This window comes from Pelophylax lessonae (genome assembly GCF_965119305.1).
Source record: "Pelophylax lessonae genome assembly, chromosome: 6".
Taxonomy (NCBI): domain Eukaryota; kingdom Metazoa; phylum Chordata; class Amphibia; order Anura; family Ranidae; genus Pelophylax; species Pelophylax lessonae.
Genome location: NC_138773.1, coordinates 91,211,508 through 91,355,686, shown reverse-complemented (window position 1 = coordinate 91,355,686; position 144,179 = coordinate 91,211,508). Strand labels below are relative to the sequence as shown.

Sequence of the window (144,179 nt, the reverse complement as noted above, 5' to 3'; positions counted from 1 at the left end):
GCTCCCCCCTAAGCCCCCCTAAACATTTTCCTGAGCCCTATTTCGATCCAGCACTGTGCGTGAGAGCAGCAGCTCTCTCCCTTCTCATTAGACAGAGAGGCAGCAGTGGGAGCTGCTGTTATTTACAGCCAGTGAGGAGAGAGCAGGGGGGCCAAGCTGTGCTCAGTTTATTAATGGACACACAGAGCTGGCTCAGGAGCGAGCACGCATGAGTGTGCCCAGAGCAAGCTGCTCGCTATGGGGACACTCAGCAGGGGGGAGGAGCCAGGAGTGCTGGCAGGGGACCCTGAGAAGAGGAGGATTGGGGCTGCTCTGTCCAAAACTACTGCACAGAGCAGGTAAGTATGCCTTTAAAAATGCCTTTAGAATCACTTTAACTTAAAAAAGAGACTCTCAGCCATCTTCAAATCTCTGAATTCCCTCTATTGTTGCACAAGTATATGGGATAGTATCAGGTGTCTCTTACTAACTTGGGACTAGGGACTATTGGATGTGTAGTGTACATAGGGCAATGTACCTGACTGCAATTAATGTGCAGGTCACATCCCTAAAAACAGAAGTGAGGGGGAAAAGGAGAGGTCCAGTAGCTCACAAAGGATGTTACATGGAGGCAGAAAAATTCAGTTAGAAACTAATTTATGACAAGTAGATTACAGGGCCATTAAGTAGTGGATATGTATGGATTATTTTTGAAAAGAAAAAAAAATGGTATCATTTAGTCACTTAAAGTGAATATTTTTTTGTGTGTTGAAGTGCATCAAATTTATGTTGGAAAAATGTATTTGGTTGGTAGTGTTTAACTATTTCTCTACTGGGTCAATTCTATTTACACCAAGTAAATAGATGCCTAACATGTCACACTTTAAAATTGCGTGCGTCCGTAGAACGGCATCAAACTATGGTACCTAAAAATCTCCATAGGCGACACTTTAAAAGCCTTTTTTTTTTTTTATGGTATTATTTATTTAAATACATTTTTCCCTCCTCTGGCCTCCAAAACATTGGATCAAACTAAGAGTTCTGATGCTAGAACTATTGCTCGCTATGTTGTTTGTGCCGATACCTCACATGTGTGCTGTGAGCACCATTTACATATGCGTGGGCGACCTAGGTATGCATAAGCACAGGGGACCAGGGGCGCTTTCAATTTTTTTTTTTAATTATGTATTTTATTAAACTTTTTTTATTTGTGCACCGTCTCTTTAAATGTTTTGATTACTTTTATTGCTATCATAAGGAATATACACATCCCCTATGGTAACAATAACCAGTGACAGGTCCTCATTACTGAGACATCTGGGATCTATTAGACCCCAGATCTCTCCTCTGCCCTTAAAAGCGTTTGATCATACCAAGATCGGTGTGATCAGATGCATTCCCAAGCCAAAAACGGCGCTGTTTACATCCAGCAAAACCCGGAAGTGACAAAATACTCATCCCTTCCCATTTCTCATACCATAAAGATGATCAGGGACATTCAGGTCCCCATTCAGCTCTATGGTAAGCTGGCAGAGTTGTATAAAGTACTTGAAACCCATACTTGAGTAAAAGTACAAGTTCTCGATCAAAAAGTGACTTGAGTAGAAGTGGAAGTGCTCGATCAAAAAGTGACTTGAGTAGAAGTACTAAAGTATTCAACATTTTTTGCACTTAAGTATTGCAAGTAGTTTTTTTTTTTTAAATTTTGCTACTCAAGTACTGAAAGTAAAAGTACAAGTACTGTGTTATGTAGTTATTAAAGAAAGAAGTCAAAAGTTTGAACATCATATTGTTTTGTATTATTTCAAATGCAGCTTTTATTTATACATACAGTAGCATTTATTTTCGTATGCGCTGATAATACACATGTTTTGAGCTTCATGAAACCTGCCATCTACTGTTCTGGCAGTGGTCATTTTTATAATAGTAACGAGTAACTATGCAGCACAAAAAAAAAATATCGGAGTAGAAGTATTGAAATCATCGAAAAAATGTAGTAAAGTAAAAGTGGAAGTAGGAGAAAAAAATTCTACTCCAGGAAAGTACAGATACCGCCTTTCGGTACTTAAGTACAGTAGTGAAGTAGTTCTACTTAGTTACTATACATCTCTGTAAGCCGGTGATAGCACTGGCTGGCTTCAGTCCCAGGCTCCCTGATCAGAGGGGAGAACCCAGGAAGGCACCAGCGAGTGGTGGTGGTGGTGGGGTGGTGGGGGGGGGGGGGTGCACTGCCACTTGTAAAAGCAATCCAGTGACTAGCTAGCCACTAGGATTGCTTTGACATTACAGAGCATCGCTGGGTTAACAAAAAAGATACGGGTATGATGCCTGCAGCATGAGTGGAGGACATCATATGACACCCTACAGGCAGGAAGCAGTTAATAAGCGCTAAATATTTTATATAACTATTCAGATGATTTAATTGGGGGATTTAAATGCAGCAGCTGTACTGAGTTAGTTGTACTATATAGAGCGTGGAGCAATTAGAGATTTAGTATATATTTTCTATGGCTGGCTTCTAACCCCCTCCCCCATACTGCCCAAGTTACTTAGATACCAGAGACTGAAGTCAGGGTGGAGTGTCGACCTGTGTATGGTGACATCTCCTGAGTCGGCTTAATAATGTTCAGTAACAAACAGGTCAGGTCTAGTATAATCATAGGACCTCACTATGTCCTAGTGGTCTGGTCTGGTACTGGGATAGGATCTCACTATGCCCCTAGTGGTCAAGTCTGCTATTGGAATAAGACATCACTATCATCCCAGTGGTCAGGTATTAAAGCGGAGTTCCGGGCACAGAATAGTTTTTGTATAATTCACTGCATGGTCTTCCTTACCCTTTGCTGAGCCTGAATTGGATATTCCTGTTTTTTTTTTTTTCCCTTACCTGTTTTGAGAGCATTATATACTCACCTTTCCATCGACTTCCTCCCTCCAGAGCCGCGGCTCTCCCCATCACTTCCGGTCCTGCAATGCGTCCTGGGAGCTCTTACTCGGCGCTCCCAAGATGCACTGTGCAGTGACGTAGGCGGCCGGCCGCTCTTATCGCGCGATTTCCTCTAACATTGCCGGACGGAAACCAGTACTATGCCGATCGCATAATACTGGGCATGCGCGAGATTTCGCGCTCGACTCACAGGCCTACGCCCACTCGAATGAGGAAGAAGGGAAGACCTTTCCCCACAACGGACTCGGCGATCCACAAGAAAGATGGCGGCGCTCGTCCAAAATTTTATAAAGTAAGATTTCATACTTGCAAAAAGATTATTCCAGTCTAAGAAACAGGATTAGCGGATATATAGTGGTGTAAGGGTCACTGTTTGGGGGACATTAAAATAAAAAAAACGATTCTGTGCCAGGAACTCCGCTTTAAGATTCTGAATAAACTAAAACATTTGCATTTTGCAGAGCAGAGTTGGGACTAGCCAAAGAGTAATTACTTTGACACAGTTAGCCAGATTAAACATGTATTGCAGTGTATGTGGGCTAAAAATCTCAGTTTTTGTGCAAAGTTTGCTAGAAAGGCTGTACAGCAGCATGCAGAGGGAGCTTTCTGAATTATTAGTGTTAAAGTGATTGTAAAGCGTTTAATTATTTTTTAATTAAAATAACAAATATGTTATATGTACTTGCTCTGTGAAATGGTTTTGCACAGAGCAGCCCTGATCCTCGTCTTCTGGGGTCCCCCTCCAGCGCTCCTGGTTCCTCTGCCCCCGCTAAGTGCCCCCCATAGGAAGCACCTATTCAGACAAACTGCATGGCTCTGCCCCACCCTGCTCTCAGGTTTTGACTGACAGAAACTGCAGTATGGATAATAATACACTGGATTAGAGTGCACTTTAAAGGGTTGACTAGGATATGGTGTAGTGTCTCTGGTAAGGTACTACCTTAACCAGTTAAAAGGGCTAAGATATCTGGGTAGCAGTTGTTAGGGGCAGTCTTTAGCCCTGACTCTTCAGTCAGCTAATGTTGGAGCCCAATAACCGTTGACATGCTTGGAGAGGCTTTGAGACAGTCATCAGGGCCTGCAGGCAGTAATGAAGCTATAAAGTACCTAGGTAGGTAGTTTCCAAAGGCTCAGTCTCTAAAAGTGGCAAGCACTTATGGACACTGACTCTCTTCAGAGGATTTGCCCAACAAAATTCCTGCTCTCTCCTCCCCTCAAAAGCAGGGCTAGATGGGGGCTGTAGTTCAGAGCCACATAGCTTGTGCGCTCTTCCGGACTACATGTTTCATCATGCCCTGTTTGATTTGCCCCTTCTGTCGCTTGTCAGGAGGGCGAAGGAAGTGGGTAGAGCCCACAGCTCTCCCAGTCAGAGCACGGCAACTCCAGACACACACCCCGGCAGAAGGGGGTGGGGGCGGGGGTTAAAGAGCTGTCAGCGTTGGGCTCAAAGCAGCTCTCTTCTCTGTGCTCAGGCTGCTCAGCTGTCAGATAATTGTCAGCACTCATTGTTTCCTCAGTGGCTCACCTGGTTATCATTAACTGCTCGTCAGTCCCACCCTCCAGGCAGCCCCTTCTGGCTATTTATGCTGCCTTGTTCATTCCTTTCCTGCCTTCGCCTTGTTTCTCTGCTGTGTTCCAGTTAGAGATTTTGCCCGGCTGTCGTCCCTTTTGGTTCTGGAGCCCAACCTTCTGCTTTCTACTACGCTGAATTCTGGCTCCCTGATCACTGGCTTGTCTGATTTCCCTTTTGGCTTATGTTTTCACTACGTTCCTGATCTGTACTATTTTTACTATTACATTAAAGGTGTGATTTTTCCTGCATTTTCTGTCTTAGTCTGATTTATGGTTTCTGACAAGAACAGGTTCAGGAGTGCTCAGCCCGCTCCTCTTGTTCAGGGATCGGCATGCAACTGGTGGGACACCCTGCTACAAAGAGAATGCACTAAGGTAAGAAAACGTTTACCCTTACAGCTACTTTACATGTGGTCATACCCATTTAGCACTTGATGAGTTATATACACAGTATGTATAAGGTATTTGGATTTGAGCACAGGTATATCTTATTTGCGCTGGTATTGGGATAGGACATCACTATGCCCCTAGTGATTAAGTCTGGCAGTGGGATAGGATCTCAGTATGCCCCTAATGGTCAGGTCAGGTACTAGGATAAGACCTCACTATGCTCCTAGTGGCCAAGTCTGGTATTAATATAAGACTTCACTATGTCCCTAGTGGTCTGGTACTGGAATAGGAACTCACCTTTCCCTTAATGGTCAGGTCTGTTTATAGGATTGGACCTCACTATGTCCCTGGTGGTCAGATCTGGTATTAGGATAGGATTTCACTATGCCCCTAGTAGTCAGGTCTTGTATTGGGATATATGACCTCATTATGCCCCTAGTGGTCATGTCTCATATTGGTATATATGACTTTACTATGCCCCTAGTAGTCAGTTCTGGTATTGCGATAGGAATTATCTACTCATGTCTGACCAGGCCAAAGCCTTACATTGCTCAAATTTCAAACTGTGGGTGGCTCTGTTGGAGACTTTACATCACACTTCCCTACATTCAGAGATAGGAATGAGAAAAACCTTTTTAGCGCAATTAACCACATTGAGAAAATCTAGAAAAGTGGGTATTGGGATTTTTTTGGTGTTTTACGTCAGAAGACACTGAATTTTATTAAAAATTCATAATTTATTTCAATGTCAATAAAAACACATATTGAAACACCCATAAAAATTATACATGCACTTAGGGTTTTTCCGCACAGATGTATGCACAGTCCCCAATAGGCTTGTTTGCAGCATATCAAGTTCATACCATCTATGAGGACCCTTTGCCCCATTTGGCGTTTGATTGCACTACACTAACTGGGTCTCCCTATATACCCCCTGCAGGCAAATACTACCCTTCTTGTTTGGATGGGAGTAGAAGTCTTCTCTCTGTACTACTGTAACTAGTCAATTTGTCCAAGTAGCATAATAATCTATATGGGAACGTTATGCGGACAAAAAATCCCCTGAAAAAGCCCAATGGGCGAAACAAGTATAACTGTACAAAGCAAGACCGATGCAAAATGAATCCTAAGTGCAAATATAATTTTTTTGGGTGTTTCAATACCTGTTTTTATTGATGTTGAAATAAATTATGATGTTTTATTACAATTGAGTGTCGTCTAACGTAAAACACCAAAAAATCCCCATACCCACTTGTTTAGATTCTCTCAAACTTATGGGATGTGGTGCATTTGATTTTTATTGGCGATCTACCCACACTTATTCTCCAGTTAGTCACATTGGTGACTCGTTGGCCAAAAAAAAAAAAAAAAACTACAAAATACAATTCTCCTAACCCCTTAGAGTCGGCACCTGTTGGCCCTTTAAGGGGTTTACAGTGCCAGGCAGGGCTTATGAGGTAAGTGAGGTGGGGCTTATGGTCGTGTGACCACCATGATTGGCTGTCAGTGGGTCACATGATCTGAAATCTCCTGATCACAAGCAGCGATCAGGAGGGTTCCATTAGCTGCCGGTAAATGTGCCAGGAGCGCGCAGGGCGCGCACTCTCATCACAGCTCTATAAACGCTATTGCACGCAAATTTGCGGCCGCAGTGCACCAAAGCCTGCTGAAAGGCCACATATTTGTGTGCGCTCTGGGTCTGAGGATTAATGTGGTTCTAAAGTCAGAAGCTTTTTTTACCCTGCAAAACGCCCAATTACTTGTTCTACACACCCCCATCTCTAAAAACCCACCTGGTTCCTCTCATTGCCCTAGTGCTGTCCCAGCTTCAGGACCACTCTCCTCTCACTTCTGGGTCTCACAGAACATTATTATTATATACTACATATTGTAAGTAAAACTCCTATAAGGAGGGAGCAGGGGAAATGGCTTACCAGCACTGTGTGCCTATGGACGCTCATAACCTGCATTGGGAGTGCTTGTACAGGTGGCCCATAGCACACAGCTTGCTAGGGAGGGAGGGAGGACAGTGCCAGTGGGGGACTGTCAAAGAGGAAGTAAGGGATCACTCTGTGCAATATCATTGCACAGGGCAGGTAAGTAAAATTTCTTTTTTTATTTTAAACTAAAAAAAAAATCCCTTAATATCACTTTAAAGTAGAACTAAAGGCAGAGTTTCTTTTTATTTTTGAAAAGATTAAGTGAAGGTTATAACTCTTATCATATATACTGCCGCAGGGCGGTCCGACTGCACAAAATCACGTACCTGTACATAATTTTGTGCAAACGATCTGAAACGCGTGTGCGCGTCACCGTCTGTGATTGGACACAGCAGGAGCCAATCAGCGGGTCTGGCAGCCGTGATGGCCACCGGGACCCGCTGATCGTTTAGAGGAAAGGTAGAAGGGCAGTCTGCCTATGTAAACAAGGCAGACCGCTGTTCTGTCAGGCAGTAAAAGAGAGATCTTGTGTTTCAGCTAAGCAGAAACATTGCTCTCTCATTTCATCCAGTGCATCCACTCCCCCTACAGTTAGAAAGCACTCCCTAGGAGTACACTTAACCCCTTGATCGCCCCTGGTGTTAATCTCTTCCCTGCCAGTGTCATTTATACAATGACAGTGCATTTTTTAGCACTGATCACTGAATTGGTGTTGCTGGTCCCCAAAAAGTGTCATAGTGTCAGATTTGTCTGCTTCAATGTCGCAGCTCCCCTAAAAATCGCTGATCACTGCCATTACTAGTAAAAACAATAAAAAATAAATAAAAATCCATAAATCTATCCAATAGTTTGTAATTGCTATAACTTTTGCGCAAACCAATCAATATACACTTATTGGGATTTTTTTTTACCAAAAATCTGTAGCAGAATACATATTGGCCAAATTTATAAAGAAATTGGATTTTTTTATTTTTACTGGGTATGTTTTATAGCAGAAACTAAAAAGTATTTTTTTTTTCAATTTTTTTTTCGTTTATAGCACAAAAAAAAAACTGCAGAGGGGATCAAATACCACCAAAAGAAAGCTCTATTTGTGGGGAAAAAAGGACATCAATTGTATTTTTGGTACAGCATCGCACAACCATGCTCCATCGCTCAACACCATCAGTTAAAGCAACGCAGTGCCGTATCGCAAAAAATAGCCTGGTCGGGAGGGGGTAAAACCTTCCGGAGCTGAAGTGATTAAACAAACTTTTAATATCACTTTAAAGCGGAGCTCCATCCAAAAGAGGAAGCTCCACTTATTTGCCTCCTCCCCCTCCTGGTGCCACATATGACACCTTTTGGTTTTGACAGGTACCTGCTCTCACTTCCGGGTGACTTTGCCGTGGTAAAGTCATCCTGAAGTTCGCCCCCCCCCTCCTCCTCCTTCCCCTGCTGCCAGGCCATTCACAAAGCGCAGTGCACTTTGCGCATGCACAGTAGGAAACCAGCTGTGAAGCCGCAGGGCATCACTGCTGGTTCCCTTACCTAAAATGGTGGCGGCAGCCCTCAAGAGCGATTAAAAAAAATCAGCTCGGATGAAAACACCGCTGGATTCCTGGACAGGTAAGTGTCCCAATATGAAAAGTCAGCAGCTTCAGTATTTGTAGCTGCTGACTTTTAATTTTTTCTGCCGGAGGCTGGAGCTCCTCTTTAATGCACCACAAAGGATCGCAAAAGTATGAATTGTGTCTAACATTTAATAGTAAGGGAGGACTGGAGTAAAAGAGCACAGTTAGATGTAGGGCTGGCATGACTGGGTCAGAAGGGGTTTGAGCATAGGAGAAGTTAGGATAAAGTAATAAGGATTGGTAAAAGGTGAGAGGAGGTGGGGCTTCAGGAGTTGGAGCATGGGAAGGGCTGGGACGAGCTTTAGTTGGAAGAAAACGTAGACGGGACAACTTCCCACCGTCCCTCCCTTAGGGTTATGTTTTTTTTTTTTTGCAGTTGTTTTGGTCTATTTTCTGTATTTCGCAGGTCACGGAGCTAGGGCATTCAAGTCATAGTGGCTGGTGGGGCACGAGGTCCTTGGATGTGTTATGATTTAGGGCAAAGGGTACATTTGGAGGGACCCGTCTTAGGTATGGCTCCCACTATTCTGGCTGGTGGTACCTGCGATGTTGGTTTGTCTCTAAGTCGGTGCTTTCTGCGGCTGGAGGCCAAAAATGGTGGTTACGCAGGTACTTGTAGTGCATGCCCATAAGGACCTTGGGGCCTCTTGAAAACCTCTGATGTCCATATATTCATATGTTAATATGTTTAATATGTTATTGATTTTTGGTCAATAAAAGGCTGCTATGGCCATTAAAACTCCAGTCAGTGTCATGTCTGGTCATTTTTTTTTGTGGTCGGTGGACTGGTAGTCCGGCAGTCCAGAAAACCCCTCTTTGGTACCCTGGTCATGTGTTTTTTTTTTTTTTACTCATGTAGGCAGATTTCTGCTAGTGCAATAACTGTTTATGCTTTTTATTTTAGGTTAAAAAAAATGCACATGCATTATTTCTGGAAACACAGCACTGCAAAAACTAACTAGTATTTCAATGGAGCTCCAGACTCCGTCAGACAAACAATTCTGTAGCTGCTGAATTTTAATATTAGGACACTTACCTGTCAACGAATCCAACAGCGTCTTCACCCAAGCCCATTTTTCAATTAGCTCTCAGGTGCTGCCGCCACCATTTGGGATAAGGGAAACCGGCATTGAAGTCCTGTGGCTTCACAGCTGGTTCCCTACTGCGAATGCATGAAGCGCGCTGCGCTTTGTGAATAGCCCGCAGGCGGGGGAAGGAGGAGGGGTGGCAAACTTCTGGATGACTTTGCCACGGCAAAGTTAACCGAAAGTGGGAGTGGGTACCTGTAAAAATGAGGCAGCGGAGGGGAGAGGAGGCAAAACAGCGGAGCTTCCCCTTTTCGGGTGGAGCTCCACTTTAGGAACCCATGTACAGGGATGCTTTCGGACGTCTGATATAAAGTGCTGGCATCAGGGCTTTTTTCCTCCGAGAATTGGTGCAGGTAGTCCTCTCTTGTTTCCACTCCCTACCCACCTCCGTGCACTGTCCTTTGGTTCCACCCTCTGTCAACCTTCAAGTACCCCCCCTTTTAGAGAATACAGAACCAAGTATCATGTTGTGGTTCTAGGTAATTTGTATAGAATTTGGTAATGATAACTAGAAAAGCAGTAAAATAGATCCCCTGGCATCAGCAACAATAGATCCTCCAGCAGCAATAAGTCTTCCCCTACAACAATAAAAAAAACAGTAAAATAGATCCCCTGCAATCAGCAACAATAGACCCCCAACAACAATAGCCCCCAGCAACAATTGCCCTCCCCCCAATAAATCCTCCCCTGCAACAATAGACCCCCCAACAACAATAGTCCCCCAACAACAATAAGCCCCCAGCAACAATAGTTCCCCCAAGCAACAGAAAATCTTCCACTGCAAAAAAAAGCCCCACCCACAACATAATGCCTGCCAGCAACAATAGATTCACGCCAGCAACAATATATTCACCCCAGCAACAATAGATCCGCTGGCAGCCAGCATCTATAGGTGCTTCAGCTCACCCCATTGGCCCCAGCACCCCTTTGCCATTGCATACATTCAGACTGGAGGTTCCGGAACTGCGTTCCCCCTCGTTCCCATTGAAAAAAAGCCCTGCCTGGCATCTTTCTTCACTCAGGGGGTACAACTGCAGCATACAACTTGTTAATAGTAATAAACAGCTGTATGCTAGCTGTATGGAGGTATAAGCTGTGCTTGTATAAACTCACAGAGGGCCAAGAGAACAAATCCCTGGATGTACAGAAGCCACATTGTTTAAGGCTGCGCAAGCACAGGATATACCTGCATAATGCCAGCATGCGGCCATACATTACTAGTCTCCCGGGAACAGACATATGCCAGCAATTTACATCAGATGCCTCAAAGCGTTTGTGTGTATAAAAGGCCTAAAGCACACATATTAATACATGTTGTGAGTGAATTACCATGCATTGTGTTAAAGCATCTGCTTTATTGTGAACAAGCTGTAAAAATGCACGACCACGAGCAAATAAAATATAAATTGCCCCTTATTACAGTACAGTGCAACGGTGCTTTTGTATAATGGCTTCTACTATACATTGTGTTGGGGTGCCATGACTAGGGTACAAAGATGCTTTGCTCTCCCAACTGCTTGACCACCACTCCTCCACTAACCTTTTTTCAAGACTAACCATGCGAGACTCAGAATGGAGTACAATGGCCATAGCAGCCTTTTATTAACCAATTCTAAATAAATTATAAACATATCAACATATAAACATATGCAACATATGAACATCCAGTACATTCTGCCAAAAATAGAAGTCACAAGGTCCTTGTGGGCATCAATTACTCGTACCTGCATGACCACTGAAAATTTTTAGGCCTCCAGCCGCAACAAACACCGACTCTGAGACAAACAACTACACACAGGTACTACCAACCATAATAATGAGAGCCGTACCCAAGACGGCCCCCTACTAATGTACATTTTCTTTATGCACAATGCTAATGTGGTTTAGTACAGTATAAGCATTTCATCTCTGTCCCTGTGCCTGTACTGTATATAAAAGATGCTGATTTCTACTGTATCAGAGTGTCTCCCGGCGCTCATGTGACTCCTCGTCTCTCTGTTCTCCCCGGCGGGCCGGACCAAGCACTCCTGCTGGCGTCATCCGGGGAGGAGGGGAGGAGATAAGTAGAGAGCCGAGGAGTCACGTCAGTGCCAGGAGATGCTCTGATATAGTAGAAATCAGCATCTTTTATATACAGTACAGACACAGGGACACATAATGTTATTTAACAGAGGGGATGGATTGCTTATACTGTACAGCACTGTACTTTAGATATGATAGCAGCATATCTTTAATTATACCAATAAATGATTGTGGAACAAACCATCTGATTTTCCATTATTTCTTATGGGAAATTTTGCTTTTATACGAATGCTTTGGATTACAGGCATGCTGTTGGAAGGAATTACAGTGGGTACGGAAAGTATTCAGACCCCCTTAAATTTTTCACTCTTTGTTATATTGCAGCCATTTGCTAAAATCATTTAAGTTCATTCTTCTTCCTCATGAATGTACACATAGCACCCCATACTGACAGAAAAACACAGAATTGTTGACATTGTTGCAGATTTATTAAAAAAGAAAAACTGAAATATCACATGGTCCTAAGTATTCAGACCCTTTGCTGTGACACTCGTATATTTAACTCAGGTGCTTTCCATTTCTTCTGATCACCCTTGAGATGGTTCTACACCTTCATTTGAGTCCAGCTGTGTTTGATTATACTGATTGGACTTGATTAGGAAAGCCACACACCTGTCTAAATAAGACCTTCCAGATCACAATGCATGTCAGAGCAAATGAGAATCATGAGGTCAAAGGAACTGCCTGAAGAGCTCAGACACAGAATTGTGGCAAGGCACAGATCTGGCCAAGGTTACAAAAAGATTTCTGCTGCACTTAAGGTTCCTAAGAGCACAGTGGCCTCCATAATCCTCAAATGGAAGACGTTTGGGATGACCAGAACCCTTCCTAGTGCTGGCCGTCCTGCTAAACTGAGCTATCAGGGGAGAAGAGCCTTGGTGAGAGAGGTAAAGAAGAACCCAAAGATCACTGTGGCTGAGCTCCAGAGATGCAGTCAGGAGATGGGAGAAAGTTGTAGAAAGTCAACCATCACTGCAGCCCTCCACCAGTCGGGGCTTTATGGCAGAGTGGCCCGACGGAAGCCTCTCCTCAGTGTAAGACACATGAAAGCCCGCATGGAGTTTGCTAAAAAACACCTGAAGGACTCCAAGATGGTGAGAAATAAGATTCTCTGGTCTGATGAGACCAAAATAGAACTTTTTGGCCTTAATTCTAAGCGGTATGTGTGGAGAAAACCAGGCACTGCTCATCACCTGTCCAATACAGTCCCAACAGTGAAGCATGGTGGTGGCAGCATCATGCTGTGGGGGTGTTTTTCAGCTGCAGGGACAGGACGACTGGTTGCAATCGAGGGAAAGATGAATGCGGCCAAGTACAGGGATATCCTGGACAAAAACCTTCTCCAGAGTGCTCTGGACCTCAGACTGGGCCGAAGGTTTACCTTCCAACAAGACAATGACCCTAAGCACACAGCTAAAATAACGGAGTGGCTTCACAACAACTCCGTGACTGTTCTTGAATGGCCCAGCCAGAGCCCTGACTTAAACCCAATTGAGCATCTCTGGAGAGACCTAAAAATGGCTGTCCACCAACGTTTACCATCCAACCTGACAGAACTGGAGAGGATCTGCAAGGAGGAATGGCAGAAGGAGCCCCAAATCCAGGTGTGAAAGACTTGTTGCATCTTTCCCAAAAAGACTCCTGGCTGTATTAGATCAAAAGGGGGCTTCTACTAAATACTGAGCAAAGGGTCTGAATACTTAGGACCATGTGATATTTCAGTTTTTCTTTTTTAATAAATCTGCAACAATGTCAACAATTCTGTGTTTTTCTGTCAGTATGAGGTGCTATGTGTACATTCATGAGGAAGAAGAATGAACTTAAATGATTTTAGCAAATGGCTGCAATATAACAAAGAGTGAAAAATTTAAGGGGGTCTGAATACTTTCCGTACCCACTGTATGCTCGCAAACCAAGCTATTACAGTATAGAGACATTTACCATCACAACCTTTTCTCCTGACAAGAATGTTTTGCCAGACAAGAATTGAGGGTAAGAGTAACACATAGAATACCAAAAATGATTTTCTTATATTCCTGCCTGTGTCGTTGTTGCAGATTTTCCTTCACCAAATGAGAAGTCTTCTATGCCACATGTGTCAAACACAATCTGATCTGCCAGGCCATTTTATGTGCCCCCCCCCTACTACCTCTCCTGCAGCTGTGCCACCCCTTTGTTTCCGCCCCCACCTTGTCTCAGTTGTTGGCAGCAGGGAAGAGGACAGAACTCTGCTTTTCCATGCAGCTGTGAAGAGGCTCATCCATTGGTGTGTGCAGCCTATTGCATTAGGGTGTGCACCCCAGAGCACAAACACACATGTGTGTATATGAGCAGAGCAGTGGACAGTGTCAGTAGAGCAGAGATTGGTGTCAGTAGGGCAGTGGACGGTGTCAGTAGTTTTTTGTTTTTATTATTTAATTTTTACAATATTATTTTTTTCAATTTTTTTTAGCAGCCCTGTTGGGGGGCTTTGGTGAAATATCAAGAGTCTAAACAGACCCCTGATGTCTCACTTTGAGACAGAGCAGCAGCCCTGTTGGGGGGCTTTGGTGAAATATCAAGAGTCTAAACAGACCCCTGATGTCTCACTTTGAGACAGAGCAAAGGACTGTGGACAAAGATTCTCCAGTCTCTTTCTCTGCAGCCTCAGCTGCACTGGACAGTGAATGAATGTAAAGTGTTGTGTTGAGTGGCTTCCTGTTTATTCACAAACTAATGCATAGTAAACATAGTTTACAATGTTTCAGTTAAGACAGAACAGAGGAGTGATTAGTACAGAAATATTTAACGCCCTTCCCCCTCTCTCCATATTGAAACATTCCCTGCAGCAGCCGGTGGGAAAGGAGAGGAGGAAAGCTGGCAGCACTGTAAGGGGGGAGAAGGGGTGGGGTGCCAGGAAGCAAGGAAAATTGGCACCGCACAAGGTGCTTAGGGTGTGCCCTGTGCGCACACCTATGGGCTCACCTCTGCCCCCTCCCCGTCTCAGCAAGCAGCAGAGAAGAGGACAAAACTCCTTCTACAGATCCTGCACCTCTGTGTGCAGCCGCAGCACCCTCTTGACTCTGCCTCCCCTGGTCTCAGAATTCAGCAGTCTCAAGAAACTGACTCCAGCCCTCCTCTGGTCCTCCTGCAGACCCTGCAATTTCTGCTTCCCATCTTCTTCCCAGCAGCCTCACAAGGTAGGGGGCAGCATCTTGACATCTGATTATAATCGTTATGAGAATAATACAGTTATACGCTAGTTGAAAAGGAGGGGCGCACACTGCTTGTATCATCGGCAAGAAACTTTATTGGAGACTGCTCAGACAAAACACCATGGCAGAACCATGTTCTGTCTAAACTAGGGATCGACCGATTATTGGCACCACCAATATATCGGGGCCAATATGCACTTTCCCGATATATCGGAATCGGCCCCTGAGGTTACCAATATTGGTGATATTTCGGGAAAGTGATGTACCGGAGTGATGCCTGCAGCTAGAAGCATCACCCTGGTACCGGCGTCCATAGCCGACGGTCGGCTGTCTTGTAATGACAACTGATGTGGCTGAGAAGCCGCTCGGCTGTCATTACAAGGAGCGGGAGGGGACGCCCCCACTCTCGCCGCCTTCTGTGGCTTGCCCGGGTCTCCCGTCCCACCGGTAGACCCCGGGAATCCTACCTGCTTGGCCGCCAAACAGAAGACCGGATCAAAGCCGCATTCGGGTTTCCATGTAAAAACCCGGAAGTGATGTCATGACATCACTTCCGGGTACTCGGCGCCACATTCAAAAAACTAACAGAATTCAAAACAGACTAACTTGGTGTTTTGAATGCTTTTCAGTGCCAAAGAGGGGTTTGGGGTCTTTTAGACCCCCAGATCCCTCCTCAAGAGTACCTGGGGGGGGGAAAAAAAACACATTTTTACATGCCCGAAAATATCGGCCGATACCGATATCTGATCACCAAAATATAGGTATCGGTATTAAAAAAAGATATCGATTGATCACTACTCTAAACAGTCTCCATTAAATATATAGAAAGCCAATGCGCTATCACTTAAGGAGGTAATGTATTAGAATATAAATAAGGGATTTATTGAACGAAAAGTCCAACACATAAGCAGCGCTGTTAAAGAGTGTGACCCCTTATTGAATCAACCAAGGTGAATAGGCAAGCACTTTAAAATTGGGAGAATCCACGGAGTGCAGATAGGATCACAAACTTCCACCACACCACGTGACCCCCTCAGGTAATGCTCACTCACCAGAAATGTAACATCAGAGAGCCTTTCAATCTCCTCAATCTCATCAGACCGAACCAGGTATGGGGAACTCCAAACTCCTTAGGCACCAATATCTCCCCAATCGGAATCACAGGAAGTGAGCAAACTCCATATACCACTTCATCCAAAGCGTGTGTACAGAGTATATGGAAAAACATAAAGAGCTCATAGGGTAGTAGTTCAACGGTATTTTATTGGTAAAATACACCATAGTCCCCCACTCTATACACTCACATAAAACAAATGAATAAGGCACTCAAAACAAGATATCACTGACAGCAGATGCGTTGCCCGGAAGCTCACCGCCCCTCTCCTGCTCATCAGTGTCGGGAGGATGTGTAGGCAAGTCCGCAGCAGCCGCTCCCAGTACTGTTGTCGGAGTAGCCGCGTGCTCATGCCCTGACATGTTTCATCATCACACTAACTTCTACGGAGGGCGTGAGCACACGGCACTGCAACCTCCATTTATCTCCTTCCTCTCCGGCCGTTTAACCCCTTCCACAGGCTGATCGCAACTAAATGTCCATCAGCTTGCAGGGCAAAGCGATCCAGGATCATTGGAGATCACAGATTATGGTACTACAATCTCTGCATGTATCGATATACTATTGTGGCAAATAATGTGTAACCATCCACTACAAAATCAGCTAACCTTCACAATATTTTGGGGAGATTATAATAGTCATATTACAGAAGGGCTGATAATACATGCATCATTAGCAATGTGACCACCATACTGCTAAAAATAGTCATAATGATCGGTATACAGCAAAGTTATGCATCCCGATCTCTATCATTAAATGCACTAATTGTCCAAATGCTGGATGGATGATTAATCGCCACCAATTCAATACACTTAGAGATATGTATCGCAATCTAGCGAAACATGGTAAATACCAATAATAAATAAAATGATTGAATTAATTAAACCTTCAAAGTAATTGAATGGGCACATCAACATATAGCATTAATGATTATCACTATATAAATACATAATGTAACAGCTCATATACATAAGTACACAAACCAATGATAAATAAATATCCCCAATCCAAATAAATGAAAAAATACGCAAATATAGAATAAAATACCTTAAAATAGCATTAGAATAGCAAGACGCACAAAAAAATGCCTAAATAAATATATTCCTATTTATAAAAATATTCCTATTTATAAGAAAGTGGAAAAAAACGTATATTTACCAGAGGTGAACCAATGTCAATAATCGCTTATGAAGCAATTGACATCAAGCTAGTCAAATAGATCCAGTGGGTCTCCCATTTAGAGAGTTCCCTAACTAAATTGGAGCCCCTCCAAACAGGATTAGTCTTGTCTATACCCCAAAATTTGAGGCCGGACGGATCTTTATTATGTTTTTTGCTGAAATGTAATGAAACACTATGGTCCTTATAGCCTTTCGTGATATTAGCCAGATGTTCAGATACCCTTTTAGACAATGTCCTTTTGGTGCGGCCTATGTACATCAGGCCTCACGGGCACTCCAGGCAATAGACCACATGTGTAGACTGGCAAGAGATGAACTTCTTTATTTTAAAGCTTTTACCATTGCCACTTGAAACAAAGGAAGTCTTAGCTCTTTGTATTTCTTTTACCTGCCTGCAAGAAATGCATCTACGACATGAATAGAAACCAACCCTATCCCAAAAGATATTGGGTCTAATTGGAGGATCTAGAACTTTTTTAATTATCTGATCCCCAAAAGAAGAGGATTTTATATATGAACACCGGTTCAGGTGGGATCACTGTACCCAAAACCTTGTCCATACAGAGGACCCTCCAGTGCTTGCGGAAGATGTCCTCTACCTCCCTATACTGCTCGTTGTAATGGGTAAAAAAGCCCCATTCATGTTTGGTGTTAGTAGGAACATCCCTGTCATGCTGACATGCATCCTGAGATATCATACCTACATCTTGAATAGTTTTGTCCAGCTTAGAACTATCATACCCTTTCTTCACGAACCGTTTCTTGATGGTCTGAGCCTGCATGAAGTAATCAGTCATAAGTACAGTTCCTCTTAATTCTGAGAAATTGTCCCTTAGGGATATTTCTAAGCCACTGAGGCTGATGTCCGCTAAACATAGGTAGGTAGCAGTTCCGGTCAGTTGGCTTAAAGTAAGCCTTCGTACACAGATGGCCTTGCTGGATCATTACTTCCACATCCAAATAGTGTACGCTCTCCCTACTCCAACTATACTCAAGTCTACCCACCTGGGGTCTTGCAGTGGAGAGGGAACCCAGTTGCAGTGTAACAGCACTCCCTTACAATCACGACCCTCAGGAGTCCCTGGAAGTGGGAACAGGGCCCCGTAGGGTCTGTGGTGGAACGGAGGCCTTTAATGAAGAGGAGGAGGTAAGGTCGACAACTCTGGAGTCAGGTCTGGCAGGCAATCAAGGAGTATCCACCTGAGGGAGAAAGGATCAAGAACCAGGAACACAGACAATGCAATTAGCAGACACACAGGAGCAAGGAAAATAACCAAGCACTGACTGGAAGGTGTGCTTGGTTTATATAGGGAGCCAGGATCACATGACCCGCCACCTCCCACCAGTAGGTGGGGCTGCCAGGGGCTATAAAGGGAGGTCAGAGACCCAGCGCCATCTTGGTTTGCTTCAAAGAACCTGATCTGAACAGATCTTCAACTCTCCTCTCTCCCTCTGTGCAAAACACTGTAACCGCATGGCGGCCGCCATCTTGCCATGACAGTGTGCCGCTGCAGTCCTCAGAGGTGAGGGGAGGAGAAGGAGCCACCGCAGACCTGGAGGGGGTGTCTCTGCGACCGGCAAGCACCGAGACTCTGTTGCGAGAACGCCGCAGGCGCCCAGACGCAGGTGAGTACGCGGCAGTGACGTGACAGAGCCCCCTTCCTAAACGCGACCTCAGGGCGCGAAATAGGGTTGGTCGGCCAGGGTGTCTGCTGTGGAAAGCTCTAACCTTGGCAGGTGCATGAACATTCTTAGCGGGCTCCCAGGATCTTTCCTCTGTGCCATTCCCTTTCCAGTGGATGAGATACTCCAGATTTCCCCTACGACGTCTGGAATCAAGAATCTCTTGGACTTCAAACTCTTCAGAGCCATCCACAACCACTGGAGAGGGTGGAGCCACAATACGGGAAGGAAATCTGTTGGGTTTCTAAGGTTTGAGGAGGGATACATGAAAAACCGGATGTAACCTGTAGGTGGAAGGCAGATCCAGGCGGACGGCCACAGGAGATAGGATCTTGGTTATAGTGAAAGGCCCTATGTAACGTGGTCCCAACTTCCGTGAGGGGCAAGACAAACGCATATGTTGTGTGGACAGCCAGACTTTTTCTCCTGGCACATAGGTGGGTGCTGGGGACCTTTTCTTGTCTGCATATCCTTTGTAGCGTTGTTGTGCTATTTTCAGGGTCTGGTACAACATAGGCTTAAGATGTCTAAGTTTGTTCAGGTGTGAGGCAACATCGGACACTGTGTTTGGACAAGGTAGCTCTGGAAGGGCACATGGATGGAAACCATAGTTGGCATAAAAAGGTGTCATCTTGCTGGAGTGGTGCATGTGGTTGTTGTAGGAGAACTCTGCGGTGGGAAGCAGAGATAACCAGTCGTCTTGCAGATGTGTAGTGAAACAACGAAGATATTGTTCCAGAATCTGGTTGGTATGTTCTGTTTGGCCGTTGGTCTGAGGATGGTAAGCCGAGGATAAACATCGTTGGATCCTTAGATGACGACAAAAATGGGACCAGAAATGGGAGGTGAACTGGGACCCACGGTCAGTGATGATGGTTTGGGGTAATCCATGTATCCGAAAGATGTTTTGCAGGAACAAGGAGGCAGTCTTTGAAGCAGATGGAAGTCCTACAGAAGGAATGAAATGTGCCATTTTTGTGAATCTATCCACTACCACCATGATGGTGTTGTGTTTGTGTGATAAGGGTAGATCCACAATAAAGTCCATGGCTATGTCGATCCATGGTCCTTGAGGAACTGCAGGAGGTTGGAGAAGACCCACAGGTTTTATCTTTGGGGTCTTTGATCGAGCACATATATCACAAGAAAGGACATAATCCCTGACGTCCGATTTAATAGAAGGCCACCAATAATAACGGCTAATTTTTTCAAATGTCTGGGTAATTCCTCCATGACCTGCTGAAAGGGTATCATGGAACTGGCCAATTACCTCAGACTGGAGTGAAGGTGGTATATACAGTTGTTCACCATGGTACCATAAGCCTTGTTTCTGGATCAGAGGAGGTATCATCACCGGTGGTTGGACCAATGAATTGCGTATACGGTCTAGGAGTGATACCTGTATTGCTAGGAATTGGTTTGGAGGTAGGATGGTGTCTTGGGTTTGATCTGTTGGGTTTGTCTTTTCATACATGTGTGATAGAGCATCTGCCTTTTGATTTTTTGACCCAGGGCGGTAGGTGATCTGCAAATTAAATCTGGAAAAGAATAAAGCCCAGCGGGCTTGACGGGGACGCAGTCTCTTAGCAGTACGTAGGTACTCTAGATTACGGTGGTCTGTATATACAGTTACAGGTAAGGGTGCTCCTTCAAGGAGATGGCGCCATTGCTCTAGAGTGTTTTTGACAGCAAGAAGTTCCCTTTCGCCCACGTCGTAGTTTATTTCAGCGGGCAGGAGTTTTCGTGAGTAGAATGCCACGGGGTGAAGTCGATCATCCCTCTCACCTCTTTGGGACAGGATACCCCCAATGGCAATATCGGAGGCATCAACTTCAAGGAAGAAGGTCTTTGTAGAATCGGGCTGGATGAGAATAGGAGCCTGGGTAAACAGTTCTTTTAGTTTCTCAAAGGCCTCTTGAGCTTGGTTGGTCCATGTGAACAGGTTGTGGCTTTTAATGGGGGAGCATACCTGGGAAAAACCTCTGATAAAACGTCTATAGAAATTGGCAAACCCAATGAAGCGCTGTACAGACTTCTTGTCCTTAGGGATAGGCCATTCCAGGATAGCTGTGATCTTACGAGGGTCCATTTGTATTTTCCCCGGAGAGATCAAGTACCCCAGGAATTCCACGGATTCTGTATCAAAAACACATTTTTCCAACTTGGCATAGAGTCTGTGCTCACGGAGACGGAGAAGTACCCTTCTCATATGCTCGTTATGTTCAGCAGAAGAAGAGGAGAAGATCAGGATGTCGTCTAGATATATTACGACGAAAGAATCCAGTATATCATGGAAGACATCATTCAGGAAGTGCTGGAATGTGGCCGGGGCATTGCAGAGCCCGAAGGGCATGACGAGATATTCAAAATGTTCGTAGCGTGTCCTGAATGCTGTCTTCCACTCATCCCCCTTGCGTATGCGGACCAGGTTATATGCCCCTCGTAGGTCTAGTTTCGAGAAAATCTTTGCTTTCCTTAATAGATCTAGGAGCTCGGGTATCAGAGGTAAGGGATATCGATTCTTAATAGTGATGTTATTCAAGGCACGGTAGTCAATACATGGGCGAAGACCTCCATCTTTCTTACCAACAAAAAATATACCTGCTCCTGCTGGTGACGTGGAAGGTCTGATGAAACCTTTGGCGAGGCTGTCAGAAATGTACCCTTTGAGGTGCGCGAGTTCAGTTTCCGACAGAGGGAATACACGTCCATAGGGGATAGGGGCACCTGGGAGCAAATCGATTGGACAATCATATGGACGTCTTGGGGGCAACTGATCTGCATTCTGTTTGTTGAAGACATCCTGGAATTCCTTGTATTGGTCTGGCAAGAAAACTGGAGGGTCAAGGTTTATCGTGAGTAGATGCGTGGGTGCCTCTTTTAAGCAAGTGGTGGTGCAAAAGGTGGAAGAGAAGGTGAGAGTACCCTTAATCCAGTCTATCGCTGGATTGTGGGCGCGAAGCCAGGGAAGGCCGAGGATGAGTGGGAATATTGGTGAGGGTACAATATCCAAATTGATAGTCTCTTTATGGTGACCAAGGAGGAGACAGATGGGACCGGTTTCATGTAGTACGGGTCCAGTTTTGATAGGAGTCCCATCTACCACGAATAGGGATAACGGCCGTGACTTAAGTTGCATAGGCAGATGATGTGATCGGACCAAGGTCTGGTCTATGAAACACCCGCTGGCTCCGGAGTCGATGATGGCCGTAATCTGGAGATCTCTACTTCCCCACTGGAGAGAAAGAGAAACAGATAAGTAAGAAGAGGTGGATGGAACAGTAGAAGTCCAGGAAGAAGGGGCTAAGGAACCCTTACCAGGTGAGGTTGTGGGTCGGACGGGACATGACCAGAGTTGGTGATCGGCTTTCCCACAATAGAGACAAAGTCCTTGAGAACGGCGTCTCTTGCGTTCTTCTTCCGTTAGTGGACGCCGAACCATGCCTATTTGCATAGGTTCTTCGGATGAGGAAGAGGATGGAGAAGCAGAAGGCATAGGTCCTGGGGAATCCAAGGACCGGAGATTAGCTGGAGCCTGTCTCTCACTTCTTCGTTCACGGAAGCGTCGGTCTAATTGGGTGACTAGGAGGATCAGACCCTCCAAGGAAGGGGGTACCCCAACTCTGGCTAATTCATCTTTTAAGGCCTCGGATAGTCCTAGTCGGTACTGTTCTATCAGGCCAGTTTCATTATAACCAGTGTCAGACGCCAACTCCCGGAAATCCGTGGTGTAGTCCTCCACAGGTCTTCTTCCTTCCCGGAGGGAACGGAGGGCTGAGCGAGCAGCGGAGGGTCTCAAAGGGTCATCATATAATGTACGATTAGCTGCGGCAAAAGAGTCCCAGGTCTCCAGTAGTGGACTCTTTGAGTGCAGGAGTTGGTGTGCCCAGGTTTGTGGTTGACCTGACAGCAAGGCAATGGTTGTGCGGACCTTCACGTAATCATTGGGGTAAGTGCGTGGTTTTAGGACGAAGAGTAGTTCACAAGCTGTGATGAATGATCGCAGTTCAGACTTCTTTCCAGTAAATTTGTCAGGCATAGGAATGGCTGGTTCTGGGAGTGCAGTTAGTACCGGACCAGTGGCTGGGGGTGAGTCTGGAAGGGGTACAGACTGAGCCCTACTTCGTTCATGTTGAAGAAGCATAGCGTTACTGGCTTGTAGATCTTGGACGGCTTGAGCCAAGGCTGTCATCTGTTGTGTGAGAGCAGTAATAGCTTCGGCTGTTCCTGCGGGTTCCATTTTTGCGGCTTGGTTATTATGTCACAACCCACCTGGGGTCTTGCAGTGGAGAGGGAACCCAGTTGCAGTGGAACAGCACTCCCTTACAATCACGACCCTCAGGAGTCCCTGGAAGTGGGAACAGGGCCCCGTAGGGTCTGTGGTGGCACGGAGGCCTTTAATGAAGAGGAGGAGGTAAGGTCGACAACTCTGGAGTCAGGTCTGGCAGGCAATCAAGGAGTATCCACCTGAGGGAGAAAGGATCAGGAACCAGGAACACAGACAATGCAATTAGCAGACACACAGGAGCAAGGAAAATAACCAAGCACTGACTGGAAGGTGTGCTTGGTTTATATAGGGAGCCAGTATCACATGACCCGCCACCTCCCACCAGTAGGTGGGGCTGCCAGGGGCTATAAAGGGAGGTCAGAGACCCAGCACTATCTTGGTTTGCTTCATAGAACCTGATCTTACCAGATCTTCAACTCTCCTCTCTCCCTCTGTGCAAAACACTGTAACCGCATGGCGGCCGCCATCTTGCCATGACAGTGTGCCGCTGCAGTCCTCAGAGGTGAGGGGAGGAGAAGGAGCCACCGCAGACCCGGAGGGGGTGTCTCTGCGACCAGCAAGCACCGAGACTCTGTTGCAAGAATGCCGCAGGCGCCCAGACGCAGGTGAGTACGAGGCAGTGCCGTGACAGTATGAAGGCTTACTTTAAGCCAACTGACCGGAACTGCTACCTACCTATATTTAGCGGACATCACCCTCAATGGCTTAGAAATATCCCTAAGGGACGGTTTCTCAGAGTTTGGAGGAACTGTACTTATGACTCTGATTACTCCATACAGGCTCAGACCATCAAGAACCGGTTTGTGGAGAAAGGGTATGTTAGTTCTAAGCTGGACAAAACTATTCAAGATGTAGGTATGATGTCTCAGGAGGCCTGTCTGCGTGACAGGGATGTTTCTACTAACACCAAACATGAATGGGGTTTTATTACCCATTACAACGAGCAGTATAGGGAGGTAGAGGACATCTTCCGCAAGCACTGGAGGGTCCTCTGTATGGACAAGGTTTTGGGTACAGTGATCCCACCCGAACTGGTGTTCATTTATAAAAAACCCTCTTCTTTTGGGGATCAGGTAATTAAAAAAGTTCTAGATCCTCCTATTAGACCCAGTATCTTTTGGGATAGGGTCGGTTTCTATTCATGTCGTATCTACAACATGAATAGAAACCGACCCTATCACAAAAGATACTGAGTCTAATAGGAGGATCTAGAACTTTTTTAATTACCTGATTTCTTGCAGGCAGGTAAAAGAAATACAAAGAGCTAAGACTTCTTTTGTTTCAAGTGGCAATGGTAAAAGCTTTGAAATAAAGAAGTTCATCTCTTGCCAATCTACACATGTGGTCTATTGCCTGGAGTGCCCGAGCAGCCTGATGTACATAGGCCGCACAAAAAGGACATTGTCTAAAAGGGTATCTGAACATCTGGCTAATATCACGAAAGGGTTTAAGGACCACAGTGTTTCATTACATTTCCGGCAGAAACATAATAACGATCCGTCTGGCCTCAAATTTTGGGGCATAGACAAGATTGATCCTGTTTGGAGGGGTTCCAATTTAGTTAGGGAACTCTCTAAACGGGAAACCCACTGGATCTGTTTGACAAGCTCTCTAGCTCCCAAGGGCTTGAACGTTGAATTAGACGTCAATTGCTTCATAAGTGATTGACGTTGGTTCACCTCTGGGAAATATACAGTTGTTTCCACTTTCTCATAAATAGGAATATTTTTATAAATAGGAATATATTTATTTAAGCATTTTTTATGCGTTTTTTTGTGCGTCTTGCTATTTTAATGCTATTCTAATGTATTTTATTCTACATTTGCGTATTTTTTCGTTTATTTGGATTGGGGATATTTATTTATCATTGGTTTGTGTACTTATGTATATGAGCTGCTACATTATGTATTTATATAGTGATAATCATTAATGCTATATGTTGATGTGCCCATTCAATTGTTTTGAAGGTTTAATTGTAATTCAATAATTTTATTTATTATTGGTATTTACCATGTTTCGCTAGATTGCGATACATATCTCTAAGAGTATTGACTTGGTGGCGATTAATCATCCATCCAGCATTTGGACATTTAGTGCATTTAATGATAGAGATCGGGATGCATAACTTTGCTGTATACCGATCATTATGACTATTTTTAGCAGTATGGTGGTCACATTGCTAATGATGCATGTATTATCAGCCCTTCTGTAATATGACTATTATAATCTCCCCAAAATATTGTGAAGGTTAGCTGATTTTGTGGTGGATGGTTACACATTATTTGCCACAATAGTATATCGATACATGCAGAGATTGTAGTACCATAATCTGTGATCTCCAATGATCCTGGATCGCTTTGCCCTGCAAGCTGATGGACATTTAGTTGCGATCAGCCTGTGGAAGGGGTTAAACGGCCGGAGAGGAGGGAGATAAATGGAGGTTGCGGTGCCGTGTGCTCACGCCCTCCGTAGAAGTCAGTGTGATGAAGAAACATGTCAGGACGTGAGCACGCGGCTACCCCGACAACAGTATTGTGAGCGGCTGTTGCGGACTTGCCTACACATCCTCCCGACACTGACGAGCAGGAGAAGGGCAGTGAGCTTCTGGGCAGCGCATCTGCTGTCAGTGATATCTTGTTTTGAGTGCCTTATTCATTTGTTTTATATGAGTGTATAGAGTGGGGGACTGGGGTATATTTTACCAATAAAATAGCGTTGGACTACTACCCTATGAGCCCTTTATGTTTTTCCATATACTCTGTACACCCGCTTTGAATAAACGGGTATATGGAGTTTGCTCACTTCCTGTGATTCCGATTGGGGAGATATTGGTGCCTAAGGAGTTTGGAGTTCCCCATACCTGGTTCGGTCTAATGAGATTGAGGAGATTGAAAGGCTCTCTGATGTTATATTTTTGGTGAGTGAGCATTACCTGAGGGGGTCAGGTGGTGTGGTGGAAGTTTGTGATCCTATCTGTACTCCGTGGATTCTCCCAATTTTAAAGTGCTCGCCTATTCACCTTGGTTGATTCAATAAGGGGTCACACTCTTTAACAGCGCTGCTTATGTGTTGGACTTTTCGTTCTAATGGACTATTGAAGGGATTGACACATTTATTTCTTTTGTTGGTATTTATTAACCACCTTAGCGGTAATCCCGAGCGTGACTCGGGGTGGATTTTTCATTGCAGGAGCGGTAACCCCGAGTCACGCTCGGGGTGGATTGCAGAGAGCGCAGCGGTGTTCTCTTACCTTATCCTGGCGATCCAGCGATGATCTCTCATTGCTGCGACCGCCAGCCGAGAGTCCCGCCGCTCCTCCGTCCCTCCGTCGGTACGATCACTTCCTAGTTCCGTTCCCTGCAGCAGCAATGCTGCATGGGAGCGGAACTAGGGAGGGAAATTCAAAAAAAAAAACAAAAAAACCGTTGCACAAAACACACTTTATATTATATTATATATATATATATATATATGCATATATATATATATATATATATATATATATATATATATATATATATATATATATATATATATATATATGTATATGTATATATATATATATATATATATATATATATATATATATATATATATGCATATATATATATATATATATATATATATATATATGCATATATATATATATACACCGGTATATATATATATATATGCGTATATATATATATATATATGCATATATATATATATATATATATATATATATATACATATATATATATATATATATATATATATATATATATATATATATATATATATATATATATATAATATGCACACACACACACACATATATATATATATATATAAAATTATATTATTGATTCAATTATAATTCATGCGTTATATATTATATATATATATATATGTGTGTGTATATATATATATAGATATGTATATATATATATATATATATATATATATATATATATATATATACACACACACACACACATATCTATATATAATATATAATGCATGAATTATAATCTAATCAATAATATAATTTTATTATATATATTATATATTAAATAATAAAATAATATTATTGATTCGATTATAATTAATGCGTTTGTGTTTCAAATTTATCACATCTGGGATGTCTACTAGACTCTTGTTTTGGTCAGGTTTAAGTCAGTAATTACTAAGAATTGTAGGCCTATAATACATAACGCCAAATTTCCATGAAAAGAATTGTACCGCTTTTGGTATGTAATTCCAGACATAATCATACCGCCAGGGAGGTTAAGCAGCAGCTATATACAGTATGTGTTCATATTTATTTTTAATATTTTTTGTACGTTGTATTTTTTCTCCTAAACTGCGGGGTGATTAAGATAATATTCTGAATTTTTCTGTTATCCCAATCCCTTGGTTTATAAATAAGGGATTGTTGCAGCTCCTTGTTCAGCCTTACCAAACACTGAATAAATAGATAGAGAGGCTCTTCAAGCACACAGCTATGAAGAAATACCTCAAAGGAGCCAACAAAAACAGCCGATAAATAGCACTACACACGGGAAGTCAATAAAGGCCAGAGGCGGGCGCCGGAGCCCGACGAGGGAGGGAGAGGAAGAGCCTCTCTTGTCTACACTCCATTTGGAGCACTTTTAGGATACTACAGCTCCCCCTCCTGAATGAGTACACGACTGCCAGGAATCTTTTCCACATGCTGTATCCTTACAGCAGTAAGGTAAGGGTGTAGTACACCTGGAAGAATTTCATCCATATTGATTTACCGTTCACCGTTTGGTGCTGGAGTCACTCTTATGATCACTATTTGAACACACAGTGGGAGAATCACTCAAGATTGCTGACACATATTTATTCACTTGAATGAACTTTTATGCTGTGATCTATTCATCAAAAAACATCTTTCACGATCGGTTCACGGGGAATTTTGCTTGTTCGCTACCCGCCAATTTTGTGAACACATGGCGTTGTTCGCATTGGCCATATTAGTTTACATTGGGGAGAACTTTGACCCAGGACACAGCCGTCAGGTGGAACGGGACAGCCTATTGAAACATTTCAGCACATGGACATGCCCCCTGCCCTTTAAATAGACCTGAGCTGTCGGCCATTTCACATTCTGCTTTTTGTCAGTGTAGGGAGAGGTCTGCTGTGCTCATGAGGGAGAGATTGCCAGACACAAATAGCTATGTTAAGATCCAAAAAAGTCCTTTTCAGGGCTGGTATTTCGGTATAGGTCTACTGCAGTATCTTTTCAGGTTAGGGACAGGTATCCAGTCGGTGCTTTAGGGGCAGTTAGAGATCGGCCGCAGTGACACAAATTGCTCTGTTAATGTCCACAAAATTCCTTTTCAGGGCTGGTATTTCGGTATAGGTCCAGTCTCTTTTCAGGTTAGGGACAGGTATCCAGTCTTCGCTTTAGGGGCAGTTAGATATCCGCAGCAGTGACACAACTCGCTCTGGTAATGTCCACAAAAGTCATTTAAAGGGCTGCGATTTTTTTGGTATTGCTGTGCAGTGCAATATATGGGGGGGGGGGGGGAAGGGGGTTAATCCACAGTATAATTTACTTTGTAGAAAGCATATTATAGTGGATTAGTAGTATTATTGTGCACTGTGCAGCATTTTGACAGGTGTGGTGACTGAGCGTTGCTGCAGCAATACTGCAAACAGTGACAAAAGCACTTTTAATGTTTTATAACTGGTGTGATAGACCAATGGCCCCCCCAATACCACATATTGAAGCGGGGTGTTGTCTGAGTATACTTTTACAAGTGTATTTGTATCCTGCAACAATATTGCCTCTTTTGCTCTATTAAGTCTGATACACACAGTGCCAAACTCCCTGTTCAATTTTTTGAACAACTGGTGTGATAGACCAGTGGCCCCCCAATACCACATATTGAAGTGGGGTGTTATTTAACAGTATACGTTTCTAAGAGTGTATTTTAGTCCTGCAAAAATTTGGCTCTCTTGCTGTGTTAACTGTGCTACACACAGTGACAACAGTTACTGGCCAATTATTTGTAGAACTGGTGTAATAAACCTGTGGCCCCCCAATACCACAGATTGAAGCGGGGTGTTATCTGAGTATACTTTCATAAGTGTATTTGTGTCCTGCAACAATATTGCCTCTTTTGCTGGGTTAACTCTAATACACACAGTACCAAACTCCCTGGCCAATTTTTTGAACAACTGGTGTGATAAACCAGTGGCCCCCCAATACCACATATTGAAGTGGGGTGTTATCTGAGTATACTTTTACAAGTGTATTTGTGTCCTGCAACAATATTGCCTCTTTTGCTGTGTTAAGTCTGATACACACAGTGCCAAATTCACTCGCCAATTGTTTGAACAACTGGTGGGATAAACCAGTGGCCCCCCAATACCACATATTGAAGCGGGGTGTGGCCTCTTTTGCTGTGTTAACTGTGCTACACACAGTGACAACAGTTACTGGCCAATTATTTGTAGAACTGGTGTGATAAAACTGTGGCCCCCCCAATACCACAGATTGAAGTGAGGTGATATTTAACAGTATACTTTTCTAAGATTGTGTTTTAGTCCTGCAAAAATTTGGCCTCTTTTGCTGTGTTAACTGTGCTACACACAGTGACAACAGTTACTGGCCAATTATTTGTAGAACTGGTGTGATAAAAGTGTTGCCCCCCAATACCACAGATTGAAGTGGGGTGTTGTATGCCTTTTTCCAGATATACTGCGATTCTCTAGAGACTTTTGTCACAGGGTAATTTAAAAAAATGACAGGCAGAGGAAGAGGCAGACACTTACGCAGGGGTAGGGCAGGAGAAGTAGGCCGGAGCCAAAGTGTGAAGTTTCAAAAGCCGCATGCGATTATGTCAAAGGACGCACTAGACTTGGTTGAGTGGCTCACTCAGCCTTCCTCTTCTGCACCCTCCTCATCCTCTCTATCTGCACCCTCTTCACTCTCTGCTGTGTGCACCCCCAAAGACACCACCACCACATACCCTCCGCTTAAGTCACTGGAATTATTTTCTGATCAATCACAAGACATTTGCGATGCACAGCCATTGTTGGCATCGGATCAGTACCCAGATCAGCCCAAGAAAATTGGTCCCCGCTGTTGCTGCCTACTTCTCGAAAGTTAGTGGTGGGGAAGGTGACGCGGATGATGACGTGTCTATGGACGTCACGTGGGTGGCCACAAGAGAGGAAGAGGAGGGGAGTTCAGAGGGAGAGACGCACCAGCAGATAGGGAGGAGAGGCAGGCAGAACTTGCATTGCACAAGAGGTACAAAGCAGATTGCAAATGTATCAGGAGCGAGCCATCAACCATGTACAGTCACGTCTGGCGCTCCCAGGACTCCGGCACATGGCTCCGCAGTGTGGGCTTTTTTTAATGTGTCCGTTGCTGACAACAGTGTTGCCATCTGCAGCCTTTGCAGTCAACACATAAGTCGCGGTAAGCCCAACACTCATCTAGGTACAACCGCCTTAAGAAGGCACCTGAACTTCCATCACCGTGCCTAGTGGGAGCAACACCGTCAGAACCCACAAATCCACACTCCAGGCTCTCACCGTCCAGCCTCTTCTCCTTCTCCTCTCTCCTCACATTTGACCTCCACTCCACCTTCCATGATGCCGTTGTCACGTTGTTCTGGAAAAAGGCAGGCTTCTGTGGCCCAAATTTTGGAGCGTAAAAAAATGATGACGCCGAATAACCCTCTTGCCCAACATTTGACTGCTGGCTTGTCGGAACTGATAGCCCGCCAACTACTGCCATATCAACTGGTGGACTCTGAGGCCTTTCGTAAATTTGTGGCCATTGGAACACCACAATGGAAGGTCCCAGGCAGGAAATATTTCTCGCAGAAAGGCATCCCAGAGCTGTATGGCCATGTTCAGCGGCAAGTGAATATATCTCTGGCACACAGTGTTGGTGCCAAGATACATCTGACCACAGACACATGGTCTAGCAAACACGGGCAGGGAAGGTATATCACTTTTACTGCCCACTGGGTGAACCTTCTGATGGCCGTCAAGCATGTAACCCGTGGCACCCGTGTAGATTTAGTTGTACCGCCACGGATTGCATGCAGGCCTGCCTCTTCTTCTCCTCCTTCTCCTCCTTCTCCATCCTCCCTCTCCTCCTCGGCTGACTCCTCCTTTTCCGCTGCTACCTTCTCTTCTGCTGCGCTGCCCAAAGATCACCAGAACCTATTCCACATGCCAGGTGAGACGTTGCCATGCTGTGCTGCGTCTGTTGTGCCTGGAAGCCAAGAGCCACACTGGTCCTGCACTCCTTTCAGCTTTGCGTTCACAGGCAGATCAGTGGCTGATTCAGTAAATAATATGTGTTGCGCTAAATCAAACAAAGTGCATATGAAAAATATTAAAGATATTCAATCTCAAAATATTGCAACAAAAGTCCATGTGATTAAATACGTGACATGAATATTGATTAAGTCCTTTCGGAAATAACATACAAAAAAAATCCACGTGTATATAAAGTGCTGTGATCTCCTCCAACACAAAGGTGACCAAAACTTCTCAGTGACTGTGAGAAAATCCACCACCAGAAGTGCAAGCCTCTCACCTTAATGTTTGACCCAGGTGCCACCCAGGGTCAGACAAAGCAGTCCCCTAACAGGGGTAATCAGTTATCAGCAACAAGGTATGAGCAAGAGGGTCCGGGATCAGCACAGCTCATCCATCCATATCACAGGGCCATAGATGAAAAAAGGGGAACAAAGCAAAGAAATCTAGTGCTCTCTGTATAACTTGATCAGGGAGAAGTTTAATTGAAAATCAGGGTACTCACAAAATGCTGTAGTATACAAGTGCGATACAGCAATGTTTCCATGGAAGGGTGTGACGTCCGCAGCACGGCTCCGTCCCACTGTACACGTTACGTCTGCGCTCAAAGCTATTGACTGCTGAAGAAGGGGGGATGAGGAGGAGCAAGAAGAGCATGCTTTAAACCTTTCTGGGATCCCTGGTGTTATCCGTGGTTGGGGGGAGGAGAACGAGGACGACATTATCCTGGATGATGAGCTGGAAGCAGGCAACAACACCGCTTCCAGTTTAGTGTGAATGGGGGCCTTCATGCTCCAGTGTTTTAAGGGGGACCCCCGTATAAAAATCATAAAGGCCAAGGACCAGTACTGGGTGGCAACATACTTAGACCCCCGGTACAAACAATAAATGGTGGAAATGTTACCACAATCACAGAGGGCGATCAGAATGCAGCACTTCCAGACCTTTCTGCGTGAAACGCTGCATTCTGATTTTGCGTGCGCTGGCTTAGGAATTTCCAGTCACAGAGAGACAGTTGCTAGTAGCAATCCATCAGCACCTGCAAGAAGAGGGCGGTTTGAAGATGTCTTAGTCACTTCAGATATAAGATCCTTCTTTCAGCCGAACCATCGACAGCTGTACTCCGGATCCAGCATCAGGAAACGCCTAGACCGACAGGTGTCCGAATACATGGGGTTAACGGCCGATGTGGACGCTCTGAGGAGTGATGAACCCCTGGACTACTGGGTGGGCAGGCTTGACCTCTGACCAGGGCTTGCACAATTTGCAATGGAAATGTTGGCTTGCCCCCCGTCCAGTGTCCTGACCTAAAAGGACGTTCAGCGCAGCAGGGGGGGTCGTGACCGATAAGCGCACTCGCCTAGCTCATGACAGTGTAGACTACCTCACATTTATAAAAATGAATGAGGCATGGATCTCTGAGGAATTCAACACATGTGACCAGTAGACCTTGTTTCATTGAAATTCCTCATGCCAGGCCACAAATATCCACCAGACCGCCATCCACCCACAGCAATTCCTGGTCCTTGACTTCGCTACATACATCGGCATAAAAGGCATTTCATGTCCACTGAATAAAAGCAGGTGTGCTAAACTATTAAGGCTCTACTCAAACAAATGACAAAATGAGAATGAACAAATCGTGCAGTGCAAAACAAAGGATATATCACCTCAATAGGTTACTGTAGGTATATAGGTGATATATCCTTTGTTTTGCACTGCACGATTTGTTCGTTCTCCTTTTGTCATTTGTTAGAGCCTTAATAGTTTAGCGCACTTGCTTTTATTTAATCACCACTTCATTCCTTATTTTGGCTCTAAGGTTGCAGCTTCATATATTCTAATTTTTCAGCGCACTTTTCCCCATTTACATTTATTTCATGTGCATTGAATGGCAAAATTTTGTGGCCTTTCAGGGCCGACAATTATTTTTTCTGTGAATGCCTAATGTACCTCTAGCCACAGAATACAACTTTCTTAGCTGTCAGTTAAACCCATGTGGGCTAATTTTTGGGGCCTGTACAGGCCGACACTTACTTCTGTATCCTGTGAATGCCTAATGTACCTCCAGCCACCAAATGCTACGTTCTTAGCTGTCAGGTAAACCCATGTGGGCTAATTTTTGGGGCCTATACAGGCTGACACTTCTGTATCCTGTGAATGCCTAATGAACCTCCAGCCACCAAATACTATGTTCTTAGCTGTCAGGTAAACCCATGTGGGCTAATATTTGGGGCCTATACTGGCCAACACTTACTTCTTTATCCTGTGAATGCCTAATGTACCTTCAACCACAGAATACAATGTTCTTAGCTGTCAGGTAAACCAATGTGGGCTAATTTTTGGGGCCTGGAATGGCCGACACTTCTGTTACCTGTGAATGCATAATGTACCTTCAGCCACTGAATACTACGTTCTTAGCTGTCAGATAAACCCATGTGCTCTAATTTTTGGGGCCAATACTGGCCGACACTTACTTCTGTATCCTGTGAATGCCTAATGTACCTCCAGTCATTAAATACTATGTTCTTAGCTGTCAGTTAAACCCATGTGGGCTAATTTTTGGGGCCAATACTGGCCGACACTTACTTCTGTATCCTGTGAATGCCTAATGTACCTTCAGCCACAGAATACAACGTTCTTAGCTGTTAGGTAAACCCATGTGGGCTAATTTTTGGGGCCTGGAATGGTCGACACTTACTTCTGTATCCTGTGAATGCCTAATGTACCTCCAGCCACCAAATACTATGTTCTTGCTAGTCAGTTCTGGCTAATTTATGAAAAAAAATAATAATAATTTTTTGCTGTAAAAAAAAAATAAATAATTTTTAGGGCAACCTTTCCAATTGCAATACTTCTGTTATGACATTGTCCATGTGCTGGGTCTATTTGTGCACAGATAGTATGTCTTTTGTGGCTGCAAATATGACCTAAAGGTTTTTAAAGTTCGCCTCCCATTAAAGTCAATGGGGCCTGCCGGGAACTTGCGGTTCGCGGACTTTTGAGAAAATTTGCAGGTGACGTTCGCGAACCGCCCCGGCCGATGTTTGTCCATCTCTACTCCTGGGTTTCTTCTACTTGAAAATACTTCTCATCACAGCAACAGAGACAGCACCGGGGCTCAAAGCATGCACCATAGGATAAAGCTGAGCTGCCATGCTGCTTTTGATGTTTCTGTTGTGACCTTGTGTGGATAGATCTTTCCTTAAAGTGGTATTAAAGGTTCAGCTTTTTAAAAACAAAAAAAAAATCTTCTACTTACCTTCACTGTGCAGTGGTTTTGCACAGAGCAGCCCTGATTCTCCTATTCTTTGGTCCCCCAACAGTGCTTCTTGCTCCTCCCCCTTGACTAGGGCCCCCAATAGCAAGCCACTTGCTATGGGGGCACTGGTGTGTCCTCAGTCCCAAGCCCTGCTCTATGTGTCCATAAGACACACAGAGATGCAACTCTGCCCCACCCCCCAGTCTTTCCTCATTGGCTCAATGGGTGTGATTGACAGCAGTGGGAGTCAATCGCTCTTGTCACTGTCTCAGCCAATAAGGAGAGTCCTGGGACAGCCAAAGCTCTCATGCACATCGCTGTATTCAGAGGGGGCTCGGGTGAGTATTAGGGGGGCTGTGGGGGTAGCATAGAATGCTTGAAAAAAACCTTCAGCCTTTACAACAACTTTAACCACAGAAGTTCGACTGGGTGATATCTCCAGTCAGAAGACCAGCATTAGTGAGAGATGCAGACATTATCTCAGTACACGGTACATCACAGGAGGGCTTACAGGAGGCCTGTTCTCCTCAGTTGATTGTCAGGACCAACTTCCCTTCCCTGGTCAATGCCCACTTTATAACCCAGTATTTAATTCCTTTTTTTTTTTTAACTAAATTTTATTGAATTTTAAAACAACAAGAACACAATGAACATCGGTACAGAATTAGTACAATAAGAGAGAGTGAATGCTAACAAAATATAACACCAGCAGTATTACATGAAGATGAAAGACAAGTAGTGTAGATTATAGGAAAGTGATGAGGCAGCAGGGGAGAGGGAAGAGAGTAGGGGTGGAAGGGAGGGGAGTAGTACTCAGAGGGTAGGATAGGGAGGGATAGGACAAGGAACACGATGAGAGTTAGAAAAATACCTTTTCAAGGAAAGAGATGGTTCATGGGTTAGAATATAAACAATGCTATAGCATAACATTTGTTAACAAGGAAAAGCATATAATAATGCTTGCAAATACGTTTCAAAGACCGTCGGTGTCATGCCCAGAGGTCTAAAGGCGTGACCCCTGGCCCAGCTGAGAGAGATTAAGGGTGGGGCACTCGTATCATGGTATCCTTCCTTGAGGATAGAAAAAGTAGGCAATCAAGGTCCTTTAAGTAGGGTAATGAAGAGGATGATAACATCAAGGAGTTTGGCAAAAAGGTCAATCATTGAAGTTATGGTGGAGGTGACGAAGGCGGAAGATTTAGCCCGATATGAGCTGGGTAATCCTGAGGTAGGTGATGTATATGAGAAGCGGTGCATCCAGGATGGTTTATGCAAAGAAGTGTAAGTCTTGGCCAGGTAGCTGTCCCATTTAGAGGAGAACCATTGAGTGGGGCCCGTGGAGAAGCTAACGTTCATGAGGTCTCTGCACAAGAGTGTGTTTAATTCAGCTTGTACATCCTGTAGGGTGGGAGGAGAGTGCATTATCCATTTTTTCAGAATAGCTCTCCGGGTCAGCATGAAGAAGTTGGCTATCCAGGCTCTGTGGGAGGCAAGAAGTGAGATTTATGTTTTATCTAGGCCCAAGGAATGGCCATCCAGATAGCCAAAGAGTAGAAGTAGGGGGTGGCCAGTAGGTTGGAGACCAGTGATCTTGTAGACATATGAGTCCACCTTTGTCCAGAACTTTAATTATTTTAAAGCACCACTAGTGATGAGGTCATTACACATGTGGTTTTTGCTGTACCTTTCACCCTGTTGCCCTATATCACCTCTGATGAAGCCGTTTAAAGTGGTTGTAAACCTGGAAAGTCAAATACAAACAGAACGTAGACCTTATAAAGAAAAAGGGCACAGATCATTTGTGCATAGTATGGCAGATAGAAGAACAGCCTGTCATCTGTAATCCTCCTCACTCTCCTGATAAAAAAAAATAATCTGACAAGATGAAAGAATGCCCTTTTTCCTTTGATTGACAGCCTGTTATGAGACACATGCCTGAGCCTGTGTTAAGAGGGGATGCCTGATGCTGCTCTATACCTCACTGTAAACTGTGACTGAAGTCGAAGCCAAGTTTACTTTCACATTCCTCTTTCTCTCTCCTCCAGAGATTCAAGTACAAAGTTCACTAAGTCAACAGAGCATACAGAAAGAGAGACATCAGAGAGATGGAGAGAGAGAGAGACATCAGAGAGAGAGAGAGACATAAGAGGGGGAGAGAGACATAAGAGGGGGAGAGAGACATAAGAGGGGGAGAGAGACATAAGAGGGGGAGAGAGACATTAGAGGGGGAGAGAGATATTAGAGGGGGAGAGAAACATCAGAGAGGGAGAGAGACATAAGAGAGATAGACATCAGAGAGAGAGGGAGACATCAAAGAGAAACCAGAGAGAGAGACAAACGGAAAGAAAGACATCAGAGAAAGAGAGAGAAAGACATCAGAGAGAGGGAGACATCACAGAGAGAGAGAGACATTAGTGAGAGAGAGAGAGAGACATTAGAGAATGCAGAGAGACAGAGAAAGACATCAGAGAATAGAGAGACAGAGAAAGACATCAGAGAATAGAGAGAGAGAGAGAGACATCAGAGAATGCATAGATAGACTCTAAAGGGGAGGGAAGGGGAATAGTGTGATGTTAGGTCTGCGTCCCCCAAGCTTTGGTGCTATGCCACGCCCACAGAGTGGCAGATTTCTGAGCGCCACAACTGAATAAGAATGACTTTTTGAGTGGTGGACAACTAAATCCAAGCATACAATGTGCAAACATGTGCATTGGGTTCAATTTACAATAGCAAATAACATATTACTGGACAGATTAAAAAGAAATTACCTGATGAATTTTCTGTTTATAGATGTTATTTTAAAGGCCAGATCACAGAGCTTATCACATGGCAATCACTCTTTATTGCTGGCAACAGCTATGGGTTTTACGGGGAGTCTATTAAGGTGGGGTAACCAGAACAGGGGAAGGTCCCAGATTTTAGTGAGATGTCCCCAGGAAAAAAAAGTCCCACATTTCTTCCATGTTTAAAGAATGTGATGCCCCCATATAACACGTCCAAATTTTCAGCATGTTGTAAGATTCTGGTACCTCCGGTACCCTTAATCACCACTTTCTCTGTAATGCGTCCCACCTTTCTCTTCAGGTGGTACGCATATACCTTTAAGAACGATGATGTCACTGCTGAGCGCCGCAGAGCGGCTATTTCAACCGCCGGCGGTCTCACTCACATTGTTCGTTCAACCGCATGGTTGGTTCGATCAAGCCATGTCTGAAGCAGCCATACCTGATGTTAAGGCCCGTACACACGTACCGATCGTCGGCATACAAACGTCGGTGGACGAAGGATCTGCCGATTGTACGCGTGTTAGTATGGTGCCTCCGACAGATGTCTGCGCACAATCCGCGGACAAAAGTCTTTCGTGCAAACATGAAAATATTTGTATGCCGACACCAGAACGGACGATTGTTCGCCTGTCAGTACACAATTCGGCCGACAGACCGCAGATTTGCAAGACTGGGCATGCTCAGAAAATAGAAAACACAGGGAAAGTTAACCATTACATGACATCACTTCTGCAGTCGGCGGACAAAATTCTTGTGCTGTCCTTGTGCTGTCTTTGCACTTTTCAGCAGACACCGACATCCCGGGGAGAAAAGAGGAACATTTGTATGCCGACCATCGGTACGTGTGTACGGGGCTTTACTCGCTCATGTATCTCGCTACCTGGACTTGTTTCACTCACTGATCTTGTATCTCGCTACCCGATCACTCTTGGAATACTGCTTCTACTTATGGCTATCTCACCATGCTTTCAAGCCTGTCTCTCGATCGGAACCTCCAGCTATTCCCTTTACCTGGAGCAGACCGGAACCTCGCTACTGATCCCTGTATCTCGCTACCGGATCATTCCTTATCTACTGGACCTCTCTAAACTACTAACATTACAAGTGATAAGTACCCCGCAGGGGAACCCTTCATAACCTTATTGCACTATCTACCTATGCACATTAAGGACTGTTACTACCTATCCATACTATCCTATCATCTGCACTGTTACATAGATTGCTAGCTCTTGAGCCTACTACCATCTATCATCTGCACTGCTGCATAGATTGCTAGCTCTCCTGTCTACTACTATCTATCCTTGCACTGGGTTAGTCTATCCTGTATTTGTCATCTGCTGTCCTCACCACCTGTTAGCATACTCGATACTAACCTATCTGCATTCCTAAATACCATCTTGAACTCTCCTATACAACCCTATCAAGTGATTACCATCCTTGTCACTGTTCACACCTGTCCCTTCAGCACATCACCTTCATACTATCATATACATCCTATCACTCCAGGAACATCTCATTGAATGTGTATATATCTGTATGTTGAAGCTGACAGGCCCACGGTGATGAGTCCTGGAGAGTTGGATCTGGTATTCAACACATCTCTACATGACTACTGAGTGGAGATTTTGCAGCTGCAAATCCAGCCTATACTAAAAACGCAGGAGCGTTACACATGTTCTCACAGTTTGTGGACAGCTCAGGTCTTCCAGTGAATCCAGCCAAAAACAAAGGCTCTCAATATCTTGCTCCCTCCGGAGCTGGTCTCCAATCCAACTTCCCTTATCTCTGGGCACCCCAGACAATAGACTATCTAGGTATGAAAATGGACCCCACATTACAGCTCCTTTATTTTGGTCCATTACTACCCACTGTTACGCACCCTTACCTTCCTTATTTCAGGATGGAACTTCCCAATCCTCTCGGGGATAGATCATTAATGGGATAAAGATGACCATCCTTGCTAAAGCCCTCTACTATTTCTGGACCTTACCAAAACATGTACCTGCCTTTTACCTATGACTCTTACAGAACCGGATACTTTCCTTTATTTGGGTCCACAAACTGTTGCTTTTACATACCACTTCATACGTTCACTTAAGGATGTTTCTAAAACTACCAAACTGTGACCTGGTTCCAATTTCCAGCCCTATTGTGGCTTCCACACAAAGCTCGCCCATCCCATCTAAGCCCTTTAATGACTCATAATTTGAAAGTATGGGACTCTGTTCACTACTTGCTTCTTGCCCATATTGCCTATCCCCTCTACTCCACTTTTCCCCACAGGTTTAAATCATTTAAAATGCTTTACTTGGTGGACTTCACATAGTTTCACATACATCCACCACTTTTTGACTTACCGCATCTTTCCCACCTGAGCTTCCTTTAAAAAACATTGTAATGTACCCATATGAGAACTTTTTTTATTTATAACTGAGACACTTGATTCTGGCCCTACAGAAACCTGATGATTTCCCATCTACTAAAACACCCTTTTGACCATATCTGTCTACATTCCCCATTGTTGCTCAAACCTATTGCTACACTATACTCTACACTGAATGCTAGAGGCTCCCTCTCCTCTCTTTCCTATGTTACGAATAGGCAAAGGGATCTTGCAGTTTCTATGGATTTCAAAGACTACTGACATGAGGATACAGCTCTTGTATGGTCCTAAACTCACAGCTCCAGATCTTTTGTAATATCTTTTTCATTTATTAGTCCCCATGATGCCTGAATGGCCCCTTTTCACCAACCGATCCTGGGCATCTTTTCATGTCAACAAAAAATGGTAACCTATCTGTTTTTAGCTGCAAAAAAAACTATAGCCAGGGCCTGGAAAAAGTCCTCAGTATCTTTTCATGACATTAGGGACTGAATGAACATGATGCTTGTAAACAAGGAAATGTCCATTTTGTCCTTAATGACTCGCAGCTGAGATTCCTCAAAATCTGGAAACCATGGCCCACCAGTTTGCCATCCGTGGACCCTCATAGTCTAATAGGTCTGTGGAGGATTGCTGTCTCCACCTCCCCCCTTTCTCTCTTCCCCTATTCCCCCTTTCTTGTTCCCTCCTTCCAGTTAGTTTTCCCCTCATAGTCTAACTTTCCTGGTATCACCTGTTTTTTAACCACTTGCCGTCTGCTCACATTGAGCCTACTGCGGCAAAGTGGTTAGTTATCGTCTGGCGACGTAGACCTACGTCGCAAGACACACCCCTTTCTCGGCGCCGCGCGCGCGCCGCCGCAGGCTCGCCCCCGCTGTATTTAGTCTCAGCGGGAGTCAGGCCAGGGGAGGAGCAGCGGCAATTGCCGCTGCTCTTCCCCCATCGTCGGGGAATCGAGTGTGGAGATCCGCCTGCTTGTGTAAACACAAGCGGGTGGATCTCCTAAGTGACAGGCAGGGTCAGATTGCAGGGTTCAGCATAGTTGAACCCTCGATCTGTCCTTGTGTCACACAGTCACCTTCCCCCACACACGTTAGTAAGCACCAGGCATACATTAACCCCTCCCTCTCCAATAAAATTAACCCCTTCCCTGCCAGTGTCATTTTTACAGTAACAGTGCATATATATAGCACTGATTACTGCAATAATGTCACTGGTACCCCCAAAAGTGTCAAAAATGTCAGTCAAGGGTCCGATCTGTCCGCCGCAATGTCGCAGTCCCGCAAAAAAACACTAGCATCAAAAAAAAAAAAAAAACCGCCCAGGTGTGTTGTTGCAGGCATTTTTTTGGGGTTTTTGGAGGCAGGCAAAACATCTGAACTTGTGTATAGTGTACCTGTGAAGTTTCAGCTCTGTAGCATGTCCAGAACCAGAAAAAAAAGATAATTTTTCATTAGCGCAGGGAACTTGGGACCCCACTTTTACACTTATATGATTTTTTTGGGGGGTTCTGGACATGCTACAGAGCTGGAACTTCACAGGTACACCTTTTAGACCCCCCAGACAATAAATCACACAAAAAAAAGTTCTTAAAAATTGTCATTTTTGATAGATTTGTGATAGAGAGCCAATTATTGAAAAAATTAAAAAAAATAAAAAAATAAAAAAAATTCTTTGGATTTAGTATCTGGGGGGGGGGGGGGTCTAAAAGGTGTACATGTGAAGTTTCAGCTCTGTAGCATGTCCAGAACCATAAAAAAGAAGATCGTTTGTATTTGTGCAATTATAGATCTGGAATATGGCTTCTCGCTTTTCACACCTTGCCGGTTTAATAGCAGGCGTTTTTTTTGGGCATTTGTTTGGGTTCTTTTGAGGCAGGAAAAACATCTGAACTTGTGTATAGTGCTATATATACCACTATACACAAGTTCAGATGTTTTGCCTGCCTCCAAAGAACCCAAAAACTGCCAAAAAAAAAACGCTAGCGCCAAAAAAAAAAAAACTCCCAGGTGTGTTGTTGCAGGTATTTTTTGGGGGTTTTTGGAGGCAGGCAAAACATCTGAACTTGTGTATACAGTACCACTATACACAAGTTCAGAAACTTCACAGGTACACCTTTTAGACCCCCCAGATACTAAATCCAAAGACATTGTTTTATTATTTTACATTTTTTTTTTTTTTTTTTATTTTTTCAATAATTGGCTCTCTATCAAAAATCTATCAAAAATGACAATTTTTAAGAACTTTTTTTGTGTGATTTTGTGTCTGGGGGGTCTAAAAGGTGTACCTGTGAAGTTTCAGCTTTGTAGCACGTCCAGAACCCCCCAAAAAAATCATATAAGTGTAAAAGCGGGGTCCCACCATCCCTGCTCTACTCAAAAATTATCTTTTTTTTCTGTTTCTGGACATGCTACAGAGCTGAAACTTCACAGGTACACTTTTTAGACCCCCCAGATACTAAATCCAAAGAAATTTTTTTTTTTTCTTAATTTTTTCAATAATTGGCTCTCTATCAAAAATGGCAATTTTAAGAACTTTTTTGTGTGATTTTGTGTCTGGGGGGTCTAAAAGGTGTACCTGTAAAGTTTCAGCTCTGTAGCATGTCCAGAACCCCCAAAAAAAGATCATAAGGTGTAAAAGTGGGGTCCCAAGTTCCCTGCTCTAATGAAACATTATCTTTTTTTCTGGTTCTGGACATGCTACAGAGCTGAAACTTTACAGGTACACTTTTTATACCCCCCAGATACTAAATCCAAAGTCAAAATCAAAAAAATCTCTCTTTTTTTTATTTTCTCAATAATTGGCTTTTTTATCAAAAATGACAATTTTTAAGAACTTTTTTTTGTGTGATTAATAGTCCCTGGGGCATGACCCAGAACCCTAGGCACTTTCTAGGGGCATTTATTGGGTTTTAGGGCTTTAAAATTGTGTTTTCTGATTACCGAAGTTCAGGTCCATTGATTTCAATGGGGTTCTGAAATCCGGGCCGAAATTTCGGGTAGTTCGGATGTTCTGGCCGAACCGAACTTTTCAAAAGTCCGATCATCCCTACTGATGATCACTAAGAAAACTCGGGAACAAATATAAATATAAATTAACAGCGCTTACCTGGAATGTAAGAAAAAGTGATACAATAAATAAATAGTAAGCAAATACAATATAATGTAAATAAACAAGTCAATATTCAACAACTAAAAGTGCATTGGTGCTTCAAAAAAGTCCACAAAGGTGCATAACTGTGCTTGAAAATATATAAAGTGCCAAAGTGCTTGAACAATCATCAGCCGCTGCAGGGTGCTTCACTCCCCTCCTGTGTCCCCACTCACCAAAAATATTGGACCCCCACGGCTGTTTTTAGTCTGGGGTCAAAACGGCTTAGGATTGGTGTGGTGCAGCACTGCTCTTTCTTATAGATGTAGTACTCCGTTGCCCACCACTGATATAATCTTTAAAGGCTCAAACATAAATAAAGGGCTGCCATCGTGAAGTATGTAATGCAATTTATTATAGTGCAAAAAATAGAACTACTTACAAGAACATAGATAAAATTGCGCCTGTGAGATACAGTTCTTCCAGGAACGCCATTCTAACATGCATTCCATGGAGGACAGGGATGGTTTCAGCGTAACCGGAAATACGTCAACGCATTTCACCCCACCTTCCAGGGCGTCATCAAAGGACATTGACACTGGTCAGCCTCAAAAACAGGAAGGCCAGACTAGTGTTTGCCAAACAACATCTAAAAAAAGCCTTCACAGTTCTGGAACAACATCCTATGGACAGATGAGACCAAGATAAACTTGTACCAGAGTGATGGGAAGAGAAGAGTGTGGAGAAGGAAAGGAATTGTTCATGATCCAAAGCATACCACCTCATCAGTGAAGCATGGTGGTGGTAGTGTCATGGCGTGGGCATGTATGGCTGCCAATGGAGCTGGTTCTCTTGTATTTATTGATGATGTGACTGCTGACAAAAGAAGCAGAATGAATTCTGAAGTGTTTCGGGCAATGTTATCTGCTCATAACAATGCTTCAGAATTGGACGGCGCTTCACAGTGCAGATGGACAATGACCCGAAGCATACTGCGAAAGCAACCAAAGAGTTTTTTAAGGGAAAGAAGTGGAATGTTATGCAAAGGCCAAGTCAATCACCTGACCTGAATCCGATTGAGCATGCATTTCACTTGCTGAAGACAAAACTGAAGGGAAAATGCCCCAAGAACAAGCAGGAACTGAAGACAGTTGCAGTAGAGGCCTGGCAGAGCATCACCAGGGATAAAACCCAGCGTCTGGTGATGTCTATGCCTTCCAGACTTCAGGCTGTAATTGACTGCAAAGGATTTGCAAACAAGTATTAAAAAGTGAAAGTTTGATTTATGATTGTTAATCTGTCCCATTACTTTTGGTCCCTTAAAAAGTGGGAGACACATATACAAACTGTTGTAATTCCTACACCGTTCACCTGATTTGGATGTAAATACCCTCAAATTGAAGCTGAGAGTCTGCAGTTAAAGGACATCTTGTTTGTTTCATTTCAAATCCATTGTGGTGGTGTATAGAGCCAAAAAGATTAGTCCAAATATTTATGGCCCTGACTGTAAGTTCATAGGAAACATCATTTATCTTCCTCTTTACTGGAAAAGGTCCCACGAATTTGGGACCAAGCTTTTTCATAGGAAAAGCCAACTTTAAGGCCCCTTTCACACAGGCGGACCGTTCATATCCACCTGTCACCGACGGTCCGTTCCCATTCGATTTCCCCCATAGAGATGCATGGGGAACTGACAGCTTTGTCTCCGCACAGTGCGGAGACACAGCTGTCATTCTCCTGCTCAGCGGGGGATCGGCGGATCGATCCCCCGCTGAGAAAATCGGACTCCGTCCGATGGACGGAGTGTGTATAAGGAGCCTAAATTGGTTGTGGATAAACAGACTTGCTCACCTGGTTTCAAAATCAAATCTCCCTTTTCTTCTTATCAAAGAATCTCTTGTTGTCCTCCTGTGCCTAAGAGATTGTCTCCCGCAAGATTCTGTTATGTTGGAGAAAGTCGAGGGTGTCTTGTACAGCTGGAATTGGAGAGTCAGGAACAGTATTGGACAGAAATAAAGGGTGAAACCCATAGTTAGCAAAGAAAGGAGATTGTTTTGTAGCAGAGTGTCTTGAGTTATTGTATGCGAATTCAGCTAGTGGTAATAATGAAACCCAGTCACCCTGAGAAAAAGAAGTAAAACAACGGATATACTGTTCGAGAGTCTGATTAGTTCTTTCCGTCTGACCGTTAGACTGAGGGTGGTATGCAGAGAAAAGTTCTACCTTTAGTGTTTCACAGAGAGCCCTCCAAGACTTTGACGTGAATTGTACTCCTCGATCAGAAACAATGTTTCCAGGAACACCATGGAGCCTCACAATTTCCATTATAAAGACTCTAGCCATTTCTATTGTAGAGGTACCCCTTTCAAGGGCACAAAGTGAGCCGTTTTAGAAAACCGTTCCACAACGACAAAGATGGCTGAGCTCCCTTCAGATGTTGGTAATTCTACCACAAAGTCCATTGAAATCATCCTCCAGGGTTTATCAGGGACTGGAAGGGGCCTAAGTAAACCCCAGGTCTTATTTCTGCTATTTTTTTTTTTTTTTTCAAATAATTTTTATTGGGTTTTATGCAGAAATAACAAACAATGCATGTAAGCAAAAAAAGTACAAATACAAATGCTCATAGCGATAAAAACATAACAGTGTGAAATACAAAAGAAACGTATCAATGTAGAGGAATCTATACCATAGAATATGGATCAGCAAAGCAACAGGAAAGTGAGTAACATGTCAGAACAGTATATGATAAAAAAGCGATGTGCAAGTGCATGCGCTCCCCCGAGGCACCCAAATCGGAGCACTCTTTGCCCCCAGGGTGCGTCTGCACCTAAGCCCCCACCGCCTCCAGAAAATTTAAATGAGGGGGTCTACCGTGCAAAGGCCATAAACGCCTCCCAGAGGTTCCACCGGTCTTTAAATTGTTTATAGTTATGGGGAGAGCAAGATAGGATCTTCTCATACTCATGAGATTCTCATACTCATGAGATTCTTTTACAATTGGAATTACTATTCCTAACTAGCTATCGTTAGCCTAGCAGCATATAAAATATGTTAAATGACCACCCTGCAGAAGGGAGTTAACCAGTCCATTCCAATGCCTAAGAGCGCTTGTTCTACCCTCAATTTATTGAAAATACCCGTTATATCGGCTATCAGCCAATGAATTGAAGCCCAAAAACTCCTCAAAGATAGACATGACCACAACGTATGCAGTAACCTTCCTACTTGGCCGCATCCCCTCCAACAATGATTAGAGGAGGCACTCTGAAATTTAGCCAGTGTGTATGGGGTCCAATACCAGCAAAGGTGTATTTTGTGGGAGCCTTCTCGAAAAGTGGAGCATTTGGTATGGGTATAGTTCAGTCTAAAGGCCTTCAACCATTGTGCTTCTGTAAAGTTTTGTTGCAAGTCCTGCTCCCATTTCAGTTGCGAGGAGGACTTCACAAACACTGATCTGTCATGTAGGGCATTATAAAACAAGCTGATACCTCGGCTTCTCGATGTGTCTGTGAAGCAGAAAAGAAGCATGGGGTATTGAAAATTGCTCCAGGGATAACCATAATGGGGATTGAGTTGTTGAAAACCATTGCTTTGATTGGGAGAGAATTGCTGCCATATGGTAATCCTTTAGGTCTGGGACACCCATGCCTCCCGCTAGAATCTGTTTAGTGAACATTTGATGTGAAGTTCTGGGTTTGCTATCATTCCACAAATATGTGCTTAAAAGCTTCTGCAAAGATCTATAGAAATTGTTAAGGATTTGGATAGAGAGGGCTCTGAACGTGTAAAAAATTTTTGACAAGACTAGCATTTTAAAGGCAGCATTTCTGCCTGACCAAGAAAGGTAAAATTTCCGTAATCTGAATAATTCCTGAGATACTGAAGTAAGTATTGGGGAAAAGTTAAGACTAAAGAGGCTGGACAGAGAAGAGGCAAGCTTAATGCCTAGGTAATCTATGGCTTCTGGTTGCCACTGGTAGTGTACTAATTGTTGACTCTGTATTTGTGTTTGAGGGTCGATGGCCACACCTAGCAGATTTGATTTAAGATCATTCACTTTGTAGTAAAATATTGATTGAAATTCCGTTAGGACCTTCTGAATATGAGATAATGATGACACCGGGTCAGTGCAGGATAGGATGACATCATCTGCAAAGAGCGAGATGACGTGGGACACTTCACCTATTGTTATATCTTTGATCTCATCTTCTCCGCCAGAGGCTCCATGAGCATGGCGAATATAAGTGGCGACAATGGGCAACCCTGTCGTGTTCCATTAGTGATATGGAAGCTCTCTGAAAAGAGATCCTGAGTGAATACACATGCAGAAGGAGCAGTATATAGCGCCATGATAGCATTCAGAACCATCCCGCGGAAGCCAAATGTCTCCAAATCCTGCTGTCGAATGCCTTTTGGCGTCGAGCGACAAGAATACAGTGGGGAGCCTTTTAGAGTGGATGTGGTGGGTAAGACCGACCAAACGTCTAGTTGCATCAGTAGCTTGTCAGCCCATTACAAAACCTACTTGATCCGATTTTATCAGGCTAGGCAAGAACCTAGAGATACGATTGACCATGATTCTAGCCTACACCTTGAGGTCCACATTCAGGAGCGAAATGGGCCTAAAGTATTGTGCCTTGTTAGGCTCCTTACCTGGTTTTGGCAATGTCACTACAGTTGCTTCCAGCATATCAGCAGGGAAATTAGCTTTAGTAGTAACTGCTTGAAAAACCCTGAGAATGTAAGGCGTTAGAGAGTCAGCAAATAGCCCATAATATTCAGACATAAATATGTCCGGACCAGGGGCTTTCCCCTTGGGCAACGACTTAATAGGTTTACACACTTCCGATATGGATAGTGGGATATTTAATTGGTCTACATCAGCGGGTAGAGAAATGTATAATCAAGCGCCTTGGATGTCAACTTTGGATAAAATTCAGGACAATTCGCATATAGGATCAATCTACATATAAATGGGGTTAACGGAAAATGCTGCTGGTTAACTGTAGATATACTACATATATATAAAGACCAGAAAGTAAAACTAGCGCAAATTCTGTTTAGACCCAACTCTAGCAAAAATAATTATTTGGATGGACTAAAAATGTAATGCTTTAAAGTGCCAGTGCAAGATATGATACTATCTCTATATTTCATATGGAGATTATACTAGGAAAAAAAAAAAGGCAAAAGCTACCAACTAGTTTGGTAAAGTGTAACAGAGTCTTTGGGCCCTGGCGTTGTGACAGAACTGCCCCTACTGCGTTTTTGGATGCGTCTACTTCCAAGACAAAAGATAACGCTGGATCTGGGTGGCTCAGAATGGGTGATGTAAAGATATAAAGAGTCCTTTTAGAGTCTCAAAAGCAGCTAGTGCTTCAGGTGACCAACAGAGCTGAATGCCTTGCTTGGTCATTTGAGTGATGGGGGCGATAATGGCAGAAAATGCTTTAATAAATTTCCGATAGAAATTTGCAAATCCAACAAAGCGCTGGACTCCTTTCTTGTCTGATGGTGCAGGCGACTCTAATATGGCAGAAACTTTCTGTGGGTCCATTTTGATGCCTTCAGTAGAGATTATAAACCCCAAGAACTGAGTGCTTTGCTGTTCAAATTCGCACTTTTCGGCTTTGTGTAAAGTCCATGTATCCTGAGCTGACCGAGGACCTTCTTGACATGACCTCTGTGAAGCTCCAGAGAAACAGAAAAAATCTGAATGTAATCAAGATAAACGATAACAAAAATGTCCAGAAAATCCTTGAAGATATCGTTGACAAAGTGTTTGAAGGTTGCTGGTGTGTTAAATAGCCCAAAGGGCATTACTAAATACTCGAAGTTCCGAAATCTGTTACGAAAGGCCTTCTTCCACTGATCTCTTTCTCAAACGCGTACCAGATTATAAGCTCCCCCTAAATCCAGCTTGGTAAATACTGTTGCTGATCTAAGTCTCTGGAACAATTCTGGAACTAACGGAAGAGGTTTCCCATTTCTTGACTTTAATTTTATTCAACTCACGGTAATCCACACAGGGCCGGAGAGAGTGGTCTTTCTTTTTCACGAAAAATATACCTGCCCCTGCTGGTGACGTAGAGGAACAGATGAAGCCTTTACTCAAGCTGTCATCTATGTACTCTTTCAATGTCTCTAGTTCACGTTCAGACAGAGGAAAAATTCATCCAAATGGGATTTCAGCAGTCATAGGATCTGTGAGGCGGTTGTGTGCCAGCTCCGCGTTTGCTAAATACGTCCAAAAAGTCAGGGTAAACTGCTGGGACGACTTGTTGTAATTCAACATCAGAGTCCATGCATAGTAAGGGCAATGGTGGAGCTGAAGATCCTGGGAGGTAGTGTTCATGACAGTATGATGATTGAAAGTCCACTTCGCCAGTCACCCAGTCGATACTGGGGTTATGTGCCTGTAGCCAGGGTATACCCAAAATGACTGGAAACAGAGGGGATGAAATATCATCCAAATATAACAGTTCTGAGGTCAGGACTGGCAAAGGTATAGTCTCTCGAGTGACTGTTCCAGATCTTGTGCTGGATCCATCTGCCAAATACACAGAAAGTCCCTGGGCCTTGGGCTGCAAAGGTATCTGATGCTGAGTGTCAAAAGCCAGATCAACAAACCAGCTGCAGGCTCCTGAGTCAATTATAGCAGAGACTGGAACGGTTCTTCCCGAAAGCTGGAACGAGATAGGGAAAGCAACATGAGTGGAACTAGAAGGCACTGGTGGCAGATTAACAGGGAAGATGGTCAGACACTTACGCTCCTTTGCTGGACAGTTCCACACATAGTGTCTCGCTTCTCCGCAGTACAGGCATAGGTTGTGCTCCCTGCAGCATTGATGCTCTTCAGGCATTAGAGAGGTGCGTAGCAGCCCCAATTGCATTGTTTCAGGTTCCTCAGCTGTGGGTGAGGCAGGAATGACTGAAGCCATGTTTGCTGGTGGTGGAGCTTTAGGCAGCATCCATACGGGACAGGCATGACCGGAGGACCTTTCCCACCTTCATTCCCTGAGGCGGTGATCAATCTGGATAGAGAGATTAATAAGTCCTTCCAGTGAGTACCCCTAAATGAGCCAGTTCATCCTTTAGGGGTTCAGCTAGGCCCAGGTGGAACTGGTAACGCAAAGCGGCATCATTCGAGCGGGTGTCAGCACTCCAGCGCCCGAACTCTGTCACATAATCTTCCACTGCCCAGCGGCCTTGCTGAAGCGAGTGAAGGGCTGCCTCTGCTGATGTGGATCGCTGAGGATCATCGTAGAGTTGTTCCATAGTGTCAAAAAAGAGAGTCAGGGTGGACAGCTTGGCATCATTTTTCTACAGCAGATGGTGAGCCCAGGCCTGAGGTTCGCCTAAAAGTATTGATATGACAAACCCCACCTTGGTTGCCTCTAAGGAGAAGGTGTGAGGTTGTAAAGCAAAATATAATTCACATGCGAAATGCATGGAATTTGCCACAATCACCAGAAAATCTCTCAGGCGTAGGAACTCTGGGTTCTGGAGGCAGCATCAGGACCGTGGGTGCAGCTATGGCTCCTAAAGAAGCAACTGGAATAGCGGGGGTCGCATCAATTGCTGAAGTCGCAGGTGCAGGAAGTGTCTGGATGCGGTTTTCCAGTTGAGTGTACCCCTCTTGTAGGTCCTTGATGGCTTGTGACAATGCTGTGATGTGTCGGCAGATCTCATCCAGGGGAGATGCCCATCTCTCAGGCTCCGGCATGGCCTTATGGTACTGTCACATACCTGGAGATAGAGCCTGAAGTGGAGAGAAAGGCGATCTCTTACACCTCCGGCCTGGTACCCTGATAATGTAAACAGGAGGCATGAAAGCCTGGAGTGGCATGAGTGCTTAGAAGTTCAGATGGTGAAGGCTGCAGATGTGAGGTCTGTGCATACTTGGATGCAGGCTGTATTGTGACAGAGGGCAGCAGGTACTTGGCAGGCTGGTGGGTGGCAGACAGCAGGTACTTGGCAGACTGGCTGGTCACAGGCAGCAGACACTTGGCAGGCTGGCAGGAAGCAGACAGCAGATATAAGGATGGCCGGTTACACAGCAAGGTCAGGCAAGCTGGGTCGGTAACTAGCAGGCACGTCAGGAACAGAGCATAAGACAGCAGAGTAGTCAGGTTCAGGCTAGAGTTGGCAGCAGCAAACAGGCAGACAGAGGGATAAGGCAGAGAAGATGTTGAAGAGCAAACCAAGGGTCGGTTCAGGCAGAGCACAAACGTGGTCAGACGGATCAGGACAGCAACATAATTTAAACACCAGGACCATGTAGCAGAAAGCAGAATGCTGTAGACCATAAGGCAAGGTCCTAGTGCAGCAGAGGTGTTTATATAGCCCATTTGGCATCACTTAGTGGTGGGCGTGAACGCTGGTGCACACACGGGTTTGCGTATGTGCACGTTCGCGAGTCATGTAAACAGGAATTCTCTGTCCATAGGTTTGGCTTATAGGCTTTCTCCGTTGGCAAACAGACATTCTCCATCTGCACATACAGTATCGACACTGAAGAAATAACACTTTGCTACAATGTAAAGTAGTGAGTGTACAGCTTGTATAGTAAATTTGCTGTCCAATCAAAATAACTTAACACACAGCTATTAATGTCTAAACCGCTGGCAACAAAAGTCAGTACATCCCTAAGTGAAAATTCCAAATTGGTTCCAAATGATCAATATTTTGTGTGGCCACCATTATTTTCCAGCACTGCTTTAACTCTCTTGGGCATGGAGTTCACCAGAGCTTCACACAGGTTGCCACTGGAGTCCTCATCCACTCCTTCATGACAACATCACGGAGCTGGTGGATGTTAGAGACCTTGCGCTCCTCCACCTTCCATTTGAGGATGCCCACAGATGCTCAATAGGGTTTAGGTCTGGAGACATGCTTGGCTAGTCCATCACCTTTACCCTCAGCTTCTTTAGCAAGGCAGTGGTCGTCTTGGGGGTGTGTTTAGGGTTGTTATCATGTTGGAATACTGCCCTGCGGCCCAGTCTCTGAAGGAAGGGGATTATGCTCTGCTTCAGTATGTCACAGTACATGTTGGCATTCATGGTTCCCTCAATAAACTGTAGCTCCCCAGTGCCAACAGTACTCATGCAGCCCTAGACCATGACACTCCCACCACCATGCTTGACTGTAGGCAAGACACACTTGTCTTTGTACTCCTCACCTGGTTGCCACCACACACGCTTAACACCATCTGAACCAAATAAGTTTATCTTGGTCTCATCAGACCACAGGACATAGTTTCAGTAATCCATGTCCTTAGTCTGTTTATCTTCACCAAACTGTTTGCGGGCTTTCTTGTGTATCATCTTAAGAAGAGGCTTGACACCATGACAACCATGCAGACCAATTTGATGCAGTGTGCGGCGTATGGTCTGAGCACTGACAGGCTGACCCCTCACCCCTTCAACCTCTGCAGCAATGCTGGCAGCACTTATATGTCTGTTTCCCAAAGACAACCTCTGAATATGAAGCTGAGCATGTGCACACAACTTCTTTGGTCGACCATGGCTAGGCCTGTTCTGAGTGGAACCTGTCCTGTTAAACCGCTTTATGGTCTTGGCCATCATGCTGCAGCTCAGTTTCAGGGTCTTGACAATCTTCTTATAGCCTAGGCCATCTTTATGTAGAGCAACAATTATTTTTTAGGATCCTCAGAGAGTTCTTTGCCATAAGTTGCTATGTTTAACTTCCAGTGACAAGTATGCGAGAGTGAGAGTGATAACACCAAATTTAACACACCTGCTCCCCATTCACACCTGAGACCTTGTAACACTAGCAGGTCACATGACACCATTAAGGGAAAATAGCTAATTGGGCCCAATATGAACACTTTCACTTAGGGATGTACTCACTTTTGTTGCCAGCGGTTTAGACATTGATAGCTGTATGTTGAGTTATTTTGAAAGGACAGCAAATTTACACTGGTATACAAGCTGTACACTCACTACTTGACATTGTAGCAAAGTGTCATTTCTTCAGTGTTGTCACATGAAAAGATATAATAAAATATTTACAAAAATGTGAGAGATGTACTCACTTTTGTGAGATACTGTAACTATGTGCCTGAGCTTACTTCTTCTTCCCTGACACTTTGGGAAATAGACGTATGAGTGCTTCCAGCATTGCTGCATAGGTTGAAGGGTTGGGGGTCAGCCTGTCACTGCTCAGAGAGATTTTGCTCCCCCAGAAAATTGGGGGAGCAAACCCTGAACATGTATATCTAAAGCCAGTGCTGCTATGGACCAAGCAACATGTACAGTGGGTACGGAAAGTATTCAGACCCCCTTAAATTTTTCACTCTTTGTTATATTGCAGCCATTTGCTAAAATCATTTAAGTTCATTCTTCTTCCTCATGAATGTACACATAGCACCCCATACTGACAGAAAAACACAGAATTGTTGACATTGTTGCAGATTTATTAAAAAAGAAAAACTGAAATATCACATGGTCCTAAGTATTCAGACCCTTTGCTCAGTATTTAGTAGAAGCCCCCTTTTGATCTAATACAGCCAGGAGTCTTTTTGGGAAAGATGCAACAAGTCTTTCACACCTGGATTTGGGGATCCTCTGCCATTCCTCCTTGCAGATCCTCTCCAGTTCTGTCAGGTTGGATGGTAAACGTTGGTGGACAGCCATTTTTAGGTCTCTCCAGAGATGCTAAATTGGGTTTAAGTCAGGGCTCTGGCTGGGCCATTCAAGAACAGTCACAGAGTTGTTGTGAAGCCACTCCTTTGTTATTTTAGCTGTGTGCTTAGGGTCATTGTCTTGTTGGAAGGTAAACCTTCGGCCCAGTCTGAGGTCCAGAGCACTCTGGAGAAGGTTTTTGTCCAGGATATCCCTGTACTTGGCCGCATTCATCTTTCCCTCGATTGCAACCAGTCGTCCTGTCCCTGCAGCTGAAAAACACCCCCACAGCATGATGCTGCCACCACCATGCTTCACTGTTGGGACTGTATTGGACAGGTGATGAGCAGTGCCTGGTTTTCTCTACACATACCGCTTAGAATTAAGGCCAAAAAGTTATATTTTGGTCTCATCAGACCAGAGAATCTTATTTCTCACCATCTTGGAGTCCTTCAGGTGTTTTTTAGCAAACTCCATGCGGGCTTTCATGTGTCTTACACTGAGGAGAGGCTTCCGTCGGGCCACTCTGCCATAAAGCCCCGACTGGTGGAGGGCTGCAGTGATGGTTGACTTTCTACAACTTTCTCCCATCTCCTGACTGCATCTCTGGAGCTCAGCCACAGTGATCTTTGGGTTCTTCTTTACCTCTCTCACCAAGGCTCTTCTCCCCCGATAGCTCAGTTTGGCCGGACGGCCAGCTCTAGGAAGGGTTCTGGTCGTCCCAAACGTCTTCCATTTGAGGATTATGGAGGCCACTGTGCTCTTAGGAACCTTAAGTGCAGCAGAAATCTTTTTGTAACCTTGGCCAGATCTGTGCCTTGCCACAATTCTGTCTCTGAGCTCTTCAGGCAGTTCCTTTGACCTCATGATTCTCATTTGCTCTGACATGCATTGTGATCTGGAAGGTCTTATATAGACAGGTGTGTGGCTTTCCTAATCAAGTCCAATCAGTATAATCAAACACAGCTGGACTCAAATGAAGGTGTAGAACCATCTCAAGGATGATCAGAAGAAATGGAAAGCACCTGAGTTAAATATATGAGTGTCACAGCAAAGGGTCTGAATACTTAATAAATCTGCAACAATGTCAGCAATTCTGTGTTTTTCTGTCAGTATGGGGTGCTATGTGTACATTCATGAGGAAGAAGAATGAACTTAAATGATTTTAGCAAATGGCTGCAATATAACAAAGAGTGAAAAATGTAAGGGGGTCTGAATACTTTCCGTACCCACTGTATATTAAAAAAGAATTATGTATTCGGTCTGACCAGACTTCTGGGGTTGAGCATCCCATCCCCCACACACACCTGTACTCTATCGGTGTCCACTATCAAGTAGATATAGGAGGAGTCCCCTGTAGTGCATTATCACATCTTTCCCAGCAAGGAGTGTTGTCTCCAAGGGTAAGAGAGGCTGGATTCACCCCTTTTTTATGGATAGTGTAGGACCCACTGATAATGGGGTACTTTGACGCAGTGGTGGGCTTGAGCACGATATGGCCATGTGGTGGGACTAAATCCCCATTTTTATTTATGGATTGTCTCCATATTTGATAGTCATTTCTTTTGCATGTGTGCGCAATTCTTTTTTAATATACAAGTTCCTTGAGTAGTGCTGGATTCATCTCCAACCTAAACTAACCACCACTGTAAGGGGGTAAGGGATGTTGTAAAAAGCTCTGCTCTGGGAGATCTTCCTATAACTATAACATACTGATAACACTTATGTATCATAAACTGTAGCTGAAAATGATTTAATGGGGTAAAATGGTGAAGAAAGGCTGCATCAGATTATTCATATGTTCCCTTTTTTATTGTTCCTTTTTAAAAACATACAATACAACCAGATGTCAAGTTAATATCCATTCCTTGGAATGAGAGCAATTATTATGCAACAGAAACTGACCCAGATAAGATATAAAATATGCCTAGTCCATGATTCTGCAATTTTCAGGAATCTGAATGTGTTATATGTTTGTTCCTTTACTTGGCACATGTGTACATTCTTTTTTTCTGGATTTTATGAAGAATTGTAAATGCTAAAAAAACTAAATATGCTCAGCATATTTCTTTGGTAAGAAAGTTTAGTGAAAAAATAGCTATTACAAATGGCTTTGATATAATTTTTTTTTTATTGAAGTAAAGTGCTTTTGCATTACAATTAACACAAAATAAAAAAGCAAAACAATCATAAGGCATTCATCACATTAACTTTGCCAAAACTTTTCTGTGCTTTTCTGTTTTCATCAGTTCTACAAAAAAAACTACCCACCATGCATATCTTTGTCAAAAAGAACAGAACTTTAAACTTTCTCTTCTCTGTTTTTATTTTATGGGCTTTTGCACACAGGCCACGTTAGCCTGTTCAGCATAACTGGAGCCATACCCCCCCCCCCAGGCAGCCACTGTACTTGTATATACTATATGGATATAATGGAATCTCATAGGGTACAATGCACAACTCATAGATGTTTTAAGGCAGGCATACATGGATCGCAATTCGTCTGGTTCAGCAGAGACCAGCTGAATTTCCATCCATGTATGGACAGGCTGGTTGTCCAGAAGTTGATTTACCGGTCGACTTCGTTATAACCTGCCTGTTTTTTTCTGAATGATCAGCACTGCCTGCTATAGCCAGCAACACTAATCAGTGTGTTTTTGAAGGTGGGGAGGGCTTTCCCCGTTCCAAACACAATAGCATAACAGAAGTGATTCCCCCATCCACATCGAATGTGTGTATAGGGGAATCAGGTCATTTTTTTCATTCATTTTTTTCATTGAACAAAATAACAGAAACACCACACAAAGATTTTGAACCAAACCATAGCTAGAGATACCGCTGCAAAGGTAATTTTCTTTGTATGGATCACCAACTAGTAGTGTGAGTCAAGTATAAAAGATATTAGCATTTTGCTATGTAGTCCATTAAGCATGTGTTAAGAAGAAACATTCCAGTTAGCATTTTCACAAGGAGGTTAACAAACCTTCTCGTTTTTTTTGTGGAAGGACTTAAGAACATTCATACGACTTTCTCATTATTAGTGGGATCGAACTGATGTTTGTTTTCAACTGCAGTGACCAGAAAATTTGAAGTAACAGAATGGAAATTTTTTCTCAAAAGAATTTCTAAGTGTATGTGATTTCCATTCGCTAGAGTCCATTTGTTCCAAAATCATATAAAAGCAAACAAAACTTTTCAATACTTTTGAACTACATTTGTGAAATCAAATGTACAGAGAATTTCCATACAAATTTTTGTACGAATGTTTGCACAAAGGTTTTTTCAAAAATCAGTAGCAAACATCTTGTTTCTTGTCTGTCAAAGAGTCATTTGTGCCCAAACAATATATATATTTTTCTTTTTGCAATGGAACAAATGTGGGCACATGTAACTTTGGGTCTCTATTATCTATAAATAACACCACCTGCATCTAGAGTTTTCACAATTACAGCTAATTCCCCTTTGTGGTTTTTAAATATTAATAAATACGTTTGAAAGGGGAAATAAAATGGTTACTAAGAGAACTTGAAATGACCTTTTCACAGCTACAAAAAATACTTTTTGACCTATTGGTGCCCCAAAAGATGCATCTGCAGGCTCTTTTAGGAATGTTACATGATTATCTTTTTTGCAAACTTTTTAATGCTTAAAAAATACAATACGATTATTATTATTATTATTATTAAATACAAGCTCTTTACAAGAAATATATTACGTATGCAAAATAAACATGAATATATCAATACCTGATCAGCCTATGGCTCATTAGATATACCGTTAGAAAGAAAGAGAACTCTAAACTGAAAAGTTGTAAAAAATACTGTAGTTTCATTATTACTTCCCCATGATGAGCTGTATTTAGAAGGTACACATATATGTGTACATATATATATAGGATGGCCCCACTCCTGCCCCGGTTGACTAGCCGTGGCCATCATTAGTATCACAGTAAAAAATACCTCAATATTATACATGGACATATGGTTCCCAACATGTTTGTTATGGTTCCAACATCCCACAATGACATTTAGATTGCAGAGAAGAATAGGGACTTTTTCGATACACTGCATAGACTAAAAGTCAGAGGTCACGGCCTCATGGGCGCACAAGGTAGACCAAGTCTGGGAGTAGAGAGGCTGCAAGAGGCAGTGCCCCTAGAACTGACCACTAGAAGATTAGACAACACTGTCCATGTTATTTTCCTTATATTAAAATTAGCCTTTCTCTAAAGCCTTGTACACACGCGTCGAAAATCGTCAGGGAATTTTCGTCCAACGACCGATCTGCCGATTTATGGCTTGTTAGTATGATGCTTCTGACAACCGACTCCGACTTTTCGGCCGAAAAAAATCTGGTGTGTAGGCTATAAAATTTTTGTCCGCCGTCAAAACACGGCCGATTTTCGTGCAGTCAGTACAGATTTAGACAGGGAAAAATCTAATGAGCAAGTCTGGGCATGCTCAGTGAAGAAAGAACACAAAGAAAGCAAACCAACGCATGACATTACTTCAGAAGTAGAATTTTGTCGGGCGAGAAAATTCGTGTGCAGTCTAGGCACATTCGAACCAACAAAACACCACTCTGGACAAAAGACGGACGATGGGTCGGCCGATAATTGTTGCGTGTGTACTAGGCTTTAGCAGTATGCAATTCTACAATTAGCTTATACAGTACACCAATCAAGACCCTCCAAAGGAAAGTAGGATACATCCTGATTTTTTGAGCTACAAAGAGTCTTGTGGCTCCTTTCAGCAGCTGCTGCCCTTCCAACCTCTAATTTTGCTGCTGTAATTTGTCAAATCTCTGGAGGTGGCCAGATAAGGGAGAACAAAGTAAGGACAAGTTCACACTTAGGGGTTGATTTACTAAAGGCAAATAGACTGTGCACTTTGCAAGAGTAGTTGCTCCAGAGCTTAGTAAATGAGCAGAAGCTCTGCTGACTTCCATCATCCAATCACTGGCAAACAAAAATGCTGTTTTTTTTATTTTCCTTGCACATGATTGGGTTCTCTTTGCAAAGGGAAGCTTTACCTCATTTACTAAGCTCTGGAGCAACTGCACCTGCAGATTGCAACTGCACTTTGTAAAGTGCACAGTCTATTTGCCTTTAGTAAATCAACCCCCTAGTATCTTGTGAACTTTTTTAGGTGCATTTCTTCTCTATACACATAGGGCAGCCTATTAATTTTAATACGCTGCCCTACGCAGGACAAATGTGCCAAAGAAGCTCATGTACCTATTTGGGCATTGAGCATCACTTGTTTCTTAACCACACAATATGATGCAATTGTTGCATGTTTTGATGCACATCTGCTTGCCATGTGTGGGGTGCTATTAACAATTCATGGCACCGCAATTGTGACATGCGGTTTTGTTATTTTATTTTAATAAAAATGATAATTTGCTGATGTCTGCTCTCACTCTGTTGCCCTTGGAAGTGACCCACATGTATTTAATGGTAAAAAATGGTCCCATACCCAGGTTAGAGTATTACCTTCCATATTTCCACTGAGATTTGATTATATGAAGGTCACTTTTGCCCACACACCAAGCAATCTTTGCAAAACATATTTTTAGATTGTTCTGTGGTTTGAAGAAAGAAAACTATCACAGCTGAGACTGTTCTTAGGTACAGCAAAATATTAAATACGGGGCAGACACTGGCTTTGATTTACTAAAGGAGTAGAAGCCCAACTCCAGGTAAAGTAAAGCCCAACTCCGGGGAAAGTAAAAATGGTCCCTTTCAGTGGGGCTGTCCCCGCACTGCAAGGTTAAATACTCATTTAGGTCTAGGGGACCAGGAACAGCAGTTTGATCTACATGATCCTCCTTGTCTCTCCTATGCTTCAGCAGTGGACTGCCCCTTGGTATCCTCATGTCCATTGCAGGGCTATGGACCCTGCATTGGTCTTGATGATGTCAGAGGACCTGCAACATAGGAGAAAAGAGGCAGGGGGCTTGTCTAGAAGCATGAAGGGACCCTGAGGGAGCAGAAGATTGTGTAAGTAATACTGCTTTTCCTATACTTAAACAAGCATTTAACCCTTGCAGTACAGGTGTAGCCCCTCTGCAAGAGAGCCTTTTCTTTTTTCTTGGTGTTCAGCTTTAAATTAGGTGAAGCTGTGCTCACTTTCAGTAACCAGTCATGAGCTTTTTTAATTTCCCCCAGGGCTGGGTATTCCAGTTGAACACAGGTTCACCCTATTTACTAACATTCACTTTGCTAGGTGAATAGCCTTTACTTTTTTAGAAAATCAACACCTCTGAGTCTCATCCAGGGACAATACGTTTTTTTTTGGCGAAATAAACTAAGAACATGGGGGTTAGTCTCAGGTAACCACAATATGCTCCAGTGTTTTCTTTATTTAAGAAACATTAGCCAAAACGTTCGTGTAGAGAAGGCAGCCAAACACTAGTGTGTTGGAAACAGTGTTAATTTTTGCAGCAAATTTTGATATAGGTATAGTTATAGTCTTTTGACTAAAATGTCATTTTAGTTTTATTCCCATTTTAGTCATCTGCAATTGTTTTAGTTATCTTTGCCCTACATTTTAGTAGAGTGAAATCAAATGGGTTTAGTTAAATTGTAATGCACTATTTAAGCATCTCTCTAGAATTCCAAAACTTATTATAAACTCCTGGAGTAAAACCTTTTAATGTGTTATTATTTATGGTATTAAAGTTTGAACAAACTCAGATACAGATTTAGCGTCTCTGGAAGGTCTGAGGAGGCCTGTAATGCACACAGTGCTTTGGATGGTGGTCTGAGGAGGCCTGTAATGCACACAGTGCTTTGGATGGTGGTCTGAGGAGGCCTGTAATGCACACAGTGCTCTGAACAGTGGTCTCAGGAGGCCTGTAATGTACAGTGCTCTGGATGGTGGTCTGAGAGGCCTGTAATGCTGTACAGTGCTCTAGATGGTGGTCTGAGGAGAGGCCTGTAATGCACAGTGTTCTGGGATAGTGGTCTGTGAGGTCTGTAATGCTGCGCAGTGCTTGGGATGGTGGCCTGAGGGGAGGCCTGTAATGCTGCACAGTGCTCTGGATGCCAGTGGTAAGAGGTGGTCTGTAATGTACTCAGTGCTGTGGACAGTAATCTGAGGGAGGCCTGTAATGCACAGTGCTCTGGATGCCAGTGGTAAGAGAGGGCCTGTAATGCACATAGTGCTCTGGACGGTGGTCGGAAGGGAGGCCTGTAATGTACACACTCACAGTGCTCTTCTCTAGATGGTCATGAGTTGGGACTCTCGTCGGGAGGCCTGTAATGCACAGTGCTGCTCTGGACAGTCGTTTGAGGAGGCCTGCGATGCTGCACAGTGCTAATTGCCAAGCATGGAGCTTCATAGAACCCGAACGTTCATGGGGGTAAACGTCCCTCCCTCACATTTTCATTTAGTTTTGGTACGTTAACGAGAAAGGAACTGATATTCATCATAGTTTTCGTCAGTGGATGAAAACGTGGTGTACTTTTCATTTTGTTTTCGTTGACAAAATTAACACTGGTTGGGAACCCTCAAGAACCCCAATATATTAACCTGCCTGACCGTTTGAGTGGCAAAGATAAGCTTCATAAAAACGTATCTAATGAGCATTTTTAGGTGCATTTTTATACACCAGTAAAGTTGGTATGTACACATGTCATTTATAAGCCAACAAGGGAAAGGTACAAGTTGCTTTTTAAAGCAAAACATGCGACAGGTGGTATTTTAAAGGGATTGTAAAGATAAAAAAACCTTCTTTGTGCAGCAGCCCCTCTCAGCCCCCCTAATACTTACCTGAGTCCATCTTTATCTAGCGATGTTGCAGGAGTTTCTCAGCTGCCCCAGGCACCCCTCATTGGCTGAGACAGTAGTGCGGTGTGATTGGCTCTTGCTGCTGTGAATCAAAGTCAGTCAGCCAATCAGGAAAGAGAGGGGGCAGGGCTGGGTCACGGCTCCGGGTCTGAACAGTCACAGGAAGCTGTGACTTGGCCTGGGTGCCCCAATAGCAAGCTGCTTGCAGTGGGGGCACTCAACAGGAGGGAGGGGCCAGGAGCACAGAAGAGGGACCCGAAAAGAGGAGGATCTGGGCCACTCTGTGCAAAACCATCTGTACAGAGCAGGTAAGTATAACATGTTGGTTTTTTTTTTTTCCGTTTTTTTTAAAGCTAGACTTTACAGTCACTTTAAGGCCTCGTTTACACCTACAGTCCCTCTCTACTGTCATTTTAAAATGTGGACCACGGTAGTTTACTTTGCAGAGGGCAGCAAAGCAGCAACTGGCAGGCATTTATGAGTTGATACTGCTGCCTCCTGAATGCCTTTTCTTTTTTGCAAGCCAAATAGGTGTATGCAGATACCATGCCACAAACGTAAGCCGAGCACTTAGCTTGCAGTTGTGGCATTGTTCCATTTACCTGAATGAATCATGTTTGGCAGAGGACTGCTTGACAACCAAGTATAATCTTTGTCTTGGCATTTGTAAGACCCCAAGCAGCTGCATGTTATCTTTTAGGTGGGCAGTCAGGGGGCAATAAAACCATGACTCCTGCCTGTTTTTATCTTCACCTAGCCATCAATGTGCAGGAGACCTTAAAGCTTGCTTGAGGGTTAAAAAAGCACTCATGTTTGCGAGACATCATTTAGGCAGGGCAGTGTGCAATCGTTTTATGCATATGCAGTAACCTAAGCAACCAACAAGATTTACATTTTTATCATCTGGCTACAGAAACCAGAGCACTGGTTGGTTATTATGAGATACTGCACTTTGGATCCAAAGGCTGTTGTAAAGTTGTGGAACAGCAGATGTTTAAGGTAATTTGAATTTCAACATTTCTACATTCTACCCTTATCCTCATCTTACACCTTGTATGAGATTACATAGGCAACATTTAGCTTCACGTCTTGATACATTCAATAATTATTGAAGTAATTATTAAAAAGCATGTTCTGTGCATTGCCCAGTAATAATACATTCATCGAGCTGCTTTCAAGAAAAATTTATAGAAAATAAACATTCTTTGGTATACCGATAAAAATCCTAATTAAGGTTATGACTATTTATACAAAGTTCTCAATGAACTACAGGGCACTGTTGGACCCTGTTGTTAGGTAGTTCATTGATGCTTCTTGTCAGTGTATAACTGGCGGCCCGTACGAGGTATGAACAGACAGTTAACACTGACAGTCTGCAAGAGCCCTGAATTGCACTTGTGATCTGCTGAATGCTGCAAGACCCCTGAATCGCACTTGTGATCTCTGAATGCTTTACAGGCTCCCAATAAAAAATAAATAAATAAATAAATGCACATTTTTTTTACCTGCAAAAAAAAGATGCGCATTTATTTTTATTTTTTTAAAGGTGAACTTATCATTTTAGTGAACGTTCACTTTGCAAAATCACGCTCTTTATATTTAGTAAATATCTTCCAATATTTATAATACTACAAAAAAAGACCTGCCAAAACGGATTTACCCAGCAACACTGATCTTGATGAAACTTGATATTTCTTAAACCCAAGTAATATAATATGTCCTGATGGATTGGGAATTTAGATGGAATGATAACTACATTTTGTTTAACTTGGTTGTCTCCTTAATCTAAAAAGTGAAAATTCCCAACTATCTTTGACTATTGTATTAAGGTAATGCTATCTTCATGTATGAGTTGCCATCTTTATCTTCATTGATTTGCTGTATTAATAAGTGTTTCATATGCTGGTCTGGACCAAAGGCCTCTAAGCCACAGAGAAGGAAATAATAGGACAAATTCTCAAAAGTGTCAAACTTTGTTGAAGGACATTTATGGCTAGTGAGCTTTTTGTTAATTGCAAGTTTTTCTTGAACAAACTGAACATCATTCAGATGGCAGGGAAATATCAAGTTGTTGAGAGGCACTTTGTGTCCATGCACATTTTTCAGGTTCCTCAAATGCTCACATATGTCAAAAGTCAATGCCAAAGGAACACTTTCATGTGTTACTGCCAGGTCATTTTCAAGATAAGTGTCCACTGCTATCTTTAGGGCCTCAAAAGGTTTATCTGAAAAATCTTTAGATGGATGGTATTTTTCCTTTGTTGAATTTAGAAAGTTCTCCAAGCAATATTGGGTTAGGGCAGAGGAAAGTTCAGAATTTTGGCTGTTGGTTATGGTTTTGTTGTTATTGTCATCTGTAACGTTAATTAACTTCTTTGTTTGTAGACATTCTGCATTATTTTGGCAGTGACTTTCCCCCAACGGATATTCTCCGTCAATTTCAGAGACGTCCATAACTGAAAAGTCACTATTTTGCAAAATAAAATCTTGTAAAGGTTTGTATTCTGGCTCAACCACAGAGTAGTTAGTTGATCCTGAGGTTCTACTTTGTTGAACTGATTGGTCAAAACTCTGATATTCAGTAACTTGACATACTGAAGTTAAATCACTTTGTTGAACTGCTTGATCAAAGCTTTGGTATCCAGACACCTGACACCCAGAATCTGGCCCATCTTCAAGAACTGCTTGGTCAAAACTTTTATATCCGGACATGTGGCAGCCATACTCTGGATCATTTTTTTGGACAGCTTGATCAAAACTTTGATATTCGGATACATGGCAGACAGATGTTGGGTTAGAGTTGCATTTATAGCATTGTAATGTAATTTCAGAAACCTGTTCAGGTTTTGGTCTACTGATTGATTGAAAATGGTCCTCGGTTTGTGAAAAATAATTCTTTGTATTATAGTAGAGAATACTTTTTGGAGTAAGAAGGCATTTGTGGCTGTTACTTTTGGAAGGCACTATGTTTGATAAATTGTCCTGACAAAAGGTTGTGGATGGATCAATAAGGAAATCCTTTCCAGCATACAAAAGATTGGCAAAGCTGTTATAGCCAGGACTTTCTAAATGGTCTCCTTTCTGATATAAACAGTTCTTGAAACTATCTGGTGGGGTGTATGGTATAGAGTTTCTTTCATTGTCAGGCCATTGATCAAAGTATGAGGTATTGAGCCTATCTATGTCTAAGAAATCCATTGGAGAATCCTCAGAGCCATAACTGCTATATCCCGATTCCCGATATGCTGAGTTATCTGAATTGCATCTTTGTGTTTCCTTTTTGCCAAAACTGTCCATCCAGCCTGAAGAACCAAGTGAGGTTCCTGTGTTAAAATTTGCAAATGTGTCCACCCTTATGCCTGATGAATCACAAAGTATATCAAAAAACATCCTGGCAATAGACAGATCTCCAGGTTCCATTAGATGATTCTCAACCTTATATTCCATCTTGTCCTCTTGAACTGGGTTTTCACTTTCCTTTATGAGGTACATTTTAACACATCTCTCAATATCTTCATCCTCAGGTTCAAAAAAAACTTTTTTATAGCAATGACCCCCACAGATATTGACATAGTCTTCAGAATTTTGCTCCTGGGTGAGTTTGTCACATCTGGTCTTGTGGGCTTTGAGGATTCCGCTTATTAAACTTGCACTGAGAAGAGAAGAAGGTGTGTTAATCTATCAAAAAATGAAATGAAACTTTATGGGTATTAAAATAACCTGTAAATGGTTACAAACATACGCCCCCAACACCCTCAAACTGCCCCCCCTCCCCGCCCCAATAGTATGTGGAGGTTCTTCTCCGTCTGCACAGCCATGTCCTCTATTCACCTGTAAATAAGTCACAAGTTCCATTTGCTACCGTTGCAGACAGACTCATAGTACATAAGTGCGGTGATCACCGAACTAATAATCTATTGACACTTTCTCCTTCCAGGTTACTGAAAGTCTGTACTTCAGTATGGACATAGAGCTCCATGGAGAGTCTGCAGGAACCTTTGCATTGTACCCCGAACCACTGATGGCAGCTACAATGCTTTACAGGCTCATTTGCTTAAAAAATAATTAACTGCCATTTTTTTTTTTTTTACAGTAAATATGAGTGCATTTATTTATGTATTGCAAAAGGTGGAGTTAGAATTTAAAGGCATTATATAATACGGAGCTTGGACTTACCAGTATGCTTTTGTTGCAGATTTTCCATCTGGATTTAAATGTTGTTTCTAAACAGGAAAATAAATATATTAGTTTGCCATGAAACATAAAGGATCAAAGCAAATTCAAATACTCATACACTTTTTTGCTTTGTTGGTGGATCCTGTAGTGTTCTATGAAGTGTTCTCTGCATAGCTCTACAAAGATAACTTTGTTTATTCACTTGCATTCTGCCTTGCTAGAAAATTAGATTTCTTCAGGAAGAGTCAATTTCCTAGCACAAGCCACTCCCTCCTTGCACGACACAGCCCTCTCTTTTTCTGGGAGTGTCCAGTTACTGTCTGATCTGGCCTATCTGCTCTGCCCAGGGCTGCTGTTAGAAATCATGGGGCCCCATACAGCCTACCTCATAGGACCCCCTTACCCCGGCCAAAAGTGAGGGCATAGATTTATCAGTCCCTTTCTCTGTAGCTTCAGCTGCACTGATGAATAAATAGGAAGTTCTCCAAGGCTTCCTGCTCATTCCCAAACTGAAGCTTAGTAAACACAGTTGGACAAATGGACACAAAAGTGATTGGTACTGATCGCCCACTGTGTTAATTTAGGAATTGAAGGGCTCAGTAAATGACACACCTTTCCACCTCTCTCCATCCTGAAACATCTCTGTGTTCCCGCAGCAGCTGCCGGAAGGAGAGGAGGGAAGCCGACAGCGCTGTGGGGGAAAGGGGCACACAGGGGGCCTGGACAGCAGATGGAAGAGACGCTTGTGCTAGAATCAATCCCCCTGCAGTGCAGCTGGAGGGAGAAAAAAGAGAAGCTGGCAGCGCTGCAGGGGGAGGCAGAAGAGGATTGCTCGATAAAAGAAAAGGAAGAGGATTGCTGCCTGCAATAAGACAGTACAGCTGGACCTCCTGCTCAGCAGGTGCCTGGGCCCCCCGTTTGAACTAATAGGGTATGGGCCCAGGACAGGAGGGCTGGCTGTACTGCCTTATCAGCAGCCCTGCCTCTGCTTATTGCTTTACCTTCGTCCATAAACTTTTCAGTAACTGCCAAGGTAGGAGTGAATGGGAATGTTATAGAATGTCAGTTGAGTGCCAGCTTAGAGTCTGCTAGGGTTGCTGACATCACAAACAAGATAGGATTTTTACACAAGAGAGGCTTGTGCAAGAAACACCGAAAATAACAAGCATAAAATATGTTAAAAGCACATATCATTTTATAGGAAAATTGATGTTAAAATGATTGGTCATTTTATATAAATCTATATTTTTCTGACTTGATGGCAGGACAAGACCTCTGTGTCTGTGCTGCAGAGGAGACTTTTACAATAGGCATAGTTTAGGGAGGAAACTGTTATTGTGGAACTATGCAGCCAGCGTCAAGCCTACCCTCTACTGAATAAGGTGCACATAGGATGTGTACTGCAAGGATTGTGGGAGGTATAGTTCAGACATACTGAGCTAGCTGGGTGAGCTGGAAAGTGGAGACTGCAAATCCCACAAGGCACAAGGGCAAAGAGAAGAGGGGGTTCCCTGCTGTTTGGGCTGAGGAGAGGAAGTGTGGAGGCTGTAGTGAAAGGACTGACTGCACATTCAGCTGCTGGCAGACTGCTCATCTTTTTATCTGAGAGGGAGAGAGGCACAGCGAAAGACATATAGGGGCATTAGAGAGAGCCACAGGTGTTGGTGGAGCCAACTACCTGTCTAAGGAGGAAAGGCGCTGTTGACACACACCAGCTATGTTTCGTATACCACGTATACAGAGAAAGACTACCTTTCTAACGCAAGAGTTGGTGAGAGACCACTGGCCAAAACCACATTACACTTTGATCTAAGGGACAGTGTTATCTGCAAGTAACACTGAGTCAGTCCTTATATCAATTCTTAAAGGGACGGTAACCTGAGTGCTTCAATGTTAGCCTTGAACCCCAATGAGCTGGTCTGCAGAAGAAGGGGGAATTATAGACTGCTAGACTGTCATGGTTGTGTATTACTCCCTAGTTAGGACTGCCCCCTGTAGAGGGTATATTTTTTTTGATGTTCACCTATTTGCCATATATACAGTATATTCTTTGCTACAGTATGCTGTATTATTGCCATTATTTCATATTTCTTTTACCATTGGGGTACTGCATATACATCCGCATTAAATATTTCCCACCTGAGTGTGTCAGTGTGTGTAATGCTATTTGCAAAGTTGTAGAAACAGGAACAGGGGACCCAAAAAACAGTGGCTCCTACAGGGGTAAGCACTACATTAGTGTGTATGGCCAGATTTAGATGGAGGGCCTGCCTGTTATAATGCATCTGATCATCATCACCCGATGTCCACCAGGACCCGCCAATCGTAGCTGACAGAGGCAGGACAGTGGTCTGCCTATGTAAACAAGGCAGATCGCTGTTCTGTGACAAGGGAAGGCATAGATCCTGTGTTTCTGCTAAGCAGGAACACAGATCTCTGTTTTCCTACTGTTAAAGCACCCCCACACAATTAGAAAGCACTCCTTAGGGACAAGAAGGAAGGTACGGCTGCACACCACCATTGACACAACATGAATTTATTGTGTCATCATAGACTGCCACTAGGACATGGGACACAGAAGATAGTTGACACGTTTCACACTTAACTTGTGCTTCTTCAAAACCTAAGGACAACTGAATCATTAAGCCTTAAATAGAAGGCTCCCTGCCCCAACAGATGTTGGGTAATGTTATCAGTCTCCTGTGTATTTGACAAGCGAACAACAGCTACATACAATATGTGTATCACCCTATGACTATAATAGACAGTTAATTTCCCAATGTTTTGTTTTAAAAAACATATTATTTCAAGCAACATTAGGAAAACCTTATGGAACAAAAAAGAAAAATGTATATGATGTAACAATGAAAAAAAGTGAAAAATGAAAATATATAAAGGCTTAGTAAATAAAATTAATTCATCTTTGTATTAAAAAAAAAAAAAAAAAATATATATATATATATATATATATATATAGCAATATATAACTTGAACCACCAAATTTAGGAAAATTGGGAAAATTAGGAAAAAGAACCATGATAAGAAATCTGAAATATCAGTTTAAGCTTCACATATCAAATAATATTTATACATATGTAGCAATATTTCCAGGCATTGGGCCTGAGGTGGGTCTGCCATTGTTACCAGAAACCCTTCCAACACATTTAAGTTTAAAACCCAAGTGTGAGAACTGAGACAATGACCATGCCGGCATCTTTGGTTTGTGTTGTTTATTTGATAATGGGGATGGGAGAAGGGAATGAGTTAGATACTCCTCTGGCTCAACTAGGTTCAACTGGGGCACTTTGTAGAAAAATGACTATTAGCGCTGTCCTGATGCCAGCTGAATGCCGACCAATGCTTCCTGGCACTTTAGATACTGTTGAGCTGAAAGTGAAACTTAAATTTTAACTCCTTGGTTAACTCAGAAGATCCAGAACTGTAATGATTCTTGACTCTTGACACTCTGTATAGCTCAAAAAGTCCTGTGTATGACTCCCTCCAGCCCTTCACTGACTGAGGTAGCTCCTTGTAACTGCTTGTACTGCTGCAACTCTTAACACTGCACACCTAACCCTTCAGGGCCCAACCGCTGGCGCCCCCTCTACACTTCCAGGGTCCTTTCACTAGGCAACCCCCTTTACACTTCAGGGTCCTTTCACTAGGAAACCCCCTTTTCACTTGCAGGCTCTAGGATCCCTGGGACCTTCATCGGAGTGGTCCCCTCTACACTAGGCAGACTCCAGGGGCAGTTCACAGTACTCACGACCTTGGAAGGCTTTCCTGGAACTGAACCCCTCATTCTCCACTGGTCCTCAGCACACCAGATCCTCTCTGCAGCTCAGCTCTCCCTTCTGGATACTCAGGCAGCCACCCAAGACACCCGATCCTTCTGACAGGAGGAGAGACAGCCGTACTCTCCCTCCTGGGACTCTGCTTCCTGCCAAAGACCCTGCGTCATGCATTCCCCTCAAACTTATACCCATTCCCAGAATCCTCTGCGGCAGAATCTGCCTTCTGGGGTAGATACAAGCCCGAATGGGCCACTGATTGTATTTACACCCCCCAATGTGAATCCTCTCACAGAGCCAGTGGGGAGACTCCCCTCTCAGTAACCACACCTGGGAGACAGTCCAGCTGAAATCATGGCCCTGCTGTTAGGCAGCCAAGGCCCATTATACTTTTACCTAGCACCTACCTGTAGGGTGCTACATATAATAATGATAATATCTATCATCTGAGTACCATACACCTAATAATGACTCGCATCCCATTCAAAGTTGAGCCCGGATGGAATGCAAGTCTAAAAAACTGGAAATTCCAGAACACTTCCCTCCGGCACAATAGACTGAACACATCACCTCCCCTCTTAGGTGCTCGAACTTTCTCTATAACCTGTACTCACTACTCACAAAGCAGAAGTGTCACCAGAATGACATCCCCAAAAATGTTTTGCTATGTTGGTTGTTTTGTTTTTTTCTACACTATAAATGTGCAAGTCTCTTAATCGCCTTGTGGTTCTACCCACATATTGAATATGACATAAACTGCAGGTGACCAAGTAAATAACATAATTGGTATTGTTGTTAAAAAAACACTTAATCTCAAATTCTTTCTTGTTGGCTGATGCTCAGAACATGTTACCCCCCTAGAAAATGGATACAACAGGGACATCCAGGTGACCCACACTTAAAGCTCTCTTTAAAGTGCAGCCATATAAATGACTGAGATGTAGATTTATTGTCATAAAAACTGGGTGACAAGGATTGACCTAAGATTGGTGCCCTTCTGGGTACTAGGTTAATACAATTTTTAAAGATATGCGCATGTGTCTCATCCATATAAAGGATGTGCAGATGTCTATTGACAATATCTCTAATTTAATTGCATTCTGAACTGTATGGGGTAGACAATGTTAGTTTGTTTTTTGAGTATCTATTTTCTTATTTTTACTTTTACAGTTCAATATATCTTCCCTACTCTTATTCTTAGCAATCAATAGAGCTCTGTTCAACATCCACTGAGGGTACCCTCTGTCTTGGAAACATTTATATAGAAGACTAACTTCTTTATTAAACTGTGAAATTCACTACTGAAAATGCGTTTAATTTGTAGAAATTGTGAGACAGGGATACCCTAATGTTGTGTTTCGGGTGTCCAGACTAGGCCAGGAGTAATGTATTCCCAAATAACCATTTCCTATATAGGGAATTCCTGATTCCCAGTCTGTCACCCACAAGACATACTGTACATCCAAGTAACAAAGTTCCCTATTGTTGGCTTGTCCTCTAAAGGATACGTTTTTATTATTAGTTAAGTATTCTTGCCTATGGCAAGTACACTTAATATTCTTTCACATGTATATTATTCTTATTATAGTGAAAGCCTAGGGGAAAATTGGCACCCAAACTCCTCCCACAGTTTTTACACTATATAGACAAGAATTATATAGCGAAACGAGCGGATCGCTCCCTATCTCGTTGCTCTTATTTTTTTGAAGCTTTCGCCAAACGGTTTGCGAAATATCCCACTTTTGTGTTGAAATTGGCCAAAATTGGCCCCATAGGAATGAATGGCAGAATGTCCAGAACTAGAGTGGAGATGAAGATTCCGAGAGGGGGAGCGAAGAAATCTTGCCACAATTTCTAAACTGCTGCCACTCCCTCATTTTTAAGGCCACCTACACAAATGTTACATCAAAATGTTCAGCCATCCCTGCTACCACTTAACATGTCCACATCTAACTCCATGTCCATTGACATTCATTGAAACTCCACTGAAACCGTCTCAAATTTCAAGGACGTTTTCTAACCAGTTTTAATGTTTCATAGACATACTATACAACAAAATATTGTCCAGGTTCTTGTGATTCCTATACGGTATAAGTCTCTAAGCTGTGGGCTTTATAGTTTTTACACTATGACTGTTTGTTTCCAACTCACGTTGTGAAATTGGCCCCATAGGAATGAATGGCGGAATGTTCAAAACTACAGTGGGGAAATTGTGTGAAGTGTTCTTCCCGCCACCAGTAGTTTCCATAACATTCCATAACATTCCGCCATTCATTCATAAGGGGCCAATTTCTAAACTGCTGCCACTCCCTTATTTTTAAGGCCACCTACACAAATGTTATATAAAAATGTTCAGGAATGAATGGCGGAATGTTCTAAACTAGTGTGTTGGCGGCAAGAACACTTCCCAAAAGTTTCCCGGAAATTGTACATTTTCTAGTATTAACATATTCCAATAAAGGATTCAACATGTCAAAGCCATTGACGACCACCAATAGGAGGTCATCACTATACCTCTGGTACATCGTAATATGTGACCTAAAAAGGTTCTTCCAAAGATGCGGGACCTCTCCCACCACCCCATATACGTAGAGGTTGGCCGGGGACGACAAAAACTTTGTCCTCATCACAGCCCCGCATCTCTGGAGGTAAAACACCTCATTAACCACTTCAGCTCAGAAACATTTTACCCCCCTTAATGACAGGCCATTTTTTGCGATTCGGCACTGTGTTATTTTAATTGACATTTGCCAGTCGTGCGATGCCATACCCAAATACAATTGATGTTGTTTTTTTCCCCACAAATAGAGATTTCTTTTGGTGGTATTTGATCACCTCTGCAATTTTTAGTTTTTGTGCTATAAACAAAAAAAGAGCGCCAATTTTGATAAAACACCAATATTTTCTACTTTCTGCTATAAAACATTACCAATAAAAACATTTTAAAAATCAATTTTGTGTCTAATCACAGCAGGAGCGAGGCTATGGCGGTGCGCGCACGCCACAGAGACCGCATGAACATAGTCACGTAGATGTAAGTGATTATGCGCAACCGGGCCGCCACGGTGCAGTAAATCTGCGTGGGGCGGTCGGCAAGGGGTTAAACACAAAATAATTGTGGGCTAATAAGTACTCCAGTATCTCCAACATGTAAGTACGGTATTCAATTGTGAAATCAGTATATGCTTCCAAGTAAAAGGAGACCACATCTATCGCTAAATTGTGAGGTATGGAGAAATATAAACTCGTGACATCACAAGTGATCCATGAGTAATCTGCCTCCCAGGTAAAATCTAATCACGTAAAAAATAAAAACCGCAGAGGTGATCAAATTCTATTTGTGGGGAAAGAAAGGACATGAATTTTATTTGTGTACAGCATTGCACGACAGCGCAATTGTCAGTTAAAATAACGCAGTGCCGTATCGCATAAAATGGCCTGGTCATGAAGGGGGTAAATCTTCTGGAGTGGAAGTTGTTAAAAGTTAGCAGCCACAGTATTTATAGCTGCTGAATTTTAATTTTTCATTTTTTTTTTTTTTTTGCAGACTTCAATCCTGCTTTACATAACAATTTTGAAGGTTGTATCAATTATTTTGAAAGTGACATTTTTTTCAAAAATGTTTTTAATGTGATTTTAAAATGGCTATGTGCAAACTCACACTTCTTTTTGACTTGAAAATGTTAGTCTATTATATAAAGAGAACAAATAATTTACTTTAAACTTGATGTGAAATAGTCATGTACCAATATTAATTTGAAAAATAAATACTTCTCTTTTCTCCTGAGCTCCACCATGGGACCTAATGACTAGGCAAAAATCAAATAGTGTCTGAGTACCAGAAGCATTTTGAATGTTTCCTGTCATTCCAGTCTGCAGAAATGTTGTTGTTTTAGACCAGGGGTGTCAAACTCAATTTCATCGAGGGCCGCATCGGCATTATGGTTGCCCTCAAAGGGCCGGCTGTATCTGTAAGACTATGTATGCAAAGTTCAGGAGTGTGCTACATACAGAGTGCAGAGTTCAGGAGTGTACTATGTACAGAGTGCAGAGTTCAGGAGTGTACTATGTACAGAGTGCAGAGTTCAGGAGTGCACTACTTACAGAGTACAGGGTTCAGGAGTGTACTACATACAGAGTGCAGAGTTCAGGAGTGCGCTACGTACAGAGTGCAGACTTAAGAAGTGCGCTACGTACAGAGTCAGATTTAGGAAGTGCTCTACGTACAGAGTATAGAGTTAAGGAGTGTACTGTGTACAGAATGCAGAGTTAAGGAGTGTACTGTATGCAGAGTTAAGGAGTGTACTGTGTACAGAGTGCAGAGTTAAGGAGTGTACTGTGTACAGAGTGCAGAGTTAAGGAGTGTACTGTGTACAGAGTGCAGAGTTAAGGAGTGTGCTGCGTACAGAGTGCAGAGTTAAGGAGTTTACTGCGTACAGAGTGCAGAGTTAAGGAGTGTATTGTGTACAGAGTGCAGTGTTAAGGAGTGTGCTGCGTACAGAGTGCAGAGTTAAGGAGTGTGCTGCGTACAGAGTGCAGAGTTAAGGAGTGTACTGTGTACAGAGTGCAGAGTTAGGTAGTGTACTGTGTGTACTTGCAGGAAGATCATTGGTCATAATCTGTCCCTGCCATGAGTGCATGCAGGGCAGGCAGGTATATGTAAGAGCCGCGAGTCACCATTTGGAAAGCTGTCCTTGTAAACACAAAAGGCCTCTGTGTTTACAAGTGATGATGGTGAGCAGGGAGCAATTGAACAGACAAGGAGTCACTGCTCAAGGTGGTGTAATTGCCTGATGACTCACACAGGTGTATGCCCCGGCTCGCCTCAGTGAAAACTTGATAAAAGAAAAGGAATTGGCAGCACTCCAGGTTGAGTCAAAATCCAGGTTTATTGACTGGACATCCAAATATGACAATCGTGACAAGGTAGACGCGTTTCACACACTGACTGTGTGCTTAATCATTATGATTAAGCACACAGTCAGTGTGTGAAACGCGTCTACCTTGTCACGATTGTCATATTTGGATGTCCAGTCAATAAACCTGGATTTTGACTCAACCTGGAGTGCTGCCAATTCCTTTTCTTTTATCGAGCAGGGAGCAGAGGGCAAGAGCCAGAGGTGGCGCAATGGAGTTCCACCATGCCCTGGTAAAAAAAAAAAGCCCTGGCTGCAAGGGCCACATGAATTGGCCTGGAGGGCCAGATTTGGCCCAAAGGTTTTGTGTTTGACACATGTGTTTTAGACCCTTTCTGGGAGACTTGCACTATTACCAGTGGGTCAGAATGAAATGACCAAGGGAGCAGAGCGAGCCTGCATATTTTATATATAAAATAGTAAATTACGGCTTCCCCATGCAGATGTGAATTTACTAACTATACATTATCCCACAATTATAACATTATTTGCACAAAGCTGACCTTTTAAGATTTATGTATAAATATGTCTAAAAGGCTGTAGTGTTACTTTAATAAAATCAATCTTCTGGTTATTCCTAACTCACCTGTAGTAGTACACTTTGGCCAAGCTTGCTTTTTGCTGGGTTGGGGATATTATTCAACCACTTCCTCCTGCATCTGAATATAAACATAAGAATATAAACAGTTTACTAAAACTCTTACTACTACTTCTAAAATTAAAATGAGAAAAAAAGGTAGTTCATTTAAGGATGCATTTGAGGCAAGCGTGCTTTGAATAACAGGCGGCATATAGTATTTGAAAATGTTTCAATTTGTTATTTTTAGTAGGAATATATCAATATATTCAGGTAAATCCCAGAGCATACAAAAGCACACATTAAAAATATCTGTAGCATACACTGTCAATATACACTATGTTACCAAAAGTATTGTGACGCCTGCCTTTACACGCACATGAACTTTAATGGCATCCCAGTCTTAGTCCGTAGGGTTCAATATTGAGTTGGCCCACCCTTTGCAGCTATAACAGCTTCATCTCTTCCGGGAAGGCTGTCCACAAGGTTTAGAAGTGTATCTATGGGAATGTTTGAACATTCTTCCAGAAGCGCATTTGTGGGGTCAGACACTGAAGTTGCACAAGAAGGCTTGGCTCACAGTCTCTGCTCTATTTCATCCCAAAGGTGTTCTATCAAGTTGAGGTCAGGACTCTGTGCAGGCCAGTCAAGTTCCTCCACCCCAAAACTCACTCATCCATGTCTTTATGGACCTTGCTTTGTGCACTGGTCCAAATCATTTGGTGTAGGGGGGGGGGGGGGGTTTATGGTGTGGGGTTGTCTTTCAGGGGTTGGGCTTGGCCCCTTAGTTCAAGTTAAGGGCAGTGTTTTGTTGACTAAAATATTTTCGTCGACTAAATTAACACTATTTTAGTCAACTAAAATATGACTAAAACTAAAACCATTCAATGACTAAAATATGACTAAAATTAAAATGGCATTTTAGTCATAAGACTAAAATACGACTAAAACTAAACTGACATTTTAGTCAAAAGACTATGACTAAAACTCAAAGGAAAATTGACATCAAAATTAACACTACTCTGCTGGTGATTTCTAAATCTGCAACACCATTCAATCCAGAGCCTGTAATAATAGCACATTAAAGTTTAAACATGTATTGCACTACCGCATAAGCATAAGTAAGGGGCATCTACTAAGCTGCTGAAAGTGAAAAATTAGGAAAAATGCTTTTTTTATATTTTTTCTTAATTAATGTTGGTGATATATTCAGGTAATATGTGCGAGGACAATACAGCCAATAGAGTTTACAGTTTTGTGGGGTTTTTTTTGTATTTTAAAGTTGCGCTGTTTGTCGAAAAGCAATATTTTTTTTTGTTTATGGAACTTGGTTTTATTTATAAAGACGTTATATATCACAATGGTCAAATCTGTGTCTGTAGTTCATGTTCACCTTAATACCATAAATAATAACATATTATTAGTTTTTACTCCAGGAGTATATAATTTGTTTGGAAATTCTAGAGAAATGTTTAAATTATGCATTACAATTTACCTAAACTCATTTGATTTGTAGTTGACTAAAATGTATGAGATTTTAGTCAACTAAAATGTACTGGAGATTTTAGTCGACTAAAATATGACTAAAACATAGACAATTCAGATGACTAAAATACGACTAAAACTAAAATAGCATTTTAGTCATCTGAATTGTTTATGTTTTAATCATATGACTAAATACGACTAAAACTAAAATGCCATTTTAGTCAAAAGACTATAACTAAAACTAAATCGAAATTTGCTGCCAAAATTAACACTGGTGAAATGAACACTTAAGGGGTCAGCATACCAAGACATTTAAGACAATTTCATGCTCCCAACTTTGAGGGAACAGTTTGGGGATGGCCCCTTCCTGTTCCAACGTGACTGCGCACCAGTGCACAAAGCAAGGTTCATAAAGACATGGATGAGTGAGTTTGGGGTGGAGGAACATGACTGGCCTGCACAAAGTCCTGACCTCAACCCGATAGAACACATTTGGGATGAATTAGAGCGGAGATTGAGAGCCAGGCCTTCTCTCCAACATCAGTACCTGACCTCACAAATGTGCTTCTGGAAGAATGGTCAAACATTCCCATAGACGCACTCCTAAACCTTGTGGACAGCCTTCCCAGAAGAGTTGAAGCTGTTATAGCTGCAAAGGGTGGGCCAACTCCATATTGAACCCTACGGGCTAAGACTGGAATGCCATTAAAGTTCATGTGCGTGGAAAGGCAGGCATCCCAATACTTTTGGTTATAAAGTGTATTTTACAGCTCATCACACTGAACTACCCTTATATAAGTGTACAAGGGCATCTAGCACCAGAGACCTGAAGATGATGAGAAGAACATTGTTAAACCCAGAACACTCATATCTGAAAAAGTTACCAAAAACTTAAAACAAAAAAGGCTACAAGAGGAAAAAATGGCTTTTGCTCCCTTTTCCAATCTCCTTTTAGGTTTAAACAAATTAAGTGGCATCCATTTTTATTAAACATATTGCTATTTGTGTATAAAGCAGATGGGAGATACCTGTTGATATGGTATACTGTGTGCACAGGTGACCCTGTCAGTTCAGAAAAAGTTCTTATACTTACCCCTACAACACCCCGTGCCCCATCTTACCATTACAAAGCTGCAGCCTCCATCAGACAATTTAGCTTTTGACACTTCCAGGAGTGTCAGATGTCTGTGTCCGCTGTTGGGTGCCATGGTTCTATCCACCAACCCCTATGTCACTTTAGAACCCCACAGTGATGTATGGGACACAGGATGGAACCACAACATACAAGGACGGAAGCATCCAACAACCCTGGGAGTATCAAATCCAGAATTGACTGATGGAGACTACAGAGGGGAGTATAAGAGCTCTTCTATAGCAGGAGGCTTTAATCTTGATTTTTTTCATAACCTGACAGGGAACTATAATACACCTCCCCCACTAAAGCGTACTGGTGATTTATACCATAGGTGAATGCCCTAGATAACTGCTGGAAACTCCCCTCAGGGACTAACTGCAATAACACATGGTTTATTACGACAACATTTTAGTGCACCACAAAACACCTCCACTGAAAAATATTTAGTTAAGCAGTTGTGAAGGTGCAAAATACACGGGGCTCATTCCATACAATGAAAAATTGGTGTCACCTTTATTCCCCCTGCAGGACTATCATTGTTGCTTTTTGATGTATACATAGCTTGTTGTGTTTATTTACTATTATCATTATTATTATTTATTTTTTATTGATTTATTTCCTTTTTTTTTTTACATTGACATTGTTTGGTTTTCCATCAGTAAGACCTTTGAACTGGCACTTCTGTGATTTTTGTGCACGTGATTACAATGTAACCATTCTTCTTTGTTGCCATCACAGACTGCCAGTGGACTTTTGAATTTGGATTGTTTTGCTTTCCTGATCACTTTGTATCAGAGGTGTTACTCCATCCCTAGTTTTCCTTCCACATAGCATGCTATCAATCTGCCTTACTACCCCCTCCCCATGCTTTGGAGCTCTTTTGGGGGTCTATTTAAACGAGAGCGGGTAGCCCAAGGGGGTTAGCTGAAGAAGAGGAGGAGTCCTCGAAACGTGCCCTGCGACTCCACTTTTACAGGAGACCATCGTCCACTGAGAGCTGTCCTTGGGATTGAGCGAGCCGACCAGGAGCAGCAGAGACTTCTGGCATCCAGCCCTGCTCTTCACCTGTTAGTTGGTCTACAGTGATACCAACACTGTGGCTGCTCATCCATCCTTTCCTTGGGACTGTGTTGTGTGTTGAGTTGCCTCTTTCTCATTAACTATTTTAGCTCTTTCACATTTTATGATGTGAGTATATAATATGTTGTTTTTAATAAAGGCCTTTAATCCTTTTACTACACCAGAGATCTGCACTGTTTTCTCCCTTCCCTTGCTTTTGACAGGGTTGTTTTGCCCATTCTCCTAAAAGCTCAGCCCCTGACCCACTTATACTTAACTTCCTCACATCCTCCTGTTGCTCTGTTCTCAGGCCAGTTGCTACAAGGCAGGCAAACCAAGCAATTGCTTGGGGCCCCGAGCTGGCCTGGGGCCCCGAGCTGGCCTGGGGCCCCAAGACAGCGACCGGTTAAGAATAAATGCAACGACACTGTGTAAGGCTGTGAGTGCCCCTTTGATCGTCATGCAGTAAAGTGCAATGACACTGTTATCGGGATCTCCCTCAAGGGGGCCCCTCTCTGCCTCAACAGGTTTGTAGAAAGTCTGATAAGATCTGCAGACACAAGAGAGATCCCTGGCCTACCAGCTAGACTTTATGCAGAGTATGGACCAGCCCATGGACAGTGCAGACTGACAGCTCCTACTGTATACAGATAGCAGGGCTCTAAATGCAATTAAAATTCCTGCAGCCAGTGTGCATGAGTGAGGAGCAGATAGCATGATGGTGAGTAGCTGCTAGGACCCTCTGCTTCTACATCTGCCGAGTGCCGACAGGTCTGAAAACTTCTTTCTTTTTTTTTTCTATCTCCCTTCTAATCTTAGTCTTCCTATGTCTCTTTTTGTTTATCTGTCCCCCTCCTCTCTCTCTCTCTCCTTTCTTTCTTTATTATATCTATCTATCTATCTATCTATCTATCTATCTATCTATCTATCTATCTATCTATCTATCTATCTATATCATATATGTAAATATATATATATATATATATATATATATATATATATATATATATATATATAGATACTTAAACTGTATGGCTATGCTGTGGTTCCTGTAGGCTTTGCGTGTGTGCGGGGGGTCGGGGGGGCCTCCATGTCCATTTTGTTTGGGGCCCCCAAATTCCTTCAAACGGCCCTGTCTGTTCTTCTATAGCAGGGTTTCTCAATCAGGGTTCTGTGGAACCCTAAGGTTCCTCCTGAGGTTGCTGGGGGTTCCTTGAGCAATGGGCAATTTCTGCCTCTCAGATACAGTTCCAATGACACCATTGTTCCTTTTAGCTATCTGTAAGGGGGTAATTCTTCCCAATGATGACAAGAGTAAGGAGCATTCTGCCCACTGACTGTCACACTAATGTGTCATGAGTTGTAGATTTTTCATTTTTAGCAGGGGTTCCCCGAAACCAGACATTTATTTCAAAAGTTCCTCGGTGTTGAAAAGGTTGAGAAAGGCTATTCTATAGTCTTAGCAGGTATATACAAAACTATAGATAGTCCAGAACACATAGCACTGTAAAATAATATAGATAGGTACTGAGCTGAATAAAGTCTTACTGCAATATTTTAAAAACTCTCAGTCCTGCTGCTCCAAAGTAATAGAAAGAAGCCAACAACAACAACAACAACAACGGGTGAAGGAAGGGAATGGGAGCATAAACCTCATCTATTACCTAAGGCACAATTTTTGTAATAAATTCAATATTGCTTTAAAACAAGCCTCAGGGTCCAGCAGCCTAACTCCCCAGCTAGATAGAATATAGGCCTAAGGTAGGGGGATATATAATGAAGGTAAAGGGGGGTACCATCCTAACACTTGAAATCTAAAGAGGGAGTTAGGAGCATTCCTCGTGTGCCCTCAACTGAAGGATAAATGGACTATCTCAGTACCCAGGGATTACAATCAAGATGTATCAATTCTTGATTAAAAACAGAGACATATGTCCATAACAAAAGAAAAAAACAGAAGGTAACAAAACATTGCAAAACTCCTTAACATTCCAAGCTGGTATTTGCTGATGAAATGTGGTTACTCTTGGGATGTATGCTGAATCCTCTACATCAGCCTTTCTCAACCTTTTCAACACTGAGGAACCCTTGAAATACATATCTGGTCTCGGGGAACCCCTGCTAAAAATCTACAACTCATGACACATTAGTGTTACAGTCAGTGGGAAGAATGCTCCTTACTCTTGTCATCATTGGGAAGAATTACCCCCTTACAGATAGCTAAAAGGAACAATTGTGTCATTGGAAACTTATCTGAGAAGCAGAAGTTGCCCATTTCTCAAGAAACACCTAGCAACCTTAGGAGGAACCTTAGGGTTCCACAGAACCCTGGTTAAGAAATCCTGCTCTACAGGCTTCATGGTCAGAATTGCTTCTTCAGGAGAAATGAAACATACTGTAATTCATCCTAGAGGAACAGGCAAAGTGGGAACAGCTGAATTGGGAGCAATCCCCCATGGCGGGCACAGGGGGCAGTAAACAGGCAAACGTAACCAAGTACTGGAAAAAAATCTTCGTAGAGAAAGAACTCCACCCTGGGAAGAACAGGGGAGAAGGTTGTATTAAGCCCACATCACTGGACTACCACTCATCAATGTGCCATGGAGAGGGATGGCTAACTAAGATGTAAAAGTTAGCCCTGTGTAGTCTCAAAGCGGTGGTAGACAAGGAGGTTACCATCAAAAGTCCAGCAGTCTGAGTGTTCCTCAACAAGAGGAGGGTGCCGCCGAAAATCTTACTGCAATATTTTAGAAAACTCCCGGTCCCGTTGCTCCAAAGTAACAGAAAGAAGCCCACAACTACAACAATGAGTGAATGAAGGGAATGGGAGCATAGACCTAATCTATTACCTAAGGCACAATTATTATAATAAATTCAATATTGCTTTAAAGCAAGCCTCAAGGTCCAGTAGCTTAACTCCCCAGCTATAGCCAACAGAAGGGGTAAGAGAAATTTTCTTGTAATCCTCAGCAAGATCAAAGACACTCTTTCCATTTTTGTGATGTTATTGAGTGGTGTCCAATGTTGCTAATATTGTGTAATATATATTTTTTAATAATGTGCATTTAGTAATACACAAGGCCTGTGCACCTTCTGTGGTCTTAAGCCGCATAAGTTTTAGGTTAGATGGTGTTGGAGTTAGCATAGAATTAATGGTGTCACCCGGGACAAGGTCATCTAGAGCCCGGGGCGAACATGTCAAAATCCCCCCCCCCAAAGAAAAAAAAAACAGTATTTATTTTGGCAGCGGATTTCAGTTTAGTTTTAGTTATAGCCTTTCGACTAAAATGCCATTTTAGTTTTAGTCATATTTCAGTCATTTTACTAAAATGCTAATTTAGTTTTAGTCGTATTCAACAGGAACAGCACTCAACAGGAGGGAGGGGCCAGGAGCAGCAAAGAGGGACCCGAGAAGAGGAGGATACGGGCTGCTCTGTGCAGAAGCATTACGCAGGGCAAGTAAATATAACATGCTTGTTATTTAAAGAAAAGAAAAACACAAGATTTTACAATCACTTTAAGTACTAAGCATAATAATGGTTATGATTACCTGGTAAGGCAGACATAGAGCACAATAATTAGGCATAACAACACTAAACATGTGATCGGGATAATGATATTTTTCAGATCCTGTATGGTAAGTCTATAATCTGTAAAAAAAAAAAAAAAAAAAAAAAAAAGGGAACAGGAAAGTTATTATAATTTTTTTTTTACCAGTGAACGGGGAAACATTATTATCATTTAATGAAAATTTAAAATACATTTTTAATGTTCCCCATACTAAATTGAATGTTTAATTTTCCCGCGCGACTGACATATTCAGTGCTATTTTATATATAACTATATTGTCAAAAGTATTGGGACACCTGCCTTTACACTCACATGAACTTTAATGGCATCCCAGTCTTAGCCCGTAGGGTTCAATATTGAGTTGGCCCACCCTTTGCAGCTATAACAGCTTCAACTCTTCTAGGAAGGCTGTCCCCAAGGTTTTGGAGTGAGTCTAAGGGAAAGTTTATCCATTCTTCCAGAAGTGCATTTGTGAGGTCAGGCACTGATGTTGGATGAGAAGGCCTGTCTCCGCTCTAATTCATCCCAAAGGTGTTCTATCAAATTGAGGTCAGGATCAGGTTGAGGTCAGGTGCAGGCCAATCAAGTTCCTCCACCCCAAACTCTTGCTTTGTGCACTGGTGCGCAGTCATGTTGGAACAGAAAAGGGCCATCCTCAAACTGTTCCCTCAAAGTTGGGAGCATGAAACTGTCCAAAATGTCTAGGTATGCTGACGCCTTAAGAGTTCCGTTCACTGGAAATAAGGGGCCAAGCCAACCCCTGAAAAGCAACCCCACACCATAACCCCCCCACCACCAAATGATTTGGACCGGTGCACAAGGCAAGGTCCATAAAGTCATGGATGAGCGAGTTTGGTGTGGAGGAACCTGACTGGCCTGACTGGAGCAAAGACAACTGCACAGAAGTTGTCTTTGCTCCATGTGTTTTTAATTATTCAAATTGCTCTTTATTAGTGAGGCTACCGCCCCTTTGTTTAGAGGATTTGTTATACTATATATATATTAGTTTTAAATATTTTTTTACTATTTAATGAAGGCTCTATAGCCAAAACCCATCAGCATATACTCTGTACCTTGCAGCAATAAAGTACTTTTATTAAAGAGCACGCCGTGTCACCAGCCCTTCTGTCTTGAGTTTATATTTATGGGAGTCCGGACTCCAGTCTATGGACTTAAATACTAGCAGTGGAGCTGGGGTCATTTTTGTTGTTATTTCTCAGCATGGGTACGTTCAAGCAACTGAAAGTTGAAACAAGATCTGTTCTGTACCAAAATATCTCCATCACCTTTGTGGTTTTGGGCCCTGTTTGATTACATCCCTGCCCTGTGCAGGGCCGTGTTTTGCCAGGCACAGGGATGAACAAGAGTCGCGTCCATCACTGTGACGGCATTCCTATTGTTTTCTATTAGGATGCAGTGGATGCATGGACAGGGGGTAATGGGGCTTACTCTTCAGAGGGCACAGCTCATGTGAATGATCCCTTAGAGCTGGATAGCACACAAGGCAATCTAGATATCTAGAGTTCCTAGATCCTTATGGATGTCCACAGGGCACCCTGTTACTGTAATAAACTAGAAGGATGAGGCAATTTTGTCAAAGATGTGCATCTACCTGTCAGTTGACAAAGGATGATGTACTTGTAGGAAGTTGGTGTCTGATGGGAAAAGACCATATCAGCACAGACAGTGCAAATGGGGCAGCTTTTCTGTGTCTTTTGCAATCCCCATCAATGTAATTTGAAAGGATAGGGAAGGCAATGTTAATACTTTGCCTAGCACCCCATTCTGCCTTAAAGGATTTGTAAAGGCAGAAGTTTTTTTACCTTAATGCATTCTATGCATTAAGATAAAAAAACCTTCTAGGTGTAGCAGCCTCCCCAGCACCCCCTAATACTTACCTGAGCCCATCTCTCTGTCCAGCGATGTCCACGAGTCCCGCGGCCACTGACTGATGATCAGTGCCCTGATTACAATACAGTAAAATAAATGCACACCAATGACAGCAAACATGGCACATCAGTGACCCTAATCAGTGCCAATCAGTGACCCCAATCAGTGTCAATAAGTGACCCCAATCAGTGCCCATTAGGGATGCCAGCCAGTGTCTGTCAGTGCCTGCTCATCTGTGCTGCCCATCAGTGTACACCAGTGCTGCCCATCAGTTCCCACCAGTGCCTCCCAGCAGTGCCCACCAGTGCTGCCAGTCAGTGCCACCCACTAGTGCCACCTATCAGTGCCCATCAGTGCCATCTATCAGTGCCCATCAGTGCCACCTATCAGTGCCCATCAGTGCCGCATATCAGTCCTCATCAGTGCTGCATATCAGTGCCCATCAGTGCAGCATATTAGTGCCACCTAATCAGTGCCCTTCAGTGCCACCTCATCAGTGCCCATAAGTGCCACCTCATCAGTGCCCATCAGTACAGCCTATTAGTGCCCACCAGTGCCACCTCATCAGCGCACATCAGTGAAGGAGAAAAATTACTTATTTACATAATTTACTGAAAGAAACTAATAAAAACTTTTTTTTTCTTCAAAATTTTCTGTCTATTTTCTTTTTTTTTTGTAAAAAATAAAAAACCCATCTGTGATTAAATACCACCAAAAGAAAGCTCTATTTGTGTGAAAAAAATGATAACATTTTAATTTGGGTACAGCAAGTGTGACAGTGCACAAAGCTGAAAAATGGCCAGGGCCGGAAAGGGGTGAAAGTGCCCTGTATTGAAGCGGTTAAGTTCTATATGAAAACAAAATATCCATCTAAGATTACCTGTGCACAGGCTAACAAAGCTGCTGTGTAATTTTACTGCAGAACAAACAACGGTGTCAAAGGAAGTGAAAAAATAGCAGCTCTACTGGCAGATTAAACAGGTAATAAAACAATCTTACAGTGGTGGTGCAGGGAAAAACAAAAAAATATGCAGTAATGCTAGTGACAAACTACGACATACAGTATATGCAAGTTTTGATTTTGTCTAGATTTTTGGTCATCTGATATCATATTTAACAGCTTATGAACCATAAAACTTTTCAGTAAAACAAACATCATCTCTTTAAAGCCTTGTGCACACTGGGCATTTTGAATGCCGATTTCAGAGGTGCCTTGCAATTTTTTTTTCTGCCTCTAAATGTCCCTCAGTGTCCATGCACACAGGCATTTACAGGCGTCAAGAGGGAGAAAAAAAAAAACCATTGCCAGTTTATTCAGGAGCAGCAGCATTTTGGCATGAAAACAACTGACGCGCCTAAACACGTGTAAACGTAACTACATGTGTTTCAGTGCTAGAATAAAAGAATAGATTTGAATAAATGCCCACACGCTTGATGCACCTAAACGCGTTTCCAAAAACATTGCTTTAGGTGCTTTTTTGACTCTACTTTTCACCTGCCAGGAAAAGGCATTGTTTAGAGAGATGGACAAACATCCAGTGTGCGTGAAGCCTTATGGTTCTGTTCTAGCTAATACCCTAAAGAGGTTCAATCATACAATTTTACCATTGCTCCACTCAGCTTCTGAGCTCCATTCGCTCCACGTTCCATTGAATCCTTGGTTTTCTGCTAGCTTTGTCCTGACCCTTACTACATATTCTTCCCCTCGTTTCAGTTGTCGTTTGCTGAATTTATATCGGCGCTCCAATTGTGTAAGCCAATCTTCTTTTGCCTGGCAGAACAGATTCAACCAGTCACATAAAATGTTACACTATATATACAGGTGCTACTTGAATGAAACATATATACACAGTAAAGCGAAACTGATGTCAAAATTAAGCAATTTGGGAGCAGGCAGGCTATTTATTGCAGAAGAGTCATTATATACAGTTACTTAACTGTTTGCAGTGTTCTGTAGACTGTACACTGACCTGTGCATGCGCAGCTCAGTTTACATTTTTTGGCACAGTGCCATCTTGCTGGGATGGCTAAGTACCTGTATGCTGGAATGGCTAAGTGCCTGTTTGTTGGGATGGCTAAGTACCTGTATGCTGGGATGGCTAAGTGCCTGTATGCTGGGATGGCTAAGTGCCTGTATGCTGGGATGGCTAAGTACCTGTAGGCTGGGGTGGCTAAGTACCTGTATGCTGGGGTGGCTAAGTACCTGTATGCTGGGATGGCTAAGTGCCTGTATGCTGGCATGGCTAAGTACCTGTAGGCTGGGGTGGCTAAGTACCTGTATGCTGGGATGGCTAAGTGCCTGTATGCTGGGATGGCTAAGTACCTGTAGGCTGGGGTGGCTAAGTACCTGTATGCTGGGATGGCTAAGTGCCTGTATGCTGGGATGGCTAAGTGCCTGTATGCTGGGATGGCTGAACTCCCGTGTTATCCCGCAGGGATCATGACAACCACAGACTAGCAGCTGGATAAATTAAGATGAGGTATTTGCAGAGTTTAGTTCCCCTCTGAAGCCTCTGAGGAATGTAAAAATCCTCCCTTACAAAGGGGATGCCCCTCCACTGCACTTCTCATTTAAATCTAGGGGGCTTAAAAAAAACTGTTTTATATACCCAAAACTCTGCTCCCCCAGCAGCCAGCACTCCCTTCTTTTACCCAAAGCTTCCATGATGGACTTTTCCTCAGTGTCCTCTTGTCCAATGTAAGGCTTTGGGGTCTGCATTGTATTGACGATGTCAGTGGACCTGTAACTGCCACAATATAAGGGGAGAAAGCTTGCAAGGACTGATCTAGCTGTGCAGGGGAAACCTCAGGGAGCAGAGTAGTGGGTAAGTAAAAGTCCCCTAGTCCTAAATGAGCATTTAACCTTTGCAGTGAAAGGGTATCCCCAGTGCAAGGGAGGATTTTTTTCTTTCCATGAGCTGAAAATTTTAAAATTAGTGTAGGGCTACAGCCGTAGGAGCCGCTTGAGTATTACACAGATAGTCCTTTTTCGCTGACAGCCAAGTACAAGGTATTTCCTGCAGCCAGGCACACACACACTTAGACTTGATGTAGTCAAAGACCAGTCTAGGGGTGTTCTTTCGTAGTTTTATTTTTGTAGGAACTTGGATAGGGTAAGGGATTTGTAGTAGGATACTATGGAATAAAACTATGCACAACTTGAGGACTCCAGCTGATCTAGAATTGAGCAGTAGGTGAAGTCCCTTGCTGTGAGCAGATGACAGACTTCTCCTGTATAGCAGTGAAGAAATAGCATGAGCAAAGTCTCTTCTAGTGTAGGACAGGTAGACAAAGCTCTTCAGGTACAAGCCAGTTACGGCAGACTGTTTGACAGTCCAAAAGTAGTACAACTGAGCAAATTCCCATGCAGTAGCAACAGTTAGACAAGTTTTTCAGATCACTAGCCAGTGATCGCTTTAGTTGGACCCTTGGCTGACTCTTTTAGAGGATCTGTTTGCAACTCAAGTGAGTACAAACCCCTAGATCATTGGTTTGTACTCACTGGAGTTGCAAACAGATCCTCTCAAGCAGGGCTCCCCCTTAGCTCTTCAGAAGCACAAGTGTCACTCCTTTCCTTTAGCTTCAGGCCCTCAGGTCAACCACCTAAGGCCTCATGGCAGCAAGTGCCAGAGGTGGCAAGCTTGCCTCACCCCCAGCTGGTGCACTCCACTATCTGGGAAGGACCCAGCGCTCACATGTTCCCTGAATATATAGGCCAATCTGCCAGCATGCTCAGGGACACCTCCCCTGTAATTGGCTCGGACTGCTGCATACTCATGCTGCCCATTTGCCTAACTCCCACCCATGCTCCAGAAAGTTTTACTAGTTTCTAGAAGGCCGGAGAAGTCCAAGCAAACTCAACAGCACCAGAACACAGGAGCAGCCCTAACTAATAAATTGCAGCATTCTAGTAAGCAGACCTGCTGCAGATAGATTTGCCTCTAGCCCCACCGTTAGCCAGAAGAGCAAATTATACTAGTCTAACTATTTACATTCTAGCACCTGTACTAGGAGGGTGCTGCAATAGTTTTATTTATTTTACAAGGTCATAAAAACATAAAATGAAACAAATTTAGTGCTCATTTGTGTCGTATTCTATAAGTAACAGCAGAAGCTACTTCCGCTTATCTTTAACCCTGAAATACCAGTCTGCTGATTACATACATCATACACAACACAATTGCTTCATATTGTATTGTTGCAATGTTAATAGGGTGTTATTCTCTGTTTTTCAGACTATATGATCGGCTTGTTCAGGAGGTGTGAAGATATACTTTTTATACCAAACAGAAAAAGAGCACCCTTTGGCCATCAAAGAAATGGATAGGGGACCCTCCTAGCAAACAAACCGGATCACTTCATCTGCCTCAACATTACTTGTCTGATTAAGGTTCCATTTATCATGTCCTTCCCCTATAATTAACTTTGCTACAGCAAACAACACCTTCAGGATGTCTAAATGCCCCAAGTTATCCTGGAACTCTCCACTTATTCTGTCCTTTCCCTAAGATATACTGTACATCGACCACCATACAGCAAGGATATTTATATATCTCAAGATATCCTATGCATTTCCAGGGGTAACCACAGATGTAGATGAAATTGAACTCACATCAGGGTATGTTCAAAGTCCATGCATTTGAATAGGAGTGCACTCCTTAGTATGGAATAGACAGGAGGCTCCCATGTTGTTGCTGGCAGCATATGGTGGCCCACATGGAGGAGTGGGGGAACCAATCCCGACCCCACACAAAGAACATTTATTCTTTCCCTGTGGTACATCTGTGGTAATCCTTGGAAACATGTTGAAGATTTCGGCATGGTCGCTTCTTAGTCCACCAGGGGTGCATGTGACAGGGTGACAAAGCGGAATCTACATATTTAAAGCTCATCTAAAGAATATGTCCATATGCTTATATGGCTCCCTCTCCTAAAATGAAAAACCCAGCCTCCTAACCCTGGAAAAAGCACATGCATGTAAAAGTGGGCATAAATAGGGCTTTAAACTCAGTTCAAAATAACTATATCACTCAAATGCTTAACATCTCTACCCTCCTTTCTTACAAATTATCCAATCCAAAATGACAGGTGAAATTTAAAGAGACCCTGTCACCACCTTAACAAATTGCAGCTAAAAGTAAAGATAAATCAAGTATTTTAAATACTTACTTACAGTGTATTTTGTATCTATAAATTCACTTTCAATCTGCTAGAAAATTTGACCACGTCAGAAGAGTCACTTTTCTAGTACAGTTCCCTCCCTCTTTGCATGTCATAGTGCTCTCCTCCTTTGGGAGTGCCTAACTACTGTCTGTGCTGAATGTAGCTCCTCCACCCCTCCACTAACCTCTTTACATAAGCGTTAATGTAGCAGCAGGGGAAGGAATTATGGGGAAAACTCTAGATTGTCATTCGAGTGACAGATTTGAGTCTGCTGGGGCTGCTGACAGCAAATCCAAAATGGCAGCACCCAGCGGCAGGCCATTTGAATGTCTACATAAGTCTACATATGTCTACATGCCTAAAATATGTTAAATGAACATTTAATCCAATGGAAAGTTTTGTTGTTGAAATAATAATTTAAAAAAGACGGTGAAGCCAAATAAAGAAAAGGCAGTTTAGATGCCGTGGTCAGTTCTATGTGATGCAATGTGCACAAGAAACAAAACAAACTGAATTTTACCACTTTTCTGCTGTGCTTGAAGAGGATCTGTACATGATAGGTCAACTTGGTTAAAATAAAGTTGGTATTATAAGCGATATCCCATTGCACTAGACCGTCCTCTTCCTCTTTAAATTCAATTCGGACATTTGATGGAGCACTTGGCTTAACTGTGCAAAACACACAATAAATACCATTGTTTGCACGGAAATCAGCAAGTCACAGAGGAAGTGAATACAGCACAAAGATAAGATGAATATTATTGCAGTGAAATAGTTGTTTCTCAAGTATGGTCAGTTTGTGGTTAAAACGATCCTACACAGAAAAGCTAAAAACATTTGGAGTTTTCAGGAGAGGTGAACAAAGCAGCATACATATTTCATTCAATATAGGCTATTTTTTTATGGAGCAACTGTAAACATAAAGAAAAAGCCCTCAATCAGCCTTTAGTTGTCTTGCAAACAGTATAGTTATGTAATAATAACTTAGAAAGAGGTCTGTTGCACTGGGTGGTATTCAGTAATGACAACTGCCCTTTTGCTGCTCTTTTTACGTGCACCCAGCAAAGTCAACAGGTTGTGGATAATTGATGGGGTCTACCTGGGGCTGTCTTCTAGAAAAAATATCCAGCCCAAGATAGACCCTGTCTACAAGTCTGTAGCTGGTGAAGACAGCAGGTCACATCAAATAAGTGCAGTGGAAGGGTGGGGGGACCAACACTGGCTCTTACAAGAAATAATACACTTATATACTGTTTGCAAGGCAGTCAAAAACCTTCATTAGGCTGCCTAAAGTCCCTTTACCCTTTAAATGTATATTTAAATGAAATAAGACAGCAAATGTGATATTGCTTATGTTTCGGATTTGCAAGGTTGTGGCCAACTTGAAGGACATTTATTTCTAGAATCTCTAGGGCACTCTATATATCTGGGTTGAGATACCCCTACATGACTTCCCAGTACTGGCTAGCATGGGTGATATAACAGTTTTGGATGGAGTTGCCCTTTAGGTTTGTCCATGTATCAGTCTACTAGCGCTTCTGAAATGACATAAACACATTTTTTAACCTTTAAGACTCTCAAAATTGCCTAACAAAGGCAATTTTGAGAGTCTTAAAGGTTAAAAACTGCACGTATAACAAAATATTGATATAGTTGGGGACATATGAGATTGTACAACGATTGTATCTGTCAAAGGGGGTAGCTTTTGTTTAAATGGTTATATTATCTTTTTGGCCTCCACCCAGAGACCCAACAGTACCTACTTACCTGTGTAGCAAATGTGAATGGTTTTATTGCCAACTAGTTGTCCATGTGATTCCACTTTTATTAGATAGATATCAGCATATGCAAAAAAAGGTAGCTGAATATTGCATATACATTTATTAGGCACCGTAGAACCATCCAACTGCTCATTTTGCAGGTCAACACACATTCCTCTGCTGAAATGATATAAATCCAAAAATAAGTTTGGCTAAAATAAAAATATAATGTAGTACAAAACTTACATCAGTGGAGGAGATCATCAAAGCTATTTTATGTATATCCTGTAACTCTTGTTTTTGAAATAATTTATTCTTCCACCTGCTAGGAGAATGCCCCACATTTCAGATGACATCCACATCACCCATGTTTTCTGCCTAATATCTGGTCTCTACACATGCATTGCTTACTTCCTAGTGATATCTGCACTCCAGCACACACACCTCACTCTCCAGCATCCACAGCATCAGTTGGATCTTCACCCCAGTATGTACAGATCATTATCCAGTGTCAGTTTCAATTGGTTCACCAGCAGGCACACTACATTCCCTAGTATCCACAATCAGTGGTATATTTTGTTTTTGTGCTTCCCTAGGCAAGACTAAAATTGAGCCTACCCTCCCCCTCCTATGTAAATTTGCCCACCCCTTCCTGTTTAATGGATGTGATGCCCTTCATAATTGAAGGAATACAAGTCTCAGCAAGAACCCCTGAGATCTCATGCGGGGGGGGGGGGGGGTGAGAGGGGGTCTGAGAGAGAGAGCTGGGTTGGTGAGAGAGAGGGGGATGGGTGAGGGAGGGTGAGGAGGGATGAGAAAGGGGGGAGAGAGGGGGGATGGGTGAGGGAGGGTGCAAGAGAAGGGGATGAGAGAAAGAGAGAAGGGGGTGGTGGGAGAGAGAGTGGTGAGGGGGAGAGAGGGGGGAGAGACAGAGGGGGGAGAGAGGGGGGTGAGAGAGAGAGAGAAAGAGGGGGTGAGAGAGAGGGGGGTTGAGAGAAAGAGAGGGGAGGGGGGATGAGGGGGATGAGAGAGAGAGGGTGAGAGAGAGAGGTGGGATGAGAGAGAGAGATGGGATGAAAGAGATGGGGGAGAGGGAGAGAGAGGGTGGGGGAGATAGAGTGGGGATGAGAGAGAGGGGGGGTGAGAGAGAGAGAGGGGGGTGAGAGAGAGAGGGGAGATGAGAGAGAGAGAGAGAGGGGGGCTGAGAGAGAGAGGGGGGGAGAGGGGGGAATAAGAGAGAGGGGGGATGAGAGAGGGAGAGAGAGAAGTGGGGGTGAGAGAGAGAGGGGGATGAGAGAGAGGGGGGGCAGAGAGGGGGTGAGAGAGAGGGGGGTTGAGAGAAAGAGAGAGAGAGAGAGGGGGAGGGGGGTGAGGGGGATGAGAGAGCGAAAAAAAGGGGGGCTGAGAGAGAGAGAGAGAGAGGTGGGATGAGAGAGAGAGATGGGATGAGAGAGATGGGGGAGAGGGAGAGAGAGGGTGGGGGAGATAGAGTGGGGATGAGAGAGGGGGTGAGAGAGAGAGAGAGGGGGGGTGAGAGAGAGAGAGGGGGGGGTGAGAGAGAGAGGGGAGATGAGAGAGAGGGGGGGGGGGCTGAGAGAGAGAGAGAGAGAGAGGGGGTGAGAGAGAGAGGGGGGATGAGAGAGAGGGGGGATGAGAGAGAGGGGGGATGAGAGAGGGAGAGAGGGGGATGAGAGAGAGGGGGGAGAGGGGGTGAGAGAGAGGGGGGTTGAGAGAAATAGAGAGAGAGAGGGGGATGAAGGGGATGAGAGAGAGAGCGAGAGAGAGAGGGGGTGAGAGAGAGAGGTGGGATGAGAGAGAGATGGGATGAGAGAGATGGGGGAGAGGGAGAGAGAGGGTGGGGGAGAGAGAGAGAGAGAGGGGGGGTGAGAGAGGGGAGAAGAGAGAGGGGGGCTGATAGAAAGAGAGAGAGGGGGTGAGAGAGAGAGGGGGGAATGAGAGAGAGGGGGGAATGAGAGAGAGGGGGGATGAGAGAGGGAGAGAGAGAGGGGGGATGAGAGAGAGAGGGGGAGGGAGAGATGGTGGGGAGAGAGAGAGAGGATGAGAGAGAGATAGGGGTGGATGAGAGAGAGAGGGGGGATGAGAGAGAGAGAGGGAGGGGGTGAGAGAGAAGGGGGGTGAGAGAGAGAGGGGGGTAGAGAGACAGGGGGTGGAGAGAAACAGAGGGGGGAGAGAGAGAGAGAGACAGAAGGAAAGAGAGGCAGGAGGAGGGAGACCCCTGGCCATGCCTGCAGTCGCTCCTGTGCCCCCCATGTCTCTGATTAGGTGTGTGTGATGCACCTACCTTTTTGTTGATGTCCCAGCTAGGAGTGGAGAGGAGGTTTGAGAAGGAGCGCAGGCTCTGGGAGGCACCAGGAATGCTGCACCAGCCGCTGCTTAGGACAGGGTGGCTCTCAGTTCTAGCCAGAGTCCAGGGCCAGCCGACTGCCCACTCACTGTGTGAAGACGTCTCAGCTCAGCAGCAGCAGCTGCTGTCGGCGGTGGATTGGCAGATTTTGCTCTGTTGCCCTGCACCCCACTGTCACAAGACCGGCTGGACTCTTTGGGCCCCACGAGCACTAGGCGCAGAGGAGGAGGAAGTTAAATCCTCCTCCACTTTGAATTATGGGCAGGGCCAGGGAGACACGGCCATGATGTCACTGGTTGCTCGACGCCAGCCAACTCTAGCAAACAGTGGCTAATAGAGTCTCAGGTGGAGGCGGGGACGGCTATTTTGCAGCTCCCCTGCAAATTGCTGCCCTAGGCCTGGGCCTTGTCGGCCTAGGCTAAAATATAGCACTCTCCACAATACCAGAGATCTGCACCCCATCACACATAGCTTACTTTCCAGTATCCACACCACAATTTAAACCTTCATCCCAGTATGTGCAGCTCACTCCCTGGTCTACATTTCACCTGAAATTGGCACCGCAGCACGTACAGCACCTTTCTTAATATCCCCACAACCAGTGAGATCTTCCCTCAAGCACACACAGCTACTCCTCAGTATCCACACCACCGGTTAGATCTACACCCTAGTATGCTTAGTTCACTCACGAGTGTCCATATAGCCATTGAAATGTATACCCCAACACTCATATGCCACACTCCTCATTATTAGGGTCTCTGTGGACAGGTTTTAGTTTGCGTCAAATTAGTTTTGCATTCCCATTCAACTCTGATTGGAGCAGGTCTAATGCAAGTTAGAAGGAGGTCAACTGCAGGTCAAATGTATCTGTCATAGCTTTCGGAATGATCAGAAGCATTGAAAAACTGATGTCAAATGGATGCCATTGACATAAGCCCAAAGCCTGTTGACACAGGCCCTTAGCAACACCAATGAGCATGGCCAGTTTTACATAAATTGAGGCTCTAGGAAAGAATCAAACAGGGGACCCCTTAGCTGGAATACTTCAGGCCCTTTGATGCAACCCCATTCACAAAATGCGCTACTCTCATTCTACCCCTTCTCTACTTCCAGACCAAACCAACGCTATCTACCAGTACAAAACGAATAACCAAAAACTTGACTGTGCATCACCCTCCAACAGTATTAAAAACCAAAAAAAAAATAATATAAGAAATTACTTTAAAAAACTCCTCGGATGCTAGCTGGCACTCAAAGTTGATCTCACTCCACCCTAAACTGCAATCTAATAACCCAAAATTATGCAGCGCTCTCCATCCCAGTAAAAAAAAAAGCAAAAAAAAAAAAAAAAAAACGTGTTAAATATAATCATAAATTAATAGTGCATCACATATTATAATAAACAATCAATCACAAAAGTCCATGATCAAATATATAAACATATGTAGCACTACTCCTGTAAGGGTTGCAGGTGACAGGGTTCCCCACTGCTGCACAGCAAGGCACATAACATTTTCAGCTTTCATTCAGACACAGTGAACAGTCCTTGAGCTTTGTTTTGTTGTTTTCTTGGGGGGATAATAACTTGGATGGGGATAGGAATTATAGGATGCCCAACTTGAAAGTGACAAAACCAGGGACAACTTCCTCCCTATATATGATTTCAATTGATTCTTCTGTACAGGCTAACAGTGTCTGTTAGATTAGTAACAGCCCCTTATAGGCTAGGAACTGTCAGTCCTTCTATAAAGTAGCACAATGTGTTGTGAACTGCATCTTGGAGTACTTCCAACTCCCCTGTAGACAGTGGTCCCAGCTCTATTACTGCAGGAAAAGCTAGCCCACCAGGCTGCCTCTTTACCAGCCCATCTGGCTTCTTCTTCAACAGTCTACCCAACTGACACTCTGGACATCTCCCAGTGAAAGGCTACTATATAGAGGACTTAAGCACACTGCTGTCTTCAAGAGAGACGTGCTACATGTGACAATCTCTCCCCTTGTAATGGGCCATACACACTATAAGATTTTCTGAAGACTTTTTCCTTTAGATTTACCAAAACCATATAATATGAGGTCAAACCTAAACACTTTCAATTTGAATGCAATCTGGCAGGCCCTTGCACTACATAGAAAAGGTAAATCTGAAGGAAAATGTCTTCAGAAAAAATTATAGTGTGTATGGCCCTTAAGTCCCTACACCATGCTGTAGTACTCACACTGTCCTCTCCTTGCTCCCACTGCCTCTCAGTAAAGCCTCCTTCTCCCGTGGTAGGATCCTTTCAGACCAACACCTGTGTCTGGGCTTGAGGCAGAGCAGCCCCCCCTCCCCAGACTTAGGGGTTCGCCTCCAGGGCCACTGACAGCCTCCTCAACACTGCATCTCCATCTTTCACCTGACTCCCTGCCCAGCATGACTCGTGTCTATTTAAGGGCTCACTTAGTCCCCTCTGGGGATTGGCTAAGGGCCCCCTAAATATGCAGGACAACCCTCCTAGCCTCCTCTCCTCTAACTTCCAGAACATTCTCCAACATTTCAGAACCAGTCGGGGGCACCAAAGAGCTACCTGTATGAGTAATGCTGCTCTAAATTCTAGTAACCCTGACCCAATTACAGACTCACAGGTTAAAACTTGAGTGAGAATATTATTTTACCTACTCTGACACTAGTAGTACACAAGAGGGTGCTACACATAGATTGTACAATGAAGGTAAATCACAAAAATGTCTGTGATTAAATCCGCATTAAAATGTGTTAAAAGTAACTACAATTCACTTTTGTTCCAAGTGTAAAAATTGTAATCCTCTTCCACCAGGTGCACATCCTGTGCACTCTTTCACTCTTGTGGTAATTCAAGCAGCTCACCTTGTATTAGGACCTCACTAGTATATAGAGGTCATAGGAAGATTCACTATCCTGCGGCCCTTTACTGAACAGTTACATAGATCCCATTAGGCGGCATACTGACCGCTAAATGCAACATGTAGTTTAATTTTTGCTGCAGCCCTGAGTAGCTGCAAACCCTTCTTTGGGTAGGCGGTCGGAGGGGAGGGTAAAAACAGGGCTCAACCACCTGCTTTTACTGCCCCCATGCCCCTTTGTGTAAATGAGCCCTTACAAATTGCTTATTTAATGATTGCTTATTCAAATACATTGATAGGAATATATCTGTAATTCAAATTTTTATTTTCTTATATATTTTCTCATTGATTAAGAACTTACGTATCCTGACTGTTTATAAAGATATGAGCATATGTCAAGGCAAAATCTTCACTGCAATTGCTGCTTGAACCAACAATTTCCCAAGAACAAAACATTGTCTTATCAAAGTCATTGAGGCACTCCAAGTTTTTAATGGTTGAAATGGTTTGAGCTGGAATGAAAGAAGAAAGAAAGACAGCATATTATTAATATTTTCACTTCCAGACATCTACAGGTTTAAGGAACATCAATAAAAGCAAGCATCTTCTGCCATGAGGCAATGGTAAAATGTTAAGTTGGCCCTGCACGGGGCCTACGTTGGACCACAGATGGAAACATTACATGCCAAAAAAAACAAAAAATAGAGATAACTGGCTATCTTTGTGTATTCAATCACTGCAATGCTCACCTGACAGCTGCACGCACATTGTACATAGAATTATGAATGATTAGGATAAACTTGCAGGGAGATATACCAATAACTTGATAAATCTTCCTGAGCCATGAGAACCTCCAATTGCCTGAGATGCTTGTAGGAACCCAACCTCTGCAATGGATCATTATTGAATGGTCTTTCAGCCTTTGATCCTGTTTTCCTGACCCTTATATTCATTCTGGCCTTGGTATCGACTTGGCTTCCAACTGATCAGCTTTTGGATTATTCTATGCCTATGTTTGCTACCCTTCTACATTACAAACCTTGACCTGGACTTTTGACCAAAACTCTGCCCATCGGCTTTCTACCTTGCAGCTTGCACATTGCCAACCTCTGCTTTTTTCTGACTCTGAAACAGAACTCTGACTTGCGTTGATGCCTTGTCACTTGTTACTGGAACAGGCTTGTAATTCAACTCTGCTTTTAACTGAACTTGGTGTTTCCATGGTGTACTACCAGCTGTACCCTGCTCATCTGATTTCAGTGCTTTCAAGTTCTAATCTACAAGGTCTACACCCTGACTCTTGTGCTTTTCCTTTGCCTCTTGCAGACCATGTCTCAATTTCCAGGGGTGCTCAAAAAGGAACTGTGCAAGAGACCACCATAATTATCTTGGGCTCCGCATACAGGTACGTGACAACTAGTGTCAGTATTGCCTGTGGTCTACCTACAGATGATCTTTTCCCTATTATGGGCTTTGGTGCCCTGTTCTGCACTGTGTCTCTATGTAAAGGTGGCCATCTTGTTAGAGGCAGGGCTTTGCTTCCTCATGTCAGAGCATTAAGGAAGAAGGAAAGTGAGTAGTACAGTAGGGACATCACCAAGTCTCATTCCAAATCTCCTGATATTAGCAGTGAAAGGCAGTAGGGTCATAGATCTCACACAGCAGATATACATCTAAGAGCCCTTAGGCACAGGAGTGCTTAGGCACCCTTACAAAGAAGGGAAGCATGCTGCTAATTTTCAGGAGGAATTCCAGACAAACAGGCATTTTTTCAGGGTACTGCTTAGGCTCAATTAGGATTTCAAAATGTTCCCTTTATTATAGCAAATCTCCACTCATTTCCCCTCATTTTAACTCTTGCTTGGCAAGGGGGGAAAGCTCATTTTTGCAAGAAAACAATATACAGTCAGGTCCATAAATATTGGGACATCAACACAATTCTAATCTTTTTGGCTCTATACACCACCACAATGGATTTCAAATTAAACAAACAAGATGTGCTTTAACTGCAGACTTTTAGCTTTAATTTGAGGGTATTTACATCCAAATCAGGTGAAAGGTGTAGGAATTACAATAGTTTGTATATGTGCCTCCCACTTTTTAAGGGACCAAAAGTAATGGGACAGATTAACAATCATAAATCAAACTTTCACTTTTTAATACTTGGTTGCAAATCCTTTGCAGTCAATTATAGCCTGTTTTTTTTTTTTTTTGGCAACAGAAGTCCTGTTGAGAGTTGAAGCAACTATGATGGAGGAAGGATCAGCAAAATTTGGAGGCGGTTTTATGACTATGTTGTTAATTTTTAATGGGGTAAGGAAATGAGGAAAAATGTCTATTTTTTTTTTTTTAAATCAAGAAATAAGTTTATTGAGATGCCAACAATCTGTACAAGATTTCAGGTGGATACAAAACAATACAAACACATCTGAAGGTTGCAAAATTAACCATCATGCAAACAAATAATACTCATTGTGCTCCCATTTGCCACAATTACCAACAAGTGCAATTCTACCATATTAGCCTTTCCAGTACCAGATCCGTAGGTGCCAAATCCGGGGTAGCAAGCCAGTTACCCCATAGTTTTTCAAATTTAAGAGGGGAACCCCTATGCTAATAGATAAGGTTTTCAAATCGCATTTTATTGCCCATTTGTTCAAGCCACATTTTGTGTGTGGGTGGTTCAGGGGAAATCCAGTGAACTAATAAGAGTCTTCGCGTCTGAAATAAGGTTCTTGCCACCGCCTCTCTCAGACATCTGTCCTGAGTGACTGTGTCAAGTATACCCAGTATACACTGTTTGGGGTCCAATGAGACTGAGATATTTAAGGCTGTATTAACCGTGGTCACTACTGTGGACCAATATCGGTGCAACTTAGGGCATCTCCACATCAGGTGAATCAGGTCGCTAGTCTCCCCCCCCCCCCCCCCACATTTACAATATAATGGATTGGGACGTAAACCCATGGAGTAAAGTTTAAGTGGAGTGTAATGAACTCTAAGCAGGACATAAAGTTGGGATACTCTTTGTGAAACATTTAAGGAGCATATCCTAACTGCCTCCAATGCTTCCTCCCACTGTTCCCCCATAATCTCACCCAGGACTTTTTCCCATTTATCACACGAAGTATTGGGAAAGTCTATTTTTTTTTACACGTTATACTTTTTCTAATAAAGTTGTGTGCTAAACTGCCCTTGACCTGTCAAGTAATTACTTATTTTTGGCTTTGTCTATTTAGCCCCCCGTTTTGTTGTTAATAGGGTTTTGGTTACAAGTTGGCATCCATAAAGTGTAGGATGAGTTAGTGCACCCACAAATGAGAGGGGTACTCTCAGTGGACTTTTACCTAAGCTTTAACCATCAGCAATAACTGTCTGGTAAAAGGGACAGTGTCAATCTAACTGGGGGGGTTACAAGGTTGAAGCAGATACAGGAGGCTAAGGATACAGTTCCTGTCAAACTTGCATACCTGAGAACCTCCTTAGTATTGCTGTTAGTGGGATGAAACCTATGATCAAGGCTTTCCCTTGTTCCTGTAGCTGTAGGGAAGCCTATTAACTGTGAACTGTTCTGCTAGCTGAATAGGATCTGCCACCCCTTAAATATCCACCTTGTTTCTGCTTATAACTTTGAGGTCAGACATCCCAGTGGCAGCAACCTATGAATGATTGACTGAACAGTTACCAAATGTTTAGCAATAGGACACCTTTCAATGGAATTTCACATAAATGCTCCTATGCAAACATTTTTTTTTTTTTAGCATAGACATTGCTTTTAAGTACCAATGGCTAAATTAAAAAAAGGGTTCTTACTAGAGCTGAGTCTGGAACGTAAAATTAATGTTATGAAAACATATTTGCATTGAGTGTAATAGTACTTCTCTTCCTCCTTCTGTCTCCTGCACAGTGCAACTACATCCTCATTATAAACAATCCACATCGTTTTTAGAACCTATTGGGTTGATTCACTAATGGAGTAGTGTTAGGGATGAGTTAACCTGCCTGGGTTCAATTCTTGAGTAGGGAAGAAATCAAACCCCTGTTTATATTGCTTTCTGTGTCCCTGCTGGAGAGGAGTCATCCTCTCTGTTTCTCCTGGTGGCCATTGTCGGGAAGTGATGGGAAATCCAAAAGTTTACAGGTGGTAACAGTAAATCTTTATTAGGGACACGTGTTCTGATGACAATTGTCTAGGAGGAAATTACACTCATTTTTTTAAAGATTTTTTAATACTTCCTGTCGGCTCTCAAGGACAAACATTGAATATAATTCTCCCAAACATGATGCATACAGAAAAATAAACCAATAGGGGTTTTATCACTTCCCTACGATCCACCACAGATAAACACTACCACTAGTGTAAAAGGAGCCTTATTTTCTTGTGGGGATGGAAAAAGGCAGTAGGATTTGATAGCTTACCGATAGACAACTGGGCAGGGCTGACACCATTCTTTATAATTTGAGTCCAGAAAAAGACATGTATTGTGGGCCCACAAAAGGAAATGAAATTAGGAGCTGAGTCAATTTTTGGAAGATCTAAAGTTATTTTTCTTTATTTTCAGAAACTTTGGGGGATATAACACACAAGAAAATATGCACGTATTGCATAGATGTACTGTATATGTTTTTTTATTTTTTTTTATTTTGCCTTGATATATACTTTAAGTATACTTACATCTGCTAAATGCAGTTAGGGATATGGCAACCCAAATTAGGCTAATCTGTGTAATTCTTTTCAGTCCCATCTTAAGCCTTGGTGGGGTCTTCTGTTCGGTGGGCTGTGTTGAGACCTGTGTGATACATATAAGAGTACTTAACCACAAAAAAAGTAATCTGGCCTGAATTCCTGCAATTGTTTATTAATTTAAAGACATATTAAGACAGCTTTCATACATAAAATTTCACATTTATAGCTATTTTACAATCATTTACAAGTCTTTAACTGTATTTTATGTTTTTTCTTTACTTAAAGAGTCCTAACATTCAAGTAGAATCGAAATTCAAGTAATATGGTGCAAGAACTGAAAGAGCTAAACAGAACACCACCCTGGGCACCTAGAGCTTCCAACCATCCTTTTTTTGCAGGTACTGTCTGTGTTTAGGAACAAAATATTTATTTTTGGTCTATTGCATAGACCTATATAAAAAATGTACTATTGAAGGAAATTTATAGTCACAGCATACACTTTCATTTTATAACATCCGCAGTGTAATAGAAATACAAACAAGTTATATTTGACAATCCACTATAAGCTAACTTGAAAAATCTCCTATTATGTTGTGATTGCTGCCTGTATGCTGGCCATCTCTTTCCACAACTTCATGGATTGCAAGCATGCTTTGCAGTTTCTCCTCTGCTGTTTAAAGTGTAAGTTCACCTTTACCCCCTCCCCATCCCCCCAGTCCCACTGTACTGTAGTCCCGCGATCCTGTTCCGTCAGGGACCGCCACTTTACCGGTTTGGGAATTTGAAATCCCCCTAGCTTTCTCTCCTCACAGCACTGACAGGACAGGTTAGATAGATTCGGATTGGTCAGCACCGTCCATGTGGCGGTGCTGACTAATTAGAATGCCTCTTGTCCGTACATGCCGAGAGATACAGAAAAGAGATTAAGCTGCAGGGATTTCAAATCCCTAGACCAATGAAGCAGGGTTCCAGTCCCTGACATAGCAGAATCATAAGGGTACAGTACAGCGGGGCTGGGGAAGATGGGGAGGGGGTCCAATGTAAGGTCACCTTACAGAATTTCTGTAACGGTGAAATTACACTTTAACCACTTCTGGACCAGAAGGTATTTCACCTTAATGACCAGGCCATTTTTTGTGATACGGCACTGTGTTACTTTGCCTGACAATTGTGCGGTCGTGCGAAGCTGTACCCAAATAAAATTGATGTCCTTTTTTTTCCTACAAATAGAGCTTTCTTTTGGTGGCATTTGATCACCTGCGCAGTTTTTACTTTTTGCATTTTAAACAAAAAAATCACGACAATTATGGAAAAAAATATATTTTTTACTTGCTGCTATTTAACATTCCCAATAAATAAAATAAATTAAAAATCAAATAATTTTTTCATTATTTTAGGCCAATTTGTAATCTGCCACACATTTTTGGTAAAAAAAATCCCACTAAGTGTATATCGATTGGTTTGCGCAAAAGTTATCGCGTCTACAAAGGGGAAATATTTATGTCATTTGTATTTGTTTTTTTTTTATTTTTTTTATTAGTAACGGTGTTGATCAGCGATTTTTAGCAGGACTGCGACATTGCAGCAGACAGATCAGACACCTAACTGACATTTTTGCCACGTTTGCGGGGATCAGTGACATTACTACAATAATCAGTGCTAAAAAATATGTACTGTTACTGTACTAATGACACTGGCAGGGAAAGGGTTAACACCAGAGGTGATCAAAGGGTTAAATGTGTCCCTAGGGGGTGTTTTCTAACTGTGTGGGGGAGTTCCTTATGGAATGAACACAGGGACCTGTGTTCCTAAATAAGAGGAACACAGGAGCCCTGTGTTCATTGCTGACAGAACAGTGGTCTGCCGTCTTTACAGCGGCAGACCACTGTTCTGACTCCACGGGGAGCAATCATGGGTGCCCAGAGGCAATCAAGGCTACCGGACCCGCAGATTAGCTTCCCCTGTGGTGAATGATTGCGTGCCTGCGCCCCCACTCGTGGTCTCGTGAAGCGACATACTGGTACATAGTTTTGCGGGAAGGAGCCGACCTGCCGCAGTATATGTTCAGCAGCTGGTCGGCAAGCGTTTAAAGTGATATTAAAGGTTCAGGTATTTTATTTATTTTTTTAAAAAACAAACATGTTATAATAATCTGCTCTGTGCAATGGTTTTGTTTAAAGTGTTTCATCAGAACACGTTCCTATTGGCTAGAATTCTTCCAGGCATTACCCAGATCTGATAGCTACAGATTCCTCCTGTTCCCGAGTGAACAAGCTAGTGTCCTCCCAACTCTCGGCTCCCACAGCCATGGTTGATACAAACTGACGGCACTTGCAATCTACTCCAGTGCTCTCTGGTCCCGAGGATCCATTTCCATGACATGCCTGTCTTAACTGGAAACCCTGTGAGTGCAACATTTGCTTTCACAATTTGTAATCTAACTAATAAACTTTACTAATAAACTTTTCTGCACTATAGGCGGCTTGGCGGTTTTCTCTTCCCCCTTCCCTGCTATTTTGTTTTGACAGCCACTGGGTTCACAGCCCGTGTTGGAAGAAGCCTCACCACCTCCAGTAGTTGTTGAAAGTAACTTTCAATTTTTATACATTACCTTTCATTTATTGGGACAATCATTTCTGATTACTAATACCCCCCACGTTATTTTGAGCCTGCAGGTCTAACGCTTCGTCTGACACTTGTGAGGCTGTGACATCTGTCATATATATCAGGTTCACAATATTTTGTCTCCTAAACGTTCATCTTCTTTCAGCTGTCAGTTTATAAAAAAACATTGATGCAATCTACGTACTTGTAAAGTACAGTGGTGATGTTTATCCCCTTCTAGTAGTCGACGTTCACACTACTTCATTGCTATCCCATTACAATGTGCGCACAAGGAGCCTTCAGAAACTTGCGAGGGGGGCCCCAAGGTTTCGACTAACTAGGGGCCTCCACAGAGTTTAATCCAGCACTGGTGCACCCCAGTGAGACATGACAGGAAGTGAGAGGAAAGCTATAAAACAAGGGCCCAGACAGCAATGAAAACCCAACAAAGGTCTATTGCCTGTTCGCATGTTTGGCAAACACCCGACTTTTTGGGGCGCTTGGCATGATATTCGCCCATCGAGCACACCCCTAATAGCTGCCAGTTGTTAAGAAGCGGTCCGTGAAGCCAGTCACCATGTCCTTAATGATGGATGAGTCATCAGCTGTCAGTGGGCCTCCCCACGGACAGATAAATGAAAAAAAAAAACTTGGGGGATAAAAAAAATAAAAATAAAATGGTGTGGGGGGTCCCCCAATCGATACTTTGGGTCTGGTATAGATTTTAAGAGGAACCCCATGCCAAAATGTAAAAAAAAATATGATATGGGTTTGGGATTCCACCCAAAACCCATGTCAGGCCCTTAACCAGGCATGCAGCCTGGCAGGCCAGGAAGGGGGTGGGGGGAAATGAGCGAGTGCCTCAACATGGGGGGGGGGGTGCCTTGGGGCAGGGGGGCTCTGTCCAAGTTAATGGTGACAAGGGCCTCTTCCCCACAACCCTGGGTGGTGGTTGTGGGGGTCTGTGGACAGGGGGCTTATCAGAATCTGGAACGCCCCCATTGACAAGGGGGCCCCCATGTCCCGCCCCCCCCCCCACGTGAATGAGCATGGGATACTCATTCATCAAAAAAAAAGTGTCAGAAATAATAAACACACACAGTTTTTGACAATTCCTTCATTAAAAATAAAAAAAAAATTTCCCTCGATGTGGGTCCATTGTCATTAACGTCATCGCCGGACCGGAAAGCTCTGCCTGTGGCAAAGGCTAACCACCCACTGCCTGCATCGCTATCTGACAGTTCTTAAATAGGTAAGGGGCGGGCCACCTGGTGACATCTGGTGGCACAATCCCCATGTGACCTCACTGACCAAGCATGCATCAGTCAGTGACGTCACAAGGGGTGATCCCACACCGTGAGCTGGGGACCTCCTTGTTAAAGGGGGCTTCCAGGATCCAATAAGTGAGGCCCATTTTAAGAACAATGAGGGCTTCCTGTCCCATAGCCACAACAGGAAGTGAAATAAAATCCCTCTAAAATAAGGGAATCCCTAGTTGTCAAAAGGGTCACCAAAAACTAGTGTCCCCACTGTAAGATTTCCTGTTCATGTGACAACCCACAATTTAGGATTTTCATTCGCTTTTGGTTGATAACTGTCACCAGGCAATTAGTAAGGGTAAATCTCCCTGATAGGGATAGAGACAGCAATAAAACCCCAACAGGGGTTCTAATCCCTCCCCATCCTATCCAAAGCTTTTAGCTATACTTCAACTAGTCCTTGCTGACCCATGTAGTCTGTTGAAAGAGAATGATGTAGCAACTCATATTGCCCTTTTGAAGGTACAAGTCCCATCTCATGAGCAATCCCAAAAATTTGCAAATATATGCAAATGATATAATACTTTCCCCAAAAGCGGATAGGAGGTCACATTTACTCGACATACTTGAAGGGGTTGGTTTCATGCTAAGCCTTGTCAGTAAAATCTAACCTTCCCTGCACATTGCCAAGGTCCAGACACTCCTTTTAGTGAGTGCAATAATAACCCCCAACACTGGTATCAGTAAAGGCAATAATATTCCTCAACAATAGTGTCAGTGGATGCAATATTAATCCTCAACATTTGTATCAGTGGACACAATAATAACCCCCCAGCATTGGTGTAAGTGAATGCAATGATAACCCCCAACATTGGTGTCAGTGAGTGCAATGATAACTCCCAACATTGGTGTCAGTGAGTGCAATATTAACCTTCAACATTGATGTCAGTGGATGCAATATTAAATCACAGCATTGGTGTCAATGAGTGCAATAATTAATTTTTTTATTTATTTATTTCAGGTGCTTATATAGCGCTGTCAATTTACGCAGCACTTTACATATTATTTATTTATTTCAGGTGCTTATATAGCGCTGTCAATTTATACCTCCAGCATTGGTGTCAGCTGAATTTGTTTTCTTTTTCAGACTTTTCTTTCTTGATGATCCTTCTAATAACATACTTCTTGTCCTAGGTTGTCAACGTTTACTCACTGTACTGTGTCCATGGAGGAGCAGTGTTGTCTTCTAGGTTGCTCTCCTCCTAAATTGGACTTCAAACAACCCCCCTCATCATCTTCACAACATATGGGGTGTTCTGTAGTTCACAGAAGATATCTAGGATTGCTGCTTACATTTTTGAAGCATCAGTTGAGTATACTGAAAAATTTAAAAACACTGGAATTCTGGCAGGACCAAACAGTATTTTCTGTCCTTTTTAGAAAATGTACTTAGGCAAAGTGGCGGCTGCATTAGCTTTTCTTTTTTCAGACTAAGGACTGGTAAGCTGGAATATATTGCATTTTTATTCTTGGGTTTAGATATACCATTGCTTCACAGCTTGTCTCCTCATATCATCTTAGATGCTATACCTTACATGTATTCCCACACAGAACCAGCACACCCAATTCTATTGAAAACTGCCTTATATTACTTGGAGACTCTCTCAGCACTGACCTGTATAATATGTTAAGACCCCGCATGTTGACCCCATGCCGAAAGCAACCCAATCGAATGAATGACCACAATTACCCTTGTGCCGAGAGAACCAACCCTAGTACTTAAAAGTCACTTACCTATAATGGAGACCTATTGGCTTGCATATTCATAGATCTTATGATGACTCCATGGTCTCTTGCATCATGTTTTGGGAAATGCTTATTTTACATTATTTATGAATAAATATTTGTCACGCCAGTTACTGTCATGGCTCACTCATATTTGCGTCAGCCCTTTACTGATCCTCTGAAAAGCATTCTGCAATAAATAGTTTTATAGAGAGCCATTGACCATTTGGCTGGGAGGTAATATATCGTCTCCTTGACACCTGTTTTAAACCTAAAAAGCCCACACCACTGTGCCTCAATGCGGTTGCAGGACAATCGTGGCGAGGTCCCACTCACTTGAATGGGTCGTTTTAAGCAGAGCTATTGCCCACCAAACCCAACAAAGGGTATAATTTTGCTACATCCACAAAGCATTGTGGCCAAGTCATGTGCACCATCCCATCTTGCTCCTGTTGTAGCTTAAGGTGGGCAGTTGGGGGTAGCAATTAAAACTCTAGCTCAACTGCCTATTTTTACGGGCCTTCAGCCACAAGTATGCACGAAGCCTTAACAAAATGAATGTAAAAAAAAAGTTTGTGGGAAAACCTTTAGAGGTGAGATGCTTTACATTCTGACAATTTTCCAGGCACTTAGCCAAACGCTGCATTTTTGGAACAAAATGTATAACATATCATCTGCTGTCAGGCTATGCATTTTTATTTAAAATCGACATCTGTTAACCTTTTGTGTCAGTTAAGAATCGTAGAAAGCTAACATATTACCCAGGGTTTCCTCAAAGGAAATCTATAATATCTTTTCACAAATAATCAAGTGGCACCCTCCTAGATAGGTGCTAGAGAGTGGGTATAGTTTTTGGCTCTGCCTGCCTATCAGAGAAGCAGCAGGTAAATTCTATAATTCTCTCTGTCTAACAGAGTGCAGGATCTGTGAGTTAAGTCTGCTCAATATGCTCAGTGTGTGATTCATGTGGTCTGGGGTGTGCCCCCACTGGTCCAATGGGGAGGCACATTAGACAGTGGAGGAAACCTGACCAATGGGTACACAGGCTTTGATACAGCCCCAGGGATTGGCACAGACTGCTGTCTTGGTGCATTGTGGGGTGTAGTATAAAAGCCAAGGGCACATGTGCTCAAGGTCTTTGGCTGATGAGCAGAGTCCCGGAAGGAGGGTGGCGCTGCCTCCTCTTCTGCAGTGGTTGGTGTATGGTCACAGGCAGTCAGCCTGGTGAACCAGAGGTGTGGAGCTGAACCCAGAGGTCCAGAAGAGCTGACTAGGAGGAGTTGAGACACTGGAGAACCTGAAAAGCAGCATCTTGAGTACAGGGGATCGTGTCTACAGGCCTGACCAGGAAGGGGGCCACTCCGGAGTAGAGTAGTCAGAGGACGGGTGTCAGCTGGTGGACAGAAAGGGGGTACTAGGTAAGTGCCCTGAAGATAAGTACTTAAGGAACATTACTTCAGAATTATCTAGTGGCAGGATGAAGCTGCGGCCTTGCCGCATTCTCAGATAGAAGTCCTCAGCATTGTGAATAGTTCAAGTGTTGGAGTATCCCACTCATCCCTTCTCTCATCCCCATCTAAAATAAACATCAAAAACAACAACCCCTAGACTGTTCATTGACTGAGCCATGAAAGTAAAGTGTTAAGATTCTGCATGCAGTTGCTACCGGTAACCCAGAGGGACCTAAAAGGGTTAAAATCCAGCAGCCCTCAAGGGGGGAGTGCTGCAATCACTAAATACATGACAAAGGATTCTGAACTACAAGTTATAGAACGAGGCTGCACAACAGTAGTTTTAAGCATTGCTGTTTCTGACTAAATACTTGGACAGGGGTTTTCTTTGGGAGGGAGAGGGAGGGGGATAATTCACTGCATTGACTTGTTCACCTATATGTGTGAAATTCCACTTGAGCTATTGAGCTATGTAAACAACTGAAACATCAAAAGAGCTATATAGGGAAATGTGAAAAGGAACCTAAAGCTCCACCTGCTGGCTGGATAGAAGAGATCATATTTTATCTTTAGCTGAAAAAAATATTAACCCTTTAATTTCTTGGTTATAATAAATCTGAGAACATACTGAACCACATATGTAGAAAAAGACCACAAAGTAGCTGATTATAGAAAACTGGAGAAAATAAGTTGCTCCTAACATTTACTAGTCAGGATTCATCATACCAGTTATGGTTTATTAAACACTGATTTTGATTGATTGGTAGGGGCAGTAATTTTTTCTTTTTTCCTGCTTTTAGTATTTAAGGCCTCATGCACATGGATGCATTAATTTGTACATTGAGGCAAAAGTGGGGCATATAATGTAGATCAGTGTCAGCAGTCCGTGAAATTCAATGACAGCCTAAAATATGCTTCAGCTGCACAGGGCTGTATGCTTATCTAAGCCGTACTCCTATACAGGTACATTTCCCCTAAATGCAAAATGATTGCATTTGAGGGACATGTCTCTCTACACATACCTATTCATGTGTACTACTTGGATATGTATACAGCCACATACAGCCAAAACTTAACTCAGCCTAATATCGATTATGGCAGGCTGCTGGCAGCAGCCTGTGCACACTACCTGTACACCAGAATATGCATGAATGTTATGCTGTACGGTGCCTTAGAAGTCCCAAAGAGGGACTTCTGCAATACATGACTCATTTTCAACAGCAAGTAAGTACCAACCAATGCATACTCCATACCTGTGTGATTCCTGTGGAAGCTGAAAATCACTATAGTAAGCACCACCACTACAACAACCTTTGCTTCTAACTTTAATGTCCTGTGCCAAGCAGCTGCCTTGCTGTATAATGAACACAGGGTGTCACTCGTCTGTCACAGGTGCCATTTACAGATCACCTTGAATTTTCCTTATTTAAGGCAAAACATTCTCTGGGTGGAGATCACTGCCTCTCCACCTTGTCCAATCTGAGAGGTTTTTTTTTTTTTTTCTAGTTACGTACATTATTAGTCAGGTTGAATAAGTTCCATCCAGTTTAACCAATATAAAAAAAAAAAAACAACTAACTAATAGAAACTTACGTAAACACAATCCTATACCCACAGTTGATCCAAAAGAAGGCAAAACAAAAAAACAATAAAGCATTATCAAATTTGCTCCAGTTGGGTAAAAAAAAATCCTTCCTGATCTCCAAGGAGGCAATCAAATAATCCCTGGATCAACTACCGATAGTGTTATTACCTAAAAATGTTAGTATCCAGTTATATTTTGTGCATTTAGGAATTCTTCCAGCTTTTTTTTTTTAAAACAATCTACTGAGCTAACCAAAACTAGTTAGTTGGGGAGCCTTTTCCACATTTTTACAGCTCTTACTGTGAAGAAGCCTTTCTGTGTGTGGAGAATGCCTTACATTCATTGGGAAATGTGCAAAGACTTTTGTAAATGGGGCCCTTGCTGAGGGAGTATTATGCAGCAGGGCAGCTGCTCGGCACAATGTGCATCTGTGGGCAGGGGGAATAACGGAATCTGGAACAAGGGGGCCCCCAGATCCTGCCCCCCCCCTTTGTGAATTAATATAGGGTACATTATACCCCTACTCACTCACCAAAAAAAGTGTCAAAAAGAAATAAAAACACACACAAAAAAGCCTGCTCTGCTGTTTAGCAGTTTCCAAAATAGGTAAGGGGCAGGGCCACCTAGCGACGTCACCTGGTGGCACCGCCCTAATGTGACATCACTGACCCAGCATGCACCAATCTACATCAGAGGACATTGTTTTTTTTTATTTTTAATAAAGGAATTGTCAAAAATTGAGTGTGTGTTTTTATTTCTTTTTGAGACTTATTTGGTGAATAGGTAGGGGTACTTTGTACCCCATACTCATTAGCATAGGGGGGAGAAGGAATCTGGGGGCCTCCTTGTTAAAGATCTGATCTAAATAATCTATGGTTTGGTGGTTCCAACTTCCCATAAAGGAAATTCCATATGCATTTTGATTGATCTCTTCAAAAAATTATTGTAATGATCTTTCCGTTCCCTTCCAAATTATCACGATATCATCTTTGTATCATTTGTAATACTATTTGGTCTTTCCATACTGTAAATCTGTTCCTCTTCCCATTTTTTTAAATATATTTGCTATGCTTTGAGCATAGCTCGCTCCCATTGCCACATCCTTGGTCTGGACATAATGGTCTCCCTTATACCAGAAGTAATTGCTGTTCATAGCCATCTCTAGGCCTTCCAGTATAAAAAGTATTTATTCTTGTTTCGAAACTGTGTATTTTTGTAATGCCCACTCCGCACTGTCCAATCCATCTCTTTGAACAATATTTGTGTACTCAAAGGGTAGGTCATATCTGAGGGACAGTAAACAACTCATATCAGAAAAAAGGAATATGCAAGAGTTGGAAGAAGAAATATTAGTTACTATAGATGTAAACTCATTGTACACAAATATTGTTCAAAGAGATGGATTGGACAGTGCGTCGTACTAGCAAAGGGTTAAGACATTTGGTAAAAAAATATAGTAATTGACTAAAAAGAGGGCCCCTGGCAACGTTACCTGGGGTTGCTAGGAAACCATAGTATATATAAACCTGGAAGTGTAGCAATATGGCGCAGCTTCTGATGACGTTGATGTGACGAAACACGTAGGGCGGAGCTTCCAGCGTCAGTGCCTCACTTTCGGTTCTGGTCTGTGGAATGCATCGACGACCCAGACCTCCTGATTTTAAACTCTGCACTTTTCATACACAATGTAAGTGCATTTCTGTATATTGCAATAAACAGATTTACACTATGCGACCCTCTAGCTATACCCAAAAAAGACTATACAATTGCTGGGGGGGCGGGGGGGGCAGATATATTTTTTAGAGTGTGATGGTCTGGGAGATGTTTTCCAAAGCAACAAATTTACCCAAAGAAGACTATACAAGGGGCTTTGGTGCATGGGGGGAAAGGGGGGGGGCAGAGTATTCTGCTACACAGTGATTCATGTAGATACTGATTGCATTTGGTAAATACATCAAGACTGAAAAAAATATATATAAAATGTGGGATCCTCTGTAGAGGAGTTGCATTCAGGATGTAGGTTACAGAGACAGGGGGCCCTTTACTATCCTCACCTAACAGTGGAACAAATACTATATCCAGCCCCTTTGCTCAACCCAACAAAGATCTGACTAAAGCTAGCTATGCACTTATAGATTTCTCTTGTTCTTTCGCTTTATCAATTTCCCCCTTCACATTAACTAGCATGGATGGAGGAATCTCCGGCTGCCAGCTATTGGATTCTGGCAGCCAGCACCTGCATACATTGGCAGCAGCTGGAATTAGCTTCATAAATGGCCGATTAAAGGAAACCAAAGAGAAACACAGAATGTAACTAGCAGGTCATAGTCAAAGTTGACTTTGGATGGATAGGTTGGAAAACAATTTTGATAACTTCTCTGTGCTCAGTTCATCCTGGCATCAATTTGAGCAATTTCCACTCTAATTTCCACCAAAGAAAAAATATAAAGTAAATTTTAACTGACAAAATGATCATTCACATGCCACCAATCAGCTTGTGATTCAATTTTGTCTTCATGGCAGCTTTTCCCAATCTTTTTAACATGTAAAAACCCTTGAGAAAACTTTCTAGGCTCAAGGAATTGCTACTATGTCTACAACTCTGTACTTTACTGGGAGCTCATTGGGAATAATTTCCCTGTTACAGATAGCTGAAACGATCATTGTGTCAGTGGGAACTTATCTGAGAGGCACAAATTGCTGATTTCCCATGGAACCCCTGCAACATCTGGAGGACCCCAGGGTTCCACATAACCCTAGTTGAGAAAGGCTGTTTTTAAGATTGATAGAAACAAATTTAAAATTGGTGCTGTATCATACAATCATATTAGAATCAATAGCAATGCAACAGACAATAAGATTGACAGTGATGAGCCTATGGCCAGATACATTTACCTGTACTGTGTTGAGTCCTACAGCTATTAAAAAAAAAAAAAAACACAAAAAAAACAAAAATAAAAAAACATTTGATTTGTCATTGCTAAAGGTGGTACTTAACTGTGGTTTAAAAATCTCTAAGTATGCATTCTTAACTCAAAAAAAGTTCCCTCTATTGCTCTCAGCCTCCTACGTATAAATCTCCAAAGTATTTATTTATTTTTTGCTTCTGTTTGACTCCCTATTAGAGGGTGAGTACCTTCACTTTCCATGGTCCCACATGGTCCTTCTCTTGCTCGCTCTATAATGGACTGGGGACTATGGGATGTGTAGTGCACATAGAGCAGTGCACATGACCACAACCATTGCGACATTGCCTATCCCAAACAAATGGAAGTGAGGGGAAAAAGGAAGAGCTCACAGAGAATTATACATGGAGGTGGAAAAACACAGTAAGAAACATTTTCATTGAAAAATAGCTGATAAGACAAGTAGGTAGTGTGTGTATGGATTCTTTTTTGAGAATATCATTTAGTGTCACATTAAGAAAAAAAATCTTTCCTACAATATGAACACACTGGGGTTGACTTACTAAAGGAGTAGAGAATGTTTACTTTGCAAAGCAAATTTTTATTTAGCATAGTCAATGAGGTGGTTCATTGTAAATAGAATAACCAACCACTGGCACATGAACCATGGCACATGCACTTTTCATTTAGTAAATTAGCCATATGCTGTCCAGTGTTCTGTGTTATGATTAACTGATCGCTAAAGATATTGAGGTGCCACTGGGAGATCATAAAAGTTCACAACATATAAAACTCCTCAGCACCCTTCCAAAGTAGACAGCTGTGACTGATTAAGCATTCTTCCCTCTTTGTTGGGGTAGACGGAATGGTATTTTAACTTTATGTTTGCCAAAAAAAATGCCGTCGTAAAATGTTTTTCAGGTTTACAGTACACCAACCTTGGCACTTTGATCTTTCAGAAATAAACTACCAAGCAATCCTTGATAGTCCAACTTCAGTTATAACCATTGGGATACACAGGGGTTAAATCTAATGTATGGCATGCAGATTTTACAACATGTCTCCAACAGATTCCATCAAAAATCTTTCCCTTTGTAGAGAAAATTCATTTTGGCACAAGTGCAATAAGCAAGAGGTAACAGCTGTTTAAGATTATGTTCACTTAGCAAAGGTTTCTTTTTGATAAAATTTACCAATGATAAGATAGATGGCCAAAGACGGGCCAAACAGATTGGTCATATACGGAGCGATTTTCTATCCTTCAACTACAGGAGAGAAAATCGCTTGATTCCCTATCAACACTGGCTAAATCCCTCCATGGAGCCACTCTGTTCTCTCCGGGTGGGGGTTGTTTGGATGCACAGAATGCTAACTACTTGTGGCTATAGCAGCCACTAGCAACAATAAACTCTGACAGACTGGTTGTACCCAAGTTGATTGATCGATCAACTTGGGTACACTCAGCTTGGTCATGCATGGTTCAAATCTCGGCCAGTCCCTGCTGATTCATCCAAGATTCGAACTCTCTTTGGCTGACTTTAAGGAAAAAAACTTATCAGGAAAGGTTGCAGAAGCGTGGTGTGTACAACTTGAAGGGAAAAAGGGGGCATGATTAAATTCTTGAAATACATTAGGGTAAAAAAAAAAAAATTCAGGAAGGTATTATTTTCAGTAAGAAGCTGAGATCAAGAACATGGAGACATGACCTCAAACTACCGAAAGAGTAGATGGTACTTAAAACTGGTTTCAAGCAGAGGTAGAAGGCTGGACACAGAAACACTCTATGCCAGAGCCTCATACAAAGTGGCTGATTAGCCAGCTTGTATGTAGCCAAACTCTACAGAAATGCCGAGCCCTGGATGCACAGTAGCTGTGTCCAGTATCAGTCGGAGATGAGTGGTTATATACAAACGGCAGTGGTGCTAGGCTTTGATTTGTACAGAGAACAAATCTGAGAGCTGCTGCTGGTCACACACAGGCTGTCTGGATGCAGCCATTTTTTGGAGGCATTTGACAGGCATTAAGGAGTCAATGTGTCGCCTCCTCACTGCCTGATTTAACCCTGTAAATGTACCACTGCGCTTCATTTGCTTCCATTGCATGTGGTTGCGGCACAGCCTCATAGACTTGCATGGAATGTGTTCGGCGGCGGTAACCTGAATGTGAAATGCTGTTTTTTTTTGCCACGGCTGGGAAGCACACTATCATGGCCGTGGCATGTGTGCTGCCCTTAACAGTTGTGTGTCTGTGTTCAGGAGGGGGGTCGAAAGGCGGCAAAATCACCACTTAACAGCTTGGTTTTACCGCCCACTCGTGTGAACAAACCCTAAAGGGGTTAAGAAATGTGACTCCAAAAAAAAATGTCTTTATTTATCCAATCATATCAACATCATATTCCTGTTTATTGCATCTAAATATTTGAGTGAAAAATCTCAACTCCTTTAGTAAATCAGCCTCACTGAATCAGACAACAACAAGTGAATTTTAACACGCTTTGGATAAAACAACTATAAACTCTGACAAAAAAACACAAAAAGGTGAGGCTTTTTTTTCCCCTGCCATCTATGTTTCTATAAATAAAGTTGTAAATACTTTGGATACCCAATTACTTGCCAACATAAATTGTTATTTTAATTCCCTTGCTCATGTTTGGAGTAGCTGCCATTATCCTAACCTAATAGAAAAAAACTACTATAGCCAGCCCCTGTGCTTAACTCTACAAAGATCTGACTAAAGCTAGCTATGCACTCCTAGATTTCTCTCGTTCTTTTGCTTTTTTCGATTTCCTCCTTCACATTAATTAGCATGGATGTAGAAATCTCCCGCTGCCAGCTGTTGGATTCTGGCAGCCAGCACCTGCATACATTGGCAGCAGCTGAAATTAGCTCCATAAAAGAAAACCCAAAGGGCAAACACAGAATTTAACTAGCAGGTCGAAGTCAAAGTTGACTTTGGGTGGATGGGTTGGAAAACAATTTTGATAATTTCTCAGTGCTCAGTTCATCCTGGCATCAATTTGAGCAACTTCCACCAAAGAAAAATTTTAAAGGGAATTTCAACCGGCAAACTGATCATTCACATACCGTCAATCAGCTCGTGATTAACTTTTGTCTTTATGGCAGCTTATCTCAATTTTTTTAACATAAAAAAAGCCTTGAACCTCTGCAAATAATATACTATGTCTACACCTCTATCTACAACTATGTCTACTACTTTACTGGGATGCTCACTGGGAAGAATGTTCCTTACATTAGTTGTCATTGGGAATAATTTCCCTGTTGCAGATAGCTAAAACAATCATTGTGTCAGTGGGAACTTATCTGAAAGGCAAAAATTGCTGATTTTTCATGGAACCCCTGCAACATCTGGAGGGCCCCAGGGTTTCACATAACCCTAGTTGAGAAAGGCTGTTTTAACCACTTTGCCGCTGCTCACTAGAGCTCTACTGCGGCAAAGTGGCTCGATAACGTCTGGCGACGTAGACCTACCTCCCCTCTCTCCCCTCTCCCGCCGGAGGCTCGCTCCCGCTGTATTCAGTCACAGCGGGAGTCGGGCGAGGGGATGAGCGGCGGCGATCGCTGCTGCTCTTCCCCGATCGTCGGGGAATCGAGTGTGGAGATCCGCCTGCTTGTGTAAACACAAGCGGGAGGATCTCCTAAGTGACAGACAGGGTCAGATTGCAGGGTTCAGCATAGCTGAACCTGCGATCTGTTCTTGGGTCACATAGTCCCCTCCCCCTACACATGTCAGTAAGCACCAGGCATACATTAACCCCTTGATCACCAATAAAAATTAACCCCTTCCCTGCCAGTGTAATTTTTACAGTAACAGTGCATATGTATAGCACTGATTACTGTAGTAATGTCACTGGTACCCCCAAAAGTGTCAAAAATGTCAGTCAAGGGTCCGATCTGTCCGCCGCAATGTCGCAGTCCCACAAAAAAAATCGCCGCCATTACTCGTTAAAAAAAAAACACCAAAAATGACAGAAATCTTTCCCTTAGTTAGTAAACGCAATAACTTTTGCGCAAACCAATCAAAATACGCTTATTGCTATTTTTTTTTACCAAAAATATGTAGCAGAAAACAAATTGGCCTAAAATTATAAAAAATTTTGATTTTTACATTTTTTGGGGGGGGGGAATTTAATATAAAAAAATGTGAAAAATATTGTTATTTTTTCAAAATTGTCGCTCTTTTTTTGTTTATAGCGCAAAAAGTAAAAATCGCACAGGTGATCAAATACCACCAAAAGAAAGCTCTGTTTGTGGGAAAAAAAGGACGTCAATTTCATTTGGGTACGGCGTTGCATGATCGCGCAATTGTCAGTTAAAGTCGCACAGTGCCGAATGGCAAAAAGTGGCCCAGACGTAAGACAGCAAAATCCTCCGGTGGTAAAGTGGTTAAAAATTGATAGAAACAAATGTAAAATTGGTGCTGTATCATACAATCATATTAGAATCAATAGCAATGCAACAGACAATAAGATTGAAAGTGAAGAATCTACGACCAGATACATTTACCTGTACTGTGTTTAGTCCTACAGTTATAGAAAAAAAAAAAACCATTTAATTTGTCATTGCTAAAGATGACACTAAACTCTGGTTTAAAAATTTCTATTTAAGTATGCATTCCTAATTCACAAAGTCCCCTCTATTGCTCTCAGCCTCCTCCAAATCTCCAATGTATTTATTATTTTTTTTTGCTTCTGTGATTCGACTCCCTGTTAGAGGGTGACTACCTTCACTTTCTTACAATGTGAACACACCGGGGTTGATTTACTAAAGGAGTAGAGAGTGTTTACTTATCAAACCAAATTTTTACTTAGTAAATGAGGTGGATCCAAGTGAATAGAAGAATACCCAATCGTTTGCAAGGACAACTAACAAAAAAAACCACAATATTTTTTACACATGCACTGTTCATTTAGTAAATCAGCCATATGCGGTCCAGTTTTATGTGGTATGATTAACTGATCACTAAAGATAATAAGGGCCGCTGGGAGAAAATAAAAATTCACAACATATAAAACCCTTCAGGAGCCTTCCAAAGTAGACAGCTGTGACTGATTAAGGATTCTTCCCTCTTTGTTGGGGTAGAAGAAATGGTATTTTAACTGTATGTTTGCCCAAAAAAATGGCCGTCATAAAATGTTTTTCAGGTTTACGGCACACCAACAGTTAAAGTAAGGATTGATACTCTTCTCCATCACAAATATGAATACCTTGGCACTTTGATCTTTCAGAAATAAACTACCAAGCAATTCTTTATATACTTCAAAATCTTCCTGATTACATCACAGCCTAAACTGGACAGCCTTATGCAGAGCGATAGTCCAATTTCAGTTATTGGGATGGACAGTGGTAAAATCCAATGTACGGCACTCAGATTTTACAATATGTCTCCAACAGGTTCCATTAAAAATCTTTCCCTTTTCTATATGTGCTTGATCCTTGTAGATTATGACCTGTCTGCTCTGGACTCTGTTTTGTTTTGTGTTATGTTTATAACATTTAATAAAGTTTTTTCTTGATATAAAAAAAAAAATCTTTCCCTTGATAGAGAACATTTGCTTTGCCACAAGTGCATTAAGTAACAGCTGTTTAACGTCTATGTTTGCTTAGCAAAGGTTTATTTTTGATAAAATAGACAAATGATAAGATAGATGGCCAAAGACGGGCCAAACAAATTGGACATAGACGGAGCGATTTTCTATCCTGCAACCACAGGAAAGAAAATCCCTTTATTCCCCCATCAACACTGGCTGAATCCTTCCACGGAGCCACTGTGTTCTCCAAGGGGAGTTCAGGAAGCTAACTACTCGCAGCTATAATAGCCACTAGCAACAATAAAATCCGACAGATTGGTTGTACCCAAGCTGGTGGGTCTATCAACTTGGGTATATTCAGCCTGGCCATACATGGTTCAAATCTAGGCTGGTTCAGCAGGAACTGGCCGAGATTCAAACTGCCTATGGCTTGCTTTAAGGAAAAAAACATATCAGGAAAGATTGCAGGAGCCTAATGTGTATGGCTTGAAGGAAAAATGGGGGCATGATTAGGGTGAAAAATATTCAGGAAGGTATTATTTTCAGTAAGAAGCTGAGATCAAGAACATGGAGACATGACCTCAAACTACCGAAAGAGTAGATGGTACTTAAAACTGGTTTCCAGCAGAGGTAGAAGGCTGGACACAGAAAAACGTTATGCTAGAGCCTCATACAACGCGGCTGATTAGCCAGCTTGTATGTAGCCAAACTCTACAGAAATGCCGAGCCCTGGATGCACAGTAGCTGTGTCCGTATCAGTCGGAGATGAGTGGTTATATATAAATGGCGATGGTGCTAGGCTTTGATTTGTACAGAGAAGAAATCTGAGAGCTACTGCTGGTCGCACACAGGCTGTCTGGATGTAGCCATTTTTTAGAGGCATTTGACAGGCGTTAAGGAGTCAATGTGTCGCCTCCTCACTGCCTGATTTAACCCTGTAAATGTACCACTGCGCTGCATTTGCTTCCATTGCATGCGGTTGCGGCACAGCCTCATAAACCTGCATGGAATGTGTTCAGTGGCGGTATGTCACATACTGTTTTATTTTTGCCACGGCTGTGAAGCACACTATCATGGCCGTGGCATGTGTACAGCCCTTTACAGCTGTGCATCTGTGTTCAGGAGGGGGGGTCGAAAGGCGGCAAAATCACCACTCAACAGCTTGGTTTTACTGCCCCCTTATGTGAACAAACCCTAAAGGGGTTAGGAACCGTGACTCCAAAAAAAAGTGAACATTTTCTTTAATTATCCAATCATATTAACATCATATTCCTGTTTACTTATTGCATCTGAATATATGAGTGAACTCCTTTAGTAAATCAGCCTCACTGAATCAAACAACAGCAAGTGAATTTTAACACGTTTTGGATAAAACAGCTATAAACTCTGACAAAAATGTTAATTAAAAAAAACAAAAAACAAACAAAAAGGTGAGGCTTTTTTTCCCATGTCATCTATATTTCTATATAAAGAAGAGCTGTAATCACTATGGATACCCTATTACGTGCCAACATAAATTCAGTTTTTTTAATCCCCTTGCTCATAATTGGGTATTCAAAGTGAACACAGATTTGCCTTATTTACAAAGCACTCTTTAGTAAGTCACCCCAATGCCACTTCTGCACAGTGAGTGGCATATGGATAATAATCTTACCCCCCTGTGCAATTAGTTGGGATCCCCTGAAACAAATTCAGCTAACATGCTTATCGTTGGAGCTGATCTCCTGAAATCACTTGTGCCCATACACAGTCAGATTGTCACACGATTACATCTTTTCGACTCATGCAATTCCTCTAATCAGACATGAATCTCATTCATTTTCTCAGGTTATCGTTACTTGTGACAAACACTGATCTATAGTTACGTCAGATGACATTTGATAAACTTACATTACAATCTGCCCGTCGAGCAGCTGTCACCTGGATCGATAGCGCTCGGCGAAATTGTTCTTCACCTCGTATGTCTCTCCATTAGCCGAAAAAGTTTTTTACAACTCTTATCAAGACATCACACGTATTTCCTCTTCAGCTCTTACACAGGATTGCCCAGCCTACTGTGTTAAATTCTTTTTTTTCCCTTCTGTAGTTTGTGATCACACTGTTTCCCAGCACTGACTCATATTGTGGGCAGGACAGCATGCAAATCTGGAAATTGGAAAGCTGCTGCATGTCTCTCGGATACTGGAACCCCCCTAGTGGCTCTTTTCCACTACACATTTCCTAGGAAGAGAGATATTGTGACATTTCTAAACTAGTGTTATTGGGAACAAAGTTCGCCCACAATGGCAGCAGGGCTCAGCCAAATGTTTTCACTAGAAGTCTCTTGTAGGAAATGAGCTTGGCAGAGCGACTAGGAGCCAAATGGCTGGCATGCCTTGGATGAGTGAAAATCTTGCACTTCATGCAGAAATCTAGAAGAGTGATGGCATTAAAAAGACTAAGTGGTCCATCAAGTCTGCCCCATTTTTTATATATATAGTGTAAATAGAGTGTCTCACAAAAATAAGTACACCCCTCACATTTTTGTAAATATTTTTTTATATCTTTTTATGTGACAACACTGAAGAAATTACACATTGCTACAATGTAAAGTAGTGAGTGTACAGCTTGTATAACAGTGTAAATTTGCTGTTCCCTCAAAATAACTCAACACACAGCCATTAATGTCTAAACCGCTGCCAACAAAAGTGAGTACTGTCCTAAGTTAAAATGTCCAAATTGGGCCAAAGTATTAATATTTTGTGTGGCCACCATTTTTTTTTCCAGCACTGCCTTAACTCTCTTGGGCATGGAATTCACCAGAGCTTCACAGGTTGCCACTGGAGTCCTCTTCCACGCCTTCATGACGACTTCACAGAGCTGGTGGATGTTAGAGACCTTGCACTCCTCCACCTTCCATTTGAAGATGCCCCACAGATGCTCAATAGGGTTTAGGTCTGGATAGACAAGCCAGTCCATCGCCTTTACCTTCGGGCAGTGGTCGCCTTGGAGGTGTTTTTGGGGTCATTATCATTAGGGATGATCGAACTTTTCAAAAGTTCGGTTCGACCAGAACACCAGAACTTCCAGAAAGTTCGGTCCGGATTTCAGAACCCCATTGAAATCAATGGGACCCAAACTTCGGTAATCAAAAAACCCATTTTGAAGCCCTAAAACACAATAACTGCCCCTAAAAAGTGCATAGGGTTCTGGGTCATGCCCCAGAGAATATTAATCACACAAAAAAAGTTCTTAAAAATTTTCATTTTTGATTGAGAGCCAATTATTGAAAAAATTATTGAAAAAAAAAATTTGATTTGGATTTAGTGTCTGGGGGGTCTAAAAAGTGTACCTGTGAAGTTTCAGCTCTGTAGCATGTCCAGAACCAGAAAAAAAAAAGATCGTTTCTATTAGGTCACTTATAGAACAGGGATATGGCTCCGCCATTTTCACACCTTGCCGGTTTTGTAGCAAGCATTTTTTTGGGCATTTTTTGGGGGTTATTGGAGGCAGGCATAACATCAGAACTTTTGTGTAGGGGTATAAATACACACACACTTATATGTATATATACACATACACATATATAGGTGTGAAAGTAGCAGAACACTATGCTTGCGCTAATGAAATAATTAACACCCATATGGCTTCTCTCCTTTCACAACTATATATGTGTATGTGTATATATACATATAAGTGTGTATGTATATATACCCCTATACAGAATTTCAGATGTTTTGCCTGCCTCCAAAGACCCACAAAAAATGCCCAAAAAAACGCCTGCAATAAAACACCTGGGCTTTTTTTTTTTTGGCGCAGGCGTTTTTTTGGGCATTTTTTGTGGGTCTTCGGAGGCAGGCAAAACATCTGAACTTCTGTATAGGGGTACATATACACACACACTTATATGTATTTATACACATACAAATATATAGGTGTGATAGGAGCGGAGCCATATGCCTATTAATTATTTCATTAGCGCAAGCATAGTGTTCTGCTATTTTCACACCTATATATGTGTAGGTGTATATATACATACATGTGTGTGTATATATACCCCTATACAGAAGTTCAGATGTTTTGCCTGCCTCCAAAGACCCCAAAAAAATGCCCAAAAAAACGCCTGCGCCAACAAAAAACGCACAGGTGTGTTATTGCAGGCGTTTTTTGTTGGGCATTTTTTTGGGGGTCTTTGGAGTCAGGCATGACATCTGAACTTGTGTATAGGGGTATATATACACACACACTTATATGTATTATACGCATACACACATATAGGTGTGATAGGAGCGGAGCCATATGCCTGTTAATTATTTCATTAGCGCAAACATAGTGTTCTGCTCTTTTCACACCTATATATGTGTAGGTGTATATATACATACATGTGTGTGTATATATACCCCTATACACAAGTTCAGATGTCATGCCTGACTCCAAAGGCCCCAAAAAAATCCCCCAAAAAAACGCCTGCAATAACACACCTGGGCGTTTTTTTTTTGCGCAGGCGTTTTTTTGGGCATTTTTTTGGGGTCTTTGGAGTCAGGCATGACATCTGAACTTGTGTATAGGGGTATATATACACACACATGTATGTATATATACACCTACACATATATAGGTGTGAAAAGAGCAGAACACTATGCTTGCGCTAATAAAATAATTAACAGGCATATGGCTCCGCTCCTATCACACCTATATGTGTGTATGTGTATAATACATATAAGTGTGTGTGTATATATACCCCTATACACAAGTTCAGATGTCATGCCTGACTCCAAAGACCCCAACAAAAATGCCCAAAAAAACACCTTCAATAACACACCTGGGCGTTTTTTTTTTGGCACAGGCGTTTTTTTGGGCATTTTTTTGGGGGTCTTTGGAGGCAGGCAAAACATCTGAACTTGTGTATAGGGGTATATATACACACACACTTATATGTATTATACACATACACATATATAGGTGTGATAGGAGCGGAGCCATATGCCTGTTAATTATTTCATTAGGGCAAGCATAGTGTTCTGCTCTTTTCATACCTATATATGTGTAGGTGTATATATACATACATGTGTGTGTATATATACCCCTATACACAAGTTCAGATGTCATGCCTGACTCCAAACATGTCCTCAAAAAAGCCCAATAAACGCCTGCAGCAAAAAGCAGGCTGACCGGCGAGAAGCCATATCGCTGCTCTGTAAGTCACATAAGAGAAACAATCTTTTCTCTATAGCGGTCACCCTGAAATGGAAGGGTTTGGTCAAATTTAACACTTTCCCTACAGAAACTCGATTTTTGAAGCTAACTATAGTGAAAAATATCACCCTAACTACACTAGATATCCCTTTCCTCACACTAATAATTGCTAAATGACACTTTTGAAGCAGAAGTAACAGAACTGCTTCCACTCTCTTCCATGTCCCTGTATTAAAATGCTCGGAATTTGGCGGGGCTATCTTATATACTGGGGGCGTATTCACTAATGATTGGCCTCTGGACCCCCTAGTCACTCCAATCACATTCCTAGCATTCTCCTGCCCCCTCAATTGGTTTTTACTAATCATGGGCTTTTAAAGCCCATTTCTTGTCCCATTGCATTTTGGTCGGTTCTGGTTGCCGAATTCCGAACATTTTCAGCAAAAAGTTCTAAATTCGGCCGAACCTCGAACAGTCAATGTTCGGGTCGAACCGATGGTCGACCCGAACCATTCGATCATCCCTAATTATCATGTTGGAATACTGCCCTGCGACCCAGTCTCCGAAGGGAGAAGATCATGCCCTGCATCAGTATGTCACAGTACATGTTGGTATTCATGGTTCCCTCAATGAACTGTAGCTCCCCAGTGCCAGCAGCACTCATGCAGCCCCAGACCATGACACTCCCACCAACATGCTTGACTGTAGGCAGGATACACTTGTCTTTGCACTCCTCACCTGGTTGCAGCCACACATGCTTGACACCATCTGAACCAAATAAGTTTATCTTGGTCTCATCAGACCACAGGACATAGTTCCAGTAATCCATGCCCTTATTCTGCTTTTCTTCAGCAAACTGCAGGCTTTCTTGTGCATCATCATCAAGAGGCTTCCTTCTGGGACAAAAACCATGCAGGCCAATTTGGTGCAGTGTGCGGCATATGGTCTGAGCATTTACAGGCTGACCCCCCACCCCTTCAACCTTTGTAACAATGTTGGCAGCACTCATACTTACATTTTCAAAGACAACCTCTGGATATGAAGCCGAGTATGTGCATTCAACCTCTTTGGTCAACCATAGTGAGGCCTGTTCTGAGTGGAACCTGTCCTGTTAAACCTCTGTATGGTCTTGGCCACTGTGCTGCAGCTCAGTTTCAGGGTCTTGGCAATCTTCTTATAGCCTAGGCCATTTTTAAGTAGAGCAACAATTCTGTTTTTCAGATCATCAGAGAGTTCTTTGCCATGAGGTGCCATTTTGAACTTCCAGTGACTAGAACGAGAGAGTGAGAGCGATAACATCAAATTTAACACACCTGTTGCCATTCAGACCTGAGACCTTATAACGCTAACGAGTCACATGACACCGGGGAGGGAAAATGGCTATTTTGGCCCAATTTGGACATTTTAATTTAGGGGTGTACTCACTTTTGTTGCCAGTTTAGACATTAATGGCTGTGTGTTGAGTTATTTTGAAGAGACAGCAAATTTACACTGTTATGCAAGCTGTACACTCACTTTTCATGTGTTGTCACATGAAAAGATATACCGTATATACTCGAGTATAAGCCGACCCGAGTATAAGCCGAGGCCCCTACTTTTACCACAAAAAGATGGGAAAAATCATTGACTCGAGTATAAGCCTAGGGTGAGAATGCAGGGTGGCAAGCATGGTGCAGGAGAATGCAGGGTACTGGCATGGTACAGGAGAATGCAGGGTAACTGGCATGGTGCAGGAGAATGCAGGGTACTGGCATGGTGCAGGAGAATCTAGGGTACTGGCATGGTGCAGGAGAATGCAGGGTACTGGCATAGTGCAGGAGAATGCAGGGTACTGGCATGGTGCAGGAGAATGCAGGGTACTGGCATGGTGCAGGAGAATGCAGGGTACTGGCATGGTACAGGAGAATGCAGGGTACTGGCATGGTGCAGGAGAATGCAGGGTACTGGCATGGTGCAGGAGAATGCAGGGTACTGGCATGGTGCAGGAGAATGCAGGGTACTGGCATGGTACAAGAGGATCCGGGGTTGTGGGCATACTACAGGAGATGCAGTGCTGTGGGGATGGTACAGGTGGACCATGCCCGCAGCACCGCATCCCTTGTAGTATGCCCGCAGCCCTGCATAATGGCAGGTAGTGTCACTTACCTGCTCCAGAGGCGCCTTCATTTTAAAAATGGCGCCGCCCGGCGCCGACACGTCATTGCACACGCGCCGCCGCCGCTCGTATACTTTCGGCTATTCCCGGCCTCTCCCGAGCGGCGGCGGCGCGTGCGCGGTGACATTTTTAAAGCTTAAACACGTCGGAGCGGCCAGGGACTTTTTTTTTTTCTTGACTCGAGTATAAGCCAAAGGGGGACGTTTTCAGCACAAAAAAAAGTGCTGTAAAACTCGGCCTATACTCGAGTATATACGGTAATAACATATTTACAAAAATGTGAGGGGTTTACTCACTTTTGTGAGATAATATATATATATATATATATATACACAGTAGGGAAAATAACTATTTGATCCACTGCAGATTTTGTAAGTTTGCCCACTTACAAAGAAATGAAGGGCCTATTATTTTTATCATAGGTGTATTTTAACCACTTGCCGACGGCCTGCCACAGATATACTGTGGGAGGCTGGCTTGGCTGCGCGAATCACCATACCCGTACAGCGATCAGTGGAAGCGATCCTGGGGGCTGGGCACGCATTCCCATAAGCCATCGGAGAAGCTGACTCACGGGGAGGGCATCCACGATCACTCCCCTTGGAGAGAGAATGACGGTCTTGTAAACACAGCAGACCATTGTTCTCTCAGGAATCAGCATAGAGTGCCTGTGATCCTCCTATTTAGGATCACAGGTCTCTGTGTTGATTCCACAAGCCCATCCCCCCACAGTTAGAAAACACCCCCTAGGCGTACACTTAACTCTTTGTTTGCCCCTGAGTTAACCTCTTCCCTGCCAGTGTCATTATTACAGTAACAGTGCATATTTTTAGCACTGATTACTGTAGTAATGTCACTGGTCTCCATAAAAATGTCAGTTAAGGGTCCGATCCATCTGCCGCAATGTCGCAGTCCTGCTAAAAATCGCTGATCGCCGCTCTTACTAGTAAAAAAATAAATAAATAAAAATAATATAAATCTTTCCCCTAGTTTGTAGTCGCGATAACTTTTGCGCAAAGGAATCAAAATACACTTATTGGGATTTTTTTTTTCCAGAAGCATGTAGCAGAGAACAAATTGTCCTAAAATGATGAAAAAATTAGATTTTTTCATTTTCTTTTTATCGGGAATGTTATATAGCAGAATGTGAATTTTTTTTTTATTTTTTCAGAATTGTCGCTCTTTTTTTGTTTAAAGTGCAAAAAACTAAAATCACACAGGTGATCAAATATCACCAAAAAAAAACTGCTATTTGTGGGGAAAAAAATACATACATTTTATTTGGGTACAGCGTCACACGACTGCACAATTGTCCGTTAAAATAACGCAGTGCCGAAAAACACAAAAAATGACCTGGTCCTTAAGGGGGTAAAACCTTCCGGTCCAGAAGTGGTTAAATGATAGAGACAGAATATCAACCAAAAATCCAGAAAAAAAACACATTAACCTTCCCCCATCCGCGCTACAGCCTATATACGGCTGCAGCGCGGACTCGAATTTTCGGGAGGCCGTTTTTAAACGGCCTCCCAGTGACACGCCCCCCGCGCGCTCCCGCGAGCGCGCTGCGGGGGAAATCTGTGTCGGCCGTGTCCCTTGGACACGGCCGATCACAGATCGTGGTAAATGGCCAATCACAGCGGCCATTCACCACGTGATCGGGCCGTCCAATGAGCGATGATCTCATATGTAAACATATGAGATCATCTCTCATCGCCGGCGCTCCTTCCTCACACGGAGCCTGCAGTGTGAGGAAGGAGGGGGAGCCTCACAGCGCCGGGGACACAGGAGAATGTAATCAGGGCACCGATCACCAGTGCCCTGATTACAAAAGGTAAAAACACACACACAGTGCCCCCCCATCAGTGCCCACAGTGCCCGCCATCAGTGCCCCCATCAATGCCCACAATCAGTGCCCATAGTGCTGCTAGTCAGTGCCCATCAGTGCCTGCTCATCTAAGCACTGATGAGCACTGACTGGCAGCACTATGGGCACTGAGTGTGGGCACTGATGGTGCTGCCCATCAGTGCCGCTCATCAGTGCCACCCGTCAGTGTCCAGTGCCATCCGCCAGTGCCCATCAGTGCCGCCTATCAGTGCCCGTCAGTGCCGCCCGTCAGTGCCGCCCGTCAGTGCCGCCTCTCAGTGCCCAGCAGTGCCACCTCTCAGTGCCCAGCAGTGCCACCTCTCAGTACCCAGCAGTGCCGCCTATCAGTGCTCATCAGTGCCGCCTCTCAGTGCCGCCTCTCAGTGCCGCCTATCAATGCCGCCTATCAGTGCTCATCAGTGCGGCATATTAGTACCTCCTCATCAGTGCCCATAAGTGCCACCTCATCAGTGCCCATAAGTGCCACCTCATCAGTGCCCATCAGTGCAGCCTATCAGTGCCCATCAGTGCCACCTCATCAGCGCACATCAGTGAAGGAGAAAAATTTCTTTTCAAAATTTACTCGCAGAAAATAAGAAAAACTTTTTTTTTTTTCAAAATTTTCTGTCTTTATTCTTTTTTTTTTTGTAAAAAATAAAAAACCCAGAGGTGATTAAATACCACCAAAAGAAAGCTCTATTTGTGTGAAAAAAATGATAAAAATTTCATATGGGTACAGAGTAGCATGACCGCGCAATTGTCAGTCAAAGTGTGACAGCGCTGAAAGCTGAAAATTGGCCTGGATGGGAAGGGCGTTTAAGTGCACAGAAGGCAAGTGGTTAAAACAAATTCTATAAATTACGTTGCAGTTCACTAAGTAAAATAAGTATTTGATCCCCAAGCAAAACATCACTTAGTACTTGGTGGAGAAACCCTTGTTGGCAAGCACAGAGGTTAGATGTTTCTTGTATTTGGTGACCAGGATCTCAGGAGGGATTTTGGTCCACTCTTATTTACAGATCTTCTCTAAGTATCTTGGCTGTCTCTTGGCAACTCAAAGTTTCAGCTCCCTCAATACATTTTCTATGGGATTAGGGTCTAAAGACTGCCTAGGCAACTCCATGACAATAATGTGCTTCTTGAGCCATTCCTTTATTGCCTTGGTGGAATGTTTTGGGTCATTGCCATGCTAAAAGACTCATCCACGACCCATCTTCAGTGTTCTGGCTGAGGGAAGAAGGTTCTCATCCAAAATTTTACAATATACAGTATGGCCCTGTTCACTGGTCCCTCAACGTGGAAAAGTCGGCCAGTACCTTTAGCAGAGTAAAGAGATTTACACTATATTGTCAAAAGTATTAGGACACTTGCCTTTACACGCACATGAACTTTAATGGAATCCCAGTCTTAGTCTGTAGAGTTCAATATTGAGTTGGCCCACTTTTTGCAGCTATAACAGCTTCAACTCTTCTAGGAAGGCTGTCCACAAGGTTTAGGAGTGTGTCTATGGGAATGTTTGACCATTCTTCCAGAAGTGCATTTGTGAGGTCAGGCACTGATGTTGGACAAGAAGGCCTGGCTCGCAGAATCTGCACTAATTCATTCCAAAAGTGTTCTATTGGGTTGAGGTCAGAACTCTTTACAGGCCAGTCAAGTTCCTTTACCCCAGATTTGTTCATCCATGGGGGGGGGGGGGGGTGGTTATGGTGTGAGGTTGTTTTTCAGGGGTTGGGTTTGACCAGTGAAGAAAACTCTTAAGGCGTCAGCATACCAAGACATTTTGGGCAATTTCATGCTCCCAACTTTGTGGGAACAGTTATGGGGATGGCCTCTTCCTTTTGGGTGGAGGAACTAGACTGTCCTGCAAAGAGTCCTGACCTCAACCCGATAGAACACCTTTCGGGGTGAATCGAGGCCTTCTCTCCAACATCAGTGCCTTAGCTCACAAATGCACTTCTGAAAGAATGGTCAAACATTCCCATAGACACATCTTAAACCTTGTGGACAGCCTTCCCAGAAGAGTTGAAACTGTTATAGCTGCAAAGGCTGGGCCAACTCATTATTGAACCATATGGACTAAGACTGGGATGCCTATTAAAATTCATGTGCATGTAAAGGCAGGTGTCCTAATACTTTTGACAATATAGTGAATTAATCTGATAGTGCCCAGCACTAAGGTTCAGATTGATCATACTGGACTCCTTCCTCAGTTCGCTCCATCCCTGGCCATTGCGTCCATGACAATGACAGGAGCACTGAGTTTTGTAGTAGGAGTGGTCGTAGGGAACTGAAAGACTAGTTCCCAGTTAAGTTACTGCTAATTCACAGAGCATGACAGTGGGTTGATTCATAGCCTCCATTTAGTCCAATAGGCTAGCAGCTTTTGAATCTGCTAGTGCTAGCTTTTTTCTGAAGGTGCACCAAAGAGGCAGCATGCAGGACATTTGGTGCACTTTCAGAAAAAGTATATGGCAAAGGGAGAGTAACCAGCACAAAAACCACAGGTGCACTGTGCTGCAGGGAAACTGCATGGGGCAGTGTGAAAGGTACGTTGGTATAAACTGCAAGTTATGATACCAAATCAAAAGACAAATGTTTTTAAAAATAGAAGCTATGATTATGAACTTATTAAGTCAAGCTAAGTTTGGAAAATGTTTCGGTAACTCCCCTCAGACTGGGAGTGATTCATTTAGACTAGATATTCCAGTTGGCACAGAACAGGTGCCAAGTTTTGATAATCCTAATAAGGTCAAAACAGATGCTAGATTTTTAGAGACTAATGACCTGTACACATGATCCACAAATCGTATGCAGCTTACAAAGCGATCGTACGATTATCTGATCGTTAGTATACAGCTTTTAAAAGCCATTCACAACAGTTCATCCGATGTTATTCAATGGGATAAGCACCAAAATTGTTCTCGTACGATACTAGATCATACAATTTTTGTTTAATCAGTACAGTTGTCATTTGAAAATACAATACAAATACACTACAATACATTACATCACTCCCGAATTTCTATTCTATGAGATTTTTCGTAACTTTACTAACCTATCCAGTTTCAAAATGTGACTAGCAAGCGAAAAAAGTCAGATTTGTCGTCTGATTTTCGGATTGTGTGTATGGGGCTTTAAGTATGGACTGAGTTGGCCCAATTCACACTTATGAATGGCACTGAATACCCAGCAGGGATCCTTGAAAATAGGTGTGGACAGGAAGCCCCATAGAAAGCAATGGGGGTCTGACAGAGCCTGCTTGCATGTAATCACTCATGCAGACTGCATCCAGGGCCGATCACTGCATGAGCAATTACATGCGAATGGCCTTGAATAGCTTCAGGCCCTGCCAGGCTCTCATTGCTTTTAATGGTGCTTCCCACCTGCACCTCATGCAGTGCCATCCTAAGAGCATTATAGGCCCCCGGGCAATGTAGTGCACTGGGGCCCTGTCTACACAATCACCCACGGGAATAAAAATGCAAATTATCGATAAGGCTATATTTATTGGTACCTCCAACAAAATCAGTGTTTAAACATTAAATTAATAAATAATAAATAATTTTAAAAAAGGCTATAAAAAAAACCCTAATAAATATTTTTTTTAAAAAACGAAAGAAATAAAATGCACTGATATCCTCATTAATTTGGGCATCAATTGTATACACAATGAAAGTGACATGCAGATGTTTTGGCTTTCTAAACATACAAAGACAATATTAATTTCTGCACATAAAAAAAAGTTAGTACTTACCCTTTCGGTCTTTCTTTTCTTTCTGCCATGCTGGCTTCCACTTTAGGCTTCTACAGCAGTGCCCCCGCCCTTGCAGCTTGTGCTGTGGCTGTCCTGGTGTCTCCATGGCCTGATTAGCCTGACAGCAGTGCCATGCAGGGACGTCTTACCTCATGGGCACACTGGGAAGTTGCCCGGGGGCCCCACTTGCCCAGCGACCCAGTCCCAGCCAATCATTAGTCCAGACGGTCGTGTCCGGTCTGAAGAGTAACACCCAGGACCAGCCTGCCAGACTGTCTCCGCTGCTCACTAACACAGGAGAGCGGACCAGGAGGCAGAATGGGAGAGAGAAACAGCAGCACTGAATAGACTGCGGGAGCTGCCGGAGTTAACTTTCTAAGCTATCAAGCAGGTGATTGGTTGCTAGGACCTTCTAGCAACCAATCACCTGCTGTTAACTTGGAAAGTTAACTCCGGCAGCTTGCGCTGTCTATTCAGGGCTGCGGTTTTGTTCTGCCTTAGTGCCTCCTGCTCCCTGCCCTGCTCTCTTCTGTCTCCTGCTCTGCATGCATCATGCCCAAATAAGGTAGGAAAGGGGAGAGCTGGGAGGAGCTGTGTAATGTAAAGTGGTCCATAGGTAGGTGGAGGGGCACTGTGTAATGTAAAGGGGTCTATAGGGGACTGTGTAAAGTAAAGGGGTCCATGGGGGAGGCTGTGTAATGTAAAGTGGTCCATGAAGGGCTCTGTAATGTATAGGGGTCCATGGGGGGCTGTGTAATGTAAAGGGTTGCATGGGGGGCTGTATGATGTAAAGGGGTGCATGAGGGGCTGTGTAATGTAAAGGGGTCAATGAGGGGGCTGTTTAATGTAAAGGGGTCCATGGGGGGGCTGTGTATTGTAAAGGGGTCCATGGGGGGGCTGTGTAATGTAAAAGGGTCCATGGGGGGCTGTGTAATGTAAAGGGGTCCATGGAGGGGGATGTGTAATGTAAAGGGGTCCATGGGAGAGGCTGTGTAATGTAAAGAGATCCAGAGGTGTGGGGTGGGCAGCTGTGTAATGTAAAGGGGTCAATAGGGGGCTATGTAATGTAAAGGGGTCCATGGGAGAGGCTGTGTAATGTAAAGAGGGCCAGATGTGTGGGGAGGGAAGCTGTGTAATTTAAAGTGGCCCATGGGGGGGGGGGCTGTGTAATGTAAAAGGGTCCATGGGAGAGGCTGTGTAATGTAAAGGGGTCCAGAGGTGTGGGGTAGGGAGCTGTGTAATGTAAAGGGGTCCAGGGGAGAGGCTGTGTAATGTAAATGGGTACAGAGGTGTTGGGTGGGGAGCTGTGTAATGTAAAGGGGTCCATGGGGGGCTGTGTAATAAAAAAATGAGCTTCGCAGCACAATTGGGCAGCAGCATTTGGACTGGCTTTCACTCATGTGTATAGAAAATGACACCCTGAAGACCATTGACTTCAAGCCAATTATAAAATAATTCTCTACAAAGAAGTATTGCAAGCTTAATAAATAATTCATAGTGCTTTTATACTGTGCCATTTCAGTCTGTAATTTCTTGTTTTTCAAACTTGTGTTAGATTGTCCAAACGTTGTGTTAATGTTTAAACACTGATTTTGTTGAAGGTACCAATAAACATTACCTTATCGATAATTTGCATTTTTATTCTCGTGGGTGATTGTGTAGGCAGTGCCCCAGTGCATTGCATTGCCCGAGGGGCCTATGATGCTCTTAAGATGGCACTGGTGCCAGGCTAATGACAGCTTCTAAGTTCAGCGGCTGGGTCCAGTGGTCAAACACACACCCAAGGGAGTCAGACTCGACTGTCCTGTGTGTGCCGGTTTCTGTGGAGGCAGACAGGCATTCCTGCAGTTGTGGGCTCTCCCTCCACAGCAAAAGTGGCCTGACAGTAGCGCAGGGCCAACAGATTCATGCCACAGTCATCCCAACCTGCAAAAACTCATTCAGGGAGGTGGCAAACACATTTTAGGGAGGTGGCATTCCGCGTCCCCCACCTCCCCCACCAATTTAACTCAACTAGAGGATGATCAAATGAAATGGAATCAGTATACAGAGGTTTACTTCTTCTGAGAGATAATAAAGAATGCTCTAACCACCATAACCAATTCAGTGATTTGAAGTGGTCATGGGGGTAGGAGTCAGAAACACTGCACATGTTGGGATATTTACAATTATGTGCTGGGGGCTATTTGCACCCCTAGCACATGTGACTTACTACTGGGAGGTACTGCTAGGGGGTTCTGCTGGTGGTTACTCCTGGCTGGTACTGCTGGCTGGTACTGCTGGTGTGAACTGCTGGCGGGTGCTGCTGGCTGGTACTTCTGGTGGGTACTGCTGGCTGGTACTGCTGGCGGGTACTGCTGGCGGGTACTGCTGGCTAGTACTGCTGGTTGGTACGGCTGGTGAGTACTAGTGGTGGTGACTGCTGGCAGTTGCTGCTGGCTGGTACTGCTAGCTTGTACTGCTGGTGGTTACTGCTGGCTGGTACTGCTGGTGGGTACTGCTGGCTGGTACAGCTGTGGGTACTGCTGGTGGGTACTGCTGGCTGGTGCTGCTGGTGGGTACTGCTCTTGGGTACTGCTGGCTGGTACTGCTGGTGGGTACTGCTGGCTGGTACTGCTGTGGGTACTGCTGGCGGGAAATGCTGGTGGAGAGTGTGAGGAGCCATGCTGGAGGAAGCATGCAGAGCCGATGCATTTGATATCACTCCGCCTGTGACAGGACGAAGCTGGAACTATACAGGAACATCGGCTCCGTTTTGACAGCGGACACAGACAGCCGGGATATCACACGGCACTAGGGATGATCGAACTTTTGAAAAGTTCGGTTCGACCAGAACACCCGAATTTCAGGAAAGTTCGGTTCGGATTCCAGAACCCCATTGAAATGGGACCCGAACTTCTGGAATCAAAAAACACCATTTTGAAGCCCTAAAAGCCAATAAATGCCCCTAAAAAGTGCCTAGGGTTCTGGGTCATGCCCCATTAACTATTAATCACACAAAAAAAAGTTCTTAAAAATTTTAATTTTTGATAAAAAAAGCCAATTATTGAAAAAAAAAGAGAGAGATTTTTTGATTTTGACTTTGGATTTAGTATCTGGGGGGTCTAAAAAGTGTACATGTGAAGTTTCAGCTCTGTAGCATGTCCAGAACCATAAAAAAACACACCTATATATGGCTACTATGCTACTATGCTACTATTACACCTATATATGGCTAGGTGTCTATATACATATAATTATGTGTGTATATATATACCACTATACACAAGTTCAGATGTTTTGCCTGCCTCAAAAGAACCCCAAAAAATGCCAAAAAAAAACCGCTAGCGTCAAAAAAAAAAATGCCTGGGTGTGTTTTTGCTGGCATTTTTTGGGAGTTTTTGGAGGCAGGCAAAACTTGTGCACAGTACCACTATACACAAGTTCAGATGTTTTTCCTGACTGCAAAGAACACAAAAAAAATCCCTGCTTTGAAACCGGCAAGGTGGGAAAACCGAGGAGAGAAGCTAACCCCCTGAGCTGAAAGTTTTCTAATACAAACAATCCTTTTTTTTCTGGTTCTGGACATGCTACAGCGCTGAAACTTCACAGGTACACCTTTTAGACCCCCCAGACACAAAATCACACAAAAAAGTTCTTAAAAACTGTCATTTTTGATAAAAAAGCCAATTATTGAAAAAATTAAAAAAAAAAAAGAGAGATTTTTTGATTTTTTTGATATAGTGGTGTATATACACACATACATATATTTTTATACACACCTAGACATATATAGGTGTGATAGTAGCAGAAATATATTACTGTAAATTATTTCATTAGCGCAAGCATATATTTCTGCTACTATCACACCTATATATGTCTAGGTGTGTATATAAATATATGTATGTGTGTATATACACCACTATACACAAGTTCAGATGTTTTGCCTGCCTCAAAAGAACCCCAAAAAATGCCAAAAAAAACGCTAGCGTCAAAAAAAAAAATGCCCAGGTGTGTTTTTGCTGGCATTTTTGGGGGGTTTTTGGAGGCAGGCAAAACATCAGAACTTGTGCACAGTAGCACTATACACAAGTTTAGATGTTTTTCTTGACTGCAAAGAACCCAAAAAAATGCCTTCTATTAAACCGGCAAGGTGTTACAGCAGCGAAGCCATACTCCTGTGCTGAAAGTTTTCTAATACAAACGATCTTTTTTTATGGTTCTGGACATGCTACAGAGCTGAAACTTCACATGTACACTTTTTAGACCCCCAGATCTGAAATCCAAAGTAAAAATCAAAAAATCTCTCTTTTTTTTTTTTTTTTTTAATTTTTTCAGTAATTGGCTTTTTTATCAAAAATTACAGTTTTTAAGAACTTTTTTTGTGTGATTTTGTGTCTGGGGGGTCTGAAAATGTGTACCTGTGAAGTTTCACAGGTACAAAAAAAAAAAAAGGATTGTTTGTATTAGAAAACTTTCAGCTCAGGGGGTTGGCTTCTCTCCTCGGTTTTCACACCTTGCCGGTTTCAAAGCAGGGATTTTTTTTGTGTTCTTTGCAGTCAGGAAAAACATCTGAACTTGTGTATAGTGGTACTGTGCACAAGTTCTGATGTTTTGCCTGCCTCCAAAAACTCCCAAAAAATGCCAGCAAAAACACACCTGGGCATTTTTTTTTTGACGCTAGCGTTTTTTTTGGCATTTTTTGGGGTTCTTTTGAGGCAGGCAAAACATCTGAACTTGTGTATAGTGGTATATATACACACATAATTATATGTATATAGACACCTAGCCATATATAGGTGTGATAGTAGCAAAAAAATGCCTTCTAAAAATGCTTGGCTGGTGAGAAGCCATATTCCAGTTCCGAAGCAACTCAGAGAAATGATCATTTCTCTATAGCGGTCACCCTGCTATGGAAGGGTTTTGTCACCCTGCCATAGCAGTCACTGCCAGTTAACCCTACACTACACTACGGTCCCTTTACACTTAACACTTTCCCTACAGAAACTAAATTTTTGAAGCTAACTTAAGTGTAAAGGAGCACTCTAACTACACTAGATATCCCTTTCCTCACACTAATAAATAGCTAAATGACACTTTTAAAGTAAAATTAACAGAACTGCTTCCACTCTCTTCCATGTCCAGTATAACAATGCTAGGAATATGGCGGGGGCGATCTTATATACTGGGGGGCGTATTCACTAATGATTGGTCTAGGGACCCCCTAGTCACTCCAATCACATTCCTAGCATTCTCCTGCCCCCTCAATTGGCTTTTGCTAATGGTTCTGGTCCAATCACGGGCTTTTAAAGCCCATTTCCTGAAGCATTGCATTTTGGTCGGTTCTGGTTGCCGAATTCTGAACTTTTTGGGCAAAAAGTTCTAAATTCGGCCGAACCTCGAACACCCAATGTTCGGGCCGAACCGATGGTCGACCCAAACCGTTCGATCATCCCTACACGGCACTTGCAGGAAACTTGGGATGTCTGTTGCCACCTGCTAAGTTCGGTGGTGGGATGCACACAGGAGTTGGGACTAATGCTTTGCTGGGGCTGGGGCTGGGTCACTCCAGGCAAGTGGGGCCCTCCAGGCAAGTGGGGCCCCCGGGCAACTGCCCAGCTTGCCCATTCAGTAAGACGTCCCTGACCTCACGTGGGTACTCGCCCCATTGACAAATTTGAATGAGCCTGCACTTTAGGCCCCTTTCACACATATAATTTCATCAGTTCAGTCACTTTTTTTGTCATCAGTTTTTTTCAGTCAACATCAGTTTTTAATTCTTTGTTATCAGTTTTGCATCCGTTGTCATCTGTTGTCATCCGCTTTCATCCGGTTTTCATCCATTTTTATCCGTTTTTGGTCCAATCTGTTTTTGTAACGGATGGAAAATAGGGCTTTCATCCGTTAAAAAAAAACAGATGTTGACGAAAGCCGATGAAAACGGATGTAAATGAATGATCATCCATTTACATCCGTTTTTCCATAGGAATGCATTGATGTCCGTTTTTCATCCGTCAACGGATGGATGAAAAACGGACGAATGGTCTGTATGTGTGAAAGGGACCTAAGTCTCTAAATATGAAAGCAAAGGCAGTGGAGTTTTAGCACTTAGACCACTGGGAAGGTAGATATAAAACATCTGATTTAATTTTTTTTGTAAATTCTGGCTGAACAGCACAATTACAGAGGGGATACCAAGAACACAGGATATGCCATGGAAATCCAACAATTGAATAAAACGAGTTAAATAAATGCTACAATAAACAGTGTAGATAGATATGTCAAATGACCAACATGGCATATAGTAGAGCAGCAGATAGGTATAAAGAAGCAAAAAAAAAAGTTTCGAACCCCGAAGGGCAGGTCTCACCTCCGCCGGCATCTGTCACATGGCCGGCATATGGAGGTGGAGGGGTGCACTCCAGGTGGCAACTAGACTCGAGACCTCGTAAGTTCCTGGCGACTGCAGGCACCCCCGAAAGCAGGGAGGGGAGAAAGATTTTAAAATTTTTCCGAAAAGCAGTAGAAAGAAAGCTTGGAAGAAAGAGAAGACAAAGAAGGCAAAGGAGTGGGGGACACAGGTGGGGGGGATACAAGGGGAGAAAGAGGGAGGAAATAGGTGTGAGAGAATGGAGATGGCCGACCATGGAGCCCTGATAAAGACTCATGCAATAAGTTTCCTATATTCCTCCGAGAAGGAGAATTCATGCCAGTAAAACCAGCGCTCGAGAAATTTGTCCCTTGTGCTCCGTTCTGTGGCCACAAGATGCTCCATCTCGTTGACCTGGGCGACCTTCCGCATCCACATTGCAATTGTGGGAGGGTGGGTCAGTTTCCACAGGAACATCTGATTTTACAGGTTACTGTTAAGATTTGTCTCCATATTGAGTCACTTTAACCACTTGCCGACCGCCGCACGACTATCTACGTCGGCGGTCAGCCCCTCACAGGCAAAGTGACGTAGGTCTACGTCGCTAGCCTGTGAGGGTCTAGGGAGCGAGCACACGCTGCCGGAGGCGTGCTCCCGCTCCCGCGTGGTGTCCGCCGGTCACTCTGCGATCGTCGGGGGAGAGGGAGAAAGTCAGACGGCTAATGTAAACAAGCCGCCTGTCATTCTCCCCGGTGTATGAATGATGATCATACGGTTCTACTATGTAGAACCGTTGATCACTGTTCATACATCTCAAGCCACAGCCAATCACAGTTAGAATCACGCCCCTAGGGACACACATAGCCCCTCCCTCTGGAAAAAAGTTAACCCCTTCACTGCCAGTGTATTTTTACAGTAACAGTGCATATGTATAGCACTGATTACTGTAGAAATGTCACTGGTAACCCCAAAAGTGTCAAAAATGTCAGTCAAGGGTCCGATCTGTCCACCGCAATGTCACAGTACCGCAAAAAATATCGCAGATCGCCGCCATTACGCGTTAAAAAAAAAACAACAAAAATGACAAAAATCTTTCCCTTAGTTAGTAAACACGATAACTTTTGCGCAAACTAATCAAAATACGCTTTTTGCGATTTTTTTACCAAACATATGTAGCATAAAACAAATTGCCCGAAAATGTTAAAAAATTTAGATTTTTACATTTTTTTGGGGGGGAATTTCATATAAAAAAAATATTGCTATTTTTGCAAAATTTACGCTCTTTTTTTTGTTTATAGCGCATGATCAAAAAATCGCACAGGTGATCAAATACCACCAAAAGAAAGCTCTGTTTGTGGGAAAAAAAGGACGCCTAATTCGTTTAGATACAGCGTCGCACGACCGCGCAATTGTCCGTTAAAGTCACGCAGTGCCGAATCGCAAAATACCCCCTGGTCAGGAAGGGGGTAAAATCTTCCGGGGCTTAAGTGGTTAATCAACTTTTATTTCTAAATAAAAGAGTTATCAGTGGTTGGAAAATCATTGGAGAAAATTCGTTTTTTCATTTTAGACAGGTCATGGCTTGGCCAACGTACTATGGGGTTTATTTACTAAAACTGGAGAGTGCAAAGTCTGGTGCAGCTTTGCATAGAAATCAATCAGCTTCCAGTTTTTTTTGTGAAAGCTTAATAAAACAAGTTGAAGTTAGTGGCTGATTGGCTCCCATGCAGAGCTGCACCAGAATTTGCACTCTCCAGTTTTTAGTAAATCAATACAAATGTGAATTTACTCTTTGTCTAGATCTCAATGCACCTGTGTTACTTAATGTTAGGGATTATTTATTGTCTCCCCTGGCCTCAGGCATTTGATGTTTTTATGTCAATTCCTCCATAAGAGATAGAACGTTGGCATGACAGGCAGAATGAGTAGAGCACAATAGGTAGACTGTTACAGGTATCTGTTAGTACTTGGGAATTTTATACTTGGTAATTTTATGTTACACTGCAAAGTTTAATAAAAAGAAATAAAAAAAGATAAACACTGTCTTAACCACTTCAAGTCCAGACTGTTTCAGTCCCTTCCAGTCCAGGCCATCTTTCAGTTTTCAGCACTGTCACACCTTGAATAATATTTACTCAACCAACACTGTACCCAAATACATTTTATATAATTTTTTGAGACAACTTTCTTTTGGTGGTGGTGCTATATAAATAAAAGAATACTGGAAATTTTGGGAAAAAAAAAAAAAAAACGTATTCTTTTTTGTCATAACATTTTGCAAATTAATAATCTTTCTTCATAAATTTAGGGCAAAATGTATTCTGCTACATGTACCTGGTAAAAAAAATAACCCAAATCAGTTTATATTACAAACTATGGTAAATATATAAGAAACATTAATATGTCCTGATGTACTGACTGTTTATCTCAGTTCTTGAGGCCTTAAAATGCAGGGCAGTACAAATGCCCCCCCCCCCCCCCCCAAATGTCATAATTTTATGGAAAACAAATAAATTAAATACAATGTGTTTTTTTTTTTCACAAAGTTGTAATTTTAACAAGTTATTTCTCACACACAGCACATGCATACTTACATTTATACCCCAAAACACATTCTGCTATGCTATGAATGCTATGATTACGAAGATACCACGTGTGGTCTTTTTTCACAGCCTAGCTGCATAGAAGGGCCCAAACTCCAAGGAGCACCTTTGGGCTTTCAGAGAACATGATTTAGGCATCTAATTTCTGGACTGCCAATCATATCTGTTCTGACTCCCTGAAGTGTCAGAACAGAAGAAATGCCCACAAAATGACATTTTTTAAAGCAAACACTCCAAGGTATTTTCTGAAAAGCATAATCAGTCTTTTGAAATTTTTTTTTTTTGATAGGAAAATTTGGGAATAAAATGAAAACATTTTTTTTTTTTTTTTTTTACACAAAGTTGTCAATTATTAATATAGTTCTGACAACACATCATCTTCCTGAGTATGTTAATACCACATGCGTGAGACTTTTCACAGCCTAGCCACATAGAGGGGCCTAAAATCCAAAAAGCAGGGTGTTCTTAAGTGTTCTAGGTCATACAATACACATATAATCACGTCTACATCTAATTTCCTGACTACCTATCACATGTTTTGGAGGCCCTGGAGCACCAGAACAGTGGAAACACCCACAAAATGACCACATTTTGAAAAGAAAACACCCCATAGTATTTTCTAAGAGGCATGGTGAGTCTTTTGACAACTGCATTTTTTCCATAAGTTTTTGGAAAATGCAGAATAAAAAAAAATATGTTTTTTTACACAAAGTTGTCAATTAATAAGATATTTCTAACACACAGCATTCGCATACATAGCATTACACCCCAAAACACATTCTCCTACTCCTTCCAAGTGTGTCGATATCACATGTGTGAGACTTTTTCACAGCCTACAAAGTAGAGAAGCCCAACATCTAATTTCCTGACTACATAACACATTTGAGGCCCTGGAGAGCTACAACAGTTGAAACACCCATAAAATGACCACATTTTGGATAGTAAACACCCCAAGGTGTTTTTAAAAGGCATGGTTAGTCTTTTGAAGACTTAATTTTTTTGCCACAAGTTTTTGGAAAAAGCGGAAAGAAAATTAAAATACTGTATTTTCTGGCGTATAAGACTACTTTTGAACCTCAAAAAAATCCCCCCAAAATGGGGGGTCATCTTATACACCGAGTATAATATCTCCAAGGTAACCTAAGTATAAGTATTACCGGTAGATGAAAATTAGGGGGGTCGTCTTATACGCCCAGTTCTCTTATACGCCGGAAAATACGGTACATTTTTTTGCACAAAGTTGTCAATTTAAAAGGATTTTTCTCACACACACACACACAGCATGGGCATAGTTAGACATACACCCGAAAATACTTTCTTATGTAACCCAAAACAATAAAAATAGTACTGTTCGAAAGCCCCCCCAAACCTGCGTCAGTCGGATTAGCATGTGAAAAGACTGGTGCAAGACAGACATAACCAGCTTGTCAGGTTCCAATGGACTTTAACAAAATGGTGGCCGTCTGCACACAGACAACAACTCCCTATTGCATAAATGTGAATGGGATAGGTAAAAGATGGCTTCAGCTCCAGTTCTCCACCTGTAAAGAACTCACATCTGAGGAGTTCTCTACAGGTGGAGAACAGGAGCCGAAGGCATTTTTTACCTATCTCATTCACATTTATGCAACAGGGAGTCAGTTTCTGTGTGCAGCTAAAATATATTCTGCTTCTTCTCCCAAGCATGGCGATACCACATTTTTTTTACAGTTTGGACTGAATATGTACCAGACAATGCGTTGATTTACTACAACTGGAGAGTGCAAAATCTGGTGTAACTCTGCATAGAAACCAATCAGCTTCCAGGTTTTTTTGTATAAGCGTAATTGAACAAGCTGAAGTTAGAAGCTACCATGCTTGGCTACACCAGATGTAGCATTCTCCAGTTTTGGTAAATCAAGCCCATTGTATCTTATATATCACACAAATCAACCAATTGTGTCAAAACCAATGTACTGTAATGGCCGCCTCTGTACAAGTGATCAGGGAATATAGCTTAGTGTAGCGTCACCAATAGCAATTCCTATAAGCCAAGCACGCCTAGCCTACTGATACGTGGCTGTCCCCAGAAATGCAATGTTTACTGGATAGTAAGTACAGGAGGCTGAAGGAAGAAAGAACAAAATAGTTTCTGGGATGCCACGAGTGCAGTTGTCGGCAGAGAATGGCTGGGACTGGTGTCTGACAGGAACTTAGTCAGTTGGACATGCAGGTGGGTCAGTACAGGCAGCAGGCAGATACATGATCAGCAAACAGGCAAAGGATCAGTCAAAGGGAGTAAGCAGAAATATGGACAATAGACAGGCCAGAGTCAGTACAGGTGGCAGTCAGAGGCAACACTGCATTGGAATGGCAGTAATCAGGAAAACTGTTGCTGGCTGCACTGGTCTTGTGACAGTGGGACTTGTAAAGTGGCAACACTGGGGACTAGTGTGGCAGCAATTAGGAACACTGCTGCTGATTTACACTGGTCTGGGTACACTGGGACTGATGTGGTGACAATCAGGGACACCATTGCTAGCTTACACTGGTGTGTTGGCACTGCGACTGGTGTGGTGGTGATAAAGAACATTGTTGCTGGCATACATTGGTCTAGTGACACTGGGACTGGTGTAGAATTGATCAGGAAAACTGTTGCTTCTTGCAACATGATCTGGTGGTATATCTGGTGGAGTGGTGGCAATCAGGAACACTGATTCTAGCTACACTGGTCTGGAGACACTGGGGCTGTTGTGATGGTGATCTGAGTACTGTGATTAGGGCTCCTTCACACATGAGGTTAGAGGGCGGTAAGGCCGCATGGTTGACCTGTGGTTTTACCATCCCTCAATGGCACCCCTTTTAGCAGCGGCCATGGTTTACACATGCTGCGGCTGCGATGCTTTGCAGCTGTGGCAGAAAACTTTTACTGTGCGCCTGCCAATTGCAATCATTCAAATTAATAGGGATGCTTGTGCTGGGTCCAGGGAGTCAAAGCAGCTGGTGAGGAAGTGATACAACACCTTCTTACTGCCTGTAAAATGCACTCTAATGAGTGATCTGAACACAGTGTGGCAGTGATCAGGACACTTGGACTGATGTGGTGGTGATAAGGGACACTGGGAGTGGTGTGGAGGTGATTAGAGATAATATGACAAGTGGGGCCATGATCAGGGATACTGCGACTGGTGCAGCAGTGATTAGGGGCACTGTGAGTGGGCGGCAGTGATTAACCTCCCTGGCGGTATGATTCTGTCAGGAATTCTGTTCCAAAAGCGGTACAATTCTTTTCATGGAAATTTGGCGTTATGTATTATAGGCCTACAATTCTTAGTAATTACTGACTTAAACCTGACCAAAACAAGACTCTAGTAGACATCCCAGATGTGATAAATTTGAAACACAAACAAGTGAATTATAATCGAATCAATAATATTATTTTATTATTTAATATATAATATATATAATAAAATTATATTATTGATTAGATTATAATTCATGCGTTATATATTATATATATATGTGTGTATATATATATATATATATATGTGTGTATATATATATATATATATATATATATATATATATATATATATATATATATATATATATATATATATATATATGTGTGTGTATATATATACGCATGAATTATAATCGAATCAATAATATAATTTTATATATATATATATATATATATATATGGGTGTGTATATAGGTATATATATATATATATATATACATATATACATATATATATATATATATATATATATATATATATATATATATATATATATATATATATATATATGTATATATATGTATATATATGCATATATATATATACATATATATATGCATATATATATATATATATATATATATATATGCATATATATATGCATATATATATATATATATATATATATATATATATATATATATATATATATATGCATATATACAATATAAAATGTGTTATGTGTTTTTTTTTGTTTTTTTTTTGAATTTCCCTCTCTAGTTCCGCTCCCATGCAGCATTGCTGCTGCAGGGAACGGAACTAGGAAGTCCTCCTACCGACAGACGAGCGGCAGGGATCTCGGCTGGTGGTCACAGCAATGAGAGCTCATCGCTGGATCGCCAGGATAAGGTAAGAGACGCTCCGCTGCGCTGTCTGCATAGCTCTGCCATTCACCCCGAGTGTGACTCGGGGATACCGCTAATAGCAGAAAATTCCTACCCCGAGTCATGCTCGGGGATACCGCTAGCGAGGTTAAGGACACTGACTGGTGCTGTGGTGTTTAGGGACTGACGGGCAGCACTGGTCTGGTGACATTGTACTGCTGTGGCAGAGATCAGAGACAATGGCTGGCAGCATTGACATACCATGGTGACAC

The 144,179-nt window shown here is 42.7% G+C and overlaps 1 protein-coding gene across 1 annotated transcript; it reads right to left on the bottom strand.

The window, feature by feature from the left end:
• Nucleotides 1-63,042: 63,042 nt before the first annotated feature.
• On the bottom strand, nucleotides 63,043-119,959 carry LOC309557882 (uncharacterized protein). The gene is made up of 10 exons (XM_082260700.1): nucleotides 119,791-119,959; nucleotides 100,751-100,865; nucleotides 96,437-96,587; nucleotides 90,859-91,031; nucleotides 89,612-89,760; nucleotides 85,534-85,699; nucleotides 82,019-82,118; nucleotides 74,799-74,871; nucleotides 65,506-65,552; nucleotides 63,043-64,981 (listed from the first exon to the last, which is right to left on the bottom strand). Exons 2-10 carry the CDS (start codon nucleotides 100,818-100,820, stop codon nucleotides 63,154-63,156), a joined length of 2,757 nt encoding a protein of 918 aa, XP_082116826.1. The 5' UTR covers nucleotides 100,821-100,865; nucleotides 119,791-119,959; the 3' UTR covers nucleotides 63,043-63,153.
• Between the last annotated feature and the right edge of the window lie 24,220 nt (nucleotides 119,960-144,179).

Bases quoted from the DNA above. Each gene is read 5' to 3' on its own strand.
- LOC309557882 (XM_082260700.1), bottom strand. From the start codon at position 100,820: ATGGGACTGAAAAGAATTACACAGATTAGCCTAATTTGGGTTGCCATA. The intron at 89,761-90,858 runs GTAAGTAGGTAC...TGTTTTGCACAG, and splicing joins CATTCACATTTGCTACACAG to TTAAGCCAAGTGCTCCATCA. The intron at 74,872-82,018 runs GTAATCATAACC...GTTTATATTCAG, and splicing joins CTCTATGTCTGCCTTACCAG to ATGCAGGAGGAAGTGGTTGA.